At 38.6% G+C, this 144,179-nt stretch overlaps 1 protein-coding gene across 2 annotated transcripts; it reads right to left on the bottom strand.

Annotated features, from left to right (window-relative positions):
- Positions 1-48,148: 48,148 nt before the first annotated feature.
- Positions 48,149-73,541, bottom strand: sdr16c5b (short chain dehydrogenase/reductase family 16C, member 5b). Of its 2 annotated transcripts, none has more exons than XM_039754532.1 (7): positions 73,188-73,535; positions 65,155-65,493; positions 62,351-62,482; positions 61,972-62,071; positions 56,946-57,090; positions 56,569-56,694; positions 48,149-48,653 (listed from the first exon to the last, which is right to left on the bottom strand). In XM_039754532.1, exons 2-7 carry the CDS (start codon positions 65,473-65,475, stop codon positions 48,560-48,562), a joined length of 918 nt encoding a protein of 305 aa, XP_039610466.1. In that variant the 5' UTR covers positions 65,476-65,493; positions 73,188-73,535; the 3' UTR covers positions 48,149-48,559. The 2 variants fall into 2 exon arrangements, with proteins under 2 accessions (XP_039610466.1, XP_039610467.1); XM_039754533.1 differs by lacking the exon at positions 48,149-48,653 and adding an exon at positions 50,593-50,954 and having other exon boundaries at positions 73,188-73,541.
- Positions 73,542-144,179: the final 70,638 nt, after the last annotated feature.

The following is a 144,179-nucleotide window of genomic DNA, read 5'->3' on the forward strand; positions in this document are numbered from 1 at the left end:
GATTAGGTAATACTATTAAAGAATAAATAACAAAGAAAAACAAATCCATATAATCTTAAACAAATGATAAATATCAAGTAGAAGAGTGGTGTTCTTATATACAATAACATGATGTAAGTCTCTAAAGATGACCCAAAGAGATTATTTCAGCATTTTATTAGTAAAAGAACAGTCAAAGAGAAGGTGAAGTGCATCAAAAATAGTAAAGGGAATTTTAAAAATACAGTCAATGATCCATCCATGTCCATCCATTTTTCTAAGCAATTTTCTTTTTATATTACAGGGTTGTAATGGCACAAGGTTGAATGGGGTGGCAGTCTGTCACAGATCCACCATGACTCTTATCTCTCCAGTCATTAGTTAATTTAACATACACGTCTTTTGTAGGGCACCTCAGATGTGGCGAAAATCGACGAACTCCACAAAGCCAGCATCCTATAGCTGTGTGAGAGAAGCTCAACTAGTGCACATACATACCCCATGTGTCTCAAATTCAACTTTTAAATTATTGTTGCACTTCACACCTTAACCTCTGTTTCTCATCAGTAGATATCTGAATAATATGTTTTTACATAAATATGATTAGCCAGCACTGCCATTTTAGCAGGCCAGCTGCAACTTCTTTTGCCTCAGTTGATAAGAACAAAGTTTGAAGAAATGAAACAAAACAATGCAAACCAGCGACAGCAGTGTAAGTTCATCATACCAGTCTCTGATAATCAGTTTAAATCATTCTCTTTGAAAAGGTGGCTGTTGTTTTCAATTATAAATTGGAACAGAAAATCACCAGTTACCAAACATTTAAATAACTAACAAAAATGGCACTAGCATGTTTCTTTCAGCTTCAGAAGCAGTTTCTAAAACCAAACTGGACTGCAACTTAGAGGCCAATCATGGATCTGGCATTTCTTATTAAAAAAAAAATAAAACCATGAACACAGTAAGGTACTACTTAAAGTGTGGTGTTTTATATCTGGGAGAGGCAGAGAGAATTAAGGCTGATGACTTACTGGCCAAGGGTTGAAAAGAAAGGGTCTTGAGTGAAATAAACATACCTACATTTTTCTATTTGGACAAATGAGCAAGTAGATTAGCAACCACACTAGACAGACAGGTCATTGAACTGTGAAGCTAGGGGTGGAAGATCAGAAAGGGCTTTATCTGTGATGTGTTCCTTTTTTCCTTTACTTATGTTTCATTTTGATTTGACTTTGTAGAATAATTACAGAATTGTACGGTAAATGCTGTATGTTGAAGTATTGGCCGCCTACTGTAACTGCTAGTTATCTCTTAATATTAGAATTTATCTCCAAACATAATAATAACCAAATGTCAGCAGGGCAAATGAGGATACTTCAACTACTGCATCGCTGCACAATACAAATATATGGTTTGTGTTTATATATGCTCAATACCCACTTTTTATCTATGACTCCTTTTTTGCCTCCAGAATAGTCTACATTCTTTGAGACATTGTGGTGGTGTGCGGTCGGCTCCATGCTACCAGTTGCATCACGGGAGCTTCTTGATCCTGGTACAGCTAATAACGTACCCGAGGGATGAGCTGTAAAATGAGGACATTCACTCAAAGCAAGGGGTGGGTGCAAAAATGAACATAGTGCTTTTATTAAAACCAGCAAAAAAATCCAACCCTTGTCTAAAAAGTGCAGTGTTCTCTTCAATAAATAAGTAATCCTTAAAAACCAGGTGACGATCCATGAGATTATAAATCAGCATTAAAGATGAGAGTAAACCAACAGCCATCAGCTCTTTCATGCTCTGTCAGGCAAAGCCAGCACAACACCCTCTTTGTTTACTTAGTTTACCCATTGGCCTGTCAGCTGGCAGAAACACTAAGGTCTCCCCCTCATGTGCCTCTGTGGGAGCAGCACTTCAATCGCACACCACAGAAGGCTGATGAAGGAATTTAGAAAGACTGCACCCTCACGTGCAGGTGTGTCTCGCTCCAATTACCCCACTAACTTCCTGCAGCTGCACGAGCACACACACCCATGGAGATTGATCCGGCCATTTAATTACAGGTAAAATTCCATTACAATGAACTGCCAGGGACCTAAAAAATATTTCATTGTAATGAAAAGTAAGTAGTAATGAGATTCTGTATTTGTTTCTATAGTGCTTTCGTTAACTTGTATCCAGGCATTTGCAATCATTTCAATAGTTTCTTTCACGTTAATTTTAATATTCTCCTGTTTATAAGTTATGCTGATGAAAATTTTTCTCAACATTTCCTTGCAATAGTACACTTTCAGGGTGCGAATGATGCCCAAATCCAATGGCTTGAATGCTGTGCAATTGGTTGGGGGAAAATAAACACAAACATTATCTAAATGTGGAAGCATGTTGTGGGCAGCACAGTTATCAATCAGAAGCCAAATCCTCCTTTTCTTCTTTTTCATATTGTGAGGATTCCGAACTCTTTTGGGATCCCCCCATCCCCCACCCAATGGAAATAACACACCGAAGTGCGTCCTGAAGTGTGATTGCTGCGTCTGTGGAAGATTGCTTGTCTGTTGCCAGGGCCGGGCAACAGCAAGCTCACAGCTCTGCAGTGAAGCACCATAGTAGCAAATCCTAAAAGGTCAGGTCACGCTATAAGTCCCTGTCTTACACCCCAAAACACGAGGCTGAGACTCAATACTTTAGCAAAACCAGCTTTATTCACCTTGAAACAGGAACGGCACGCTTATTTATTGTAGCGGGATCTGCCACTCAGCTATACACAGACACAGCAGTCAGGCAGGGTTCTGACCAGGTTAGTGGCCAAGTAATCCTGTTCCTTGCATTTACAATGTTCTTTTCATCACCCATCAAGATCTTTTCTGTTTGCTTCGGTGAAGAGCCACAGCAGAACTGTGAGCCTGCTGTTGCCCCAGCAATGGATAAACAGTCTTCCACAGACGCGGTGATCGCACTTCGGGACGCTCTTCGGTTTGCTGTCTAGTTGGGGGAGATCCCAAGAGAGTTTAGAAACCTCACATTTTCTTGAATGAGTGCCGCATTAATAGGAATGTTTCTTGAATGAGCATCACTGAACGACATAAAAACTCCTTTTTCTGCATCTTCAAATGTTGCAGTTCACATACGTTTGCAACCTGAGATTTTTCTTCTTTTTTTGCTCTGTCTTTCAAGAAAGTTGACAGCGTCGATGACAAAATTCTGAATTCACTGGCAACATCTTTTTTCTTTTTGCTGCACTTGAGAGCTGCAAAAATGTAGTTTTTTTTTTCTAATATGAACTGTTATTTTCTCATGTCTTCCATTTCTATAGGAGGGTGACAATGAGTTAAATTCTAATGGATGTTTTTGAAATGTTGACAAGCAATAAGCAAAAGGTATCGCTGAAAACCACAGAAAACAAAAAAAGCAAGAAAACAGTATAAGGAAAGTTCAAAGAAAGAAAAAATATGTACAATGTTTCTATTTGGGGATTGTTGTACACAACTGAGCCGCGACCACAGAACTAATTGCTCTGTGGATGATTCATTCAGGCATTTCAAGGTCTTTTGGGCACTTCGTTGTAATGAAAGCATCTGCTGGATGTATTTCGTAGTAACGAGATTTCTATAGACTTGTGTCATATGGGGAAGCTGTCAGGACCATAAAAATACTTTGTTGTAATGAAAATTTCGTTATAAAGATATTTGTTGTAACAGAATTTTACCTGTATTTATTTATTTAAAAACGGGCCACTAAAATGTTAAGCCCTGGATCCACTATACCACAAACATGAACGGAAAAAAGATGCTGGAAACTTTTCTTATGGATTTTTCTTCCTGCTGACATAATGGCATCACACAGTTTCTTCAGTTTTTTTGACCACACATTCTTTCTGCAAACCTCCTGCCTCATCTACAACCTTCTTTAATAGATTGAAATACTGTGCAGGCCTTTGGACAAGCTACCCTGAAATGATGCGTGCATATTATCCTATTGGAAGCACCCATTTGAAAAACTGTTAACAATGGCCATAGTGATGCGCAGGATGATCATCAATGTTTAGAGATTCTATGGCATTCAATTGATTAACAACAGATACTGAGTGGTTAAATTTATGCTAAGAAAACATTCCTAACAGCATTATGGTCAGGGCCAGCACCACCTTTATGGTGAATTAGGCATTCGCCCAGGGCTCATATCATAAGGGGGATTCAGCAGCACAGATTAGCTATTGAACAGTTGGTTGGCACACTAATAAACTTGGCCTAGGGCACAAAATAACCTAACAGCACCACTGATTATGGCACCAAAAATCAACCTGTGCAGTTGACATTATGCAGGATGGGTATATGAATTCAAATTGTTCAAATTAGATTATGACTCTACTACCTGGTGGCAAATTACTCAACTTCTAGTTGGAGGGCATATCAAACATAATGAATGCAGTTGGTAGATCTTGTTACCCTGATTAGGTTTTAACTAGAAAATGAAGAACTGCAGCAGATGCTAAATCAAATAACTTTGTGACTGCTTTTCAGCACAGTTCTACATTTTTCAAAGTACTGCAAGCTCATCATATGCTGACAGCCAATTAACCAGACAATACTGATGTCTGTTTGAAGGCTTTCTAGATATACTGTAGAGTTCAGCCACAATCTCTGCCCCTTAGTTTTTCTTTATCACTACTGCCATGGTAAGACAAATAATATCTTTCAATTAGAAGGAGTTGCAGCACCCCAAACCCCAGACACAATTACACAGACACAAGTCTCAATAAAAGGTTTTATTTGCATTAAAATACCTTACAAAGGCTTATGCAATTCTCCCACCAATTGTTTTCTTTCACCTTCCATTCCTCCAGGCAAGCCACATCCTCTTCCACCTGATTGATTCCTGGCTGTTATTGGGTGGCTTCTTTTCTCTAAGACCCGGGAATACTTCTGGTGCTAGGGCATAGCTTGGTGGAAACATTTCTGGGTCAACCAGAAGTCCCAGAAAGGAGGGTCTGTGAATCCCAGCACCTTCCACTGACAGCCTTCATGGAACCCAATAGGACTGCCACATGGGACTACAAATCCCAGCATGCCCTGTGGGTGTCTTTGTGAGATGATGCCATCTGGAGTATTGGAATATGTTCAACTGTTCCCAGCTCTCCCGGTCTTTCCATTGCATTGGTCTCGTGACTGGGAAGCCAGTCCACGTTTGCCATCCATTACAACATACACACACATAATAATCCACACAAGTAATCTTTTGGCGCTCTCCTTTGGCAAAACACTCCTACATTATTAAACTGCACAAACTAGAGTTAAACATTCAACTACTGTGAATTTTTGAAAGCAAGCATAATGCCTGCCTCATTTTGTTGTGTTTTATAAAAATGTTTTGCCAAATTTACTCTTTATTTATTGGTTTCTGTTACAGGATTGTACACAGCAAACTCTTTTCTGCATCGCTGTGCGATTGAACCCTGTAAAGGACCTGCTACGTGTGCTTCTTGCCTTAGACTCCGTACTGCTGAAATAATAACACAGGTATTTTGACTTCAGTAACATAAGTATTGTGTTTGAGTCACTCATTACTTTAAAAATTGGTCTATGTAACATATATTACTTTTATCGTAATAACCTACTGCCCTCGAGATTGAGCTGCTGAGTTTAGCACTGTATATTCAGTTCATCAATATAAAATTAGCAATTCTGAAATGTTGAGCCAGATTATTTTAGCTGGCAGAAGCAATAATATGATCAGCAGAACTCTACCTCTGGAAATGTATTTTACGGACATTTCTACCCGTGACTGCTGTAAGCTTGTGCAAAACCAATAAGTAGATAGATAGATAGATACTTTATTAATCCATGCCACCAGGTGTATACACGCACAGGCTGACAGAGTGCAGACTACTAAATCCTTAACAATAACCCAGTTACGGGTTTACATGGGTACATAATTGGATAATTCGTGGAGAAATTTGCCTCTGTTAATCAAGTTTCTTTGAGGCCAATAACCCGATTTCTATTATAGGAATAAGGCTTTACATTTAATTTTAGAATTTAGGTTTCTGTGAATAATCTGGTTATTGAAGCACATGTAAACATGCTTTAAAAAAGATGAAACATCTTACAAATGTGCCATTCTCTTGTTTGTGTGGTCCAAAACACCTGCATTTCTTCTTTCTTCAGGACCACATTCTGTGTATTATATTTAAAGATAAGCACTCATTTTCCACTCACACAATCCTGCCCCTATGACCTTGTTGGGTTGAAATCCAGACTAAGTCTCTGGGGATGTCAAAGTCCACAACTGTCAACCACGGAGTCACTTTGTGACTGTCCCCAACTCACAAATATTATGCAAATGAAGTCTGCAACTGAAAATCTCAGGAAAATTGTGGAGTATGATGGAGGATTTAGACAATTACCTGGTTTAATCTATATAGTTATTGATATAACTATAGCTATATCCCATCACCCTAAAACATGAGTTTCAACATGAGATCTTTCTTGACACATCAAAAAAAAAAATGAAAACTTAAAAGTTCTGAATTAGGGTGAGCCATCCTAATAATATTTTATTTCATGAGTTGCAACAGATATTTGAAATATTAAAATGTGTGCTTCAATTCTAATATACAGTAATCCCTCCTCGATGATAGGTGAAAATCCGCGAAGTAGAAACCATATGTTTGTATGGTTATTTTTATATATTTTAAGCCCTTATAAACTCTCCCACACTGTTAACATTATTAGAGCCCTCTAGACATGAAATAATACCCTTTAGTCAAAAGTTTAAACTGTGCTCCATGACAAGACAGAGTTGACAGTTCTTTCTCACAATTAAAAGAATGCAAACATATCTTCTCTTCAAAGGAATGCGTGTCAGTAGCAGAGAATGTAAGAGAGAGAGAGCGAGCGAGAGAAAAGCAAACAATCAAAAAATCAATATGTGCTTTTGGGCTTTTAAGTATGCCGAAGCACCGCGATAAAGCGGCATTTTTTAGAGGAGAGTCCCTATCCTCTAGGCAAACAGCCTCTGTGCAAACAGCCCCTCTGCTCACACCCCCTCCGTCAGGTGCAGAGAATGTCAGAGAGAGTGAGAGAGACAGAGAAAAGCAAACAATCAAGCACCGTGCGGGAAGCATATCGTATATATCATTGAGGAGTTTTAGTTAATACGTAATACATGCTCTGACTGGGTAGCTTCTAAGCCATCCGCCAATAGCTTCCCTTGTATGAATTCAATTGGGCAAACAAACTGAGGAAGCATGTACCTTAAATTAAAAGACCCATTGTCCCCAGAAATCTGCGAACCAGCGAAAAATCTGTGATATATATTTAGATATGCTTACATTTAAAATCCGTGATGGAGTGAAGCCGCGAAAGTCGAAGCGCGATATAGCGAGGGATCACTGTATAAAGTTAAAATATTGTAATAGAAATTTGTCATTTTTCTTTCTCTGAAAGGGGTCATTAGATGGCTGGATCATGAATACAGGATCAAAAATTAAAAAAAAATCATATTCACACTTTTTGACTTTGAAATAGTCTAAAACAGGGGTGCCAAATGCGTTCATCGTGATCGACTGGTAGATCGCAAAGGTAGTGCAGGTAGATCGCGTTGCATTCCAAAAATTTTTTTTAAATGTTAGTCTATCATATATCCTCCCTATGGCATTGGCCACTTGATTGACATACAGGGCAGCCAGTCTGAGATCTCTTTTCTTCAAACATACTGCAAAACTCCTGCTGTGATCTAGTTAGCCTTCCAATTTATATCGACTAAAGAAAGATTTAAAAAAATTGGGGGTATGGGCTGGATGTTGAATTGGAAAAGGATTTTTTTCTCACAATGTCACAATCGAAGTGCGTTTGTCTGATCTGTCAATCTATCATTGCTATTCCAAAGAAGGAAAATGTGGAAAGGCACTTTCAAACTGTTCATAAAAACTACGAAACTTTCTTCCTTCATAAAGCAATCTGAGAAAGAGAAAGGGACTAAATCACAGTTAATCGGACAGCCATAATTTTTCACTCGGCTGAATTCAAAAGCTCCTTGACTGCATTATTCGGCTCTACTTATTTATGCGAGTCAGCCTTTTCCCACATGAAGATTATTAAATCCAAATACTGTAGTGACCATAAATGTATTGAATCGTTATTGTGCCATAAGGGTTATTCAGTTATGTAAGGTACGACAACATATATTTATGTATAAAGTATACTCAGTGTGTATATATATATATATATATATATATATATATATATATATATATATATATATATATATATATACATATAGCATTTTAATGTAGGTAGATCATTTCGACCTGGTCATTTTAAAAATAGCTCACAAGCCGAAAAAGTGTGGGCACCCCTGGTCTAAAACAATACTCCACATGCTTATCTTTGAAATTTGTAATCTTTAACCTTTTGGGAGTGGCTTTGGTACCAAATACCAAAAATATTATCACTTTAATGACCACCAACCTTGAAATAGCATAAAATGGCACTCTACATGCCTTTATTACCAATTCACATTTTTATGAATTTTTGTGTAAAGGAGTAAATTTGATCCTTTGTATCCCATTACAGGTGAACCCCAGGAGTCGGTTAATGTGGCATGCACAACTTCAAGTCCTTCTAATCATTTTTAAGTTTTACTCTTGATCATATTGGTGTAATTTCCTGCACAAAATATGGCCTAAAAATGAGAAGTTTTTTGGTCTAGATCAGGAGTGTCCAACCACGGTCCTGGAGGGCCGCAGTGGCTGTAGGCTTTGATCATAACCCTTTTCCTAATCAACGAGCAGTTTTCAGTGCCAATTAACTCCTTTTCCATTCATTTTAATAGCCCTGTTTTTAAGGATTCAGTCCTCTGAATTGATTAGTTTCTTCATTAAATGGCAGCCACACAGAAATGAGATGTGAAACGAACCAACAGATGACTAGCAAAATTGGAACATCAAACTGCAGGCAATTTCACTCCAACCAGTTTCTTAATGTGAAGCTTGCGATTCTTGCTGTTAATTAAAGCCATTATTGAATATCTTGACTTGTTGCTACTCTCATTCTGCCACAGCAGACTGTTGATTTTCTGTTTTTTCTAAGACCACCGTCGAGATGTTTTGGTGACCGAGATCTTCACCTTTCTTTATTTTCAAGTTAGCTGGTCATGTGGCAGCTTGTTTTACATCTCATTATTGTTTTTGGCTGCTCATTTAGGAAAAAGAAACCTGCAGCCACTTCAGCCCACCAGGACCGGAGCTGGACAAAATAGACATTGAGACTTGTTGAACGATATAGCATATATGGAGATTGTTTCATACTGGTGAGTCAGGAGGCTCCAGACAAAAAATCTGAAATGATTTCAAAGCATTCATAAGTAATTTTTATGAACACTAGGGGGCTTCGCCCCCTGCTCGCGTCGCTCACACGTAAGTGGATTTCACTTTCATCAAACAACAAAACGTTTAATTCTCGCGGATACGCCTCTTCATTGGGAAGAAACACTACTTTTCCCTGATGGCAACACAAATTAGACGATCTACAAGTCTTCGACTTAAAGTTTAAATCTGAACAATATATTTAATCTCTTCTCACTGTTCTGTTATTTCACGGAGTAATAAAATCCATTTGTTTGCGCTAATGCGATCTTTACTATAATTTTTTTGGGACTTTCAAATTTTAGTACTCCCCTAATATCTTTAACCTGCTCTTCATGTGTAGCGCGCCAATGTTTTTGAATTCTTTAAGACGTTCTACTTTGTCATCTACTCTTAGTCTTTTAATTCCGGCCTTGGGTGTGGTTAAATCTCTTGGCACAAAGTCTCATCTCGCGGGACGTGAAAGTGTCTCTTTGAGAAAATCACGTCTCGTCTCTCTATTCTCCTTCCAAGATTTTTTTTTTATAATAGAGAGACAATATCCATCTATTAAAAAACCTGAAATATTTTGTCCGCAACCAGCATCCAACCCTTTGCAGCAGGGGTAGGCAACGTCAGTGCTGGAGGGCCGCAGTAGTTGCAGGTTTTTGTTCCAACTCAGTTTCTTATTGAGAAGTCAATTATTGCAGATGAAGCACTTATTGCTCAAGTGACATTTTATATACTTCATTTAAGTGGTCTCGCTTACTAAGGTTCCCCACCCCGAATTGCTTATTTCAGTCTTAAATAGCTGCATTCCCTGTTTTTATTTATTAGCAGTAATATGTAAATGACTAGGGAGCCAGCAGTTCTCCATATAACTTGTTTCCATTTACACAGGTGTGGATTCATAATGCACTATTTAGTTTAATAAAACACTTAAGAGAGAAATGTGACAGACTGAAGATTACCCATTTTAGGCTTCACATCTTTTAGATGATATCCTTGGGAAGGAAAAAAGCTATGATATAAGAACCCAACATTGCAGACTAATAAGCCATAAAATTAAATAAGTTGTGAGATTAGCAAGGATTGGTTTCTAAGTAAGCAGTTGGGTTGGAATGAAAACCTGCAGTCACTGCGGCCCTCCAGGACCGATATTGCCCACCCCTGCTTTACAGGAAGCCAGTTTGATATAAATAAGAAAAGCTTTCACCAGGTCTATTGATAAAAAATTAAAATTATGCCGTTTTAAAAAATTGTTACGTTGTAAATGCAGGTTTGGTCCAACATGCCTTAATGCTGATTTTTACATTGTCAGCATATCTGCTGCGCCACAGAGAAGATGCTTACACACCTACTCACCTGTCTTGTTCTGGAAACTACTGACGTGTCAGCACTTTTTCATTTAATAATTATAATAATCTTAATTTAGTGTACTTCCCGAGGTGTGAGATTGTAGATGCTATGCCATCAGAAGTGGGTGCTTAGAATATAATGATCATCAATATTCCAGGCTTTTAGCCAACTTTTTATTTAACATATTAATATTTATTTATTAAGCTATTTTTGAAAATGCTCAACATGATCACCTCTGTATTAGAGGCCACTTCACAGTACAAAATATGACAGTCATTGTATTAAAAAGGCAAAAGTCATTATAAAAGAACGTAGTGGAACATCTTGATGAGGACACATCATTCAGATCAGCTAATGCCTCCAAAAAAATGTTAAGTTGTAAGCTTAAGTGAGTTTGACTTGGTTACTTGTTCCCTGTATTTACACTTCACTTTCCAAATGTTTGTACATAAAACGACTTTAACCAGCTTGCATTCATGCCCTAATTGTTGTAGAACAGCTTTTAAAGTAACAGCAGCCTTCTTAATTGCTCTTTTCATAATTTTGACTTGCCCATCTACCAATTCTTTTCATAATTTTAAACACTTCCTTCATGTCACCACCATTCTGGAAAGGTTAAATTCACAGATGATGCTTTAACATCCTTCATCTAATATTGAGATCAGTATCTTAGAGAAACTTTTAGCTTAGTATCTCTTGACTCCTGCTCCATGCAAAACAGAACGTATTTTGTCCTGCATGTGTGTCCGAAAACCACCTTCTGGGCTCTCCTGAGGTATGCAATACCATCCCAGGATGAGAGGGGGATCTTTCGCTAATGATATTTTCTCTTTTTCTCTCCACAGTGCAGAGAAGGCACCTAGTAAGGGCAATTGATCTGGAGAAGCTCCACCCCATCCAGCTGAGATGGTATAAATCAAACACCCCCAAAAAGAGACATTGCATTTTGGACTTGAGCCATCCCATTACGAAACTCTTCCAAAGTCTGACCGAGTTTAACAGCATCACGCCCAGTGACTCCGATTCAACAACATTTGCCTGGTCTTGAATCTTATGTGCCATCATATACTTCTTTATTTTCATGTTTTAGTTTCAGTATTAAAGAAGTGGTCTGGCTTGCAGCCTGTTTTTGGACTCCTTTGGACTCATCACACATATATATATATATATATATCTTGTGACCAGAGCAACCCGACAGATGAAGCTCCTGTGACAGACCCTAAGGTCTGCAGCTAGTGCCAAACATTGTGCCTAAGGGCAACAAGGAACGGGTGTTCTTTTGTTGGACATTTCCATTCATTAAACAGGATGACCCAGCTGGAGTCCCAACTTTTACTTTTGCATGACCTGTCATTGCTGCCCTGCACCTGGCCACAATATGTGTATATATTGTTGGCATATATTAAATAGTTTACTGTCAAATATTGCAAAGAGTACTCGAAATGTGTTTCGCCCTTATTTGGGCTCATCAGGCGTACACACTCCACTGCACCCCTCACGGAGATCGAACCTTGGGCGTCAGCGTCAAAGACAAAGCCCCTTTACGCTGCTATATATATATATATATATATATATATATATATATATATATATATATATATATATATACACACACACTAAGGGGTTTTGCCCCCCCACCTGCATTGTGCTGAACGCACCCCAAGGAGATGCGATCTCTCCTCCAACCCCTCTTTAACGGTGATACAGTGAGAAATGCATACATTTTTCTTTTTTTTTACCTCCTCTTTGCTCGATCAGCTGCTGACATTTTGCGCTGCACACTTCTGTCATATCACCTATGTCCATGTATTCAATCTCTTTGCGCTTTTACCTTTTCATCAATATCTCATTGAATTTTGATTCTGTGTGTGGAATTTCATCGTGACAACTCAATGTATTACTCCCTGTGAGTCAATATCGTTTCTTTCTCTCTACAAGAAATGTGTCTGACATAACTACGCAGGACTTTACCAAATCTCTTTGCATAAGCTCTTGTCATTTTGCAGAACGTGAAAGTGTCTCTGAGACAGTCACGTCTCGGCTTCCTCCAAGAATTTTTTTATAATTGAGAGATATACTGTATATGTATATATGTGTGTGTATATATATATATATATATATATGTATATATGTGTTGTGACAGATAGGGGGCGCTATCGCTCCCTTGAACCCTTGTCCACGACTCCAGACACCAGGTAAATGTTCAATAAGTGACTTTATTAAATTGCCACAGTGCACAAAGCACCCTCTCCTCCACTATACTCATACACAAACCAATAATAAACAATCCTCCGACTCCCAAACACATTGCCACCCTTCCACCCAGCTCAGCTCGCCGTCTGGAAGCTCCCATAGTTCTTTTAAATACCCTGACCCGGAAGCGTTCCAATCCCCAGTCCATGTGACTCTCAATCCCTTCCGGGTCAGGTACAAGTTCTTTCTTTTCACCCCGGAAGCACGTCGCTCTTCCTCTGACTCACTTCCGAGTTATAGGGCACGAAGAAGTCTTCGGTTTTCCCTGCAGCTCCCTCTTGCGGCCCCTGTGGTATCCACCAGGGTCTTGTATAAAAATTACATGTCCCATGACTCCCTGCTGGTCTTCGGGGCACCTCCATACTGCAGGGAGGGCTCCATCTGGCGGCCTGGGGGTATTGGTCGGGATGACAAGCCGGCCACATCTCACAGTGTGTATATATATTTGTATATATGTGTCTATATGTATATATATGTGTGTGTGTTTATATATATATATATATATATATATGTGTGTGTATGTATGTATGTGTGTATATATATATAAATGTGTCACTGTTGTTTTATGTTTTAATTGGTTATGCACCAATTAAATATTTAATTTTAAATTTTATTTAATAATATTTTTTTCTCCAGCCGTCTGGAGTTTTTTTTTTTTGTTTTTTCTGTCCTCCCTGGCCATCGGACCTTAGTCTTTTTCTATGTTAACTAATGTTGTCTTATTTTAATTTCTTATTTTGTCTTTTATTTTTCTTCATTATGTAAAGCACTTTGAGCTACTTTTTTGTATGAAAATGTGCTATATAAATAAATGTTGTTGTTGTTGTTGTTGCACCACATACTGTAAATATAATTGTATGCAGTATTTAAATATTTTATAGATAGATTTAACCTGTATTTATGCCCACATATAAAAGTATTTTACCTGGAAATATAAGACTCTGTATGAGATTTGGAATAAGGCCTGTCTAAAATGTGAGTATGCAGAGAGAAACTAGAAAAATCCTGGGCACTTTGAGAAAGAGGAGGTATATGAAATAGTATTGATTATTGGACAATAATAATAATGATAAGTTTATAGGATCATTATTGTCACGTGTGCAGAGCATTGTGAAATTGTTACTTGCATTTGCTAATCAACATGCAATACCTTGCCACCCTCAGGAACGATTAATATGACTAAATTACCTTGAATATATTTGTCTTTAAGCCGTTCAGTGTTTTTTGGACCTTTTTCTAAACTGAAACAACTGGGCAGATCTGTAGAGACTTCTGATGATATGATAATTAATATCCCCTTCATCTCCCTGTGTTCCAAGTTAAGTCATAATTAAAAAAAAAGGTAAGTGCTTCTTTTCTCTAATGGCAGAGTGTTTTGTCATGCACTCTCTGTTTATAGGTGTGTGGCGTTAGGCCCAAGATAAAACAAACTATTTTTATGAAGCTTGTGCCTTTTGCAAAATACAGTAATATATTTTGAAATATATATGGTTTGTCCAATAGAAAGAGACTCTGTTCTATTAAAGTGAATCAATATTGTACGGCAGTGTGTAAACTGCTGCAGCTCTGGAAGAGTGGGTTTGAATCCTAGTCCCATATACTATCAGCATAGTTTGCATTTTCTCCAAGTGTCAGCATGGGTTTTTCTCTGTGTTTCTCTAGTCTCCTCCTTCTCTTGTGTGTATCTCTATACTTCCTTGGTATGAGTGAGAAGAGGTGAAGGATTTTGCACCCCATATAGGGTCGTTTCCTATTTTGTGTTCGATGCTCTTGGAGTCAACTCTGAACCCCACAATCCTAAATTTGACAAAACACAATTTTTCATCCCTATAGGCTCTGTGAGAAGTGAGTACCATCAATAATGAGTTATGTCTGCAGGTACTAAAATGCTGAAGAAAAACTGGTTAAAACCTTTACAAATGTAAAAGTAGACATTGCATTACATTTCTAAAGTCTGTGGTTTGCTGTCCAAACTAGTAAGATTCACAGAAGCCTTTATTACCATGAATGGAATGAATTCATCCTCCAGTTAAAGCCTGATTGAAAAAATTACCCACATTCTTAAATTTAACATATAGTTTTGTAGTCCATTTGTCATGTCATCAGAAGTTCTATGATTTTTTTTTTGCAGCTCACATTCTTACATTTATTTCTCCATCCTTAATTAATAATGATATGCAAAGTATGGCAAGTTTTCAAGAGCTCTCTTAGCTCTTTTACTTTCACTCCAATTTACTAGAATACAATGTTCTCCTTTCAGAACACTCATTCTTTTCAATAACTTCTTCATTCAGCTCTGAGTTATGGGTCTATCCTAGAAGCATTGAATACACAGGAGGAACTGACCCCACGTCGGATGGCAGGATGTCATGATTGCTATTAAAGCCGATGCATGCATAATGTAGATTCTCAACAGCATTTCTTGTACCTTGGGAGGAAATGCATATTTTCATTGCTTAGACAATTTATATGAATACGTCTAGTTTTATTTATTTTATTTTTTTTCAAAGAGGCAGCATGGCTGACTGAGTAAACATTGCTGCTGCTTTACATGTCCTAGAACCTGGGTCATATTCCTAGCCCGGCCACTCTCAATGTAGCATTTATGTGGTGTCTTCATGTCTGCCTGGGTTTTCTCTCATTACTTTGGCTCCTTCCACATTCCAAGTGCATGCATGCTATATTAAGCATACTCTCCATGTTGACTCTGTGGTTGTGTCTGTGAGTAACAGTGAATGTGTCAATCACATTCCCAATCATGTCAGATTAAGGTCTAATATCCTGATTCATTCATTCATTCATTTTCCACCACTTATCCAGAGCCAGGTCGCGGGAGCAACAGTCTTAAACAGTGAGGCCCATACATCATTTTCCCCAGGCACACTTGCCAACTCATGCTGTGGGTTCCCAAGTCATTCCCAAGCCATTTGGGAGATATAATCCTCCCAGTGAGTCCTGGGTCTTCCCCAGGGTCTCCTCCCTGTTGGTTGTGCCCATAAAACTTCCACAGGGAGTCATCCATATCAGATGCCCAATACCCCTCAATTGGTTCCTCTCGATACTGAGGATCAGCTGCTCTACTCCTAGCCTAACCTGAATGTCTATGTTTCTCACCTTATCTCTGAGGGAGAGCCCAGCAACCCTGCGGAGAATGCTTATTTTGGCCGCTTACACCCAGAATCCCATTCTATCTGCAATTACCCATGGCTCACGACCACAAGTGAGGGTGTGAATGTAGATCAACTAGTAAATCTAGAGCTTTGCCTTCTGACTTGGCTCCTTCTTCACCACTGCAGATCTGTACTGTTGCCGTTTAACTGCACTCGCTACCCCAATCTATCTGTCAATCTCAACATTCCTTTTCTCCTCACTCGTGAACAAGACCACGAGGTACTTAAACTCCCCCAGTCAAGACAGTAACTCACCTCCCATTCAAAGAGGACAGTCCACCTTGTTCCCACCGAAGATTATGGCCTAAGATATGGAAGTGCTGATCCTCATCCCAGCCACTTCACACAACTTCATGCAAACCATCCCAATGAATGCTGTATTTCACAGCCTGATGAAGCCAACAGGACCACATCATCTGCAGAAAGCAGTAACATGATTCTAAGGCCAACAAGCCGAACCCCTCTCCTCCCCGACTGAACCTTAATATCTTGTGCATAAAAGTCACAAACAGGCCAGGAGACAGAGCACAGCCCTAGTGGAGTTCCACTCCCATTGGAAATTGGTGTCAATGTTTTTCCATGTGGGTGGGCACAGCTCTCACTGTGATTATACAGGGACCGATTAGCCCTGATTAGGGGCCCTGGAACCCCATAGCCTCTCAGCACAACATTGATCCCTTGAGGAGCACGGCCATATACCTTCCCTAAGTCCACAAAACACATGTAGACCAATTGTGCGTACTGCCATGCGCCCTCCAGAATCCTCACGAGAGTAGTAAGCTGGTTCACCATTTCACGGCTTGGACAGAATCCACATACCCTTGCTGAGAACAGCCTGGGTGAATCCCTGCCTTCCATTTCTGAGTCACCTGATGATTTGTCAGAACATCTTTGAGCCTGATCGATAGTCAGTTTCCGTGGTCTTTCCAAACTACTCCCACTACTACCCAGGTTTTTACTTCCTGACCGCCAAGGCTACAGCCCTTTTGGCTTTTTGGTCCCTCTTTGCTGCATCGGGAGTCGCCTGTGCTATCCCTACTCGGAAGCCTCCTTTTTCAGCCTGACGGCATTCCTCACCTCTGGTCTCCAACCTTTGGATCCTTGGGTTGCCACATCTAGAGGCACCTATGGCCTACAGGCCAGAGCTCTTTGCGGTCGCATCCATAATGGAGGCTTTGAACAAGGCCCATTCAAACTCTATATCCCTAGCCTCTCCCAGAATTCAAAAAAAGCTCTTTCAGAGGTTGGAGCTGAAAGTCTTCTGGACAGGGACCTCCCCCAGATTTTCCTAGTTCACCCTCACTACTTACTTGGTCTTTCCAGGTCTGTCCAGACACCTCCCCAACCATTTGACCTAATTCACCTCCAGGTAGTGATCAGTTCACAGCTCTGCCCCCCTCCTTACCCAAGGACCTAGAATGTACAGCCATAAATCCAATAATATGATTATGAAATTCATCAAAGATCTTTGGCCTAGGGTGCTCTGGTACCTAGTCTGCTTATGAGCTACCTTATGTTTGAACATGCTGTTCATTAAGGACAATCCATGCCTAGCACAGAGGTCCAATAACCAAACAATGCTCAGGTTTAGGTCAGGGAAGCTGTTCCTCCCAATAACCTCTCTCTGAGTGTCTCCATCATTACCCACATAGGTGTTGAAGTCTCCCAGCAGAATGGTGGAGTCCCCATCTCAGACCCTCTCTAGAATCCCTCCCAGTGACTTCAAGAAGGTCTGGTACTCCAAACTGGCATTTGATACATAACCACATATGGCAGTCAGAGTCCTACCCTTTGTGACCTTCAGCTGCACAGAAGCAGCCATCTTGTTCCCCGGGACAAACTCCAACATGGCATCGACCAGGTAGGGACTCAATAAGAAGCCTGTTTCTGCCTGACACCTTTTCATCAGGTTAACTTCAGAGTAAAGGAAGGGTTTGGTTTCAGAACCAAAAGAGTGGGTAGACATGAGCCCAGCTATATCTAGTTGGTAGCTCTGTGCCTCCCCCGTCAACTCCAGCTCCTTTCCCCCATGATAGGTGATATTCCATGCTCCAAGAGTCAGTTACTGTATCTGGATTCTAGGCAGTAGTGAAAACGGGGATGAGCTGGATGTCTGTCATCAGAGATGATGGATTCAGCACTTCTCAGACTTCTGGTTAAGCAGATGGAACGCAACCGAGGAAGGTCAGCCCCAATGATTTTTAGAAGCTGTATGGACAGCTCAGATCAGTTTCTTTTGATATATACTTAAATAACTTTGTAAGTGGGCAAACTTTAATATATACACTTATTAAGTACATTTTTTGCCTAAGCCATCTTTAATGTATGACATTAACGAGAGGGTCACTTATTTTTCCACCTCCATAGTTTTTGAATACTGTGTGTATTCATGTATATTTTATTTCAAAACAATCAAATTGGTAAATAATCTTACTTCAATCAGAAAAAAATATTTACATAATTCTAGCATATTATTTTTAGGGATTTTTATATTTTGAAAATATAAGTAAAGAAATAATACAGTGATATTTCATGAAAATAATGTTCTTCCTGTTGTCAGCACCAATGAAATATGTGTACCAACTATACTGGAATCTCTCAACAAAGTTTCAGGAATGGAAAAAGAAGAAATGAGTACAAAGGTAAGCTGAATTTTATGGAGAAATATTTTGAATAAAATAAATATGCAAATAAATAATTGTTTGGTGAATTGTGACAATAAATGAATAAAAACACAATGATACGTGAGCATAAAGAATTAAATGAGTCATTAAATGGTTTTTGTTGCTAATTTCTTTATGTATTTATTTTAAAATCTCTTCGACAGTTTATTTCAGTGACACCACACACACACACACACACACACACACCCCATAAAATACACAGTGAAATGAAAACTGTCACTTTCACCTGTCAAACTTGTCAGGGTCTACTCTAGCAAATACTGGACATGTATAGTGATTGGTGAATCGTTGGTGCAATGCATAAAAATCATAGGCCATTAAGGACCACATTTATACCAGACTCTTCAGATGCAGACTTTTGTGACAAATTCAGTCCTTCTTGAATTAAAATAGCCTCTCTGCAAAATAATTATAGGCAAAGTTTTTTTTTTCTAGCATATCCACCTCAAATGTGCACAATCACAACTTTGAGTATGCACTTCACTGACTCACTGAGTCACCAATAGTAAAAACAGGACTCAATTTAGCCTGTCCTTTCAACTTTGACAGGTGAAGATGACAGCTTTCATGTGAAGGTGTATTTCATGTTGCGTGTGGTGTCAATGAAATAAATAGGTGAAGAAATTATTAAGTAAATATACCTGTGGAAAGAAATCAGGATTTTAAAACATGTTTAATTAAACATTTAATTATTTATATTAATACTAGGGGGGCAAGCCCCTCTGGCGCCTTTGGTGCCCATCCCCCAGTTGTGGCCAGTCTGCTGCTCACGTTGTGAAGAATGGGGCTGAATGCACCCCAAAGAGATGTGGTCGCTTCTCGGAAACCCTGTCTTAAATGGTGATAAAATGGGAAACAAATACAGATTTTCTATTACCTCCTCTTTGCTCAATCAGCTGTTGGCTTGCTGCTGCTGCCGTGCCGTGTGAACTGCATCTTGTGCGGCGCTTTGTACATTTAAAAGACTGTACAGCAGCTGTCCTACTGTTTGCCTTTTATTTCCGGCCCCAAGCGTTGTTAAATCTTTTGGCACTCTTGGTTAAGTCTTGTCTCACTGAATAAGAATCTGAAAATCTAACAATATCACATTAAAGTTCGATAAATTCTGAAAAGAATGATACCAAACATATATACAGTATGTAGGTTTTAAAATAGGCCCGATTTAATGTGTGACATAAAAAATCACATAAAATCGTTCCACAAAATCGTTGCACCTTAAGGCGTAGGATTTTATATATATAGAGTAGATAACTGTGGTTTTATTTATTGCTTCATTGTGCAATATATTCCTTTATTTGCATATTTATTTATTTACTTTTAATATTCCTTCCTAGATTTGTGCTGTCTATTAAATAAAATAAAATTCTGTATGAATACCTAATAGCATTTGATTCCCTTCTCAAATACATTAAGTGTGGAGTTTCATTTGTAGACCCAGACATTCCCTTACGCTGATAGAAATATAGAATAGTGTACTGTATATGCAGCATGTGGTATCTGAGCACAGAAACCAAAAAGAATGTAAATGCTCATCTGTGATTGGTCAGTAAAGACGGATGAGATGCTTTCCTATTTTTTTCAATAAAACAGTCCCCTTTACTTACATACAGTATATGTCCTTACATGTGCAAATCTGAGTCCGAATAAATTATGCTGAGTCTCTTGAGAACTGTCAGACACAGTGTCAGAAACAAGAACAGCATACAGGCTCAAAATTAGAAATCTGAGAAATGAAATGAAAATACATATATTTAAAAAAAATCTTCAAAATAAATTCAAATACCTTGGCTCCAGTTAAAGCTGTGGCTTCATTAACACTTTCCAGTGACATTATTGATTGGGTTCCAGTACTGTAGTTGAAATGGGACAAAATCATACATTACCTGAAAATTGAATTAGAATTAAAACAATAAAACAACATGGCAGATTCTGGCCTTGAACCCAATACCACTGGTATATACTCCAGAATAAAAAAGCAGATTTAGGAAGTTTGGCACTGTAGATCGATGGAATGATCATCTATTCTCATCATACCACAAAAGTTCAGTTGTGATGCCCAGATTTTTACTCTGATGCACTTCACTCACCATCTATTACAATAAAGCAATCTACTCATGTTAGAGAGACAGCAATAACTGAGACACACAGCTCCTCCCAGCATGCACGAGAGCACATATTATGGGATGTTAGCGGAGAAGAAAGGTACATGTGTGTTTGTTATTTCCTTGTAGTCATTTCTATAAGTAATTATAATAATTGTAATAGCTAAGAGTGTCTAATATACCGAATCAGTCATGAAGTGTGCGTTGATGACCAGAGTTGGGTCCTTTTGCGTTTGACTTGCATTGCACGTTTATTTTACGGTTAAGACGCAAAATACTGTTTAGTGTTTATGTATTGGGAATGTGCCTTAGTGTTATTTACATGCAGCAAGATTATTTCAATAATAGTTTATGTTGTTACATCAATGTATGCTTACTATGTTTGTTTATACTGTTTATTGATAAGCTTTATTGATTTGGATTTCATACTGCTGATAAGCTGGTACCTAATTTGAGTAAAACTGAAATCTAATGGACTTCTGCGTAATTTACTAATACGTTTTATGTATTGTCACAAAAAGCAGACACAAGAGTCATAAAAAGGTTTGGGACAGCCACCCGTATAATATTCTCTGGCTGCAAATGGGTAAATTGCTAACACTGATGTGCTCAGAATAGAGTCCAAAACAGAACTGATTTGGTTAGTCAAATATGGAGGCTTTAAAGGCCAGAAAAGGAAGTGAAGTCTTCGAGGGGGCAAGTGGAAAGGTCCTCTTCCATAGGTTCGGACCTGGATGTGATGCCATCAAAAGGGACGGAACAGGAAGTCTCTTCAGTCATGGGTTCTTTGCATGAAGTGACATCATCCAAGGGTCCAGAACCAGAAGTGACGTCATTAGGGCCAGGAGGAATTTCCCGTGAACGGTCTGTAGGAAAGTGATAAAAAGAGTCATTGCCCTCCACCACCCCCAGGTCTGGCGTGGAATTACTCTCATTTAGACCCTTTAGCTGCCTCCCATGTGCATATGTGTGACAGTATCCATTGTTTATTGTAGACCACACATACAGCTGTTCAAAGACAGGTATATATCTGCAAATCAATCCGTCATAATTTCATTCTGAGCTGTTGTGTGGAATGACCCATGTCCTGAGCGACACTCTGGAGTGAACACTACATGTCCTGACCTTATCACAGATACAGTGCTTATTTGCTAAAATATTTTTTAATCCGGAGCACTGTGATGTGTTTCTAATAAGCAAATAAAGTCTGAGCAAAAATGAAAAGTAGAAACTTAAGACTAAAAATCAATCAACAATGTATCCTTATTTCATGTAAAGACATTATGGAGAGCAGTTTTACGGTGCTTTTTATGACATAATAAAAATCAATATTGCAACACACAGACATAAAAGATGCATTTACTATTAATGGAACTTCTTTATGCCATATGACTGAGACAAAGAGGATTTTGATTATAATTTTGCCATGTTTTTCCTAGTGAATATGCATAATGCACAACTGACCCTTCTCTTTAAAATGAGGCAGTTTCTTAAGCACAAATTGGATAAATCACATAAACTCAAATGAAGGCAATGTGGAGTCTGTCTTAAGGAAGCAGAAGCTTTATAACATATTATGTGCAATCTAGTGAGGCGACTCTGGTGAGCGCCACAAATCAATGGGAAATGTATGGTCATAAAAGGCTAGAAAGTAAGAAATGTCACTTCTCGTTCCAAATGGGAACATAAAACCTAAACAGCATATTTGTATTGCGAAATGTCATTTTAAAGGAAAGCAGGGTTATGTCAAAGATGGCACAACATACTTCTAATCAATAACTATTGGAGAAGATTGCTTAATGAAAGAATCATGAGGTTTTTCTACAAAGGTCACTCCTTTTGATCACATATGTTTGTCATTTTATGCAGATAGTGTGCTTAACTCTCTTGAATAGAATGACATTATATTGGATTTAAAGATGGCAACTAATAAACTCACATGTGAGTGGTGGTTAACTGTGGTGCGTGAGTAATCGATGAAGCAGTTTGCAAATGGTAGAAATGTTTTTTTTGTAATTTCCCATTCTTGATGAAATACTGTATGTCTGTATAGTTTGACATTTATTCCAGTTCCTCCATTTATTCTCCATTTCCTAAACCTCAGCCGCCATGACTGCAACTCTCCAAGGGACAGATTTGGGTATATGTAATGCTTTGATTCCTCTGTAAGGAGGACATTGGCTCACTAGACCATAGATGGTGTGTCGCTTGGTCACACACAGGAGCGGACTGGGTCTCAAAACCGGCCCAGGCATCCTACAATGAGTGAGGTGACGAGGTCGACCCACTTGGCCCATTAGTCACTGTAATTTTCTTAAAATTTGTGATGAGTATGCGACTCGCTAATTGGTATGAGCCTATGATATGAACTCTATCTAAACTGTTTCCAAACTTAATCTGTACACTATTGTTTAGACACAACTTAAAATTTAATGAAAAAATAAAAAATTAGTAACACACTGTACACATTATTAGAGTACATGTCAAATGTGCCAGCACCCTAGTAGGCTAGTAGCTGCTCATTTACAATGGAATAAATTATAACCGAGTTTATAATTAAAACCTCGCATGATTGAAATGTTCCATTTACTTAACGATAAACTATAAATGTTCTGTCGTAATATGAAAAATTCCTATCCTGTGCTTTATAACTTTATTTCATCACTAGCGACTGGAAGCCCAATCGAATCGGGCTACAAATTCTACGTTTGTGAAATCAATACTTTCTATGCAAATAATTGTTTTTTTAAGTCCTTGAAATGATTTTGTTATCATGGCACTGATTTGTGCTTAAAATAGACCTTTTCGGCCGATGTAATGAAGAGCTTCCTGTTTAGAGCTGCGAGACGTGAACTCAGGTCTTCACCTCATTTGATTTTTTCCAGCAAACAAATTTTCAAAACAAACCATATTTTATGACTCTAATCAGAGTTGGAGTAATAATTATGTTGGTGTGGTGGATCATGTTCTGCCAGTCCCCGACTGGTGCATGGTTGATTAATGTCAACCACAATTCATCCTCAATAATATCTGTGTGGCAATGGCAATGCCGTGCCGCTGAGCATTTTCACGCCGCAAGGCACAGGCTGCTCAGCTTCTTTCAACCCGTGCCGCATTTGCGGCTGCTCTAGTTTCTACAGTCGCTTGTGCACGGCTGGCATGATTTATTTCAGCATTAGTAATATTCTGCAGCGCACATTCTTCATTTGTCCTTTGTCTCCGATTGGCACAATTTGTTTCAGTGTTAGTAGCATTTGTTTGTTGTGCACGTTGTATATGTCTGGTCGCATTAGCAAGTCTACGTTCGTCGTCAGTCATGTGACTTTGTTTCCTACGCATCCTTTCTGTGGCCGCTGGTCTTCTGGCTGCATTGCGATTGTCACTCATTTTAGATCCGAGATTGGCTAAAATTTAAACAATGACCGTTGTTAATACCCAGTCGTCATTACTGCCAGTATCATGAAGGACCGATGCCAAATTGCATGGTTCTAACTTGTATTGAGTTGAGGTATTGACGCAAACACCATACATACGGGGTATTGACGCGAGCACCATACATATGGATAGTATGAAATTATATATAAGGATACTAATAATCACAGCTGAAAACTACTTATCGCTCACACCGATGACCAGAGAACAATAAAATACATAATACATAATCTAAGCTAATTATTAGCACTGAAGAATTTAAATACTAGATATTAGATTAAATAAATTGCAATAATGTATATGCTAACTGAAATGTAGTGGTATTGAAACAGAATTCGGCAAAAGGCAGTTTTGACCAAATTTTTCGCTACAATGTTGTGTACTGACAACTCAACTTGATGACGTAATACAGTATATTATATAGGACTATATAAATCGCAGTAGCGGACACATAATGTTTAGTAGTTTAGAAAATTAATTTTAATGTCAAACAGTAACCAGAACATAAAATTTATTTAATGAAACGACCGGCCCATGACCAGACCAGAGTCCGCAGCCCACTGGGCATTGCTCAAATGCCCTAATGGCCAGTCCGCCCCGGTCACAGATTCCTCTAACAAGCACCTCCTTATCTGCCCTCAGAGCCCTTGCAGCTGTCCTTCTCAGTTCCCAGTATAGACCGGAGTTGCCTTTAAGCTGTGCACTTTGACTCCTCTCGATAATATCTAGGGTGCCCTGCGAGATGAAACACCTCCATCTGGGAACACTGATAACACCAACACAGGGCGGCTGATGGAATGGTCCTTACAGACGACACTGCAGTTTTGATCAGCTGGGCTGGCTACTTTGAGCGGCTGTTTAAAGCTGATCCTCTGGCTAGGACATTGGATATCCCTGGGTCCACGGTTGTGGAGGCTGATCCTCCTATTAGCTGTGAACCACCCAATCTCAGTGAGATTACACAGGTGATGAAGCAGCTGAGGGTAGGGAAGGCTGCAGAGATCTGTAGTATCTGGGGTGAACCTCTCTAGGCTGGTGGTAAGGCTGTCCTCCTGGCATTGCAAGCAATCTTTACTTCCATTTAGGAGACGGGCATCATCCAAACTGACTGGAAAACAGGACTTGTCGTCCCCATCTGGAAAGGGAAGGGTGATCACCTGGATTATGACAACTACAGGAGGATAACACTGCTCTCGGTGACAGGTAAAGTCCTTGCAAGGGTCATCCTCAATAGGATCCATGATCATTTGCTCACCTACCAGTGACTGGAGCAGTCTGGCTTTATGCCTAAGAAGTCTACCATCGACCACATCCAGGCACTAAGGGTTCTCATGGAGCACAAACGCAAATATCGGCAGAGTTTCTTTGCAGCCTTCATTGATTTTTGTAAAATGTTCGACTTAGTTGGTCAAGCTGCCCTGTGGGACATCCTGAGGCTTTTCTGAATATCATGGCTGGCCTGTACACTGGTACAAAGTCAGTGGAGTCTCTGATTGGGGTTTGTGAGAGACTGAGTGAGGAGTTTGATTATCTGGACTTGTGAGTGTCCTGGATAAAAACCAAGATCCAGGCCTTTAATGACTTCTTAGGCACAGCTATCAGCAGTGTGTCTGTCTGAGGAGAGAGTGTCAACCTTATCAAGAGGTTTTCTGACCTCAGCAGTGACATTCATGTCTCTGGTGACTCTTCCTATGAAGTCAGTAGATGGATTTAGAGAGCATGGGGGTCATGAGGTTGCTGGAAGGGTGTTGTTTTATCTTGGTAGAGTAATATATATATTGCTCTACTTTCCCCTATTGTATTATTAATATGTAGCCTTAGAATACCTAATCTCACAGACTTATCACTGTATATAACTTATCCCCACCTTTCCTTCTATATCTATAACCTCAGGCAATTAGATGTAGTAAAAAGACAAGCAGGAGTTAAGTTGCACATAAAATAATGTATTACTGATAATATTCATAAATAATAACAAAATGCAAAGTACATTTGAATATTGGCAACCATACAACCTGATAAAATGGTGATGTGTAATTCAGGTGGCACACAGACTTGCAGTTACTTAAAATGTCTCTAGTTAAGGCATCGTTGGTGCTCAGCTTTCAGCCACATGTCTGTTCAATATGGCTGCTGAGCTGTGCTCTTCAATGTGTTGTCTTCATCCTCACAGGTTAGCAAGAGAGATGCTTCTTCCATCATATGTTGGTGAGAGAGAGAGAGAATGTGGTTGAGCAAGCAAATTTATAGGTTTTCTGTCCAACTCCCTACAGCGAATAGGACATCATGGTATTTGAAGGCCTCTGAGACAAGCCAATTCCAAACAGCCATACCTCAGACCAATGGGTGAAATAGAACATCTTATCTCCTGCCCCCCCAAGACCATATATTACACTAACCTGGCTTTGTGTGGGGGATGGGGGAAAAGAAATACTCATCAAACTGGTTTAAGACACATCCCCCAAATCCTGTCGTAAAATTACAAAGAAAAGTCGTAAACATGGGGGGGATAAACAAGAATGCCTCTCACCAAGGTACCACTAAATTACATTGGTTTGCCTAAATTACAAATAAAGACATACAAAACATTTATCAAATTATGCAAAATCCCACATCACAACACTCCACCCCGATGAATGTTTTGTACAATGTCTTTATAAACAATGTCTTTAAATTGTTTCAAGAGTCTGATGCATAACTTATGCATTGATTGGCAGTATTTGCTCTCCCAGTGTTAAAAGTTGTCCGTGACCATTTGTCCATTACATATCTTCTTTATTTCAAAGACAATCTGAAGAACTTGGAAGCGCTCACGATGACTTGTATCTGCTCCAGCTTGCGTCAACTCTTTCTGCAGTCTTCATATTTCATCAGATCTGGTGGTTCAAAATGAGACAAGTCCACACCTTCCACTAAACTAGCCCACTACAATTTAGTCTATTGTGTGAATTTTTAATCTGTACTTGTTCTCTGTCTAACTGCTAATTAGACCCCTGTCCCAAACTATCTGTTTAAGCATATGCAGCTGTACAATTAACATCAAAATTTGAAAGGTAACATGCCACAGGTGCCAGTACAACCACTTCTGCCCAAGTGAGAGCACATGTGCCACTGCATAAACTGTTCACAAACCAACATTTGTGGCCCCTCTGCACACATTTGGGGTTGATTTAGTTGCCTCTTGTGCTTTCCTACCCATGGTGCAACTCTTGACTGCCATCAGCCTTTACCAGTATAGGCTGGCATCACCACCATGAGACATCAAAGCTATGCAACTCTCATCATTCCCCTTAGGCCACCCCTAGAGTTGTTTGCTCACCATATGCATACTCGTTGTGCTAAACACCTCGGTTCAGAATTGGCCCACTGGTCCTGTGCCTGTACCACAGCCGACAATCTCAGCAGGGCTTCCATATTTTCCCAATTAGACTATACCTAAACATCGGAGCCCATATGTCTTGCAAATGTATCAGCTGCACCTGCTTTCCTGAAAAGTTCACCAATTTTCTTAGTATACATTTTCCTTAATAGTATTAATTATATTAATTATCCCACTTAATTAATTAATGCCCAGAATGTATACTTTATGAGCACAAAAGTAATCCCCTTATTTTTGGCATTCCTAACTGGTTTGTTCAGTTTCCACCCCTTGGAATATAAATTTTCTGCAGAAATGAACAAACCTTTCCTTTTAAACTATAGCTATTCTGACTAGTCCTATTATTGCATGACTTGTGGACTTGTTACTCACTTAAACCCCAGTAAGTGTCTTTTCTTGATGTCTCTTCAGTTCTTCTTCATGTCTTTGTCTTTAGTCTTTACGTGTTGTCTTTTCTTCATTCTGCTATGTAGGCAGGTCTGCAAAATGGAAGGTGACAAAGCAGTTTCTGTCCATCTCATTTTCTTGGCTGTCGACCTGGTGCCAAAACTCAAACTTTGCTTCCAGGCATTCATTGGAACAGCTTGGCACTAGTGCCACGCCACTCCAATGTGCCAATGGTAACCCGATCTCCTGCATGGATTTTACTCTGCTAATTGCCTTCACTATTTATTACCTGCACCAAACCAAAGTCCATAAAAACCTTACTATAGAAGTAGCACTATTGCAAAAGGCCAGAAAATTGAAACAGAAATAACTGTTTTCCCTTTCCTGTCTTCCTGCGCTACCCTTCTATTTTTTTTTCATTGCCTGTGTGTCCTTTTTTTATTGTATGGTAACTGCTACCTGAAAGTGTGGGCTGAAGCCTCTCCAGAACCCAAGTTCTAAATCCAGCATTTCTGCTAAAACTGACCTGTGTTCTTTACTAAAGACCAGCTCACTTTTCTCCATTTTATTGCATGGAGAGTCATAGGCTGTCTTTTTGAACAACTGGTCAGTCAGGTTTTGAATTACTGAACCTAAGTGTGTGTGTTTTTAATTACTGCTGGCTCCAGCACAGCTGTTAGGACCTTCACACCCCTGTGCATTCCTGGCTTCCTGCCTGAGCTTGTAAAACTTCCTGCTGCACCATCCCCCATCCTTTGTTCTTTGGCTTGTCCTGTTTCATTCAAACCAACTCCTAAACTGGTGCACTTTCTTTCCAACTCAGCCATTCTTGCACTAGCACATTCAGACCTTTCACACACAAGCACTTGAATCCTTTCATTTCCATTGTTCTTTGTTTTAATTCCACACTTTCTTTACTCAGTATCAATATGCCAATATCCAGTTCATGCCCTCTAGTCAACAATTGCCATTCACACTCACCAGCTTCTCTGCCTTCTATCTGATCTCTTTGTCCTAAATCAAAATTCAATGCAGCACTGGTTACCTTTCCTAACAGTGGTGAAATACCTATCGGTGTAGCATGCTCTTTAAATACTGGACAGACCTCAGAATTACTTGGAGATTGTGGTGCAGTGGAGAATAAAGGAAGAAAACACCCTTGCTGTTTTCCCTTCCTTTCATCTCTCTCCTTTTCCTCACACTCACATTCCCACTCTTTATCTGAGCACACATCTGTCTCATGTAAGTCACCCACCCATGTTTTAGGGTTCCAGTCCGATCTGGTTACTATTGCCCTAACTTTCACCATGGGCGGTTTACATTTCTTTTTTCCACTTCTTTCACTGCTTTCCACTTTAGCAGCAGGTGTTCTACATGCTAAGACTTCACAATCATCACACCAACTGTTACGTCTTTCAAAACTCTCACTCAACATTCCATAACTTTCACTTTCATTCACTTTGCTATTTTCTTCCTTATCATGATCTTCCTTATTACCAATAATACAAGCTAGTAAACCTCTTATAACAGCAGCTGTCTTCTTTAAACCTGATCTCTGTTTTCTTGCTTTTAATCCTTCCAGCCCCCTTCCATTTTGTGGCACACTCAGCTCAGCTTCTGCTTTCTCTACCTGAACTACAGGTTTCCTAGCTTTAGCCTGCTTCCCTCTGCCACTCCACTGGAAGATGGCTGACTTTAAAATGAACTTAGGCATTTCTAAGTCTACAATTTACTCTAATACAATTTGCCAAATTCGTTATGGGTTGGCCTACTTTTGCCCCTGTAAGCAAACATACACATACATACACAAAGATTCTAAACGAATAAGTACCGTATGAATGACGAATGCATGTCCCATCACTCCCTAGCACTTTAACCACTTAAATGCCATATGAATGACGCATGCATCTTTCACCACTCCCTAGCACTTTAATTAGGGACTCACTACGACCAGCACTAACAAACATGCGGGTGTCCTTGTGACACACATGAAGTCTCTACACTTTGTTGGTTATATTCAATTCAGCAACCAAACAAAGTTTTACTTCCACCGCATTTGTACACTGGGTGCCCTAAAATTCACTTACATAAACAAACACAAACATCAAAACAGTATTTGCAAACAGGGTGCAAAACATGGTTACCCCAAAATCCTGCCGACTACGCCAATTGTTTTATCTTGGTAGAGTAATATATATATTGCTCTACTTTCCCCTATTGTATTATTAATATGTAGCCTTAGAATGCCTAATCTCACAGACTTATCATTGTATATAACTTATCCCCACCTTTCCTTCTATATCTATAACCTCAGGCAATTAGATGTAGTAAAAAGACAAGCAGGAGTTAAGTTGCACATAAAATAATGTATTACTGATAATATTCATAAATAATAACAAAATGCAAAGTACATTTGAATATTGGCAAACATACAACCTGATAAAATGGTGATGTGTAATTCAGGTGGCACACAGACTTGCAGTTACTTAAAATGTCTCTAGTTAAGGCATCATTGGTGCTCAGCTTTCAGCCACATGTCTGTTCAATATGGCTGCTGAGCTGTGCTCTTCAATGTGTTGTCTTCATCCTCACAGGTTAGCAAGAGAGATGCTTCTTCCATCATATGTTGGTGAGAGAGAGAGAGAATGTGGTTGAGCAAGCAAATTTATAGGTTTTCTGTCCAACTCCCTACAGCGAATAAGATATCATGGTACTTGAAGGCGTCTGAGACAAGCCAATTCCAAACAGCCATACCTCAGACCAATGGGTGAAATAGAACATCTTATCTCCTGCAACCAAGACCATATATTACACTAACCTGGCTTTGTGTGGGGGATGGGAGAAAAGAAATACTCATCAAACTGGTTTAAGACACATCCCCCAAATCCTGTCGTAAAATTACAAAGAAAAGTCGTAAACATGGGGGGGATAAACAAGAATGCCTCTCACCAAGGTACCACTAAATTACATTGGTTTGCCTAAATTACAAATAAAGACATACAAAACATTTATCAAATTATGCAAAATCCCACATCACAACAGGTGTGTATGCCGCTCCCGGTATTTTTGCAAAAGGACGAAGGTCTAAGTCTTTAAAATCCTGGTGCTTCTTGTTTTGCTGTATGGTTGCAAGACATGGATGCTATCCAGTGACATGAGACAAAGACTGGACTCCTTTGGTACTGTGTCTCTTCGGAAAATCCTTGGGTAACGTTGATTTGACTTTGTCCTTAATGAGTGGTTGCTCATGGGGTCCTGAATGATGCACATTACCTACATTGTGAAGGAGCGTCAGTTACGGTACTACCGCCATGTGGAGCGATTTCTTGAGGGTGATCCGGCTGACAGGATACTCATTGTTGAGGACTAGAGTGGCTGGACCAGGCCAAGGGGATACCCATGTAACACTGGCTGTAGCAGACAGATGGTCATTTCCAGAAGGTGTGACTGGACCACGTGTCTGCCTGGGAGCTTGCCCACCAGGATCCTGAGCTGTTCCGTCTTGTGGTGGGTGTGGCAACGCACTGTACCAGTGCATGCTCCTTGACCTGACCTGAACTGACCTGAACCTATTTTGTGAGTACTGGAGTGGATTAGAAGCCTATTTGCAGTGCAGAAGACATAAGAAAACATTTTCATAAGGTGAACTTTCCAACAGAGTGTTCATTAAGATTTAGAGGAGACATGACTAGAGTGTTTGAAATTATGAAGGGAATTAGTATAGTGGATTGAGACTTATTTTAAAATGAGTTCATCAAGAACATGAGGACTCAGCTGGAAACTTCTTAAGGGTAAATTTCGCACAAGCGTTAAGACGTTTTTCTTTACACAGAGAACCATAGACACTTAGAATAAGCTACCAAGTAGTGTGGTAGACAGAAGGAGTTTAGGGACTTTCAAAACGAGACTTGATGTTTTTATAGAAGAAGTAAGTGGATAGGACTAGTGAGATTTGTTGGACTGGATGGCCTGTTCTTGTCTTCGTTCTTCTAATGCTCTAATGAAGGAGCATGGGTCTAATTCATGGAGTGCTAACAAAAAAAACAAACAAAGTGCTAACCAGAATCAAAAGTAAAAAAAAAAAACAGAAAACTGAAAGTCAATGTATTTCTTTTTATTGGTTTCTTACATGTTATCACTTCAAGTGATCTTAAAGCTTGGAGGGTCCTGTAAGCACAAAGCCCTATCTTGTAGCAGCAACGTTATTATGACAAGTGTTGAGAATGCGTCAGAAACAAAAGACAGCGTTTATTAGAAACATGCCAACTGTTTACTGCCTCTGAAGTTGCATGTGAAATATTATTTTATATAATACACGCTAAGTTAGCTGTTTAGCCACTGAGGTTTTAGAATAAAGCACACACTAGCTAAATAACTTTCAACTTCTGAGGTTGCATATTTAAGAAGGGACTACTATAGTCAGATGTTTTCAAGGAGTCTGTAAACTGAAGGATTATAAATTATATAAGGCCACGCTAATTAAATGAATACATTCACTTAGAACCAATTCATTCCATAAAGTGAACATTTTAGACTAAAAGCAATAATTTGTAGTCAAATTAATGGCCCAGTATCCTTGTCCACTAGGAACTGTGAGGCAGTACTGAAGCTGGTAATGCACACTCTAATGGAGTAGCTGAATTACAAAAAGGAGACTGGGAGTAGCAGTGATAATTGTTGCTGCTTCACAGTTTCAGAGATTTGGGTCTGGGCACAATTCTCAATATGTCTCTGAGTTTTCCCGGGTACTTCTATCTTTTTCTCAAAGCCCAAACTTGTGTGTGTAAAGAGTTACCAATTAGCTTCACTGGCCTTTTAGTCAAACCCACAAAGCACTGCTTTGCTTCTCTGTCCTTCAAGCAATCACCCAAGTACCAGCTTGTTTATGTGTATTTTTGCTTATTCTCTTTATGGTATTGTTATGAACCTTTATTTATAACCTTTATTATTTTGTATTGTTTATTATATTTATTATTTTCACATAGACACTACCATAGTGTGATTTTGAAAGGGCTCCAAAAATGGTAGCGGATATGTATAACATTTATTGTCAGACATTGACTGAGTGTCATTGTCATGTATGATGTCATCTTTGGAGGCCATTTACTTAAGAAGGCATTGTGTGGTGCTTGTTACCCAGAATTGAATAACTGCAAAAATCTACAAATCTGAGGCAGTTCTTAGTGAGAGTTAGAGGAATAATTCCAAGTTAGTTTAAGAATCTTTTGCTTTGTTCATTTTGATGCCGACTTTTGTTTAGCACATATTCAAGATTAATTTGTTACATAGACGAGTACATAATACAATGGCAATGAAACGTTATTTTGATCATATTTTAATTTGCTGTTCAGTTTTTGATTAGTCCTTAATTTCACAAGCAAATGAGAAAGAAATAGCAGCAAATTGCTAAAAATAACAATGCTAAGATGGCTGAGTGGTTTTTCTAATTGGAACTGAAAAGTGTATGAGTAATAGTGTCACTAAAATGTCACTCGCCAACAGATGCGACCACACAACAAGGTGTGACATCAACATATCATAGCCATATTCAATTCCTAAAGCTACTGGAAAATTGTCAGCAAAACAAAGAAAATTAATGAGAATACTGCCAAAACAAAAGTTGAATGAGCAGATTTTTAGTTTTCTATCTCTAACAGGATTAGGAGAGCTCATCAGCTCTTCCTTCATTTTGTAATGGTGCAACTTAAAGTCATCAAAGCTCCTTAAACAAATACTACAACAGAATGTGCAAATCCATTCAATCGCAGCTAGACTTTCTTAGGTTCACATCTAATACACTAAAATGCTTGAAGGGATTTCACGTCTCTAGTCTTACTTGCCGTTGCCTACTGCCAAGTGTTCTCATGGTGAAGCGGATTTCAGCCACTGGCACTGTAACTCATAGTTAATAAGGCATTCCATGTCCATTTCTTGGTCAATTGGCCTTATATCATTTGTTTTTCATCTTGATGTTTGTTGTGCATATAAAACACATACTTTAACCTTTTGAAATCTTTTTAAGCTGATGCATTATTAACAGTTTTGAACTATACTGTAAAAGGAATATATACAGAATTTAAGTTCAATTTATGTATCAGCAGTTTTTTTGATTTCTCCAGCGCCTTCAGTGTTATCCAGCCATCCCTGTTAGGGGGTAAACTAAGAGATATGCAGTCGGATGAGCCTATGGTGTCCTGGATGATGGACTCTCTGTTGGGCAGACCGTAATTTGAGAGACTCAGGGACTCTCTGTTTCTGATATCAATATATGCAACACTGGAACACCATGAGCTACAGTCCTGTCTCCTTTCCTCCTCACTCTGTACACCTCAGACTATAAATATAACACCATGTCATGTCACTTGCAGAAATGTTTGGATGATTCTGTGCTTATGGGGTATATTGATAAAGGGGATAGGGGTCAGGTGGAGAACTTGTAAAGAGAATTGTCTGCATCTTAAACATCAGCAAAACAAAGGAACTGGTTATTGATTTTTGCCGCACGAAAAAGCCGCTCTGTCTGGTCACTGTTTATGGAGTGGATGTAGTGGTTGTCCACATTAATAACAGGTTGGAATAGTCTTGGAATACAGAAAAACTATATACATATTCCTAAGGGAAGAGATGGCTCTTTTTCCTTAGGAGACTGTGTTACATTAATGTGGGAAGAGACATCCTATCTATAACTTTGTGATAGCTAGTGCAATTTTCTACGCAGTGGTGTGCTGAGCTGGTAACATCATTTTATGAGGCAAACAAATTAGCAGGGCAATTAAAAGGTCAGGCTCAGTTACAGAAGACACTCTGGACCCCCTCGAGGTAGTAGCAAAGGAGAATATTAGAGTGGCGTTATGAGCAATGCTGCACATTCTCTCTCTGACACACTAATGTTGAGGACTTTCATCCAACAAATTATTCAGCGGATGGGGGCTCCTTAATAACAACAGCAATATGTCTGCAATAAAGCCCCAGTGTAACTATGACTATCAAGTCAGAAGTTTTTGTTTTTATTTATGAATTTGTTTATTTAAACAGCTTTTGTAAAAAGCCAAATTTTCCCTTGGGGACACATTATCTATCTATCTATCTATCTATCTATCTATCTATCTATCTATCTATCTATCTATCTATCTATCTATCTATCTATCTATCTATCTATCTATCTATCTATCTATCGTAAAGAGACACAAGGCACACGATAAAGGGTCTGTGGCTCTGAAGGCAAACTCCATATATTGCAGCACACTAAAGACGTAAAATAAAATGCCTGATAAAGTGGACAAGACTTCATTAAATCTCATTTGGTCTGTCCAAGATGGCATCATTTCCTCTTATGTGGAATTCTGGGAGGAAGAGGCAGTTCCAGGTGGTCTGACCCTGTAAGTGACATCAGAGTCTTCCTTTCTGCTTAGACAGTACCCCCTTATACCTCAGTGGTAAATTACACTCACCTAAGCCTTTAGGTTGCTCCCCAAGCACATGTGTGTGACAGTACCCCTAGCCCAGATCCATTGGACTGAGTGACCCGAGCCGTGAGGATGTGGACATGACACAGTGCATCAGCGTTAGCATGGAGAGAACTCTGCTGATGCTGGACTTTAAACAGAAAGGCTGCAGGTCCAGGAACCAAATGGTGACGCGAGAGTTTGACTCCTTGTGCAGGGCCATCCACTGTAAAGGGGTGCGAACCATTACAAGAGTGAACTTGCACCCCAGAAAGTAATACCTGAGTTGGATAATATCCCATTTGATTGCCAGAGTTTCCCACTCCACTGCCACATATTTCATCTCCCAATCCAACAATTTCTGTCTGAGGTACATAATGGGGTGTTCAACACCTTCAATGCTTTGGCCCAACATGGCATCCAAACCTGTGTCCAAAGCATCGGCCTTCAAAATAAAAGGCAACGAAAAAACCAGAGGTTATTAATACAGGTGTTGAAGTAAAGGTCTTTTTTAAGTCACAAAATGCGGCTTCTGACTTTTCATCCCATAACACCAAGTAAGGGGCCCCTTTTGTTTGTCAAATTCGTTAAAGGACGGCCCTCTCGGAGACCCGGCGTACAAACCTAAGAATGCTTGGATTTGCCTCTTGGTTTTCAGACAGGGTCAGTTAAGTATAGCATTAATCTTGGAACATTAGGGCCATACAGTGCCTCTACCCAACAAGTAGCCCAAATATCTTGTCTCGGTTACACCAAAAAAACATTTGTTCACATTAGTTCTTAGGCCAGCTTCGCTAAGTGTTAGCAACATTACACATACCTTCTGCATATCATCCTCATATGTGTCAATATACATATATACTGTACAATATACATATATAGCGCTATATGTCTGGTGGGGTGAAAGCAGTCTTTCCATCAGACACTAGAACGTGGAGGGTGCTCCGTGAAAACCAAATGGGAGGACCGTATACTACCAATGACCACGTGATACTAAACGCATTTTTTCCTTTGCGGACACCGTTAAAGGAATTTGATAATACCCCTTTGTCATGTCAAGAGTGGTCAGGTATTGTGCCCTTCCTAGTCACTCGAGGAATTCATCCACTTGTGGCATGGAATAGGCATCAAATCAGGAGACTTGATTTTGTCGATGGACTCATCATTGCAAAAGCGTCAGCTCCAATTTTGGCTTTGAGACCAAAACGATGTGACTACACCAAGGGCTGAAACTCTCCTCAATAACACCAATATCAAGCATTCGTCTGACCTGAAGTTCACCCTCCACTTGTTTAGCTTCTGGGAGGTGATATGGGCGTTCTCTGACAACAATTCCCGGTTTTGTCACAATGTCGTGCTCAATGAGGGAGGTTCTTCCAGGTTGCTCATTCACCACATTGGGGACTGAAAAGATAACTGCTTTGAGCTGTCATCATTGCCAGGAGGTCAGATTATTTACAAGATTAAGTTGATGGAGTGTGAAGAAGGAGCGAGGCTGGGAGGAGTAAGGGTCAGACTCCTTCTTCCTCCATATTGGCCTCCTATTGGATTGTTTCACCAAACAGTTGACCAAACCCTTCCTCTCTTTAATCTTGTATGGACCTTGCCAATGGGACAACAATTTGGAATGGGTAGTGGGAATAAGCACCACAGGATGGTGCCCGAGACAAAATTCTCGATGTGTCGCACCCTGGTCGTAGTAACAAGCCTGAGCTGTCTTGGTCTGGAACCCCTACAGATTTTATTTTTTTCTCCAGCCTTTGGAGTTTTTTTTTTTGTTTTTTCTGTCCACCCTGGCCATCGGACCTTACTCTTATTCTATGTTAATTAATGTTGACTTATGTTTATCTTTTATTGTGTCTTCTATTTCTCTATTCATTTTGTAAAGCACTTTGAGCTACATTTTTTTGTATGAATATGTGCTATATAAATAAATGTTGATTGATTGATTGATTGATTGTTAGAATGGGTCTAATCTTGTCAAATCTATTGTTTAATTGCATGATATATTCCAAAACATTTGTGGAAGGATCTGTCTATCTATCTATCTAAAATCATCTGCAGATATAGTAGTTTTATAATGTTATTGCATATCACTATTGCCCTGCGGTGGGCTGGCACCCAGCCCAGGGTTTGTTTCCTGCCTTGTGCCCTGTGTTGGCTGGGTTTGGCTCCAGCAGACCCCCGTGACCCTGTAGTTAGGATATAGTGGGCTGGATGATGGATGGATATCACTATTGGTAATCTTTAATTAATCGTATTACCATTAATATATGTTTTAATGAAATTGTAGTGTATACTATATAAGGAATTTTCTAAGAGCAATTTCAAACTTAACAGTAGATCTGCAATTATTGACAATAAATATACACTGAAAAACACCTGATCATTTATTACAGGCAGTGTTAAAAGTGAACAATGATCAAGTTTATTTTTGTTTTCAGCTGATTGATCAGGGTGCCTATAGAAATAAAGTACTATAACTCTTCATTAAAGTTAGATGATGAAACAAATATGCTGCACAAATAATGTGTTAGGGTTCAAAGGAAGGTGAATAACAGAATGCCCAGGAAATGCTCTTTTAACTAGGCCCACCAGCTAAATATAATATCTTGTGCAAGATACATCTGAAATTTCCCAAGTAAATTTAAAGTAAATGGTGAGCTCTTGTTATGATGGCTGGGGGGCTTGTGAGAGTGATGGAAACATAATAGCCTATCAATACTGTCAGGGAGCAAAGAAATAACCATCAGTTCTGTAAAACAACAGATCTTTACCACAGCATTGTCTTCAAGATTCTCTGAGTCATTTTTTAGAATGGGATAAAACAATTTACCTTTCTGTGCACTTAATATGAATGATTTAACCGCAGTGCAAGTACCTTAATTGTGCTGATATAAAGAAATCCTACAATTACGTCCTTTTGATCCTGCTTGTAGTGGCATGGCGGTGTAGCTGGTCAGAACGCTGCCTGGCAGCTGTAAAACTTGTGTTTGATTCCCAGCCTGCCTAACCCTAACCCATGTGCGTCCTCTGCAGACATGCATGTCCATCCATCAAGCCATTTACCAAACACAATCAATTCATTTTTAAAGTCATGGTGAGCCAAAGTTGATTCAGACAGCATCATGAACAAACCAGAAAGCAACTCTGGATGGGACAGTCGTGTGCAACTGCAAGTTCTGTATCGACTGTCACCGAGCTGAGACTTGAGCTTTGTTTCCTGGGGCCTCATTTATTATGCAACTTCCCACACAAACATCAGGATTTACAAAAGAAAAGTTGATGGGGAACAAGAATATATTTACTGCAACTCTGACCCATCCATACGCAACATTTTAGAGAAACAGGGAAAGAACGACACCCTTGAGCAAGTAGGGAAATGTAGCCAAATTACAAAAAGGATGACTCACATGCATAATAATTCATATCACTGCACTGTATTGTTATGTGTGTTGATGTGACGAAACATATAAAGCTCAATTGTGATGAATATGATGCACAGAGCAGTGTTGTGCATGTTCACACCTCACAAGAACTAACTCAAAGTTTAATTCACACCGATTAAAATGAATAAATTCACGTTCATAGTTCACCATTTCAATTTTGAACTAGTTCACGTTCAGTTTGTATTTTTTAAGGAGTGAGAATAATTTAGTATTGCATGTCTTAAATTAGGCTATTACAGTGTTCTTGAATAAAATACAATAATTATGAAGACTTTTTTTTATTTAAATGCACTTTATTAAGTTATACCCAGCAACAAACACGTATAACCATATATGCTAATATCCTCCCGATCAAAAAAGAAATGAAATAGATGTATACATTGTGGACTATGGCTGGCCAGTCATCCCGGCCAATGCCACCAGGCCACCAGGTGGAGCTCTCCCTGCAGCATGGAAGTGCCCTGAATGCCAGCAGAGAATTCTGGACATTGGAGTTTTCATCCACAGACCTGCCAGATACCACAGGGGCCCCTAGAGGACGCTGCAGGGAAGCCCAAGGATTGTTATGTGCCCTATAACCCGGAAGTACGTCTTAGGCAAAGCAACAGGGGAAATGACGTACTTCCAGGATGAAGAAGAGGACTTTTTATCTGACCCGGAAGTGATAGGAAGTCACATGGACTGAAGGATTGGGAACACTTCTGGGTCAGGCAATATAAAAGGACTATGGGAAATCCCAGACGTCGAGCTGAGCTGGGTGGAAGGATGGCAACACGTCTGGGAGTGGAGGATTGATTATTGTATTGAGTATTGATTGTTTATGAGTATTGTGGAGAGGGGGGTGCTTTGTGCACTGAATAATTATAATAAAGTCAACTATTGGACTTTTACCTGGTGTCTGGCATCTAGTCTGAGGGTTCAAGGGGACGACAGCGCCCCCTGTCACAACATATAAATTACCTCTCTATTTCCAACCATGTGACACAAATGGAGACTGTGGAACCAGTGTGTAGGTGAACTAACCTATTACGCTGCCAGTCAAAATTCACGTCACATATTACGTGTCCAATGGGGAAAAATATAAAGTGGATTCGCGAAGTACGTTTTCCTAAAAGCAAAAGTGGAGCTTCATGACATGTGCTCATGTCAGTGGGGGTGCAGCTTAAGCACAAGCAGGCAGACACAGACAGTACCTATTTGATTTGACGTTATTTTTTCCAAATACAAATAAATGGCAAAAATACACTATTTGTGCTTATCTGAATACTGTATTTGGATTCAGCTCCACCCCTACATTACAGGGTAAGGCAAAACATTTAATATGGACCTAAAGCAGATCCTGAATGTCACATAAAACTGAACTAGCTCACGTTCAAGTTCTTCACTTGCAAATACGTTACGTTAAGTTCACTGTTCTTAGAAAAATGAGCTTGATCAATGAACGCACTCTTTTGAGCTAGTCCATGCACAACACTGGCACAGACTGTATTTTAATTTACTATAAAGTGGACCAATGTTGTCCATTTGCATTAAAGAACTTTTTATTTTTCCTGTCAGATTATACGGGCTACCTGTTGTCACTTCTCAGGGAACTGGCTGACAAGTCAACCAAGTTTCACTCTGCCAGGCCCGCTTTGCTGGAAGCCTTTACCTGACTGACTGAGTGTTACATTCAGTTTTCATATGGTGTGGGTTCACATGCATAAAACTTAACATGTTGTTACCAACCTAAAAAGGCAATTTGCACCAGTATCTGTTCTCTTAACTTAATCGGAGCACTTTAATACACTTGCATTGCAATAAGGGCACCTAGCGAGAATGAAGCTTTTGTTACCTGTAAGCAGTTACATTCTATTAACATGCAAGTCATTTGTGATGCCAAGATAAGACTGACAATCGTCAGGACTACTCTGGCAAAATACTGCATAAAATGGCATCTCCAATTACAGATGCCCTCCACATATCACAATCAGAGAGTGTACAGTAGATATGTTTTTTCTTCCTCATATTACATGCACATTATTCCAGTGAGTAGTGATTCACTTCATCACCAGAGATTGGACTTTGTTTTTCAGGCAGTGTGTGGCTGGAGCTCCCGGCATTAACAGTAGCAGCAAACATATTTACAGTTGTTGCTGGCACCCGTGCTTAGGCCACCAAATTCAGTTTTTTTGCATGTCTCTAATTTAGAGACGAGAACTTCTATCTTGCACTACTGGTGCATCATGTGGCTGCTCTACCAGCCAATGAGAGTCTTCAGCATTGTGATTGCATATGTATGAGCTTGATTAGCATAGTCCATCTTTGGTTGTTGTTTCAGAGTGGAACTGGGCGGGGTCAGAGGCGCATTCACAGAAGCACTTTTACCAGATGATTGTAATTTATAAAGGATCAATTGGGTAGAAATGTGCATATGCTGAGTTTTATTAATCTGTTTTTTTTTTGTGGCATACGCATTTTTCTGTTTTTTAATGTACGCATATTTTCATGTTCAAAATCACACAAATTTTATAAAACAGGCTGCTGGAGTTGCGAGATATTGCCATTGTTTATCAGTCTTTCTTCACTATTACTTTAATATTTTTTTAATGGCAGACACCATTTTAAAATTGTTAATGTTTATAGTTATTTTTGTGTTTAGTTAGTAGATTATGAAGAACAAGTGCATGTAAATGGGATAAATTTGGGTGTTTCAATAACTAGCAAGTTACCCAGTGTGATATTTGTTATCCGCAACATTTGACTGTTTCAATGTTATTACAATATCTACCCATTCCTGAATTATGTTTGCCTATTATGTAGGAAGATAAAAATTGTGTGCCCTAATCTCAGCCTTGTGAAAAAGATTTATTCTGAATTTAATAAAGACGTCTTCCTTTATCCCACGGTTCCTGCCAAATTTGTCTAATTCTGGATTTCACCAACCCTCTTGCTTCTTCTCTCATGAGTGAAAGTTCTATTTCAAATATCTGTTTTTTAAGAGTCTTCTTAGATAGAAAATCTACCACCTCATCTCCTTCCATAACTGTATGTGCTGAAAACATATGAAACTTGCATATATTCTTAAATATTTGATTCTAAATAGTGCCTGATTAATCTCAGTTTTTAAATCATTTTTGCTTTTACAGTGTTCAGACTTAATACTCGTTGTGAGAGCCATTTGCTATTTAGTTAGGTTATGATAAATTGATGGAAGTATTTTCTTAGTTATGTTAAAATGTTTGCCTGTGTATTAATGCATAGTCAGTGGGAGGTTCTATTATAACCCCCATAAGCTAAAATGAAATGGAATATTCTAATTATTTCTTGTCCCTCTGACTACAGATTAGTCCCAGTTTATTATCTGCCTTGTAGCTGGTAAGGCATAGAGGACGTGAAGTTTCAAAGCAAATCATATCAAATTGAATGTATTGACCATATTGGATGTGCTGCATGTAAAGAACGCACTGAATGTACTAAGTGAATCCTCTGTAAATGTGCCATAGAGAAATAACACAACCTTTAAGTATAGAAAGTAACTGAAGTTTAACAAGAAAACTTTTATAGAAGAAACATTTATCCTCTTTTGCCTTTTATGCTGCATGTAAATGTTTGTGATTTGTTCCTTTTTAAATTTTCACTAAACCATTTAAGATGAAGTTTATCAGACTGAGAAATTTCTTGTTACGTCTTTTTGACTCATGCTGGATCCTAACCTTGCCAACTCAGTAGCTGCTCAATTTTGGAAAACTAAAAAGGACATAGCGACACTCATCTTAAGGAAGCCCATTTCCGCAAAAAAAAGAAAATAAAAAAATGTATTTATCTTATTGTTATGATTTAGTATCTCATAAATATGAATGCTATCTCATTATTATGAATTAGTATCTTTAAATTACGACTTTGTATTTCATAATTATGACTTGTTATCTCATTATTATGACTTAGTATCTCGAAATTATGACTTACTAGAACCATTTTTCATTGGCTACTGTGTGTCACGTGGAATGTAATGGGGTCTGGCTGGAGGACACGAGTTTCATTAGTGCAGAATCAGTCCTGGTTATGTGAGCTGAGTTTTAACTTGTTTTAATGGATGTATTATTGACTGAAACGTTTTACATCAGTACAGAGCGTCGGAAATTATGCAAGCCCCTTTGCAATTCAGTTTTCTCCGCAGTATCTATTTGTATAGGCTGCAGTTACTGGGCGTTAGGGACTCGTACACGTGTGCTATGCACAGCGCTGCTGGCCCCCAGCTAAGCCAGTTTAGCCAACGCAGATCTTCGCTGATGCCTGTGACTAACAAGAGTCTTGACAGCAGGGGCGATCTGTGGTACGCTGACCACTAGCCGAATATCGACCTCATGCTGCCGCTCTGGCCAGATTACTCTCAACTTCGTTGGTCAATTTCTGGAAATGCAAGGTGCACTTGAACTGTTTCTTAACTCTTTAAACATACTTGATGAATTCCCTTAACAATAACTAATATATTTGCAATGAATGAGTGGTTTAAAAAAAAGAACAATTACTGCTCATGGCTTAAATGGCAATGACCACTCACACCACAGCCTTCAAAGTTTCATACTTTGACATCCCATTTTCAGCATTCTGTAGATTTTCTATACATTCTACATAATGCCTCATTTCTTACATTATAGCGGGTTGGATAATGGATGGATGGATATACACTATATTGCCAAAAGTATTGGGACATCCCTCCAAATCATTGAATTCAGGTGTGAATTCCCCTTGGGATTAATAAAGTGTCTATCTATCTATCTATCTATCTATCTATCTATCTATCTATCTATCTATCTATCTATCTATCTATCTATCTATCTATCTATCTATCTATCTATCTATCTATCACTTCCATGGCCACAGGTGTATAAAATCAAGCACCAAGGCATGTACCCTACTTCTACAAACATTTGTGAAAGAATGGGTCGCTCTCAGGAGCTCAGTGAATTCAAGCGTGGCACCCTGGTAGGATGCCACCTGTGCAATAAGTCCATTTGTGAAATTTCCTCGTTACTAAATATTCCACTGTCAGATCTTAGTGGTATTATAACAAAGTGAAAGAAATTGGGAACAACAGCAACTCGGCCCCAAAGAGGTAGGCCACGTAAAATCACAGAGTGGGGACAGCGCATGCTGAGGCGCACAGTTTGCCGAAGTCGCCAACTTTCTGTAGAGTCAATAGCTACAGACCTCCAAAAGCTCAAGATCAGTGTGTGGAGAGCTTCATGGAATGGGTTTCCATGGCTGAGCAGCTGCATCCAAGTCTTACTGTACATCACCAAGTGCAATGCAAAGCGTTGGATGCAGTGGTGTAAAGCCCACCACCTCTGGACTCTAGAGCAGTGGAGACGTGTCCTCTGGAGTGACGAATCACACGATCCGATTGTCGAGTCTGGGTTTGGCAGTTGCCAGGAGAACAGGACTTGCCTGACTGCATTGTGCCAAATGTAAAGTTTGGTGGAGGGGGGATTATGGTGCAAGGTTGTTTTTTTGGGGTTGGGCTTGGCCCCTTAGTTCCAGTGAAAGGAACTCTTAATGCTTCAGAATACAAAGCCATTTTGGACAATTTAATGCTCCCAATGTGGTCAGAACAGTTTGGGGATGGCCCCTTCCTGTAACAACATGACTGCACACCAGTACACAAAGCAAGGGCTATAAAAAATGGATGAGTGAGTTTGTTGTGGTGGAACTTGACTGGCCTGCACAGAGCCCTGACCTCAACCCGCTAGAACACCTTTGGGAAGAATTAAGAGTGGAGACTACGAGCGAGTCAGGCCTTCTCGGCCAACATCAGTGCCTGACCTCACAAATGCTGTCCTGGTCAAAAATTCCCATAAACACACTCATGAACCTTGTGGAAAGCCTTCCCAGAAGAGTTGAAGCTGTTATAGCGGCAAAGGGTGTGCCAACTCCATACTAAAGCCTATGTATTAAGAATGGGATGTCATTAAAGTTCATGTGTATGTAAAGGCAGATGCTCCAAACCCTGAGGATGTGGGTTCAAATCCCACTCCTGACACCATGATCAAGCCATGTGGCCTGCCTGTGCTGCAACTGGAAAACCAAATGAAATGTAACCAATTGTATCATACATGTTGTAAGTCGCCTTGGATAAAGATGTTCACCAACTATGTTAGTTTGTGTGGAATATTGTTTGTTAGGCGTCTATACTTATAGATGTAAATGAATTCCATTCAGTTTTTGAAATTTTAAGGGGTGAAGGGTACAGGGGGAGCCTATTTAAATCCTGTGTCTCCTCCATTTGAGGAGGGCAATCGAGGTGAGAATCGAGGTGGATCTTTCTTTCTTAGAGGAAGCCACTGATGTGAAAATAATACCAGTTAAATGTTTGTATTTTTAAGTTTTCTTAGCTTAAGGTTCAGACAATAAATAAATATTAAGACATAGACTTGAAAAAATATGTGCTACTGGTATTAACCCTCCATTATGGCTGGCCCAGCATCACACATCACTACCCAAGCCTAGGGCAGTTCCTTCAGTTTTCTGTTCCGTCCCTTGTCTGGCGTGAGTGTGCGAGTCTGAGTGACAAAGCGGTTTGAAGTCCTAAGCAAAGAAATCTCGGACTCAATTCAGTCTGTATTTAGTGGTGTCTTTCATGAGAGGATCTTTGAAGGAACCCAAAACAGTTAACTTGGGAAACCTTCATGCTAAATACCTGGAATGGCAGAAGCTACTTGGATGTTTCCACATGAAGACATAAAATGTGGGCAGCATGGTGGCGCAGTGGGTAGCGCTGCTGCCTCCCAGTAAGGAGACCTGGGTTCACTTCCCAGGTCCTCCCTGCGTGGAGTTTGAATGTTCATTCCGTGTCTGTGTGGGTTTTCTCTGGGTACTCTGGTTTCTTCCCACAGGTTAGGAGCATTGGTGATTCAAAATTGTGCTTGGTGTGTTTGGGCCCTGCGGTGGGCTGGTGCCCTGCCTGGGGTTTGTTTCCTGTGTTGGCTGAGATTGGCTCCAGCAGACCCCCGTGACCCTGTGTTAGGATATAGTGGGTTGGATAATGGATGGATATAAAATGTAGAAACAAGATTTGGTTCATTTCGGGTAGGAGCCCAGTTACAAGAAGGTTTTTGGCCCATTAATCAAACTGATTGAAATTAGATCGGGCAGTCAGAGGCTTTTCCTTAAATCCCTGCTGACTTGAATTTCAAGTACACAGAGCATTAGATGTACAAGTACATCAGTCTGACGGTGACAATTTAGCAACGGAAGAAAAGTACAGAAATGCATTTGCTGACAGTAATACCTTTTATAGAAGTGTTAAGTGCTAAAAAGATAGGTCAGGTCAAAAAAAAAAAAATCCAACAAATGAGTTTAAAAGACACACATGGAAATGGCATGAAAATCCAACAGCTTTCACACTTTTACAGCTCGGTCAAGGCCTCAGACTCAGTTCTCAGTTCATTTGGATTTACGTGACTTCTGTGTCCTAAAGCTGTTTCTGATAATTGTAATTTGTAAACATGCTGAATGTTTTACAATCGTGTTGGAATTTGTCAACTAGATTGTAGATAGGGAAACAATTATAACTTAATATCCCCTTTTTCTCATTAACAGTGTAAGAAAGTTTATAAGCAAGAGGAGATCGTTCAGTCAGTCAAGCTCATTTGGTTAGTCTTCTCTTATATTTATTGTAGTGACAAGTCAAGCAAAATGACTCCTTTTATTGGCTAACTAAAGAGATTACAACATGCAAGCTTTTGAGGCAACTCAGACCCCATTCTACATCTGGCCTGAGTTGCCTCAAAAGCTTGCATATTGTAATCTCTTTAGTTAGCCAATAAAAGGAGTCATTTTGCTTGACTTGTCACTACATCCATAATGGCTAAGTATTACTTATATTTAATGAATCAGTAGATTATTCTATTTTCTAATTTCCACCAAGTGTCCTTGATTATTTGTTCCACTGTTTAAATGACATAATCCTTTATCTTTTACCAGTCTTTGCTATTCTAAACAGCAACATCAACGACTTGTACCCTCACTGTGATACTTTCACAGTTGTCTGAATGGAGCATTCATGGAGAGTAAAATCAATCACACTTCCATTTACATCAAAGGGGAGGCAGCTTCACATTTTTTGGAGAGACCATCACTGATGAGTTGAAGTGGACACAGCACATTTCATCTCATCAAGAAAGCTGTCCAGCACCTCAGATGTCTGAAGAAAACCTGGGAGTTCTCCATCTGTTCTCAGTGTGGAGTCCACACTCACTGGGTAGAACACATCCTGGTGCAGCACTGTAGGGAGTGTGAAAGTGGCGCAGAATATCACCAACACCCATCTGCTTTCTATTTAAGACATATACAACATTTAATGCCTTAGAAAAGCAAAAAGGGTAATTAAAGGCCATGGTCACTCTGAACAGACACTTTTCTTGCACTTCCCATCTGACAAACGGTTCAGGACCATTGATACCTGCAGTGATAGATTAGGAAAGGTGTAAGTCGTAAGGCTGCTCAACAGTCAATCATAAGAACAGATATTGGATCATTAACTGTGCAAATACAATAAGTATTGGGAGATCTTGTGGAAAAAGTGGTGTCATTTCTACACAGTGTGACCAAAATGTATGCAAATTCCTTCAATTAAAAGTCCGCAATGTGCACTTTAACCATATCTGAATGGTTTGATTTGCAATTATAATCTGTTGAGCAGAAGGCTTATTTAAGATAAAATGTGCCATTGTCCTAAATGTTATGGAGGGCACTGTATAAATATAACGGTATATATTTTACACAACTATATGCTTTATCAGGGCACACTGATAAAGGCTATGCAGCTGAAACGTTGTCTTTAATCTTCTTTCCTTTTCAGTGCAGAAAAAACTTTTACCCTTTATTACCCCATAGAACATGTTGCACGCCAAAGACTGTATATGTTTAATTTTTTTTTTTGTATTTTTATGAACTGTTTGGTGGAGACATGCAGGTATGAACTTTACTGTGCTATGTCCCCATGGCAGTAAACCTGAACCTGCAACGATACATTTGTACTGTATGAGTGAGTGGGCTTCTGCATTGAGTCTTATGCTGCCAGGGCAGAGCCCACCCGCCACAAACCATGGATCAGTGAGAGGAGGGGTGGAAGAATATGTATTTCTGAGTTGTTTATCACATAAAATGTAATAAATTCAAGAAATTACAGTTAAAAAGACAGTTTATTATTTAGACCTATAAAAGCATTATATTGGAAGTTATGGGACTTACATAATTAAGAAATACGTACTTTATTACATATTATTTTGTATTTGGTTAGATTCCTCTTGTATTTAACACCCTATTATACTAGTGATTGCAGGTCAAATTTAATACATTTAATTTCTTCTGTAAAATGTCCAAAAGAATATGCAATCTTTATACAATCAACATTAAAAAATAAGAACTGTTAGAAAGATGTCAAGACTTAATATAACTTCATTTGTAAAATGCATCTACCATGAAAGTGATGATGTTAGTACACCTTCATTTAACATTCCTGTACAGTAGAGATGGGTTTTAATTTCTTGTCCTTAAATTACATTGTCCCATTGTGCACAACATCTCATAAAAATTAATCGTTCTTCCTTCGGCCTTTAAAATGGTCCATAAAGTTAAAGGCACCAAAGTAAACTCCAAGAAGCAGTCCCAGCTTCACAGGCACTATACTGGAAAAACAAAACAGACAATGAAATAAATTTAAATTCAAACTGTGATAAATCACTTAAGTATAAAAGAACACACTGAAGTGACATTACAATAGGATGTCCGTTTCAACACTGTGTGCCCCTCTGGTAGGCAGATACACCACCTCACCAATACATCTTTGCACTGGGTTACTTTAAACCAGTGGTTCTCAAGTCCAGTCTGGGGAAGACCCCGCTATGGCTGCAGGTTTTCATCCCACTCTGACCTCAACTATGTCAGCTGGTAGTTTCCAGTTTATGTCTCGTACCAATTCACTATTTACAAACTAAATATGCTAAAGAATCTAAGTGCACCAGAGTGATGTTCTGCCTATTTAACCTATTATTTACTAATAAGAAACACAAGTGTCTAAGAGTGAAAATATCAGCCTATTAGCATTCCATGTTGCTTGCACTGGTGTGTCCAACATCACTAGTTGTCGGTAGTCAAATACAATTTCTTTGGAGTTTGCTCTCTTAAAAGTGAATTAAAAAGAAAATGTGAAAATAGAGTTGTAGATTGAAAGCTATGGCAAAAAATACAAATATTTCTCATAAATGAAAATCTCACATTGCTGTACTTTTCTGAATGCAGAATGAGAAGAAAAAAGGGTAACTCCTGTAAATGAATCATGAGATCAGTTAAAAGTAAAAATAACTCACTGATTGTTAAACTGGTTTATCACAACAACCTGCAGCTATTTGGGAGCCCCCATGACTGAACTTCAGAACTTTGTGATTTATTTAACAAGGCTTTAGCGTGGAAGAGAGTTTTTTTGCAAGAAAAAACTTGAAGGACAAGAAATACTAGAACACATATAAGGATAATTACTGTACTTATGTAATAGAATCAAGAGTCTTTAAGAGTGAGTGGTCCTACCTTAGTTGCCTGGCAGCCTTTTGACTGTTAGTCAACAGGCACTAAAAAGTTCAGCAATGCAAAACTATACAGGTCTGTGGATTTTGGATTATTTTATGGTGTATTTAATACAAATGGTGGGTTTCAGATCATCTAAAATGTGTAATTTTTTCATAACCTCTCAGATTTTTGCAACTAATGGCTGCTCCACCAAGATATGTTGTTGAGGGTTACCACTACACCAGAATATTACCTTTCTTTGCATTAATTGGCTGTTTATGGATACAACAGTGTGTGTACACTGGTCATTATACTTCTGGTAACTTGGAAATAACCGGTTTAATTTTTACATAGACTGAATCTCACCTATGAAATCTTCTTTTCCATCCTGTCTTGTGTATTCTCCTGTATACAGTTAGGACAACTGTTTTTCTTTGTCACTTCTACATTTTTTATCAGCGTTGATGGTGGACAATAGCCCATCCATCCATCCAGTATGTTCTTTCCATCTTGCCTTAGTACCAGTCACTCCTACTTAGAATCCACACACAGACAGCCATACATCACTGGCCAGACTGCACTTATATATTAAAAAACAAACACCCTTTAACCTTGATATGCATACCATATTAATTCTTCTATAATTAACAGCTAGCCCTATTTATATTATATTTATTTATAGCCCTATATACTATGGGCAGTAAAATATTTGACTAGTGCAAAACAATTATTGGCAATAGTAGGGGGGTCAAAACATTAAATTTCAGGTAAGGTGCCCAGCCTGGGTGGCCTGTGTGGAGTCTGCACTTTCTCCAGGTGCTTATGGGAGCTTGTACTGCTTCCTGCTCCCATTTTATGTTTGATCAGCTGACGACTGTAAGCCAACATGTTAGAGGGTGGTGGGAGTAGGCAGGTCCTGCCCAGCCTGAGCTGGCCACTGCTTTGCTCCCACTCTTTCTAGAATAGGCTCAAGCCTCCCTCCACTCCATCAATGAAAAAAGTCAATGCAGAAAATAAATCAAGATTTTGTTGCATTTATGCACAGCAAAAGAGACTCCAATATCCCCGAAAATTGTATTTATTAAATATACACTGACAGTGAATAATAAATCATTTTATTGATGTCAACATTATGCTATTTAAGGTAAGATGTATTCTAGTATTAATCAAGTGAGATTTAATATTAAAAAAAAAAACAAAGTTGCAAACAGGTTTTCAGAAATAGTCTAGGTCAAATGTGAAAGCAGGAAGAAAGCAATTAAAGTGCACTTTGCTATGCCAATAAGAAAAATATCTGTGACAGCCCTTTTCCAAAGTTACATCTACAGTTTATAAAGATTTATTTTTAAAAATGTTTAGAATGATCCCAGTTTTCAGTAACACCCAGGTATCTTCCCAAAAGATATCCAAACTTCGATGAAATGCTGTGGAGTGAAACAGCAAAACATATACATAAAAAAAAAAAATAAACAAATTACAGGTTAGGTGCATGCAGTCAATATTAATTCTGAAGACTAATATAAGAAAAAGATATGCAAATATACGCTTGTAATATTTAACAACAAAAAGACATGCATTAATTTGTCATGCTCGATTAGTGTTTTTAAAAAAAAACAAAAAAAAAACCACTATTTAAGAACACGCTTCTGAAGGTTTCAAAGTTCATTTCACATACTGAATTTAACAATAACTACAAGATAATAAAACACTACCTTTATTAATAACCTTTGTAACATTGTAACAGTGTCTAATATAAACTGAACAGGTTTACCATCTCAGATCTGTGGGTAAAATAATTGAGTTACATGAAAAATGTCCTGCATGTGAATTAAGAAACAGAGAACCAGGCATCCTGTTGGGTTTACAGCAACCGTTATCGGGTTCAGTCCTGGAAGCCCCAACTGGCTGAGGGTTTTCTTTAAAATCATGTTTTTTTTTTTTTTTTTTTTTTTTTTTAAGTTAACTAAATCAAGCTGTTACTGATCAGTTTTTTTTTTGTAGTAATTCAGAAATTACAAACTGGTTAAATTTTTTACTGAATGAAGTAGGAATTGAAATGCACAAGAATGTTTTTGTTATTTAAATTTTCAGGATTTATGCCCTTATTTACTAGTTGGCACATGTGGGTAACACTAAAATAGCTCACCTTTAGTAGTCAAAGTAACTTTTTTTGGTGTCGGCTATGCTTGTCATTAATTGTCAGTTTTCAGATACAATTAGGATAGCAAACGCCACACAATTAGTTTATTAAAAAGAAAGCATCTAAAAAAGTATGTAAAAAATACCAATCTCTCTATATATAATCTTCATTTGGATCTTGATCTTGGTTAGTCCGCGAATGAATTAGAAGAAGCAGCACTAGATGGCAGTAGAGAGATAGCTAAAACATAGGCATTGCATTAAGAATCTCCTCCAGGATTATACTACTGAAGACTGTAGTACTTCAGTCACACCTCAAAACACAGACATTCAAACTAAATAAATTGTTGTGGTTTAAATTAACTAAAGAGATCTTCATTTAGATCTTGATCTGTTCGTCCGCGAATTCCATGCATGCGTAGACCACCTTCCAGTTTAGTACGTTGTTGTTACTCACAGATGTCAACAATGTGCTGGAATAACGAAAGGGGTGGTTGACAGTATTACGCTGGTTAGCTCCCGAGGCCTGGTTAGAGAATGAGATTTCCGAAGATAAAAGGTACGTGCCTACGTAACATATGCAAGAAAGAAAGACAGTGGGTAAAATGAATGACAACGTAACAGCATGTTCCGGAAATTATTATTGTTACATTGTAGCCGGCGAGTGCTGCGCGTCTCACAGTTGTACCGTGGCTTGCTCACATGTCAGTAAAGTGATCCCTATTTATGCTTTAAAGAGCCTGGATAACTATGTGTCCCCCTTTTATAACCATTGCTCCTGTATATTGCCTTACTCTTTGGATTGCCACAAAGCAACCTGCGAGATTGGAGAAAGGATGAGAAGAGATCGTGAGAGGAAACAACAGCGTCGTGAAAACGAGACGGACTGTGAACGGACAGAAGCAGAAATGCTCCACCACATAATTACGATTCAGACAGCGATTCCAAGTAAGCCGTTCCTATCAAATCAATATCCAAGGGTTTTCTTTTGTAATTTTGTTTCCCTTATAAAAAATCATAATGCTGTGCGACGAAGGGCCCAGTTCACGACTGGCAGCCGCGTTTAAACAGGAAGCCCTTCACAGACAACTTTAACACGCACAACGTAGTTGAGCGCACATGGCTAGTTTCATATAAATGTAATTTTAATACTAATGCATTTTTCCGAAGACAAAATAAGGAAGAATTAATCTCACTTTTTAATTGGTGATCTATAAACAGGAAAGACTCACTGATTGTGAAAGATGTTGGAACAAAAACCAGCAGTCACTCAAGGTGGGGTGGTCCCAGGACTGAATCCAAGAACTACTCTCATCTAAGGTGTACAGAAAATAGCCCATAGAATAAATCCTATACTAAATTTCAGTTTAGAAAATTACAAATTAAAGACTTTGATGATGCTTAAAATCTGCAGATAAACTGGTCATAGCAATTAATAACTTGATACATGCTTTTGAGGCAAGCACTGTGATGCAGTTAGTTTTAAGTATTGCTGCCTCAAGGCCCTGGAGTTCCATCTCAAATCCCTGTCTTTGTGCGTATGTCTCCAGGTACTTTGGTTTCCTTCCAAATATCCAATGAGCAGTTTAGTTAAACGGGTGACTCAAATTTGACCCGGTGCAATGGCCAGGTGTCATGCTCAGGAGTGGTTTCTGCCTTGCACCCACAGCCAGACACTCTGAGCAGGTCATAAAATAAACTGCGGAATATAAGCTTATTACAGGACAAAACTTGCTTAGATATTTCACTTAGAATATACTGTAGCTTATGTTCCAAGTACTGCACATCCCAAACATGTCACGGTCATACAGTGCACCAAATTTCCTATTCTTTGAATATTCATGGATGGCTCATCTCATTTAGCACACTTTTTTCACCCCGTTTTTTTTTTTTTTAACAAAGGGTGTATCGTGATTGTGTATATTAATGTTCTGTTTGGGGAAAGAAAAACAGCAATTAATAGAATGTATGAATTTGCTATGTTGTTTCTCATGTAAGCATGTGGAGCTGGAAACATTACAAAGGTTGAAGCGTTTCAAAATGGTTAGCTTAAAAATAAAGGTATAAAATGAGTAGCTGCTCAAAATAACCTATAATCTCAGTTTTGTAATGATCATGTCATTTTCTAACCTGCTTAATCTAGACCAGGGTCACAGGGTAGATGTGGTGGGCTAGAGCCTATACCAGCAGCCAGGATAAGGCTTAAGGCTGGAACAACCCCCTGACAGGGTACCAGCCTGCCACACACACACACACACACACACACAATAGGGTCAATTTAGAGTCGCCAATTCACCTAACATGCATGTCTTTGGAAAGTTGGACTAAACTGGAGCACCTGGGGGAAAGCCACGCAGAAAAGGGGAAACATTCAAACTTCATGCAGGCAGAACCCAGTATGTGAACCCTGGTCTCCTTACTGCAAGGCAGCAGTGTTCCCACTGCACCACTCTAAGAATATAGGTTGTAAAACGTATTGAGAAATTTAGGAACATTGGTTAATATCTTCCCCATTAACTTCCATGATATTGCAGTACACAGAGTTAAACAGAATATATGGAAAATTGTGGTTAGGAGACCCGGGTTCGCTTCCTGAGTCCTCCCTGTGTGGAGTTTGCATGTTCTCCCAGTGTCTGTGTGGGTTTCCTCCAGGTGCTTTGGTTTCCTCCCACAGGCCAAAGACATGCAGGTTAGGTCCATTGGCGATTCTAAATTGTCCTTGGTGTGTGTGCGCACTGCGGTGGGCTGGCACCCTGCCCGGGGTTTGTTTCCTGCCTTGCGCCTGGTGTTGTCTGGGATTGGCTCTGGCAGACCCACCAGTGACCCTGTAGTTAGGAAATAGCTGGTTGAATAATGCATGGATGGTCGAACTTTTGCAGTTCTCAAAATAAGGCTCCAGAATGGTGTGAAAGTTTCCTTGCTTCCATAAGGTATCAAAGGAATTTTTTATATAGTTTGTAAAATCATGATCTGCCTGAATGTACGATTCAAGTATCCTTTTTAAAAGTTCTTTGTCCTCTGCTTACTTTACACCCATGCAGACTAGTTCTTATAAACCATTCAGAGTATTTCATTGGCTTTTCCTTTTAAAAGGAAAGTTTACCACCTTTTCCTAAGGTAGCTGTCAAAATGATATATCCATTAATTAAATGGTCTAGCCACTGGACTCCCTCGATGTTTGTTTGATCCAATGGCTAACTGGCTTTCATTATTAATGCCCATCTTTTGGAAATTTGCAATGTCTGTGACCCTGTATTCGGATTCAGCGGGTTAGAAAATGGATGGATGGATGTAAAACTTCTTCAGCTCCATGTTCGTAAGCTTACTAAAACAACAAAACATCTGCACAATATTTTTTTCGTATTAAGAAGAAAACACAAATTTGCAATCAACAAGATGCACATTTAACCCCCAAGTCAAAAATGAATGACCAAACCTTAACTCAATCACTTTCTAAAACCATCATTTGCATACAATGATTACCTACCGTAGATCATTTCAGATAATCTGGCTAGGTTGATATCTGCATTCATACTTAAGACACTAGAGTATATGCATCCCTTCATAAGCCATGAATTTAGTTGAAGAAAATGCAGTCTCAGGAGCTAGACCAGAAGACAAAGTCTTCTCTAGGTCATTTATTTTTGTTATTATTAAATTCCTTTTAAATTTTGACATAATAGTTGTGCACTGCTTCAATTCTCTCTCTCTCTTTTTTTTTTTTTTTTTTAAATGAGAGAGAATGAATAATTAAAACGCATAAATCCATAGAGATAATGTACAAGCTCTATACAGATGTATCATAAGGACTCTGGGGCCAAAGAGGCAACAGTGCTAACCAGTAATTTGAGTAAAATCTAATTTATATACAGTATATAAATATTTCAAAAACCCTTTATGGTATTTTTCAATGCAGATAGGAATTTTATATAAAGATCAGTGCAACTGATTGTACTTAAGACTTAAAACATTTATTACTAGAAAGCATATATTTGCACAGGTGGATTTGGTTTAGATAGAATTGTTAATTCTGCACTGTACTAAACAACACTGTAAAAATATGAACACATATATTTATTCACGGATATTTAGTCTATTTAGCATGCAATATTTGCTAATATTTTGACCATTAAATTTCTTCTCTTCTGTTACATAATCATTCCACTTTTTCCCTTAACGAATGCGTTTAACATTACAGATGTTTGTGATAGACTGGTAACTGGCCCAGCTTAGTTCTTTCTTTGTACTCACTACTCTAATCCTTAATCATACTTGGAATTGGAGACATGGCTGGATAATCTGAATTAGCACCAAGAAAAGTAAAGCTTCTGTTTTTTAGTTTGCTTATTAACAGGGGACAGTATTATTCAATGGCTGCTACTTTTGCAGAATTTGGAGCAAACACAAGTCTAAACTGATGGAGTATAGTAACAGTTCTTATACTGGAGGTCATAATTTACGTGAAACATTGATTGTCCATGGTGAAACAACTACTAAACAGCATAAAATTCTTTTCAATGAATTATCTGTAGAAGTGGAAAAAAAAAAACAAAAAAAAACATTTGAATATAAATGTAAAGCTAACTTAAAGTCATACGCCATACCGATTCATCCATAATTTAAAAAAAGAGGAGTTTTTATAAATTTAGGTAGAATCATCTACTGCATTTTGAGCAACAGACATGTAGAGTTACAGATGTCTACACAATATCTTCCAAGTTTTTTTTACTATTTTAAACAGACTGTTGACTCTGGAAGGCGTGAAAACAACTTACTAAGTAATTATTACAAAGGACACTGCACCGTCAGTTTCATAGATCAATATGCAGCGTTGTATAGTGGGTAAAACAGTATATTAAGAAGGCCACATCTGCAAGTACCTACATAAGGATTACTTACTTTTTCAAACCAAATACAAAATACAGACTCCGTGGCATCACAAGATAAACTTGTTCTTTCAGAATAGCATCTACTATCTTTTTAGCAGCGTAGCTGGAATCTAAAATTGGAAGTAACCGTGGCCATCTATAAAAGTGGAAGAGGAAAAACAAAAGATATTACTGAGCAGACTCATCTGAAATCTTTAAATTATATAGTCTATTATTAATGATCTGTAGAATAATGAGAACTGGGATGACATTAAACATGAAGCATCTGTAGCAGATCTGAAGGACATTGTCTTTTCACATTCACAACTAGCAAATACTATCAAACAAAATTTGTACACATTTTATAGTATATAATATGGGCAAAAAAAGGTCAATACATGCACTTACTTTGTTTGGCAGCCATCAAACATTCCAGTAGTTATGAAATAAGGACAAACAATTGTAGTTTTAATGCCATCCTTCCCAGAAGCAAGCATTTCCAAGCCTATGGACTCGGCAAAGCCAACAGCTGCAAACTTGCTTGCACAATAATCTTACGAAAAGAGAAAACAAACACCATACCAGAAATAAAAAGTTAGCGTGAGCTTCTGCCAACATGCTTTTAAATTCAGTTAATACTAAAGCCCTTCTGTTATGGACAATGAACTATATTTTTGCACCTTTTAAAAATGGTACAACAGCCTTAAGGTAAAAAGAAAACCTTCATGAAAAAAGGGCATGGTCCACTTAATATATCATATAGAATACAAATAGCATATTTTATCATTTTTCCTTATTACACTGACAGATCCACTAAAAGGGACACACACAGGTATGCATTTAATTTTTTTTTTTATTAATATTCATTAAGGCATGGGATAGGGATGGAAAGCCTACTGCCCTAAGATTAATAAAAAAAGCAGTTCAGGCTCCTCAGGAATCACACATGATTAGAATGAAGTAGGATGGTATTAAAGTGCTGCAGTGGCAAATTTCAGATTCTCTGTGCATGCAAAGGTATGCGATCAATGAGAAATTTGTCAAACACACACTTGGTACCATCAAACAGGAAAAAAAAACCCCTTATCACAATCAGTTGTAGTGTTCACATTTGCCTTGTAGGTGTGCCAGTATGAGAAGCAAAAATTTGTCCTTGACTGAAATAAACCCAAACAAGCACAAATAAAACAAAGACACCAATATTTAATTTGGCACTTTCATTAACATTTAAAAACAGTATTCAACAGGTTTCATTTCTTTAACATGACAAAAATGCATATACTCCATTATAAAATCTGCTCATTCTGCAATTCTCAGAGCCAAATGTATCAATATTTGTATTATGTACCACAATTGAAAATTACTAGCCTTTACTGCGGAGACTGTCAAGGTACTCAAAGTCAGTTTCCCAGGTACATAAATATTTAAAAATAATGGATTGACTTATAGGCAACAAAATGACAATAACTTCATTTGCATCCCAAGTGTAGTGGAAATGTCATATAGTAGGGTTTATGGAAATTTCAACCCTTTTAGTGTCATATAATGTGGAGTCTGTCAGAATTAATTTACTGGTGTGGGAAATCTGCACTACATTTTTTTTAAAACCTGTTGAAAACTTCACAGTATCTTCTAGACCAACAGTTGCCAGATTGCAGACCACAAACGGAATATAAAAACAGAGGATGTTTTATTCACAAGAACCACCATCATCCAAGGCAGTTCTATATTAAATGCTGCAATTGTGACAGACATTTTTATTTTCATTATGGGGATGAAGCCCAAACTCCAGCAAATGAACTTCATGGAATAGCCACCATCACTTTTACGATCGATAGATATAAATATAGATAGTGACCCGACATTTGTGCGATAGACATATGCGCGTCGACAAAATCGCGCCAACAAAATCGTGAAAGTTTCATTAAATTTGAATTACTAGTTTAAAGCATATATAATAATGTTTATTTTAGAAGTCAATATTATGAGACGCGGCATGCCATCAGCACGGCACGCAGATAGTCCTTAAGATCACGCCCTGCATATGTAGGAAGAATTGCAGCAAGGGTGTCCCACTGTCTTGGCCTCTCTCGCGATTTTGTCGGCGCGCATTTGTCGAAAACCAGTTAGCGGGTTTGTCAGCGCGGAGATGTCTATCGCGCTTTTGTCGGTGAACCGATATAGATAGATAGATAGATAGATAGATAGATAGATAGATAGATAGACACACCTTCCACCTTGTGACATATTCCTATGGTTGTTCTTGTATCCAGTTTTAGGGCATTGATTTAGATACCAAATGTAGCAATGCTAATAAGTTTAACCCGATTTTAAATAGTTTGTGGACAGCAATTGCCAACTTATATCATAAGGAACCCAGATCCCACGTTTCTGTACAAAAACAGAAATAAGCTTTACCTTTGCTGAAATTCAAGATGCAGAAAGTTAGAAAAAGAGGATATTTAAACACTGCATATGTGTATGTTATTTGTTTAATGGTAGCATGGTTGAACAGTGGGGAGCACTGCTGCCTCCTGGATGTGGAGTTTGAAACTTTTCCTCCCACATCCCCATTGGCATACAGGTTAAGTGAACTGGTGGGTCCAAATTGGCCCAGTGTAAGTTACTGAAATTGTGTGTTACAGACACTAAAGAAAGGGGAAGTGGTCCGCTTTTTTTTTAAATAAATAAATCAGAAAGAGAACCATTTTTGTTCCAGTTACTGAGGAAATAACACTCCTTAGCCTTGCCGGGAAAAACTTATGGTGGAGGAAGTCCTGGAATAGCGATACCATCAGACAGCTGAATCTCATATCTGAGAGGAACAATGGTAAATCCAGTCTGGTTGTGAAATAATTCATCAGCTTTTTGCTCTTGCATAAATATTCACGCTTCCCCCTCCCCTCGGCCCATAGCCTCTGTCTCAGATTATTGTGAATCGCTCCTACAAGTGAACTATAATTCTTAGCGCACTGTGAGCAGTCACAAAAATCAACTGAAATATTCAAGCAGATTATAGAAAAAAAAAAGTCCATTAAGTAGTTCTCTCATGAAAAGCGGACAGACATACAGATGTTGGATTTTATATAAATAGAGATGCGAGCTTGAAAGAAAAACTTGACTCTGATATTTTAGGAAATGTCCTAGAAGACTAGATTTCCAGGGCTACTGCTACATGCAATTTTGTATTTGTTTTTACAGATGTTAAATAGTTTACTTCAAAGTATGATGAAGATGGTCCATGAACTTCTAATTGTTATCCCATCTCCTGGTAATAAGTGGCCCTCTTTCTGCTGGATTCAGGGTTGGACTTTTCACCAGTAGAAAAGTTACAGTAATTTGTGTTCTCCTTCATGAGTGAAGGCAAAAATACTCGCTAATTATCAGAGTAGCAGCAGTTTGACAAACGCAGACTACAATTATAAAAAGACAAAAAAAAAACCTCTTGAAAAAAGAAAACTTTATATTTATTGGCTCACATGTTTCATCCTTTACTATTGTGAACTCTGTCTAGTGATCAAAAGAATGAAAGTATAAGCGTAAGTGTAAGCAGGAATTCCAACCTCACCACCATGTCTGATCGTACAAGAATGTTCTAAATGGAAAAACTGCATCTTCAGATTGAGAGCAGTCAATTGAGAAGTTTAAAGAATGTAGTTAATATGATCCTGAATGTGTCTCCCTCTATCCCACTAGCACTGGGCCCAAGACACACTTTGGTAGGCTTGAATATTTCTGTCTCTCTCTAATGGTCCAGGAATACTGTATAACCAAGGCGATGTCTGGCCAACTTGGTAAGTTGCCATTACAACCACCGAATGGTTGGGGAGGAAAAAAAAAAGGGTTATTTTACTGTTTAGTACTCGCAATAAAAACTGGAGATAGGCAAAAGAAATTAATGTAATCTGTTTTTGGTAATTATTCCTAAAATTTCTATTTACAAAAAAAAAATTTGCATGTTGAACTTACTTTTCTGGGAGAGAAGAAACACATTAAATCTAAGTGTTTAAAGAGCAAATATACTCATACTGTACATACATACCAAAACCGGTTTATTGTAATTATGTATGCATTTGTTGTTTACGCAGTACAGTTCACGGATGCACCAGAATGCATTCTTAGTAATTGAATTAGGAGTCGTCAGGTGTTCTGGGTTCTTCTGGACACCCTCATCCAGACGACCAGCCAGGATGATCAATTCCCAGCTTGCATCCTAGTAACAGTCAAACATGGGATCTCCCTCTGCAATTCCTCATCAATAATAAAATGATACCATGCTGTCAGAATGTCCTTAAGAAAAAATGCTTCTTTGGGTTTAAATAGTAAGGCACTTTTCAGTTTTATAATTACATGCATCTACAAATGAAAGTTGAACCATGATGCTAGGGAAAATAAAGTAGTTCACTAGCTACAAGTGTGAACAGGAGAAATCAAGTACTGAACAAAAATAAGGCCCAACAAATAGAAAGGGAATTATTTATGGGCATTTTCATTCAATTTACTGAATATTTTCTTTTGAAGTACCTGTTTAAGTGAATCAATTCATTTTGAGGAATAGCTTATACTGTAGTTCTGGGGTATCGCCTTTGTTAACATCACAAAGATATGAATTTAATATGAACATTAGTTTCACATATGTGCTTGTCTGTATATAAATATATAATTCAGTATATAATTAACATGATAGTTCATATGCCATTGCCTAGTATGCAAAGCACTGTTGTGTATACAAAGCATAATATACATAAGATGCATAATTGAAATAAGACGTTACATTACAGAATGAAAAATGAATGAGAATTGTGTATCACTTAACGATTTGTTCACAAATCAAATGAACAACAATCACACAGATTCTAGCGACTTAATGAATCGGAGGAGTTAAGACTCATGAGTCAGGTGGTTCTTGTGTATATGCATTACACATCCACCAGCGGGCAGCAGCTGCGAAATGGAAAACAATGACTACATTACACTGAACATGCAAGCGCTTTAGTACCAGTCCTGATAAGCTCCATTGAATAGATTTGCTTGTGCTCATCAATCAATTCAAATGATTTCATCATATCAAAATTTCATCTCACCAATTCAGGTTTTACAAACATCTGATGGACTTTTGGCTTAACTGTCAATGTGATAATGTGTTCGTTAGTCTGCAGCTTCTAGACATATTAATTGCGGTAAATCTGAATATAAACATCTAAAATACTTAAGACTCTGGAAAAAAAACAACTCCACCACACTACACAAAATGTATCATATTGGGAGACACAAAAAAAAAAAAATGTAAGAAAACGTATTTATATTTAGAGAAATTTCCCACCTCTGTTCCATGGGTTTGTTTAATTTAGGAGTGTCACTATACAAATACAAGAAAAACAAACCTTCAAAATAAAATACAGAAATAAATGAAAATATGTAAGGTGCCAAATACCTGCTAGGCCATTTACACCAATCAATCCCGCTGAACTAGCAATGCTCACCAGGTGCCCATGGTTACTTGCCATCATTGCTGGAAGAAATGCCTTGTATGTCTTTAGAAGGGAGAGAAAAGAGAAAAAACCATAAACACACACAAACACGTTTAACATCAGCAAGATAGGAAAAATTAGCTGAACATTCAGAAATTATGAAGTCTGTTATTTAAAAAGAGTGGTTTAAGTATTGTTTAAGAAAAGAGAAACAACTAACATAAAACCAGAATAAAATTATATGAATAAATAAAATAACTTGAAGTTTAAAAACCAAGACTGAATTAAAAATAAGATAATTAAAACACACACAAATTACATGTTGTAGTACAGACACCTTACCCAAAAGTGAGCCAAGGTATTTACTTCAAGAGTTTTTTGGACAAGGTCATCTGGAGAATCCATAAATTTTTTGCCAGTTACAATGCCTGCATTATTTATAAGAATTGTAACATCTCCAACTTCTCGTTTGACCTAAAAAACAAAGCAGGACAGTATTAGGTTTGTTTTTCCAACATATTTAGAAGAAGTATAGAATCTAGTTAACTACTTACATCTGTATTAAGAATGAGCTTGTGTTAGGTTCCAATTATTTTTTCTTTGTTAAATATAAGTATTAAACTAATTTTATATAAAATTTTTTGCTTTGCGCCCTCCCCCACCGTAACCTACCGTCCATGGGGGAGGAGTGAAAGCTTTAGATTTGTTAAAAATTTCGATCTCCAGTTTGATGTTTTAGAGTCCCCTGATACCGAAAACATCAATATCTCGATGATGGATGTGTGTGTCTGTGTGTCACAGTTTCTTGAGGACAGTCTGGAGCTAAAACGCCTGGACGGAAAAATACCAAACTCAAAACTTAAGCCTGTTAGGAGAGGACGATGTGCCAATTCGTTTTTGAGCCAAGTCGTGCAAGAGAAAGAGGCACTCCAGAGGAACCCTCAATTACTGCAATTAATAATTATTTTTTCTCATCATTTGCTATCGTAATGACCTACTTTATGATCAGAAAGATCAGCATCAGGATTATCCAGTTTGCTATAAAGCTATTCCAGCATTTTGCAGAAGCTTACTCTTAATGGCAGCATGTGATGCAGCTCTCCAAGTCAATGCTTCTAGTGGCTCATTTTGATTTGATCAACTGTAGGAATATATATCTAATATAATTTAGTCCATAAACATACTTACAAGATTTTTGACAGGGTGGGTACACTAAAGAAAAAAAGCAACTTAAATTAAATTTTAGAAATGTATGCAATGACAAGTGTAGGACATTTACATTCTCATAATAAAAGTAAAGGACAAGGAAGCCAGAGTCTGTGAGGCAATTTAACTATGGATATAAGTGGCAGGTGTTCACTCTAGGAAGACAAGTACAAAATGTGCCATTTTCAGACTTTTGGGGGGGTTTGGAACCCTGGTTGCTATGTTAAAAACCTTGATTTGTTTATTCCTTCAGACATCACAATATTGTCAAGACACCAAATATTTTTCTTTGCTTGTTTGTCCATGCATTTGTGCATACTTGTAACTTGGCAATCTGCCAATCACAATGGAAACCACAATTACCATCAAAGCCAGGATGTCTCCAGCTACACTTCCCAACTTTGAGATACAGTGGGAGCCATCCTCACTGGGTTTAAGACTGCGGAGAAGCCACAGTGCAGTCACTGTTAACCCTCCTCCACTCTGACAGACAGTACAGGTTCAGTACAGGCTAGAGAGCTCATCAATAGCCATTTGTACTGAAAACTGCATGAGTGTATCCTGAATTTGTCATTAGATCAGGTTTTTAATATACTACATGGGGTTTTATTTATGATCGGCTGTTGGTGCTGCACTACTATTGGCAGTCTGTGGAGACATGCAAGGAATCATTGTAAAGCGGACAATAAATTAGATGACATTTTCAAAAAAAAAAAAAAATGATTTACACCAATATTCTCAAATTACATATTACAGCTCTTAATGTTTTGGGGTGGGGCGACCACACACCCAAACACTGCATACTGTATCTACTACATGTGTGTAATTTCTGTTAGCAGATGTATTTTATTCTTTAAATTTATCAGGTATATATGTCCAGAATCCCCATTGTGTCAGTCAGTACCATGTTTTGCTGTACAAGTTCAGTTGTTTTTTTTTTAGTGTACAGTGTGTACATTTGCTGCTGGATTGTAATCGCGTTTGGTCACTAAAGAAATCAGTGATAGAATATACGGTTAATGATATTCTATAAACTAAGAATTGTTTAATATTTTTAAATAAGCCATCATTTTTATATTTGTCCACATTTCTCACATAAAATTTAAGAATGTTGTTGTGAAAGATCAAATATTATAGTGAAACACACAGTGTCGGAGATGGCTGGGGTGGCGACCCAGCCGGAATGCATAGGAAGACCGGAGGAGGGCTTACGCCTTCCTCAGACCACGTGGGGGCAACCACCCTGGTTCCTTTGGGGGCCATAGGTACAGAGGTTTGAAGCTCCAACCTGTAAGGGCCCGTGGTCACTGCCAGAGGCGGCCCCCATGCCTTTGGAGCCCTGTACCTCAGCACTTCCGCCACACCCGGAAGTGCTGTGGGGAAGAAGAGAGGGGACACCCGGAATACTTCCGGGGATGCAGCCGGCACTTCCGCTACACGGGGGCGTGTCCATCGAAGATTGCCGGACCCCACCTGGAGCACATCCGGGTGCTATAAAAGGGGCAGCCTCCCTTAATACGATGGCAAGAGTTGGGAGTGGAGTGGACTAAGCAGGAGAAGGGAGATTAGGTGGTCCGAAGAGAAAGTGAGACATTGTTGTGGCCAGGACAACAGTTGAATTATGTTTCACTGGATTTAATTAAAAAAAAAAAATGAGAAGGCATCATTTTAGTCAGTAGTGCAATCAAATGTAATTCACAATTGCATCAAGCAAGCTGTTAGCATATATGGATGCGGACACTGTATTGTGTGTTCCTGCTTATAGCTTATTCAAACATTAACCAACACTAAACTGTATTATACAGTTTTTAGTTAAAGAGTAAAAATGTTAAGAGCTTTTCTACATGCAGCCAGAAGTTATTTTGCAGTTCAAGACAACTTTAAGAACAGCTTGTCAGTAATCAGACAAATGAACCAGAGGAGAAAAGGAAGTAACTTGCCTGATCAGCAACCCTGTAAATTTCTGTTTTGTTGCTACAATCACACTGATATGTATAGACTCTCGAACCTCCATTTTCTTTTACTAATCGAGCAGTCTCCTTATTGCCTTCTTGATTAATGTCCCAGAGTACAAGTGTGGCACCCAGCTTTGCAAACTCCAAGGACATGAGTCTGCCAATGCCACTTCCAGCACCAGAAATGAGGACAATTTCTCCAGCCACATTCTTTCTTCTTGTAGGAATAAACAGTTTCACAAAAGCCTCCAGTAGGTAATATATGGACAGGACCATCACCTGTAATGTTTCTAGGAAGAAGTTCATTTTTGAAAGGCAGGCCTCCTGTTGGAAAATACAATTTACATTTCAGCATGAAAGGTTTCAACACAGTGCAACTTTTCATACATAATACATCAATACTTGGATAGTCTCATAAAAAATTAAGATTTATCTTGCTTCTCATATCTCTGCTTCTCATTTTATACTTGCAACATTCTGTCAGTAGTCACCAAATCCACTATTCTTCCTCACTTCTCATTTGTTTCCTCAGACTTCCCAGAACCTCCTTTTCTCATATACACTTGGGGCACTTGAGTGCTCCACAGATCAAGAGCTTATACATCCAGCATTTTCATTGCTTTTGTGAGTGAGGTTGGGGTTAAACCACAACACACACATCTTCCCCTACCCACCTTTTCCTTGTCATACACTGGCATACTACTGTGTTTACTCCACCATGCAGCATTCAAAAAAAAAGAAAGCCAGCTAATTATATGTATGCAACAGAGGTAACCGACATGTCTTTTGAAATATCTCTACTGCCAAACTACTTATTTTGAAACCTGAGACAACCTGATTACACATAATGAAGAAGTGAAAAATTTCATTGTAATGGCTTTGTTTCCTCTTAACTGTAGTGTAGAAAAACCATGCTAACTTCACAGTAAAACATCATGATATCCCATCCACTGTAAGGAGACAAACAATACACAAGTGCTTGCACCCTTCCTCTAAACACTTTACACATATGGTTAATATAAATACGGCCATATTAACTCTATACATTTGTATATAGCTAAAGTGCATTTACATTAACAAGACACTTTTCATGTGGTATATTTCTGACTCGGAGTGCTTGGCTGTTTAAATGAAGCAATTCACTACAGCTTTCATGCTACTTCACCACGGCTTCCTCTAAATTAAGCCTAATGAAGTCTTATTTGTCAACAAAATGTATTTCTATCATGCCACAAAACTGTAGTTAAAGCTTACATCTGAGCAGTAAACTTTACAATTTGTTACTGTCCAACGGCCAAAGTGCATTATTTTCAGACCTATCGGACTGAGAACCTTGAATTAAAGTTTTTAAATTAGCTAAGAAAAAAAAAGGAAGGTATCAAAACATGCAGTACCAGCCATCAGCCTAAATAACACTGAATTCTCTACATTTTTCTTGCTGCCTTTAGTGGTGGAGGTAATTCTCTCTCCACTTACACATAGAGAACTTTATATTTACCTGCCTGCCCGACCCACTGCTCTCCTCTAAGTAGGCCCATTAGCAGCAAGTCCAATGTAGGAGCCTAACCATTGCATTTGTGAATATGATTAGCAATTTAGCAGAAATGTGGAGTCTTTTTGTCTAATCCGCAATATACAAAGCCATTTTCCCTGTACTGGCAGCAGTGGGCGCAAAAATGGAACGAGAGACAATTTAATAAAGGACACACATTTAGTTGAATATAGTTTGGCTGCTTTATCGTCATATGCTACACTGACAAAATATTTTTTTTAATCTTCCCTTCAGTGAAGCATGTAAACATGTAATGCATACAATATCTTTTATAGTTATTAATCACTTCACAATATTTCACAACAAAAACGTTTCACTATAGTAATAAAATGTACTTTGGGATGCACTCAAGTCATTTAGCTAAGCGGTGTGTCTTTGTACCTTGTGGTGTTCTCTTTCCAATTAAACATGAACAGTACAAGCAAACCCAACAAGGTAGAAGTGGAAACACTACCTATTGTCACATATCTGCTATGTTTAAAAATCTTTTTCGAAACATTTTGCACATGATAATTAATAAAATACAGCATAACCTCAGTGCAGATTACTAATGTATATGCATTAGAGCAGAACACACAGATAAAAGAGAATACATCTTGTTGAATCCACTTACTAGCTTAGCCAAAATTTGCTAAGAGATAAATAAGCAGGTTTATTACACAGGAAATAGGAAAACGGAAAGTGTTGAAATGCAGCATGTCCTGGATATCTGTGATTGCACATTGGAAATTAGTACAGTGCCAGTTCATTGCAGGACACACTCTAATCTACAGTACAATAACACACGGGAACAAATTTACACACGCATATATCTTTGAGATGTGGTAGGAAAACTGGATTACCCAGAGAAAAACCTGTAAGACAGGGGTACTCTATGCAAATGCCACTAGACAGAAGATTCAAATCCAGAATTCTGAATATGAAAGGCAACAAACTGCTATGTGCAGAAAAACAAAATTACTTTAGGATTAGAAACTCTTTATGCATGTGTCAGTAATATAGAGATAGTCAGAACTTTATTTGCTTCAAAAAGTAAAACACAAGGTCAAGAAAATGTTAAACAACAACAACCTCCTCCCTCAAATACACACACAGAAAAGGATAAAATGTCTGATTTGGTGAAGATAAGAGAGCAGTTCCATTGAGGCATTATAAAAACATATTGCCAAAGGTATAAATGAGCTCTAGTTGCATTTCTAGACACTTCTGATAATTTGTTTGCTAAAAGTACTCAGTTAGAGAGATGTACAGCATTGATAATAATAGTTATCAGTATTAATTTTCTCTTCCACATCTATATCCAGTAGGTTGAGAGTGTACCCCATAAATGAATATGCTTTCTTAAATCAGGTTGATTCAGTGGGCTTGGGGAGATGTTACTGGCCCACAACACAACAGGAAGAAAAAAAAAAAACACACTTGCCATCACAGAGTTGTAAAACATGTAAAGGATGTCACTAACCAAGTTAAAGGAATACATGTTCCTAAAGCAATTGGGGGGAAGTCTGCTCTGCCAGTTCTTTTTTAGTTCGGCCATGATACTAGACCCATCCAGCCTGTCATTGATGCGTTTTATACAGATTAGTTTTCGTATTTGCTACTGTACAGTACCTTGTTTGCTTCTGATGCTGCAAATATTGATTTAATAAGGAAAATTTATAAACAATGACAATTCAAGATACACATAGTATTTCTTGCATTCACTTTGGTTGAACACGGACTCTAAAAACATAAAGGATTAAAAAAAGTTAAAAACTTCCATATTACAAAGCTTACCCCTTACACATATAGTGCATGCACCTTTTTATACCAATGCCCATTTTCCAATTTTTCTAAAAAAAATAATAATAAATAAAAATGCATTGCTGGACTTAACATTTTATAATTTGCCAGCACGGTTTTCTATCCATCTAGAATAATGAATTTACATAAAGTATAACTTGAATGGCACAGTAGTGACTGGGATGCAGTCAGCTAAGACCAGGGGCCTCATGTATAAATGGAGCGGCCGTACACTCAAAAATGTTGCGTACACCCATTTCTATACACATTTTGAGATGTACAAAAACTAAAACTTGGTGTAAAGCCACATACATTTTCATGGCAGCCTCCCACCATGCTTTTCTGCTGGGTTTTGCAAACTGGCGGCACCCAACGTCAAAGCACTGCCATTGTTTTGGCGTTTCCCCTTCTCTTTTACATTCGCATCCATGACATGGGATTTATCCAATACACCGAAATTAATTACATATTGTTTACAAATTTAATTAACTTGACTGTAATCATTCTGTAGCAATGTGTGGCCAAACTATTCCTGCTACCACAGCTACTTTAGCGTTGTTAGAAGACATGGCACATGAAAGAATTAGAAGAGAGTGCTTATTTATAGATGCTGACAACTGGCTTCTAAGACGATTGAGATTTCCAAAAGCTATGCTCTTAGAGTGGTGTTCTGAACTAGCTCTAGCTTTACAAAGGCAGACTTTGAGGAATTGTGCTCTACCTGATCCTTTGTAAGTTCTGTTCACACGTGTGTTTTTAGCCACAGGAGCTTTTCAGCTTGAACTTGCTGATCGATCAGGTATTTCACAATCATCTCCGAGTCACACCATGCCAGTTGTATGGGATGGTATGATCCGTTTGTCATCCAGATAAATAAGATTTTCGTACACTGTGGTGTTGCACTGGGAAACATCAAAGTGCAATTCATTTTACAAATGTAATCAGTGTAGTCAGCTGCACACACATTGCCATTGCAATGGCACTGGGCAAGTGACATCAGCCAGGGGTTAATCAACAAAAGAATGAACTAGTATTACCTCATCTATGGCAGAAGTGCCTTTAAAAATGGCAACTCTGCACTGTCATATGTGCTGTCCCCCAAACTAGTGCAGAAAAAGGTAAGCAGTCCATTTAAAGACAGCAAGTCACCTCAAGCAGTCACATAAAGAACAGAGAATCGATCCATTGGGGCACTTGGTGCAGACACCACACTATAAAAGGTGCCTTCAGAGAATGAATTTTCTTATATTAATAGAATGGAAATGCTTTCGATTTATGTGCTTCTCTATAGTCCACAGAAAGTGTGTTGCTTTGTGCAAACATGTAGCATGCTGCATGATGTGGCATACAATTGTAGCTTGCCTGTACCTGAAGAGATCACCCTGACCCACCAAAAGATTGGACAAATTGGACAGTGTTACAACTTTGTTTGAATGTAATTTGCAGAATGCAAAAACAGGTAATCAGATGCAGCATTTATTTTTTAATCAATTAATTTAATTTGTGGTTGATATCACATAGTACAGCCCTTATATTCCTTAGTTCATTAGCCACATCTCTTACAGCATCCACTAGTGCATTTTGTGCCTCTAGAACAGCTGCCATTAGCACACAGCCAGTTGGTCACCCAGCAGTTTCCAAGACAGAGGTGTGTGAGCACCCCTGCCTGAAGATGTGTTGGGCACAGCAGCACTATCATTGTGTGGATTAGCATTCTCAGCAAGGAGGTCAGTGTTTCTAATATTGTTTGAAACAGACAATGGGTTGACTCCCCTTTTAATGTGGCCTTTGATATCTGACCACTTTTTTTTTTTTTTTACATTATTTCCGGCACTGTGACCTCCTGAACTTGAACTTTTGACAGTCTGTCTTTTTTTACCACTCGATCAACTTCCTTTTGTTGCTTATACCCCTGGCTTAAGTCAACAAATAGCATGCTTTTCCTTGCCTCAGCTTCTCATTTGCTGAAATTCTTTATACATGCTTTTACCTTAGTTTTTTTAACAAAACACTTAACAAAGGGGGCTATTTATATTGATTTGCATATTCAAATGTACAAAATTCTGGGAGGAGTCAGGGTGGGGCTGTAGGTGTGTGCACATGTATTAAATTTCAAGTTCAATGGGGTTTATAAAGGGGAAGTGTGTGGAACTTTTCTTAAGCACAGTTTTATGCTTCTGAATTTTTTGCACGTACACACATTTCCAGTTTTGTCTGCACACCATGTTTCAGTGCAAATTCTATGCACAGGTCTGTTCAGTGGCAAATTCTACAATAAGCAATGGCAACTGACTTATTGCTTTTATGAGGAATCTTAAAATGAATACAGCATACTCTTATACGGATTCTAAAATAATGGATCCGCTTTAGTTAGGATTGGATTTCACAAAGAAAGCCTTGTTGCGTTTTTAGAAAAAAGGAGATTTAAAAAAATTCAGTGTTTGTTATAAACAAATGATGGTTCTTCCAAATTCTGATGCAATTATAAAAATGTCAAAAGCCACACAAAAAGTGATTTATTGACAATCCTGATTTGAAAAATGTTAGTTGGGCATACAGCTTTAAAGAATTTCTGTAAATAAGATTTTCTGAATAGTGTATGCTGAATTATCTGAGCATTTACCATTAAGAAGATGAGTTATATTTTCTAATAATTAAAATTAAGCTATGCATTTTAACACATTCTGTTTTTAATGTGACTCTGTTCAATGGCAGCGTGCTGCCTGTTAGACTGACGTACAAGTAACAATTTCACTCTACTCTGTACACTTGACTATACTAAATGGGTAACCAGAAACGACGGCAATCTGGTTGTTTAATCTCAGGCTGCTGAAGACATCCGAGATGTGGAAAAGTTACCATATTATCGAATAGGCTACACAGGGCATTACTTTCATCGTACCATGTACACATGAAAATATTACTACTTTTACTACTATAACATCAAAGATGTTAGAAGTTTTATGGCACATTCATATGTGAGTGAACGCCGCAATTCCTGACACCCCACCCAGAGCAGGCTCCTACATTCCACCAGAAGATGAGATGATGGGCTCTAACTCCAGCAATCCTGAATTAAATGGCCTGTGTTATGTGGTGCCTTTTGGTTTTGAGGATAGTGTGAATGCCCTCAATATACTTGACAGTTTTCAGAGTTTGTTACACTCAAATTAAAGAGAAACCTTAGACATACTATATTTTATTAAAATTATGAAAGAAAATGGAATGGAGTATTTTTAAACTTAGAATTTGTTCATATAAATTAATTATTTTTGAAAATATCTTTAGATGCCATGTAAACAGCAGGGAATTCCTAATGATTTGAATTGCGGACATCTGGGAACCTCCAAGAAATGTTACATTGTACTTCTAGGAATAAGGAAATCTAGATTATCACACTTCGCTTCTTGCCATCCGATTCTTCAAAAGGACAGCAAGACTACAAAAGGGTTGGGTGGGGTCTTTACTTTTCTACTTATTCCCTCTATCCCAACCCCCCCCACTTGCATGACCAGTTTCGGGTTATGGGAGCAAAGTAGACGGTACGGTTCTTTGTAGTTTTATTTAGCACAATGCTCTATAGAATATGGATTTTAACACATGAAATTTCAGAACGGCTAAACTTTCAAAGACTTCACTAGGTGGACAGCTGCAAACTAAAATCACTGGGGGAAAAATGTGCTGGCACATGCTTGCCTGACATCTTGCACACATATTATGACCCATTCTACCTTTGACTATCTTAGACAAACAAGCAAATAACGAGGACACCAATAAAACTTCAGCAAAGGTACATTCACGGATTAATCACCACATAATTGCCAGGTGGGATACGGGGCCGGCGCCACCATTAAGGCGATTTAGGCATTCGCCTAGGGTACAGACCGGGATTTGGGGGGAGTCGCTCGGGATAGTTACTGATTTGGACTTTTCGTTTGTGTTCAGTGTCAGACGGGATGGTTTCACACCCAGTAAATATGCTGGGGTTGTTTTAAATAATCTCGGGCAGGTTGATCAATCCTGGGGTTTGCATAATCAATGCTGTGCTTATTAATATATTTAAAGAAATGCTGTCCTCTACTTTCAGGCACGACATACTTTACTCCACGCCCAAATCTCTACCACAACTGGTCTGGTGAATAACGTAACTTTTATGAGTAATCGGGTTCCCCCAGGACAACCCCCTGCCTCTTCATCGGCTATTCATCTTTTCGGTACTGATTTTCAAATACTATCGAAAATTTGTACGGCGACCAATCCTGACCAGAGCTGCTCAACACACGTTAGACTACTAGTAATTAAAACGCCCTGGGGCAGTTAACTCTTCACCTGGCTTAGAAGGGCTGCGCATTGAGGAGCCGAACATACACTATGAAGGCATCCACCGCTGTCACCCAGCCTATTACAGAGCGGAGTAAACTTGCAAAACCTTGGTTTTAAATCGACCAAGTTTCCTCAGCGTCAATTTAACCGATACGATGAAAAATAAAGAGTACTGAAAAGGCGCACCTTACATCCTTAGACGTATGACCTGAAACAAAGCAGCCAGTTCTTCCCGTGCCAAGCGAACTTTTATGATCAGGTTTATTATTCTTAACACATCTATATTTTTGTGAATTTAGTCGTGCGTATCCAAATATACCAGCAAGTTTTTTTTTTTCCCAGTATTGTAGAGAGCACTTACCGAAAATGCTGTTGCACAAGTTGAGAGGGAAGGGTAAAAAATATATCCGCGGATACAGAGAATCCGGTGCCTGGTGTCACGCCTACTATTTATATACTTTCCAAACGGACATTGGGCTTTTTATCTAGAGTTTGACATAGAAGGGGCGGGCACATCGTATAACGCGGACTACACGATGCAACCTTTGAACGACATGACACGCAGAGAGGCAACTTGCGCAAAAAGTCCTGGCAGATGTGGCCTGTAGGATGGGGAGGTCCGCGCATGTGCCTTTTTTAACACACACTTTTTGGTGTTGCAACACTGAATTGGTAATGAGCGACACAAATTTGAAGGCACACATACGACTCACCCTTTGTTTCACGCATTTTAATTATAAAGACGCGAGGAAGAGAAAGCGGACAGTGACGTCACATGTACGACGCGCTAAGAATTGTGGTCGACTGCTGAAGTCAGCTACGCGACAGAAAAAAAGAAGGAGAAGCTTCGTTGTTTTTCAGTCATATAGGAAAGGCTTTTCACACATTTAAGTACGTGTAAATTTGAAAGTTCAAGAAATGAAATATGCAGAGATGTCAGGAAAATTAAATAAAGTAATAAGTCGAATTTGAATTAACATTAAAACGTTGAATTAAGGTGCAATTTTGGGTAGTGGTTCTCAAGTTCAGTCCTGGCTGATGGGGGGCTCCTGTGGCTCAGGTTTTTATCCCAAAATTAATTCCTACTTTAATTAAGCAAGCCAATATTTCCCAGTTTCTATGTTTTTTGCATCCATCCAGAAATGACCATGCTATATTTTTACTGACTGATTGCAGGGCCATCTTAACAGCATCATAGGCCTCTGAACCTCTGAGTGCGCCGGGGCCCCGGTTTTGATAGCAAGAATAAACATACATTGGCATCAGAAACATTGTGGGCTGCCCGGCCAGTGGCCATTGTGCACATACGTTAAGACAGCCCTGACTGAATGAAGCATATTGTATATGGACATGAATTCATTCTTTTTCCTTTTAAATATGCATTTTCAATGCACAGTTTTTTAGATAATGTATTTACTAATAAGCACACAAGTGGGTAACACAGAACTAGTTACTCATTTCAGATGCATTAGCTGGTGTCTGCTCTCCTTATCATTAATTGTCTATATTCAGGTGCTATTTTCACTCTTGACACTGAGTGCCAGAATACATCCCCTGATCTTTACTTGGTTTTTTAGGTGGCTAACTAAACTTAAAAGGACCGCTTGCCTTTGCTGCATTAGACGGAATTCTGTTTGCAACATTTCCGGTTTGTCATTTTTTTTAGTCTGTGAAGCTTATTTACGTGGTGGAATTCCTAGTCTTACTATGAGTGACACTTCCTTCGCTGATGGAACTTATCAGGGCCGTTACATAATCTTTCATTCAAAGTTGCCAGTAACCACTTCCAGCTTCCTGAAATGTCACACAACTCCTAAAAACAGTGGGTGGTCTATCTTTCTGCTGTGGTCATGCAGCCGGTGACAAAAGCACATCAGCAGTGGTCTTGAGCTTTTTGCTATTACACAGTGCAGCAGGGATGTTGGATTCTGCATTGTCAGGTGGTGCAGCATGGAGGAGGAGTGCTTTGCTGTCATGCTTTGCAGCAGAGGTTTTACACAGAACTGCAGTGATCTGACAATTACGAGGGAGCAGGTGAACCTAATTGTCTGGAGCTGCGGTTGTACTAATCTCTTGGCTGTTTCTTTCACAGAACTGGTACTACAAACACTGTTCCAGGACCACATCAGATCTTTGAGACTCCCCTCTGTAGGCCATCTGCAGTGTACCTTTTGCCTGTGCTTGACACGGCTCATCTGGGGTCAGTGAAAACTCCATCTGCCACACTTTTTCCCAGCTTCATGAACCAGAAGCTCTCCTGGAAGTGTTGGTGGACCTGTAGAGGTAGCTGTCTCTCTGTTATCTCACTTCCTGTACTGATGGTGCAAATAGTTCTCGAGATCCCATATATTAGTCATGAAACTCTCTAGCAACACCCTAGAAGATCATAGAAAGTCAATTGCAGGTCTTTGTGGCACTTTGCTAAATTGGATGGTCTTATCCTTATCCCACTACTGTTACCACTATGATGTCAGCACCGAGTGTCAGAATGGATCCTTTGCTCTTTATATGGCTTTTTTAGGTGACTTACTATCCTTTAAAGGACCCCTTGCCTTTGCTGTACAAGATGGAACTATGTTTATGACATTTTAGGCTTGCCATTTTTTGTAGGTGCACCTTCTGCTGCCTTTAAAGCTGCTCATTTGCATGATAGAATGTCGCACATACAAGGTTCTGACTGACTCTTCCCTGGCTGGCACAACTTGTCAGCACCTTTACACTATTAAGAAAGCAAACCACACAAAAAGTGAGTTAAAAAGGGGAAGCTTTTAATGATATAGAAAAGAATACAAATATATGTGTTAATTTCCTATAAATGTAAATCTGATACTACTACACTTTTCTCAATGCAAAATAAACGGAAAAAACAGGTCAGCTAAATAAATAATGAGATCAACTAAAGGTAACAATGACTGACGGATTGAGGAACTGGTTGGATCAAAAGCCTGCTGCCATAGGGGAAACCTAGGAATGAACTGGAGAATCACTGATTTGGGGCCCGGCAGCAACAGGAGGAAAGCAGGAACCAACCCTGAACAGGATCACAAGGAATAAAGTTGGATGTGAAAGGTACAGCAGGACACTGCCCATGGCAATATGGTATCAATAGGTAAAAAAATAAAAAAGTATTCACCTTAACAAAAGTAAAACTGTCTGTGTGTGTCTCTGTGTGATCATCTGGTTGTTAGGGTTAGGAAGAATAATTTAAAAATAGGCCGAAATTATTGGCACCCCTGGAATTTTCCCAGAAAATTGTTGCAATTACAAATGTTTTGGTATATACTTGTTTATTTCCTTTATGTGCATTGGAACAACACAAAAAACGAGAAAAAAAACCAAATCTGACATAATTTCACACGAAACTCAAAAACCGGCAGGACAAAATTATTGGCACCCTCAACTTAATATTTGGTTGCACGCCCTTTGGAAAAAATAACTGAAATCAAGTGCTTCCTATAACCATCAACAAGCTTGTTACACCTCTCAACCGGAATTTCCGACCACTCTTCTTTTGCAAACTGCTCAAGGTTTCTCAGATTTGAAGGGCGCCTTCTCCCAACAGCTATTTTGAGATCTCAAAATCCGAGTGTTCAATTGGATTTAGATCTGGACTCATTGCTGGCCACTTCAGTACTCTCCAGCACTTTGTCTTCAACCATTTCTGGGTGCTAGAGGTATGTTTGGGGTCATTGTCCTGCTGGAACACCCATGACCTCTGACACAGACCCAGCTTTCTGACAGTTCATGATGCCTTGCACACAGTCAAGGCATCCAGTGCCAGAGGCAGCAAAACATCCCCAAAACATCTCAGAACCTCCACCATGTTTGACTGTAGGTACTGTGTTCTTTTCTTCGTAGGCCTCATTCCGTTTTCTGTAAACAGTAGAATGATGAGCTTTACCAAAAAGCTCTACCTTGGTCTCCTCTGTCCACAAGACATTCGCCCAGAAGGATTTTGGCTTCCTCAAGTACATTTTGGCAAACTCCAGTATGGCTTTTTTTATCTTTCTGTGTCAGCAGTTGGGTCCTCCTGGCTCTCCTGCCATTGTGTTTCATTTCATTCAGATGTTGACGGATAGTTCGAGTTGACACTGTTGCACCCTGAGTCTGCAGAACAGCTTGAATATGTTTTGAAGTTGATTGGGGTTGTTTATCCATCTTTCGGACTATCCTTAGTTGCAGTCTTTTATCAGTTTTTCTCTTCTGTCCACATCCAGGGAGATTAGCTACAGTGCCATGTGTTGTGAACCTTGATTATGTTGCGCACAGTGGACAAAGGAACATGAAGATCTCTGGCGATGGACTTGTAGCCTTGAGATTGTTGATATTTTTCCACAATTTTTGTTCTCAAGTCCTCAGACAATTCTCTGCTCTTCTTTCTGTTCTCCATACTTAGTTTGGCACACTCAGACACACAACAGAAAGGCTGAGTCAACTTTTCTCCATTTTAACTGGCTTCAGGTGTGATTGCTATATTGCCAGCACCTGTTTCTTGCCATAGGTGAGTTCAAATGAGCATCTTATGCTTGAAATAAAACGATTTACCTACAATTTTGAAAAGGTGCCAATAATTTTGTCCGGCCCATTTTTGGAGTTCTTTGTGACATGATGTGAGAGTTGGCTTTTTTTCTATGTTTTTTGTGTTGTTCCAATACACATAAAGGAAATAAACATGTGTATACCAAAACATTTGTAATTGCAACAATTTTCTGGGAGAAATGGTGCATTTTCTGGGAAAATTCAAGGGGTGCCGATAATTTTGGCCATGATTGTATGTTGAAGAACAGTCAAAAATGATAATAAAAATACAAAATAAGGGCCTATTCTATTGTCCAACGTTACACACTGGCAACTGCTGTGTGGTAGTAACTTTCTTGCTCACACTTGGACCACATGACCAAGGTTTATAGTTTTAATGCTAATGACTGTTAACTTCATGTGGTGGGGAATGGATGAGTGAAAATAAAGGCAAATTATATATAATTAGGCTAGAGTGGCTTAACCAGGCCAGTGGAAACATGGTAGAGAATGCAACAACAGTGTTAGAAGGGATTTGTCTTTTAGAAGTACCAATCACTAGTGGCTTGACACATTAAATTGGAAAAAAATAGCTATCTAGTTTACAGTATTTAAACCTGAGTAGAAGGTGATTTCACTCCATCCACTCATTTTATGAGTCTGCTTTTTCCTAGTTTTTTGCATTGAGCTGGGTCCTGGAGAATCTTTGTGGGTCATATATATTGTATAAATCCATGCCCCTTCATACTGGCATAATTGGAATAAACAGTTAATCCAGCATTCTGAGTTTTGGGAGGTGAGAGGAAACCCGATTATCTAACAAAATAACACTTTAAAACAAGGAGTTTGTGTAAGTGCCACATACAATAGGTAATAACCAGGTTAAGAATGTAATCTATGGGACCCAAGTACTTCTTTGGTGATGCATTCAGTAAACATTCATCTGCCATTTCAAACTTGCTTGCATTTATCTGTGCCAACTCTAGTGGGTGGCATGAGCATCAGTTCACTGATCTGTTTTGAGGACAGTGTCGGATAATTTTTAACCTTTCAGTTCACTGGTTCTTCTGTTCATTTCATGCACAACCTCCTTAGTTATACATGTGACACATGGCTGATGCCTTTAGCCAAGGTAGATACATCAAGTGACTTGCTCATAGTTACACATAGTCAGTAGTGGGATCTAAACCCACAATGCCATTGTTTGAAGTCTAATCCTTAACCAAAATGCCTGCCACATTCTGATACGAAGGTCAAATTCCTTCATATTTCATAACATCTTCTGATGTACAGTAATGATCGTAGTATATTTTATGTTTCTGAAGGTTATTATTTTTATATATTTTATTAGAAACTGGTAATTGCCAAGGCTACTAAACTAATTGCATGCAACTGAAATTCTGTTAGACTGAATTAATTGAACATAGATTAGTTGCAGTATATATTGTAGCAGATTGAGGCGTGGTCCACCTCTAACACCCTCAGGTACCACTCTGAACACCAGGTGAAAGTATAATACTTATTATTTTTATTACTATATAGTGCACTAAGCACCCTCCACTCCACACTCATAAACCACAAATAACACTACAATTTTCTCTCCTCCTCGCCCAGACACTTCGCCCTCCTACTTCCCAGCTCAGCTCAGTGTCTGGACTGCTGCATCGTCCTTTTATAGCCCCTGACCCGGAGGTGTTCCTGTCCCAACAGTCCACAGTTCCTTTTTCCTTCCGGGTCAGGGCAATCAGTCATTTTTTTCAACCCGGGAGCACGTTGTTCCTTCCTGTCACATGACCATGACATACTCCCGGGTCATACGGCACAAAAGAGCCCATAAGCCCCCCCACAGCGACTCCTGGTGGCCCCCAAGGTATCCAGCAGGGCTGTGTATAAATACTACAAAGTCCATGAGGCCCTGCTGGACCTCGGGGCACTATCCTGCTGTCGGGAGAGCTCCTCCTGGCGGCCTGGGGGTGAGGACCGGCATGAAAAGCTGGCAGTCCTCCACAATATATAACTTGGGCACATTGATAATAATTTAGTCTTTATTGTTGCAGTTTATCAAAGTATAGAATTGGTAATGCTTAGAATGTTCTGCACATTTTCATAACTGAGACACATGTAATTGATCATTTTTCTAGACTTATGTCAAAATGCTAGGGGAAATTATTAATTAGTGTAATTTTTTATCAATGCAAATATATTATTATATCAACTAACCATTGCCAGCCTTAGTTGTTGTAGATCCAGTTGCTGCTTTTCTGTAGATTTGCCTAACATCTTGGTCTCAGTTGATCTGCCTATCCCACTTTCACTTTATAGATTCTTGTTATACAAAACTGAAATATATTGATTTGTAAGTGATGAATTCAACTGTATGTCTGATACACTGAATCAGTGAATTGAAGGAACAGTAGATACAGGTCATTATATTGTGATTGTCATTTAACCTTAACAAAGCAAATATGCAAAGGTTAAAACCAAGATGAAAAATGTGAATGAAACAAACCCAGCATTTCAGTTATTGTGTTCTTTGTAGTATACTGGTTCCTCAGTATGTACTTTTACTCCTTAACAGTTTGTATTGCCAGAGGGCAGCATGGTGTCATATTAGTTAGCACTGCTACCTCATTTGTGCAGGATTCTGGATTTGAGCATCAGTTCACTGATCTGTTTTGAGGACAGTGTCGGATAATTTTTAACCTTTCAGTTCACTGGTTCTTCTTTTTATTTCGTGCACAACCTCCTTAGTTATACATGTGACACATGGCTGATGCCTTTAACCAAGAATTATCTGTATAGATTTTTCCCTGTGTCTATGTAGGTTTTCCTCTGAGCAATGTGATTTTCCTGGTGCATCTTTAAAGATGTACCTTTTAGGTTAAGTGGTGATTTTAGGGATAGGGGTTGATTTGTACAGTATGCCAGAATACCTGTAGACACTGAACCCTGTCATTGGCCTCTTCTTTTTTGTGCTGTTTGCCCAACTGTGTTTGCTGCATGATAAGACTGATAATGCTGCAGTTATATAATGTGGTCAGCAAAGGAGATAAAGAGAGAAACCCTGCTTTTCTCAAGTTTTAAACATTTTGTGATCTTTCACTTGTGAAAGTCTTTTTCTTTAGTGTTTACCTTATGTTTAAAGTTTAGTGTTTGACTTTTAATGTTTGTACTTGACTACCACCTGTTTTTGGATGGTCTGTTTTGGTGTGTGGACTTTCAGAAAGAAAGAAAGAAAAAAGAAAATATACATACATAAGAAAACAACAATTCTAAGCAGTACATGTTTTTATAGCTGGTTAACAAAAACAGCTTTTCCTTATTATTAGAGAAAGACTCTTTGGTGTTCTTTTTAAAGTTCTTTAACTTCTCTGTCTAGGACATTTACCTGTCTAACCTTATTTTGAAGAGTTTCTAGTTTACACAAGGTGATGCATGAATCTGCCATCCTTGTTCAGTTCCCTCCTCTAACGCACGTGTCTACAAACCCAGTCTCACATTCTTAAAAAAGGAGACCAGAATGGTTCTTTAGAGTGATTTTTTTGATTGCCAAAAGACCCATCCACATAAATGTTCCAGAAAGAACCTTTATTTAATTTAGATCTGTAACAGGATCTGTACAGTAAATAACCATAAACAGATCGTAACAAATTTGTGAAAACCAGTAAGTCAGGATTTTAAAATGACTCTTGCTTAAAATAACACAGACTAATCTGGGTTTTCTTAATTTGTTAGTATTCATCTAGATAGTCTACCTTGCCTTTTTCTACAGTACATACTGTATCAAGAAGTATTTAAAATAACAACCAAGGGCCCGAGTTCTGTTACATTGTCTTCAATTTAAGTACGGTCGTTCAGCGCAGTTGACAAAGTGGACTGTGGAATGCCAAATGCAATGGCAACATCTTTTTTGTTCTTGCCCGCATCCATGGGATGAATTTTCACCTTTTCTTGTAATGTAAATTGCTGCCATTTGTTTTCTTGTGAGTGACCAATTTTTTTTTTTTGCCTGTACATTTTTTACATTTAAAAGATCAAAATAAAAAGTTTGATGAAAAGGTCTCACTCTATAACAAGAATCACTGGATGCATACATTTATGAGCACAAGATTCAAAAACACATTTAAATGTAACATTTTTTTAAAGATTTTCTTTACAGGATAAAATGTTTGTGAATTCATGACACACATTGGAAACTGGTCAAATACTTAAATATGAGGAAAGCTCAGCAGTCAGTACCTTTGCTGAAAGGCAAGCGAAAAATAAATCCCCCATCTGGTCAAAGTATTCAGTGAGGTTAAACCCTTGCTTTGAGAAACTCGGAAATAAAATGCAGTGTAAATGACCTTGGATTTCTCCTCATAAGAGCCTAGCAGCCGACCTACACAGTTACTGCTTTGCATTATATGTAACTAATGTTGTGCAATATGCCTGGTTGCACTCTTATTAAAATTAGGGTTGAGAGAGGGTTATTTGACTGAAATATTGGTGACCGTCGAATAAATTCTTGATATAAATGTGCAATCCATTTAGCTGTTCAGTGAAGTTTCTGAGTCATGAGGCTGCAGAATTCTGCAGCTTGACCATTTTCCATTTTTGTGATAAGGCCAGAAAAAGTACAGTTTTTGCTGTTTTTCATGTAAACTTAACTTATTGTTATAAATTTTGTAGATAAACTACTCTACACTTCATGGTAATGAAGTTCTAAAAAATATGTTCTGTAGGAAACTCGCCAGGACTGGAAAAAATCCTTTCTGCGCTCAGAATTTGGCTCTGCAGACCACTCTCCATTCTGGTGACTCAGTTCCCCCATCTCAAAGGGTGATGTTAACAGATTATACTGAGTGAGCCACGGTGAGGCACGGTCAGCAAATGCATGCTTGACTATGCAGAAGATTATAATAAGCCTGAAGAAACTGTATATGTACAGCAGATACATTTAAAGCAATGCAAGCTCACTGAAAGTTCAAAAGACAGAGAAGAAAATGCCAGTGTAGAAAAGAGAATGCTACAGATATGGAGAGGACACAGACAAACCAAGTGGAGGCTGATTAATTAAAGAAACGTGTGGGAAAAAGCATTACATCAAAAGGCAGTACAAGATGGATTCTGCTTACAGGTTTAGAATGGAACATGACAAATATGCAGTGTCTTTTACACAGACATACTGTAAATAAAATGGAGGGTTATACAGCAACACAAGGAAAGCACAAAGTACAAAATAAAGCGAAACCAATAAAGTTAACTGCCCCTCTTCGGCCTACTTACACAAGATAGCTCCTTATCTCTTGAGTAAAGTGGCTGATCCACCTCAGTACTATTACCTCTCTTATTAAATCCCTGGTGTCTCTTTCTTCTGCTGGTTACACTTTTGGCAGCACCATTCATTACATCTCCAACATCACCTGGTTCTGAGCCCGAGGTGGCTTTATTTATTTTGGAGTCACTTCTAGTTCTGTTCGGAATTAAATCCTGTTGTCTCTGCGGTGCTACATCTACTTATGGATTTAATACAGACACACAAGGATACACTGACTTACTCACTGAAAATATTAAATATGTTGCACTGGCAAGGCACTCAGTCCTTCCAAACAGCATGTTTCCTTGATACTGTTAGGCCCCTGAAAAGCTCTGTCTCTAATGGGCAGCACTCCCTGATTTTAGAATCTCATGATTTTAGAAACACATAAATCATTTTTGTTTTATTCTTTGTTTATAATTTTACCATTTTGATGATAATCAGAGCTGGCTCAAGGGAACATGGCACGTCTAGAGCATGGTGAGTTGGTGCTCCCCCTTAACAACTGAAGCACATACAATACATCCATTACTTTAATAAAAGGACAAGGGTCTGTGAGCGTCTGCGCGAAGCTGTGTGTCGGTCCATTTCCATGTTTTCACACCTCTGTTTTATGCCATTTGGTTTGGGATTCATAAAAGCAGTTCTAATAATTGTGGTGCGCCATCTGTTGGAATGAAAAATACAATACATTTTGTTGCTGCATGTATTATAAAATAAATTTCAACACATGATGCACTACAAATGTTATTGCTGAAAATGTGGAAGTCTACTTTGATTACTTAGATTTCAAAGAAAGTTCTCAAATCTAAATTACAGCCGATGGACAAAAACATGCTAGACAAAGGTGATCAATACTATTTCAATATTCCAGTAAACTCATTTCAAACAATGTATCCATATCCTATGCAATTCACATGCTTATAATTTCAAAATTAAAATAAATATGCTATCCTTGCAACTTTTGCCCAGCATTGATCCAGGATTGGTGGAGGGATATGGCAGCATTTGCCCCTTCAATGTTGTTGTGATCGCACTAATATTCGAGGGCCTGAACATGATGTATACTCTGCATACCCGTTATATGTACCCTTGTGTGCAATATGAAATGTCATGTTGAGGTTGATCATTTGGAATAACTCTAAAGCATCGTTTACAAATCAGTATTCATCGTGGCAGGCGGAGATGAAGACAAACGTATCCTGATTTAGACACAGTAAGAACGCACAAAACTTAAAGTTAATAACCTTTTTATGACTTTTATGTCAGTCTGCATTAAATTGAATATACTTTTCCCTACAGTGACTATTCCAGATGAAAAAAGCAAAACTCAAATTGCAACACTTGGAAGATGGTTTTGCAGGTCTTCAGGCAAATATGAATTTTAATACCTGACAGGCCTGCAAAATTAAGCTCTTAAAAATTGTTTTAATTGTTAATAGTTATTTTTATCTGAATTCATTGACACAATAAAAAGATATAATTAGAATATCTCCATTACATCACATTTAAGTACAGAATTGAAATGAGGCTTAATTAAAATTTGAAAAATTACAACATGCATTCATATTATAATACACTTTTAAATCCATTTACCATTAAAATATTTAGTCAATCTAATATTTTTAAACATAGGAAACAATGAAACATATTCATTGGCTAACATATAACTTCTCTAAATTTTGTCTTGATCCAGAACTTTGTTTGCGTTTTGTGAAAAAAGGTACACGATAGAGAAAAGTGGTTTTGAGCCCAAAAATATATAAAAAAAATCACATGGAAATAATCAAAGTGGTTTTATCAATGTACACCTGTAAATTTCAAAGTGATGTCATTAATATGAAGGCATGTGTTGGCATTGTTTCTATCCAGTGCTCTTAAAGGTGCCCTATAGAACATTTGAGAGAATTGCTGCCAAGGTAAAAAATACAGTATGCCACACTTTCCTCTTTTAAAAGAAAAACAAAAACTAATTTAATATGGGTCATTTTTGTTTTTTTATTTTTATTATGTAAAATACATTCATTAAAAACTTGTAAGCCTATGTTCAAGGTAGTTTTTTTTTTTTAAGAATTGTTTTCGGTATGGGGAAGTGGGCAAACGTTTTTTGGATATGGCTGTAAAACCCATTCCACAGACCAAGATGCTGTCGCATGCAGACCAACCTTTTAGCTTGAGTTGCTTTGTGCAATTTGACGACTTGCTTTAATTTCTTTTCCTTCAATCCTTATCCTTTTTGTACTTTATGTTTCCTTTAGGACACTCATTGTCACATATTCCGTGAAATGACTGAAACTGGGTCTCTTGCCCTGGAATCGAGAGCTCTTGAATCTGCAGGAACTTTTCCTAGCAGTTGATGCACTGAAGACATAAAAAAGAGAAGAGCTAAATGGCACCTACTGCCAGGGAGGAAACATTGCATAGACTCCTTACTCATCTCATGGCACCTGTACACATATGGGCCAACCATCCAAAAATTGGGCTCCATCCACGAATTGCTATGGTCGCAACCGATGATCAATCGATATTATTAGTTTAAAGAAAATGGAAGGACAGAAGAAGAAAAAAATAAAGCATATCGTCAAATAGTACAAAGCAACTAAATCTGAAAACTCAGTCAGCATTTGGGGGAGTACTATGTAGGTCTGAGGAATTGATTTTAGGATTGCATCCAAAAAATGATTCCCCCTCCCCAGAAACAATTTTATATTTTAATTTTATATAGGTTTACAGGTGACCTTGTTTTATATAATAAGAATTAAGTAACAAAAATAACCTGAATTAAAATTACACGTTTTTGAACAGATTGAAATTTGGCTTTATGCTTACCCTGACAGCAATTCTTGAGGTTCTAGAGGACACCATTGGATAATAACGTGCAAACAAATGCTTTCACTTTAAGAGCATTGCTTTGAATTTTCACAGGAATACATTGATAAAAACATTTTTATCTATCATTTAATATTTTTCACAGAACAACACATTGTTCAGCTGTCAAGGTTTTTTTTTTTTATTGTTTTCAGACTCAAATTAATGAAATAACAATACTTTATTTGAATAATTTATTTGAATATAATATTAGAGAATATTAAAATTTAAGTTTACAGCAAAACTTTTTTTTTTAAACCGTTATTGACTACAGTGAGTTAATATACAGTATGTGTATCTTACTGTCTTAATAGGAAAGTAGAGCCAAAACTTTACAGCGGGATCAGAAGGAATGGCCAGCTAAAAAAATGGTACAGATTGGTGCCTCAAACATCATAAAACCTAGCTTGTTGGATCCAATTAAAGTGAGGGTACCATCCCTTCACATTAAGGTTGGTTTAATGATGTGGTTTGTCAGATTTGTATGAAAAGATGAGGCCTGTTTGATGTGTTTGTGCAAAAGGTTTCAAGAGTTGTCTGAGGCTAAATTGAAAGAGCACATTCTTGTCATATCAGTGATTAAAAAACAGGAATTCTAATTGAGAATCTGGTGGTACGATGAACGATCTGGAATGAGGGGCTCTGGTATCATTCAAAGAACTCATTTCAAAGTAACAATGCTGATTCAGATGAATATGAAATTGGGAAATAGCATTGGTTAAGTGTGAAGAATTGGTTTGCAACACGAGTCTCAAAGTTAACTTTCTGGATTTGCATTTGTTATTCTTCTTTGAAAATCTTGGAACAGTTCGAGAAGAGCTGGGTGAAAGTTTCCAGCTGGATATCAAGGAAAAAGGAAAGAAGGACGTCGGGATGCCAGTGTGATGGCAAACTGCTGTTGTGTGAAGCATAGGGGCATGCCAGAAAAGGTGCCCACACAACTGTCCACCATACAAAGTTTTGGATCAAAAAACAAAACAAAAAAAACAAAAAAACAAGAACTGACAAAAATTAGAGAAGTTACATGACAGCCAATAAATAGGTATTGTTTTCTTTGCATTCGTGTTTTCTATACATATACACAAACACAAATATGTTTGCCTGCATGTAAAAACATTATTAACTTTAACCTTTGTGTGTTGTGGTTAACTTTTAAGTTTTGTGTGTTGTGGTGACATGCCTGCTGCTTCTAAATCTGGGTATGCTCCTTCATCACCACCTGCCACAGTTAATACTGATTTGCAAAGGACCGACCTTAACATCCATCCATCCATCCATTATCCAACCCGCTATATCCTAACTACAGGGTCACAGGGGTCTGCTGGAGCCCATCCCAGTCAACACAGGGCACAAGGCAGGAAACAAACCCCGGACAGGGTGCCAGCCCACTGCAGACCTTAACATGGTGTTTGACATTTTGCACAGGGTCACAAACAAAGATTACATAGAGTATACATTGTGTAGTGGCCCTCGACCATTGGGGGGATGGGGGCCCTAAGAACATCTGTTTACATGGGTGCTGCTTATGGGGGATTGAAGGGGCAAGTGCCACCCACCCACACCCCAGTCTTGGAGAAGTGCTAGGCAAAGGTTGAAAGGATAAAAATGAGTTGAACAGTTTATTCCTGCTGTGCTTGTGTCAGTATGTTGCTATGGCGTACTAAGGCTACATTAAGACTGTAGTGTAAAGTTACTCAATTATGAGATTTGGTTGATATCTGATTTTTTTTCTTTTGTTTTGCTGTTCAAATAAATTTTGCAGACGATTCACATCTGAAATCAATGTGCTTTAATATGTATCTTGAATCCACCCAATTAATAAAAATGAATTCATCAGGTAGAATCCATCTAATATGGCCGGGAATGCTAAGTACAGTATATGTATATAGCTACATATTGTAACCTCCACCCTGGAGCTTCAATTTGGTGGAGTTGACTTCAATGGACGCCAATGTGCTCTAGCAGCATTCTTCTAGAGCTCCACCCTGTTTGTGAATGTTTTAAATGGTTATCTGACTGAAATAATGACATCTGTCCATTAAGTCAACTCAAGGTAGAGATTGCTGACATACTGACTTCAGATTGTTTACATCATTATTTCATCTCGAATTTGTCAGCTCGTAAGTGCTTAAAGGTGCTTTGAGTGGGATCATTGCTGTCAAATCTTTAGATAGAAACCTGGAGACATGAGAGATGAGCCAGAACTGGTACATACAAAATGTGGAGAGGGTTAATGCAAAGTAGTGTTGATTATGGCAAGGTCTGACTGAAAGGCTCACGGGTAATAATGCACTCTTGAGATGCAACATTGCAGAAACACGTAGCAGTTGGGTTATATTGTCAGATTTTTTCTTTTTCACACTTCTCTAAAATGATCAAATCTGTTTCACTTTTTGGCTCTAATTTTAAATTATTTCACAATTTATTTAAAACATATGAATCTAAAAATCTAAAGTCTACTTTGATTTGTTCTTTCATTTTTTTTTTCTATTTTTAATGTACGTTTACATGAGGGAGAGATGGATTATCAGAGTTATTTAGTTTGAAAAACAAATCATCGAAAAATTTCCTTAGAAAAGAGTATGTTAATACTCTTCATTCCGTGGTACCTGCATTGCGTTTTTGGATTATTTAATCAACGTCTCGGCAATCTGTAAAAAATGTAGAAGTGGCATTACTTTTTCAGGAATTGTTAAGTTCTGATTTGTTTCTTTTTTTGTTAGCAGGCTTTGGAGTTTACTGCACAGAAAGTTTTATTTATTTGTATCCTGTTTACCAAGGTTTTTGGGCCTTATTCCAAATGTTTGGTTGTAGTTAGATCCAACCATCACATGTTTGGTGTCTTTAGCACCTTTGCAGATGCATATTGGGCATTTATCACTCCAAATACTTTCTTTTTATCTCTGTGTTTCTTGGTTTCTAGTTGGGTGTTGTTTCCCACCAAAGTTCAGTTAATTTCTTGGGTAGTGCTTTGCTGTTATTTGTTGGCCAAATGTTTTTGGATTCACTTGGGATATTTCTTTAATCCATGTTGTTTCTTGTTTTCCGTTCTATGATTTTCTAGTTGTTCCAGGCATTTTGTTCTTTGTGTTAGCCATTATGGATGGCTAACTAAAAAGATTACAATATTGCATATTGCCAATAAAAGGTGTCATTTTGCTTGACGTCTCACTACATCTATAATGGCTAACACAAAGAGCAAATGCCTGGAACAACTAGAAAATCATAGAACGGAAAACAAGAAACAATATGGATTAAAGAAATATCCCAAGTATCCTTTAGACTGCAAAGTTCCATACATCTTTCAGTTCTCTTTGGCTGTAGGTTTATTATTGGGGGAATATAGGAGACCATGTTTAATCAGTAAAGCTACAGCTTTGTATGTTTCTATGTCTGCTGCTTACCTTTTGGCCTTTTGTGCCACCCATATTCTGGCTGCTTTATATTATTTCTGTATACTACTATATTTTTTCCAATAAACTGGTGGGTTATTTCTTTATTGGTGTATTAGAGTAGTGTTTTGGCAATGTAAGTTAAACACAATAATCAAAAATATATACAATACAATAAGGTCACTGAAAAAAACTTCCTTACATAATCATAAAATTCAATGAAACTGAATTATACTTAAACATTTACCCACAGGTCCTGTTAATTGATCCTCATTGTTACGGAGGTGTTGAATAATTACACTCAACTTTTGACCTCACTGATTTTTAGTCGAAGTTCTTTGTAGAATGTGCAAGTGCCACGTGTTGTCCAATAAGAACACTCAGAAAGTGATGATGTCCAAAATAAATTCATGTTACTCATACATACAGGAAGCTGTTTGCATACATGATATGTCTGTGTCATTCCCTTTAACAAAACAGAGAGGAAGATAAAAGGGAATATCATTTAAAACTACTATAACAAATGCAAATAATAACTAAGAACATGACTGAACTAAATACTGTATGGCATAGAACGAAAACTGCAATAAACACTATTATACTGTAAGTGATAACAATGAATAAAATACTGTTTTGTACTTAAAACATTATGCACATGGCAGTATCAAACAATGTTACATGAAGTACTATTCATGAACTGTAAATGTTAAGCATTAATGTTACTGGCTGCAAATAACAATACATTTTAAACTACATCTATCTGAACAATGAATAATACACAATTTGTTAAAATTATTGATCTTCATTTAGCAGAATTTAAAGAGCCTAAACAAGGTCCTGACATGAATGAAGTTGAATTTTACTTTTAGTGTAATAATATTTGGCCCTTTCAATCATGCCCTGCAATGGACTGGCACCTCATTCAGGGTTTGTTCCTGCCTTGTTCCCTAAGCTGGCTGGGATGGGCTCCAACACTCGCGACCCTTCTCTGGATTGGTTGGGTTAGAAAATGACATGACGTGACTTTTAATCATGTTTTAATGAGGTTTTCACATTTTCTACCAGTATCTCAAATATTCCAGAGTTTTACTGTTTTTTATTCATTTGAAACAATACCTCTTAGGACTGGCAGGCACCTTTTTAATTAGTTGTTGTCCCCTTACTACTGTATTACTTGTTAAAAAGTTCTGTTTTGGCAGTATTTAATCATGCAAGACAGAGCTTGCCAATTTTTTTACTGTCATTACCTTTTCAAATACAACTTAAAAAAAAATAAAGAGTCTCTTGAAAATGATTCTGCCTCTTGATGTTCTCCTGTTAGGATGCTACTCTGTGTGCTAATTTCATGTTTACTACTTTGTTGCTAGCTACTCACAATTAAGCACATCTTTTTCAGATTCAGACACTGACATGTGAAAGTTTGGTTGTGATTGTTAATGAGCTGAAATATTTAGAGTTACCAGGTGCAACGGCACTTTGAGTGTAATATTCATGCCTTATTTCAGGACATACTCGCGTGATGATAATACCAACTACACTGTTATAGAACTCTACACATGTCTTTTCATGTGCCTTTAAATGGGTTATTTTAGTTCATTTTTAAAATGTGTTTTTATTTATAAACTATTGTCACCAGTCAATTAATATTTAGTTTAGTTTTAAAATGTTTTGACCCTTCCTATATTAGTTTTTACTAAAAAATAGTTTGCTGTTGACTTGCCTCAATTATTTATTATTTTGACAGAATCATTAGTTTACTTTTTTTAAATAAGAGCCATTGAAATGAAAATTAAGAAATGTGGGCTAAGCCTGCCATAGTGCTAGCAATGTAGAAATCTACAAATGTGCCCATAAAGGACACAGTTAGTTCCAATATAATTATCTATTATTATATAATAATCTTCTTCTTCTTCTTTCGGGTGCTCCAGTTAGGGGTTGCCACAGCGGATCATCTTCTTCCATATCTTTCTGTCCTCTGCATCTTGCTGTGTCACACCCATCACCTGCATGTCCTCTCTCACCACATCCATAAACCTTCTCTTAGGCCTTCCTCTTTTCCTCTTCCCTGGCAGCTCTATCCTTAACACCCTTCTCCCAATATACCGAGCATCTCTCCTCTACCACATGTCCAAACCAATCCAATCTCGCGTCTATGACTTTGTCTCCTAACCATCCAACTTGAGCTGACCATCTAATTCCTCATTTCTAATCCTATCTATCCTCGTCACGCCCAGTGCAAATCTTAGCATCTTTAACTCTGCTACCTCCAGCTCTGTCATCTAAAATGTTTATATATTACAAAATGCAATTTTGCAAAATACTTTTATTCAAGTGGCAAGTTTATTTATACCACCCATGCACAAAAAATCATTAATTCATTCATGAAGCTGAACAGATATACTGTATAGTGCTCATGACTAGAAGTTAAATAAAACTGTGCAAGCAACTTAAACATGTGCCTTTGTTAATTGCACATTACATACATCTACAGTACATTACATATATCAAGATCATACATCTGTATAGGCATCAGAGTCTAAAATGAGTTTCCTGCCTCATTACATTTTGGACTTGCAGAAATGGCTACAGGCCAGGAACATATTTTATTTTTTAACAAATAATGTTTTTAATCTATCCACTCATTCACTGTTAAATTTGCCTAACAAACAGAATCCAGTGCAAGGCAGAAAGGAAAATCAGACACACAAAAACAGACAAAAAACATGAAAAGCGACACAGAAGAAGGATAAGAAAATGTTCAGTCAGATGACAGGGGCCAAACTGATATTCATATCATAAGTTAACGAGACCCACAGCTCATATTAATTAACACGCTTTGCACAAGATGTGTATTTATGTTTACACAATTTATATGAGAATCATCTGAAAATAGGCTGGGGAACAATTCTATAAAATTCATACCCATGCCATAGTGGTGGGTAATAACTAAGTGTTTTGTATTGAAGAGATATTTACAATGCATTAGTTCTTATTTAATTTAAATACTAAGAATCTGCTTGAATTATAACTGGAAATATAGTACTCTGCCTTCATGCATTATGTTTCAAATTTCACCCTTTGCAGCAGTGTTAAATTTGTGCAGTTTCTGCTTCATATTTTGGGCCAACCACATGGAGGCAAGCATGTTCCAAAGTTGTGAGCTGAGAGGGTTAGTGGAGTAGACATTTGCAGAAGACTGAGTGTTTATTATAGAATATGCTGTGTCAATCGAAGATACATCTTGTTGTTGTGTAAAAGATGGTTAACGTAGAAATAAGTTTTCGTTTGTTTACTACAATGATGTTATAGAGCAAGGAGGAAGTATAAGCAGTGGAACAATAACAGCAAAAATTTTTTTTTTACTATAGTTGCAATGAAAAGATTGTGTAAAAAACATTTTTCCCCTATGTACCTGTCGTGAAAAGTAGCCTGCCTTCCTTCCTTCCTTCCTTCCTTCTATCATTCATTTATTTTTCAGACTGACTCCTACATATACTGTATATTATTGCAGGAATCTTGACAGCTTTGGTTACAATACAGGAACTTACACTGGAAGGGGTGCCAGTCAACTGCAGAACACTCTCACTCACACACCCACATTCACTCAACACATCCATGCTTACTCCTACTCAGGAACAAATAACACCAGTTAAGTCCACACAGACAGTACATAAGCTAGGAATTGAAATAACAGACTTTGGAGCCGTGAGGCAGCTAATTGTACTTTTAAAAGTCCCATAGTTATCAGATTTACTGAATAACATATGGCACTAGTGAGCAGTTCTATGAATGTAACAATAGGTCACGACACTTTATAGGAATAAGGAGGAGATCTTTGTTACTTGGTGCAGAAGTCTGTAACTTAACATCAGCAAAACCAAGGAACTGGTTATTGACTTTCACTGCAACAAAAAAACATTTTGTCTGATTATATAGGGAGAAGATGTAGAGGTGAGGCACTCTAACAAGTAGTTGGGGTTTCACATCATTGACAGGTTGGACTGGTCTAGTAACACAGAGAAACTATATAAGAATGTCCAGAGCAGGTTTTTGTTCTTTGGGGACTGAATTTCTTTAATGTGAGTGTGACATCCTTCACATCTTCTACAACTCAGTGATGCCAAGTGTGATTTTCTATTCTGGAGTGGGCTGGGTTGGTAATATGATTTCAAAGGAAGCCCAGTTAATAAACAAACTAATTAAAAGGGCAGGTTCAGTTGTGGGATGCACTCTGGACCCTCTGGTAGTAGTGAAGGAGGGAATTAAAATAAAACTCCTGAGTGCCATTATGAACAATGCTGCACATCCTCCCTCTGACACATTAACACTGAGGACGTTCAACCAACTAATCATTCAGCAGAAGTGTGTGAAGCAACACTATTGGGGCTCCTTTATAACTAACAGCAGTATGCCTGATAATGCCTTACTGGGACTGCGACTGTCAAGTTTTTGTTTTAAATTTTCTTCCTTTTTAGTCATTCTGGTGTATCTATCTATCTATCTATCTATCTATCTATCTATCTATCTATCTATCTATCTATCTATCTATCTATCTATCTATCTATCTATCTATCTATCTATCCAAATAGTCTTTTAAAAGTGGGATTTTCTAACATCAAGCATTTGTCTAATACCATGAATTACCTTCTTCTCTGTAGTGTATATTTAGAACTTAGTCACAAATAAAAAAATATTTCAGGAAAATATCAACATACATTTTGGTGAATATCATCTACTCATAAGTGAAATTGAATATTAAGATCACTTTGTTACTCATTTTATTAATGAGTAGAGTTCTCATTTTCCTTCTTATCATCTTAATGTCTTTGAGGGATGGATTCAACAAGGTAACATTTTTGAAGGATTTTAATCATATTCAACTTCAGTGTTACTGAGTTTTTGCCTATGTCACGCACTAAAACTTCTCCAGTCTCTGCAGACCAGCCACGGGAAAACCCGTCTAACTCAACATTGAAGACGTCATTTCTGGCACCCAGGATAGCGTCACTTCAGTTTTCAGTGCCTAAGATGACGTCATTTCCGGCTCTGGTTTCTAGAATAATGTCAGAAGAAGGTCACGTCTGGTTCTCCTATGTCACTTCCCGTTTAATCACTTAAAACCACCATCTTTACAAACCGGCAGTTCATGTCTGGACTCCAACCAAGACCCTTGTCTCAAAAATCAACCCATTGCAGAATGGGATAATATACGTGTGGCTGCCCCAAACCTTTTTAAGTGTGTCGAGTCTGATCTCTTCACACCTATTTTAATGTTTAGTTGGAATATTTCATCTATAAGTATTGTATTATATTATGACCTTTTTGCCTGGTGTCAGCCAAGGATTGATTCCTATTTTGTTGTCATTGATACTGAGTTGAGCTCCCCTAAAATTTGATCAAGTAGGGTCAGTAAATGGGTAGCTGGATGGATATAAACTATTGTTAAAGGAAAAAAAAATAAAACATTGGTCAGACTTAAAACAATGTCAACAATGAAAGGGATTTTGCAATAAATAAAGAAATATTGTAGCAGATTTCTTGATCCAGAGTAGGTTCAGTGATGTCTCCACTCTACACTGTAAAAGAATGCTGACAGCTTCTTAGAGAACATTACTGTAGCCAAACCATCAAAACTTTATTTTGCCTCTATTTTATGAGAAGGAAAACTGTAGATCCTAATTATGAGTCCTAAATGAAGGCAACTTGGAGCGTGTGGGAATTGAATCTGTTTAAGAATGTACTGTATTAATTATTAACATATTGTAGCGTAATTGGTGTCGAGAGCTTGTTCAGATTGCTGCTGTATCAATGAGACTTTGGGTGATGTGTTTGGATACAGCAGGCTGTCAATGAGTGTCAGGGATCGATATAATGTAGGTCTTCATATTTAAGCTTTTCGAAATACTTGTTGGAGATTATTGCAGAGGCCTTACACACCCAAGCCGTTAGATTGTTTACGGCCATGTCACATTAGTAGACTTTTCCAATGATTTTTAGTCATAGCTTTCATTTTCATAATCTTTGCAAGTTAGAGGCAGTCAATGGTGCGTCCCATGAAAGTGAACTGCCCAATGACCGACTCCATTTTTTCCCCTTGCATAGAAAAAAGGGGCAACAGAAAATCTTTATAAATGACAAATTTCTTTATTTAAATGAAAATTAACACAAAAAAGATAAGAAGTTGCCTAAAAGACAATCACAGGGCATACAAATCCAGTCCTTAATCCAGTAATCAAAATCCCAAAACAAAAGTGAAAAATCTCTTTGACAACCTGAGGGAAGCCATCTTATCCACCAGAATGTAAAGGTGGACGGTGCCTATCAGGTGTAACATTATGGTCACCCTGTCTTTTCTTCCATTCACAGAATATAAGGCCTATATATTAACGTAAAGACACAGTACAAAAATGCTAAATAATGATCAAACTAAACAGAAATTACATAAAAAACATGTCACATCATTTTCTAATATTCTTAATCTAGACCAGGGGTCACCAGCTCAGGTCCTGGAGGACCACTGTGGCTGCAGGTTTTCATTCGAACCCTTTTCTTAATTAGTAACCTGTTTTTGCTGCTAATTAACTTCTTTTGAATTCATTTTATTTGACTTGCTTTTAAAGACTCAGACCCCTTAATTGTTTCTTTTTCCTTAATTAGCAACCAAACAATAATGAGATACAAAATGAGCAAAAACAACTGGTGCCCATCATACAATATCTGAAAATAAAGAAAGATGAATGACTCAGGAATGCTGATCTGTTCAGGTCCACAAAACATTTGAACAGAAAAGAGAAAATCAACAATTACAGAAATGTCTGTTATTGCACCACAAGAGCAGCAACAAGCCGTGGAATTAAAGAACAGGTTTAATTAACGACAAGAATCAGCGCCTCATTAAGCAACTGGTTGGAGTGAAATTTATTGGAGTTTGAGGCCCTGACTTAGTTGGTCTTCTGTTGGCTCACTGACTTCACATTTATGGAAAGAAATGAAGCAATTCAGAGGAACAATGAAGAAATTCAAGGAAACAAATCTTAAAAAAAATTAGAAGCACAAACAGGGCACTCATTAAATAAGGGTTAGAATGAAAGCCTGCAGCCACGGTGGTCCTCCAGGAACGGAGTTGGCGACTGCTGATCTAGACAAGAGTCATGGTGGCTGGAGCATATCCTAGATACCACAGGTTGCAAGGAAAGAACAAACCCAGGACAGGCTACAAGTCTACACACATGCACCCCCAGTAGGGCCAATTTATCATTGCCATTTTGCCTAACCTGAATGTCTTTGGACAGTTAGGGAAATTGAAGGATCCAGAGCTAAACCACACAGCAATGGGGAGAACATGCAAATTCAATGCAGGGAGGACCCCAGACATGAACCCTGATCTGCTTACTGTGAGGCAGCAGCATTATCACTGCACGATCATGCCCTTCATATAAAAACATGAAAAATAATTAAAAAAATAACAAGCCCATAGTAAAACTTAATGTGTACATATGCTAGGAAATAAACCCTGACAGGAACATAACACTCTTGTTAAACCATATACTGTTTACCCTGCTACAACTGCATTATTTTTTTAAGCATCTCTTAATTTGATCCTATAATATTTTATGCTAGAGAGGTCAATAATCTAACACCACATTCCTTCCTTGGTTTCCCTTGTGCCTTCCTGTTCTTTTATGTGTTTATCGCTTCATTTTTTCATTGGTCTTTTCTTTTGACATCTCCTTTTATTTCCTTAACTTCTTTGGATCAATTCACTGCTTCTTTGAATTCTGTTAGCACTCTGATCTTTCAGTGTAAGGATTCATCACTACATTTCTCACTACTTCTTGTAAGCTTTGTCTCTATCCTTCGGCCGGGCAAATTTGTATTTCATTCAATTTTGACCACTTTTTTCATCTGCAGCATTTTTATTGCAATGTGTATTTGACTTTAACATCAGTTTATATTATAATCTATAATGTTTACAATTTAGTTTTTTTAGCACACATAAGCACTATGGTATGATCCAGCCTCATTTCTCATCATAAGTAAATGTGCAGTGTAAGGGTATTTCAAAATGTAAATCACAAAATGTTTCTAGGTGGTTAACCTCAAAACTTCTTTTCAGCTATTGCAATTTGAGACAATCTATTAGAAATTACCCTGGATTGCCCCGGATTCCCACAGGGCACCATTGAACTTGGAGTTCTGTATCTCAGCCCTGTTGGGTACTGTGGGTGCCACCAGGGGGTGTTGGGGAAGAGCCATGTGCCGTGAGGTTTCTACCTAACCTGTAAGTGCTTACAGACCATGTGGCTGGAAGAGCAGAAGCACTTCTGGGTTGGCCAATATAAAATGACTTGACTGACCTCACAGGAACGAGCCAGATGGAAGGTGGACTAAGCTTGCTGGGAGGAGAAAGAGAAGAGAACAAAGAATGATTCTGTGCTGTGCCTGTTGCTTACTTGTGGCTATGGTGGCGGGAAATGCTTTGGGGAAGAGTTTCCTAAGATGAATAATGTATTTGTACTTTTTACTTGTGCCCTATGTCTGTTGTGTTGGGTTTGAGGAGCAACAGTGCTTTCTAGTGGCCACAGCCCATTATAGATCATTTGAGAGATCTAACCCCAAGGAATGTTTCTAGGCATGTATTTTATATTAATAATTTAGGTTGGTATAAAGTACTTGGTTGCTAGCACACAACAGCACTGCTGACAGAAGCTCCCACCTAAGAGGTAATATTCACTTTACTCTATACCTGGGAAAGTGTTCAGTACAGTTTCAGAGATTGCAGAATAAAACCTTGAACAATCTAAGTCTTGAGCTTATAGTGTTTATAGCTTTCTAGTTAACAATGCATAACACTTCATTTTTGGCTCTGTTTACGGTGTAAGTGTCATGGTCCTGGTGCCCACTTGTTCTATGATTAACAGGTTTTGACAATTTTTTATTTTGGCTTCACACAAGGTTTTAGTCTCTGGTTTTTTTAGATATTGGTTCTTGTCACATTTCCTCAATTTCACACGCATCTCATGGCTGTTTTAACACCATCATCACAGTAGCTGACTGTGTTGCCAGCAGGCAATTTAGAATGATTGGTTGAAACTAAAAAGCAAGAGGATCAGGTCTATGCTTCAGTCTAGCTGAGCCACTTTGGATATTTACGACTGCCATCGCAATAACATATATAACACAATGTTTTATAGAGGTGTTGCAAAAATCTTTGTTACAATTCAAACTGAAAAGTTGGCAAAGATATTACTTTAACAGAACTTTTTATTTTATGAAGAATTATAGATTTAATTTGGCCCAATTCCCCGTATAGGTTAAATAAACTCTAACTTACATAATGGACAGTTCACCTTGAGCTTCTAAACATTAGTAACACAGAATCCTCAGTTTAGTAGCTATATCACAGTATTTGGTCTTCTGAATTAATTTAGGATAGACAACTGGAAAGAAATGAATGAACACTCAGAAATCTCCTATAAAATACATTATTTTACCAATTTATTAGCAAAAATAATTATAAAAATAAAAATAATTATAATTTTACACACTTTTTATCTGAATGTAAAATAAAAGCAATGAAGAGAGCATTTAGCATACATTGCACCTGCCCTATAACACAAAAACGGTTCTCCTCCAAACAACATATCATGTATAGCATGCAGATATGGTCAAATGGTTCTTTGACAAAACACTGTATTGGATAAGAAACATGATCTACAGTAAATGACTTTAACTGTGATCTAATTGTTGGGGACAGGAATGAAGGTTCCAGCATCTCAGGAACAAATAACCTTATATATGTTGTGACAGTAGATGGCACTATACCAGTGCTTAACCCGGCACAGACAGACACAAGAGGCACACTTACACAAATTCACGCTTTTTATTTTCAGTTCTCTTCTTTACAATTCTTTGCACTTCACACACCATGCACAAATCACCACAAATAATTCACAGTCCTTTCTCTTCTTCTTTCTATTGCCGCCTCTACTCCACTCCTCACAAGCTCTGTCCTCTTCCACCCGACTCAGGCTCTTTGACTGGAGTGAGGCAACTCCTTTTATAATGCACCCGGATGTGCTCCAGGTGCTCCCTGATGACCTTCCTGCAGCACTTCCTGATGTGGTGGAAGTGCTGCATGGGCACCCGGAAGCACTCCGGGTGTACCTGCCTTCTGGTCCAGCAGCACTTCCTGGTGTGGTGGAAATGCTGCATACCATGGCTTCTGAGCCATCCAGGCACCCCCTGGCGATGGCCACAGGTCCCCACAAGGTTGAGCTTCCAAGCTCTGTTCCCGTGGCCTCAACACCCACCAGGGTTGCTGCTTTCTTGTGTTCCAGAGGAGGTATTACTCCCCTCTCGGTCCTTCCATGTTCCAGGCGTCCCAACTGGGTATGAGCCCCAGCCGTCCACCACAATGTCCACATACTAGATTCTCTAGAATTTGCGGAGCATGTTGTGATACAATACAATACAATGCAATTTATTTTTGTATAGCCCAAAATCACACAAGAAGTGCCACAATGGGCTTTAACAGGCCTTGCCTCTTGACAACCCCCCAGCCTTGACTCTCTAAGAAGAAAAGGAAAAACTCCCAAAAAAAACCCTTGTAGGGAAAAAATGGAAGAAACCTTGGGAATGGTGGTTCAAAAAGAGCCCCCTTTCCAGGTAGGTTGATAAACCTAACCATCCAGTGACCTTTGCTTCTGTGGGAGACAACTCCATGTTAATGAGAGAAATCTGTAGAGAATGACCTGACTTGTTCAAGCTAATAGAACAAACACAAAGATACGATAACAGCTCTTTACAACAGTGGTGCGCAAAAGAACATTTTTGAATGTACAAAGCATTGGACTCAGAGGCTACTACAGTAGAAGATCATTCCAGGTTCTACTCCTGACAGCTAAGGACAGGAAAATGAGGGTGCTGTGGATTTGTGGTTACCAAAACTGGACATTTAAAGACTAGAGGACTGTTGCCTGGTCCATCAAGGCTTGATTTTGGCTGTGATGTACAGACCAGAATCCATATCTTCTTCCTGGCTTGTATCAACAGTACAGGTTTGTGGTGGTAATTTAATGGTGTGTTGAATGTATTCTTATCACAGATTACGCAAAGTGAGTTTCATAAAGTCTGAATGAAATAATGTGCCTAAGCATTGTTGCTAATCATGTCCATCTGTAAATATCCACAATCTTTAAGCAGGATAATGCTACAGGTCACACATAGTATGTATCATCTCAAACTGATTCCAGGAACATGACAGTCTCTTCATTTTACTTCAGTGGCCTACACTGAGTGTACATTATGCAAACCCATATCATCTCACTTGCTAACACCTCACACCTCACAAATAGTTAAATTTGTACAAATACAAGTGGTCCATAAACATAGAACTAATCTGAGCTGCTGGTTATTAAATTTGGAAATGTTGCAGTAGCCATCATTTTTTGTTGTATACACGAGATAAAGTTTTAGCTCATATCTATAACATTTGGTTTCTCAGAGACTGAACTTGAGTTGAATATTCCATAGCCTGATGTTCTGCATAATTTCAAAGGTTTATTTCAACTTTTTGGTATATTTAATGTCTCTATGTTCAAGGCCTAAAATTGGCTTATAAGGTAGCTGGATAGGCTACAAGACACTAATGGAGGCTATTTAACTCCAGCAATAATGCAGTTATGCCTTTGTATACATTTCCACTGTATCTATGTACAAAGTTCAGACTGTAAATTAATGGGTAAGTAGGATACATTAATAACAGTTCACTGTAATATGTAGTAGCTACTGTTATTTTTTATTATTAATTTTTTAATATGTTTTCTACTATATTATTATCTTAGCTCTTTTTAAATTTGGTATCAGTAAAAGTGGTCCAGAATACATATAATTCTTGGTTTTCCTTTTTCTTCATGGTCACTCAAAAAATATTTTTTTGAGAATTTAAGTAGCCATTTTAGCCACTAAACACGATGATCATTTTTTTAACTATCACAGAATAGTTAAAATAAATGTCATTTAGTTAATGCACAAATGGCTGATCGTAACATTGATCATTTCTCTGTATGTAGAAGTGGGCAATTACACAAAGATCTACAGTCCTTATAATTTGTCACTACTGACAAGTGCAAATTATCTGATAAGCTCTGCTTGATTGGATCTCGAAGAAGCTTAATTGTAACTACAAAACTCGCAGCACGCTTTCTGCATCTATGCCTCCTTTGTCTGCCTATTCTTCTTCTGAGGCTGCACACTTTTCATTTTGTCTCAGTGCTGTGTCTTCTTTCTCATTATTTTAACCTCCTTTGACCAAACAGCCTAAATAAATCTGTAACTACTACTCAGTTTCAGTATGTAGAAAAAACATAATATTTGCTTCTGGGTAATTTCAAGATGGATGTACTTTGCTTTCCTTGAAATTAAGCTTTTATTTGCTCTTGAATAATTTGGCAATAAAATGCACATAAAGAAACACTGGCTATACTGAAAAAGTTCAAGAGACCATTTTTATTCCTTAAAATGAAATTTGTCAGAACAAAATTTCCATTTAGCTATAAATGAAAAATCCGTATTTACTGTCTCTTGGGTGTGCAATGTATCTGCTTCCATAGGTGTATGAAGCTACCTATGTGCTCTAAGTTATTTAAATATATATATATATATATATATATATATATATATATATATATATATATATATATATATATATATATATATATATATATATATATAAAACTGCTCAAAAATTAAAGGAACACTTTGAAAACACATCAGATCTCAATGGGAAAAAGAAATCCTCCTGGATATCTATACTGATATAGACTGGGTAATGTGTTAGGAACGAAAGGATGCTATATCGTTTGATGGAAATGAAAATGATCAACCTACACAGCCCTGAATTCAAAGACGCCCCAAAAATCAGAGTGAAAAATTATGTGGCAGGCTAGTCCATTTTGCCAAAATTTAATTGCAGCAACTCAAAATTGTACGCAGCACTTTGTATGGCCCCTGTGTTCTTGTATACATGCCTGACAACATCGGTGCATGCTTCTAATGAGATGACAGATGGTGTTGTGGGGATCTCCTCCCAGATCTGGACCAGGGCATCACTGAGCTCCTGGACAGTCTGAGGTGCAACCTGGTGGCATTGGATGGACCAAAACATAATGTCCCAGAGGTGTTCTATTGGATTTAGGTCAGGAAAGTGTGGTGGCCAGTCAATGGTATCAATTCCTTCATCCTCCAGGAACTGCCTGCATACTCTCACCACATGAGGCCAGGAATTGTCGTGCACCAGGAGCCACTGTACCAGCATAGGGTCTGACAATGGGTCCAAGGATTTCATCCTGATACCTAATGGCAGCCAAGGTGCCTTTGTCAAGCCTGTAGCGGTCTGTGTGACCCTCCATGGATATGCCTCCCCAGACAATCATTAACCCACCACCAAACTGCTCATGCTGAATGATGTTACAGGCAGCATAATGTTCTCCATGGCTTCTCCAGACCCTTTCACTTCTGTCACGTGCTCAGGGTGAACCTGCTCTCATCTGTAAAAAGCACAGGGCACCAGTGGTGCATCTGCCAATTCTGGTATTCTATGGCGAATGCCAATCGAGCTGCATGCTGCTGGGCAGTGAGCTCAGGGCCCATTAGAGGACATGGGGCCCTTGGGTCACCCTCATGAAGTCTTTCTGGTTGTTTGCTCAGAGACATTCACACCAGTGGCCTGCTGGAGGTCATTTTGTAGGGCTCTGGCAGTGCTCATCCTGTTCCTCCTTGCCCAAAGGAGCAGATACTGGTCCTGCTGATGGGTTATGGACCTTCTATGGCCCTCTCCAGCTCTCCTAGAGTAACTGCTTGTCTCCTAGAATCTCCTCCATGCCCTTGAGACTGCAGGGAGACACAGCAAACCTTCTGGCAATGACACGTATTGATGTGCCATCCTGGAGAAGTTGGACTACCTGTGCAACCTCTGTAGGGTCCAGGTATCGCCTCATGCTACCAGTAGTGACGCTGACTGTAGCTAAATGCAAAACTAGTGAAGAAACAGTCAGAAAAGATGAGGAGGGAAAAATGTCAGTGGCCTCCGCCTGTTAAACCATTCCTGTTTTGGGGGTCATCTCATTGTTGCCCCTCTAGTGCATCTGTTGTTAATTTCATTAACACTACAGCAGCTGAAACTGATTAACAACCCCCTCTGCTACGTAACTGACCAGATTAATATCCCATAAGTTTCATTGACTTTATGCTATACTCTGATTAAAAAGTGTTCCTTTAATTCTTTTGAGCAGTATATATATATAGCATTGATCAATAATTTTATGCTTTTCCAACCTGGCACCTCTTTTAACATAACCATGCTTCTTCTGGGGGTTAGTGCATTTAAAATGTTCAGATCTGCCAAATAATCTTTACAAACACACTAAAAATTATTACATATTTTTGGGGATCAGATGTGATGCAGTATTCTGAATATTATACACAAGCAACTTTGCCAGGACAAAAAATACTATAGAAATCTTTTGGTTATATTCTTTGTGTGTGTGTGTGTGGTATGTACTCCTGCCACCTGTATTTTTCCCATAATAAATTATTGATATTTTGTCAAGGAATATGGCCCTCAGCTATTAATGCTTGAACATTACACATTTTCTATTTTTTATACTAATGCTGTGCAGAGACATGTCACTCAGACTTGACAGTTATGCTCTAGGTTGTGAAAGAATAAATATAATGAATGAGTTTTGTCAACCTCTCAGGTGGCGCCATTGGGATGTATCTACAGTACTGTATTTATTACCTTGTGCATTGTCTGCCATTACAACACCTCTGCTTAAGGGATACCTACAATATTCAATTTGTGTTGTCATCCTTTCAGGAAACATGCACCCAGATGTCTTATTTGTAAACATTAAACACTTCAATAAGACAAAGTGGTCAGTTATACAGTCTTTCACTTACAGAGTCCTGGGTTCAAACCAGAGTCCAGACATCGCCTACATGGACTTTGCATGTTTGACCTAAGAAAGCATTTTTTTTTCCCAAGCCTCTCCATAGCTGTTACTTAATATTTAGTTTTCTTCACATACAGTATATGTATGTTAGTGTGCTCTGCTATGAATTAGTGTCCCCTCCAGTGTTGGTAGCTGCATTATGTCTTCTACTGTTCGGACAGCCACACTTGATTTAAACTAGTTAAGTGGCTAAGAAAATAGATTGATGGGTTCATTATATTACTTAAACATACATATTACCTCAAATACTATAAATATTATTATTCAATTTCTTCCATTTAATTTTAGTTTATAAATAAGAAAGCCTGAGTTTGACATAGAGAACATGAGAACACAGAGAACCAACATGAAAACAAATCTGATGCACATCTGTGACCCCATATAATGTAAAACAAAATAATTAATTGATCTTTATACCAAGTTGACACAAATGTCTTTTCAGCCGGGAATCCAACAGTGAGATTAAAAAATATGGTAGAACATCTGGTCATCTGGGTTCCAGGCAGGAAGGGTCAGGTCAAGGAGGGTAGACTACGGAAGTGACATCAGAGGTGGAATGGCCATCTGTCTTCTGTTCTGCAGAGGGAGGGAGAGAGATGGCATTAGAACACAGAATTAACCCCTGGTTTGGGGAGTAACTACCATCACCAGAGCCCTTTAAGCTGTCAGCCAAGTGCATACATGTGACAATATATAGTGTGGGTTCTCTGTAGGAATGACAGGATTCCTGGCCAGGATAATGGAAGGTTTCATACCCAGCCAGGAGGCCATAATGGAAGGACGGAATAAAAACTGACCAGGATGAGGTCATTCCCCTGCGCAGCAGGTGGCAGTGTGCCTCAGGGCTAAACATAATTAGGACACCCTCAGGGTTGCATGGAAAATGGAGTCCGGAAATGCAATCATGTCTGGGTCCACCAAAGGACACTGTCAGGAGAGGACTGCCCTGGTTTCTGCACAACCCGGAAGTGCTTCAGATGACTGGTACAACAGACCAGAAGCAGTTCCCAGGTCTGGATTTAAAACTGCCACACATGAATGAGAGTCATAGTTGGGAGGCAACGGGCAACACTCAGTGGAGAGAAGGAGGAAGAATTGATGATTTATTGTTGGTTGATTGTATAGTTGTGGGTAATTATTGGAGAAGTGTGTAATGGAAAGTGCTTTGTGGAATAAAAGCTCTTTGTTTTATTCATATATTATTAGCTGTATAGATGTGTCTGTGGTTTAGGGCTATCTGGTGCCCCTTGTGGCTACTATATATACAGCATGTCACTGTGAAATAAATACAGTAAATAGTAGATAGAAGCCTCATCATAGGTGTTACTTAACATTTAGTCTTTTATTCTCCCAGCACTTTCTGCTTATTTGATGCCAGAATGTTATTCACTGACAAAGATACTGTATTAGCAGCTGGTCCAAGGCAATTGATACGTCTTAACTAGAGCTAAGAAGTGGTTAACTCAGGTGCCTAATAAACCAGACACCTCACTCTTTTCTTGTTTGGATAATAGTTGAGTTGAAATTAACATTAAGTTGGGAATCATTTTTAACAATGGCTTTTCTTGCATCTCTCTCCCCCTCTTTGTGCTTTCCATTTTTGTGCTCTGTTATCCTACCTCGTGAACTCTGATATTTTTGTAAATGCTATACCTCTGTTCCTTAAAAGGTAAAGGCAGATGCATCTAAAACTCTGCACAAACCATACTACAGTGGCTCTTTGAACAGCAACAAGAGCTGGGACACTTGTGAAACAAAAATCTGCCAGTCTACAAAAGGAGCAAACTCATCTTAATGGCACAAACATAAGCACAATCACAGAACTAAGAGGTGTAAAATGTGCCTGAGTTCCTTTCATTTTCTATACAGAATGATATTATAGTCCCTGGTAGTGAGATGAGAAGAAAAATGTACATGGTCTACTTTACTTTTTTTCCAACATTAATAAAATACATAGAGTAGAATACACCTTTCTGAGCAGCTCTACTTATAATTAACTAAAACAATCAATTTCAGAGACTAAAATCACTAATTGATCCCTATTGGTAGTAAAGGCTCATTTTCTCTGAGCAGCAAAACAGATCAGTTACAAAGATATTCTGTTACAATGTGCAATCAGTCAAAGGCAGCCATGCAGTGCATACAGTCATTTCTAGCTCATTGGTTGCCTGAGAAAACATCTCATTGTCTCAAGTATCACTGTGACTCAGAGAAATTTAGATAACTTGACAATTTTAAGATTCAGGAAGTGTAACCTTCATATCTTTCAGTTGTTCCCTCAATATTAAAATATCTCTTTTTGTTTATTTGTTGTCAGTTCTTGTTATGTTAGTCATAAACATCAGGCAAAACTCATAGTCTCTTTACTATGTGCAACATTAATTTAAATTAATGGAGTGAATACAGTGAAGTGCTATCTCTTTGTTGTACCATTTCAGTGGATTTAGGGTGTAAACTGTTTAATGAAAATTAACTTCAATGAATAATGATTAAATACTTTGTGGCTGATTGAAAATACAAGACATGTTGCATAAAATCACATCAGTAGTGCTTTGTGTGGTGAGCTTTACCAGAATTTTCCATTATATCTAGAATAGCTTACCAATAGAAATTTGCCAGGCTAATATGGTGGAGCACTTTAAAAGACTGCTAAAAACTCATTATTTTAACATGGCTTTCTTATAGCTTCATTTTAGTGTAACCCTGATATTCTGTATATTCATTTAATTATCATTTTTATCATATTTTGCAATCCGTACTAACCCCTACTTTTTTTATGGTGGTGATATGCACCACCACCCCCTGATCAGGGCACCATGCAGCCTGTACATTGATGGATTGACGGCCAGAAGTTAACATGACCATCATCATCTAACTCATCCACGTGAAGCCTGAAGACCACGAGGACTGATTTAGATCATTGATGTTAGGTAGAATGCCCAGTGGGGTCTTGGTGGTCTCATGGCCTTGGAGCCCCTGCAGATTTAATTTTTTTCTCCAGCCCCTGGAGTTTATTTTGTTTGTTTTTTCTGTCCTCCTGACCATCGGACCATACTGTATTCTTTGTTACTTAGTATTGCCTAAACTTATCTTTATATTTTTCTTTTTTCTTTCTTCTTCTTGTAAAGTACTTTGAGCTACATCATTTGCATGACAATGTGCTATATAAATAAATGTTGTTGTTGTTATGTGTGCAGACTTCTCTACCATTAACATTATTATCTAGCTAATAATATCTGTCCCGCTTTGCTAATAGCTATCAAGGTAGACATGCTTGTTATATCACAAAAATCAGACAATACTGTGCTGGTGCCTGGTCTCCAATCAGATTCTTGTGATACTCTCTGATATCTTCATTATTTAACAAAACACAACAATACAGATTAAAACATTGAGTAAACTGGCGCATAGCCACCAGCTACTCAAAAAAAATATTGGCAATGATTACTTAAATTATGACAGCAACACCTCAAGTTTAGAATTTAATAGTTTTGCGGTTCACTCAGTGGTTAATGGGTGCCCACAAGGTGACATTTGTCTGGTAATGGGTGACCACTGGCACTGACAGGACTGACTATGAGGATTTAATCGGTCCCCATGGGTCTGTCGACCGTGGTGAAAGTGGCTCCATATTCCTTGACTTTGCAAAAGGTCAGGGGCTGCAGATTGCTGGATCCTAATTCCAGCACCCTGAGCCATATCATTGGACTTTAAGCTCCAATACTGGTGGTGCAGTGAAGGAGATCAATCACATCCTTATGGGCAGACACTGGAGGCTGTTACAAAACTGTAGGGTCTACAGAAGTACCCAGTTTGTGACACTTGTTGTTGCTACTCTGAAGATCCTGCTTAGGTCCAGTAGGCTACCACCTACTAAGAGAATGAGGCTGGACTTCGCTGTTGAGGCTGTTTCTAATGAGTATCCACACAGTTTATGTGAGGAACTTGGGTGTGACTTCCAAATCTAATGTGATGTGGGAGACCTTCTGTGACAAGACCCTGAAGGTTGCTGAAGGTTGTGTTGGTGTTATTAGTATTCCCAGAAGGAGATTTTTCATCTTGCAGGGCACCCTGGATATTATTGAGAGGAGTCAGTGCATTGCTTGATGGCAACTCCAGTCTGTAATGGGAACTGAGAAGGATGGCTGCAAGGGCTCTGAGAGCAAAAAAAGAAGCCTTTGTTGGCAGAATCTGTGAGCAAGTGACACACCATCTGTGTTCCAGTGACCCACGTCCTGCTTACAGAGGAATAGAAGCATTACGCACGTCTGAATCTCCTCAGAGAGTTGCAGTCAGGTAGGGTGATGGAACAATCCTTATTGATGACACTGCAGTTGTGACCCTCTGGGCTGTCTACTTTAAGCAACTGTTTAAAGCTGATCCTCTGGCTAGGAAGCTGGACGTATCTGGGTCCACGGTTCTTGAGGCTAATCCTCTGATCTTCTGCTCCGCCCACAGATTGTGAGATCGCACAGGTGGTGAACCAGCTGAGGGTAGGGAAGGCAGCCTTTGTTGATTTTTGTAAAGCATTTAACTCAGTTGATCACGTGGCCCTGTGGGACATCCTGAAACTTCGCAGGATCCCCATGAAGTTGCAGGATGTCATGGCCAGCCTATAAACTGGTACTGTAAGTGCTTTGCAGAACAGAGGCAGAACCTCTTAGATTTTCCCAGTTGATTGTGGGGTTCGTCAGGTGTGTGTTCTTGCTCCTACCCTGTTTAGTGCTTGCTTGGACTGGGTTTTCAGTAGGGTCATGAGATCAAACGCCAGTGGGCATCTGTTGGTGAGGAAAGATAATGATGCTATGATATTTGTGGAGTCAATGGACTCTCTGAATGGGCCTCTTGAGAGACTGAGTGAGGAGTCTGAGTGTCTGGGCTTGCTAGTGTCCTGGATAAAAGCCAAGATGCAGGCCTTTAATGGCCTCTTGGACACAATCATCAGCAGTATGTCTGTCTGCAGAGAGAGTGTCAACCACGTTGAGAGGTTTACTTACATCAGCGGCGACATTCATGTCTCTGGTGACTCTTCCTCTGAAGTCAGTAGATGAATTGGGAGAGCATGGGGTGTCATGAGGATACTTCAAAAAGGGTGTGTGGCGCTCCCCATATCTTTGCAAAAGGAGCAGGACCCTGCTCTTCTTTGAAAATTTGCATCTTATTGCTGTATTCTTTGGGAATCTTCCTCAGCAGTGGGGGAAAATGAAAATGGAGCATGATGTCTTGAACTTAATGCATTCCTAATATTAATCTCCTTTGTTTTTTTTTCTTCAACCTATTGTGGCTACCTTTATGAAAACAAGTGATTGTGATCTTTTCATATCTGTTCATTGGAGTTTGTTTCCAGGCTTATGTTTATTCTCCTTTTTGTATCTTCTTTGTTTATTTAAATGTATTATTGTTCATATGTCTATTGTAATTACAGTATGTATTTTTTATTAATATTATTGTTTATTCATTATATGGTATCTATGTATTGTGATCCTTGTGTTTAATTGGTGTAATCCCCAAGAGACGGTGGCCATCCTGATGCCACCAGTGAAGGACCACCCTTAGCCAACATATTATGGGGCTGGGGAAATAGATCCTTAAATGCTTCATTGACGACTTATTTTTTCTTGTTATATTTTGTCTTCTTGGACTACTAATGCTGTTTTTGAATTTTGCTCTTGTTTTATGGATTTTGAATTGTTTGCCTTGAATTTCCTTTTTAGGCAATTTCTTTTGCCTTATTTTACTTTTTCCCCATTTTTTGTTCTTCTTTTGTTTATGCAGATAAATTCTTCTTATGTTAAAATTATTTGTGGAATTGTTCTCAAGCAAAGGTTTTCCATTCTGCTGATAGGCATTTTGATATGTTTTGGGACATTTAAAGTAATTCAATCTTTAAAAGTCTGTTCCTCATTTCTGAGCTGTGGACAGGCCCAAGGCCTGCCTGTGGAGTTGGAGGGTAAAGCTGCCTAGGGTTAGGCCTTTGCTGGGCACACTATAGTAGGCTCGGGCCTAATTTATGGATTTCTTTTCAAGGCCTTACACCCTTTTGCCATTTTGAGTATGCTTGACTGGAATGTGCCACTTGGGACTGTCTAGGTAAACCTTAAACTGGCAAGTGCACAATGAAAGAGAAAATGAGGGTAATTATCATATTAATGCCAATCTATAGCCTTCAAACCCAATTACTAAGCTGGAAAATGTAGACTGAACATTCACACATTAACACATCCAAACACATCCAAACTGAGACTACTGCAGGGCCAAGCAGTTCAGCCCCATCATCCAGAAACAGGCTTGAAGCACCCAGCATGAAGACAATTAAAATCAATTATATTTTATTGTCTCCAGAGGGTCCTTTGGTTTATCAGCAGGTTTTATAGAGAGACCATGACATAACATTAAAACCACATCACAGAGAACACTGCCATCAGGCATAAACTTTTTACAAATAAATAAAATGTAGCAGTTACTAATACTTGTAGTGTAACATATTACACATAAAAATTAAACCAACATGAAGACTTGGCCATCGATTGGTACAAATGACAATGATTCATCCCATGATTTAAGCCTGTGGTTGTTTATTACATTTCACCTTATTTAGTAGATTATCTACAAGATTAAGACTAATGCTCCTGGGATAAGTAATTGAGAATGTTGTGAGTGAGTCCTGTCAGAGGAAATACACTCTGCATTTTGTAATACTTGCTTAATAAACAGGTCTGTTAGATTTGATTGTTGAGAGCTTGTTATCTTGTTATTTTTGTTGCTGACATTAAAATTTCAAAACCCAGCAGAACATAAGAAAAGATTTATAAAAAGACTGACATAATTGTAGGACTGCAGATGGCTTCTCTATTGTCAGGTTGGGGTCTATATTTGTCCCCTGGTATTTATAACTTTCAATCACTCTTCCAATATGTATTATTACCAGTCTCTGTTCACCTGGCATTTTTTAAACAATAGTCAAGCTGCATCACCCAACCAACTGACCCAGCAGTTATGATGTTTTCTAACATTTGTGTTAAACTTGCCTTTAAGTTACTTTTAGTCGTGAATGAGTTCTTGATAAATAAATTACTTTGCAGTAAGACAAACAGTGTGACATGATGGATAAGGTTTATGAGTGTAAACCACAGGGGTGTTGGTTTAGTCCCTATCAGTGAAACACTTTGTGACTCAGAGTAACCTAATTTATCTAGCCGTGTTCCAGCCATATTATTGTATATTTGTATAGACCTTACCAGATTTAATGCAATACAATTGTTTACATATGATATTATTTAAAAAGTAGTGCACAGGCAATTTAAGTTATGTGAACTGTGTCACATCAGGTGTCACAGGAGGGGCTTAAACCAACAACCTTGCGCTTCTAAATCCATATCCTTCATTACTACAGCACTCTTCTTGCCTATAGAAGCATGGAAGCTATTTTGTTATTCCATGTTGAATTGAAGAATCTTCTAAGTAAATAAAAGAACAAACGTGAATTGTATCTGTTTTCCCATTTCCTGATCTGCTTGAATCCAGTTAGAGGCACAGGAAATTAAACTTACACCTTATAGATAAACCTAACTCTAAATGAGGTGCAAGTTCTTGCCAACATATACTCACTTGCACAACCTCATTTTCCTTAATTGAAAAAGAAATATTTGTAGAATTAAAGTAATAGTTAGCACTCCCCTCACAAATAATTGTGATGATGTTGACTTTCTAGCTAAAATCCCATCCACCAATTTTTTTTTGAATTTTTAAAATCCTTTTCAAGGTTAGAGGACTGGATGTTCATGGCAGCATCAAGTACAAGGAAGAGACCAGTCCTTAACACTTTATGTACAGTTACCGACAACAGTAAATTTATTTATAAAACACTGGAATGGGACAGTGGTCAGTGCTCCTACAGAGAATAGGTTCAAATTCTAACATGATCACTGCATGAGGTCTGCACATTCTTTCACATACAATTGATTTCCTCCCATATTCCACAGATGTATGTATACTGAAATGGTGACTGCGTAGGTGTGTGGATGAATGTGTAATTGACTGTATAGTTTGTACAGTCCCCTTATATACATTGGGTTAAGAAAGCATTCAGACCCCTTCACTTTGTTCACACTTTATTGCATTGTAGATTTAATTTTAAATAGATGCATTTGCTATTTTATCACATCAATTTACACTCAATAACCAATAATGACAAAGTAAAAATATGCTTTCAGTAAGGTTTGCAAATGTATTCAAAATTAAAAACTGAAATCTTTTCAGTATACAAGTATTTAGATCCTTTGCCATGTCACGCTAATTTGCGGTCAGGTCCATCCTGTTCACTTTAATTATCCTTGAGATGTGTCTAGAGCTTGGTTGGAGTCCACTTGTGGCAAACTGAATCGATTGGACGTTGTTCAGAAAGGCATGCATCTGTGGATATAAGGTCCCACAATTCACACTGCTTGTCAGGACAAAAACCAAACTTTACAGTCCTAAGAACTCCCTGTAGACCCCTGGGATCAAATCGATCAGGGCAAAGGCATGTATAATTGTTTCCAGGATCATAGTGGTCTCCATAATTGTGAGAAAGATGTTTGGAACCATTAGGACTCTTCTTAGAGTTTTCCTTGCGGCCAAACTGAGTAACCCAGAAATAAGGGTCTTGGTCAGAGAGGTGACCAAAAACCAAATGGTCAATCTAACCGAGCTTTAGAAGTCATCTGCTGAAAACCTGTTGGAAGAGATGATCATCTCAGTGGTACACCATTAATCAGTAAGGTAGAGTGGCTAACTCCTAATTGAAGTTTGTCCAACTGAATTTAAAGGACTCTAAGAGCATGAGGAGAAAGATTCTCTGGCCTAATGAGACAAAAATTGAACTCTTTGGGCAGATTTCCAAGCACCATGTCTGGCAAAGACCAGGCACTACTTGTCACCTACCTAATATCATCCCTACAGTGACACATGGTGGTGGCAGCTTCCTGCTATGGGAGTGCTGATCATTGGCTGGGACAGAGAGACTGGTTAGAAATGAGGGATGGGTGACTGCAGTAAAATACTAAAAGGGTCTTCAGGAACAGCTGCTTCAGAGTGTATGTGACCTCAGACTAGGAAGACAATGATCCAAAGCATACAACCAAGACAATACTGGTGTGGCTTCAGGACAAGTCTCTTACTGTCCTTGAGTTGCCCATCCAGAACCCAGACTTAAACCCCATAGAACATCTGTGGAGAGACCTGAAGATGGAAGTTTACAGAAGTTTTGCCTTCAGTCTAGTGGAGTGAGAATGGGATCAACTGTCTAAATACAGATGTGCAAAGACTGTAGACACTTACCCAAGAAGAATCAAAGCTGGAGCTGCTCCCAAAGGGGCTTCTACAAAGTACTGAATTAAGGGTCTGAATACTTAACTAAATGAGATATTTTAGTTTTAGATTTTTAATAAATTTGCAAACCTTTTTCAAAACAAGCTGTCATTTTGCCATTATGGTTTATTGAATGCAGATTCATGAGCAAAAATGGAAAACCTATCCATTTAAAATTAAATCTACAACAAAATGAAGTTTGTAGAAAGTAAAGGGATCTGAATATTTTCTGAAACCACTGTATATATGGATTTTCTTTTTTTTAATTTAGAAGATGGATTTACAATTAATTCTTTCATTTTACTAAAAACAATCACTTATACAGTATATTTAATGGTTGCGCATTATAGAAACTTGCAGTGTTCTGTGAAAGAAGCAGAGGGGGTTTCCAAAATAATTTAAAATAACTGACAGCTACACGCTGATCTCCCTGCTGCCCTGTAGTGAAATGAAGCCTTTGACAGCTGCTGTGTGCCACTGCCAACTCCTGTTAGGATATTTCTCTAGTTCAGCCTCTCAGGATTCCTAGATGAACTACAGTACATCTTATAGAAATATAAATCAGAATTACAAGACCGCTGGAGTAGGATGGCCTCAATGGTATACCAGCGCTAAAGTGGCCTTTGCGCTGAGTGGGTTGCTTCCCTTTCTAAAGATTTCAGTAATGGTGTTGGTGTGGTTTAAATGCTTACAAAGTAACAAGAGGAAAAAAGTAAATCAACACAGAACCTTCATGACAGATAGCAAATAAACAGTATGGGAAGAGTAAAATAAAAATGCTAAAAGAAAGCATAAAAGCTAAGTGAAGCTCTTATCTGTGTTCGTGATCACATACTTTAAAAAAATTGAAAAAAAGATTGATTTGGCAAGTAAAAACAAACATATGCCTCCCGCACGCCTGCTGTTTAACAGTAACTCTGGATATTCCTTCAAATGCTTTGCATATAAATTGTCTGTTTATAGTTGATGTCATACTCATTTTAATAATTGTTTAATTACCTACTGATTGTGATAAAGATTATGACAATATTGTACGCTAACTGTAGGATAATATGAGTGTTGCTCCCTTGACAATCCGAGAGCATAGTGATAAAGAGGCAGGGAAATGCTTTATATTCACAGCGAGTTAAAGTCTGAATGAGAAACAGAGGGAATTACTGAATTACAAATGGAAGTGCATAACTAAAGCTTCAGGTGCCGTATAAGGTAACTCACAGATCTGTTTACATGGACATTTTAGGGTCACCAAGTAACATAATGGACACATCTTACAGAGATGGCAAGAAAATCAGATTTTATTCAGAAAAATGCTCATGCAGACACATGTAAATTGTTCAGACAGTGCTCAAGTTCAAACCCAGAACCGTACAGTTGTGGTGTGGCTGTCCTATCCTCTGCACTTCTCTATGTAAATTATACTATGTATACATGTAGGTGTTGTAGTAAAAGTGCAAAATCTGGCTCGTTGCAATTCTGCTGGCATAGCAATTAACTAACTGAAATAAGAGTTGATAGCCTTCAAATATTTTTGGCTTAAAAACAGAAGGAAGGATGGATCCATCTATTTGTGACATTTACACCAAATTCCGACCCTGCCATCTGCATGGTGCATCAAACATTGAATTTCATCCAACAAGGAATCACGTTTCCAATCTTTAGTCATCCTGTTTGGGTGATCATGTGTCCTTTGTAGCTTCAGTTGCCTCATCATCTTTTTTTTAGAAAACAGAAATGGAAGTCAACGTGAAATTCTACTACTGTAACATGTCTACCTTAAGGTCCAACAAGTTGTGTATTCAAAAACGTTTTCTGTACATCACTGGTACAGAAAGCTGTTATTTAAGCAGCTTTTCTGTTAGCTAACAGTAAAAATGTCTGTCCGTTCTCCTCAGACCTCTCTCAAAGGTAAAATGTTTCTGCCCAGGTAATTGCCACTCACTTGATGTTTTTACTCAAGGCACCATTCTCTGTAGGCTCAGAATAATGTAAATCTTGAAAACGTTATGAAGGAGGAATGTTTCTGAGATGGAGGAACCACCACATCCACCATCAATGATTGTATCACAGACATGATGGCTTAGATCATGTGACTTCAAATGTTTAATGGAACAGCACCTAAACCCCATGGCCTTTAGAAAACATGCAATCAAATGAACTGACCACAGGTGGACTCCAAACAACGTGTAGAAACATCTCAATGATGATCAGTGGAATGGGATGCACATGAGACAGATGGTCATAGCAAAGAATCTGGTTATTTGTCTCAAAGTGATGCTCGCTTCGCTTGCCAACCCCCGGGGCGGGCACTGAGCCGCTCAATTGGCATCAGGGCACTCCTCCATTAGAGAAAGCGATTAGAGAAAGCGGGAGGAAGGTGGTTTGGTCCTTAGTTATTATAGACAAAATCAGTTACTTGAGTGTCTCACTACAACTGCTTATTTTAAATATCAATGAATAATAAAGCGTAGTAAAAAGTAAAAGTAAACAGTAAAATGTAATAAAGCGCATTAAAAATTAAATAAAAAATTAAATTACATTAACGCCTTGTCAAACACAATATTATGAATTACTTTATCCTCTAACTTACATTTTATAAAAAATGCTTTATGCATTAATGTTCGCATAGTGTTCGGGATATTTTTTTTTTTTCGTTTATTGGACGATTGTCTTTGTTCTTGATTTTCATTATATGCAGCTCTTTTTTCTTCATTTTCTTTTTTTCGACATTCATTTACAGCTCTTGCCACCCTTTTTCTAATGCAACATATATTCAACATTCTTGAATAGATAATTTGCTTTTCTGCCTTGCCATTATAATCAACTGTGTTTAAGGGCGAGTTAGCACTGAGAGTGTCATGGGGTGGTACAAAGAGGGGATGTGCGCAGTAAGAGTAATGATTGGGCGAGTGGTGTGGAGGAGAGTGGTCAAAGCTAAATAACAAGGACACGACAGAAAGCTTTTTTAATATAATAGAGAGATAAATGTACATACATTTGTAAAATTCAGTTTTCACTTTGTCATTCTGGAGTTACTAAGTGTTGCTTGATGTGGGGGAAAAACGAATTTAAATGATTTTAACACAAGGCTGCAGCATAAGAAAATGTGAAACAAGGCACAGTGTATATATACTCAGCAAAAAAAGAAACGTCCTCTGACTTTCAACTGTTTTTACTTTCAGTAAACTTAATGTGTAAATATTTGTATGAACACTAAAAGAGTCAACACCATAAGACATAAACTAAAAATGTTTCACAATGTGTCCCTGAATGAAGGGAGGCTCAAAATCAAAAGTACCAGTCAGTATCTGGTGTGGCCACCAGCTGCTTGAAGTACTCCAGTGCATCTCCTCCTCATGGACTGGACCAGATTTGTCAGTTCTTGCTGTGAGATGTTACCCCACTTTTCCACCAAGGCACCTGCAAGTTCCTGGACATTTCTGGGGGGAATGGCCCTAGCCCTCACCCTGCGATCCAACAGGTTCCAGACGTGCTCAATGGGAATGAGATCTGGGCTCTTTCACTGCGAGGATGATCAGCTGTCCTTCCTGTCTCCCTGTAGCGCTGTCTTAGGCGTCTCACAGTGCGGACATGGCAATTTATTGCCCTAGCCACATCAGCAGTCCTCATGCCTCCCTGCAGCATGCCTAATGCACGTTCACGCAGATGAGCAGGGACCCTGGGCATCTTTCTTTGGGTGTTTTTCACAAGTCTCTTTAGTGTCCTGCGTTTTTAGAACTGTGACCTTAAATGCCTACTTTCTGTAAGCTGTTAAGGTCTTAACGACCATTCCACAGCTGCATGTTAATTAATTGATTATGGTTAATTGAACATGCATGGAAAACATTATTTAAACCCTTTACAATGAAGATCTGTAAAGTTATTTGGATTTTTAAAACATTATTGTTGAAATACACAGTCCTGAAAAAGGGACGTTTCTTTTTTTGCTGAGTATATATGTGTGTGTGTATTATATTGTTTTATATCAGTGTTATTTAATATTTTTATCAGTGGACTAATGATTTGTAATCTGCTATAAATAAATCATTGTTAATATAAATATTTTTATTTGAACTTCAAATTTACAAGTGTATAGAAGTGTATTGCTCAATAGCACCATAATGGGAAAATATGGATGGCTACATCAGCTAATCCCTGACTGTGGATTTTCATCAGTGTAACATACCAGACCAATTTAGCCTGTTCAGAGTCTGTTTACGTGTAGTATTCGAAAGAGCAAAGAAAGATAATGCATTTTAAAGATTTTAATGTAATGCTACCTTAATGGACTTTTCACAGTCTACAAACAAATTATAGACACTCATTCGGTTCAGTAAACACAACAGATGTAGAACATTTCAACAAAGTGATAAAAGGCATGTTTTTAACATTTGGGATTTGTTTTTATTACATAAAAGCAATTTCTTCATGAATGACCAATTACCTTATGTTTATTTCTAGTTAAAAAAAAGGCTGAACAAAATAGGACATATTAAAAATTTGATTTTACGGGTTTACTGTTAAATGTGAAAAATGTACTTTTAACCAACACTCTCTGTCTGTCTATCTATGTGTATTTAAACGCTAGTTTTGCACTCTGAGGAATAGTCAGAACCTACCGCTAAATGACAAAGGTTACAAGGCGCATTCATTTACACATCCAAAGTCAATTGAAGACTCTTCTTTAGAATGTGGGAGGAAACCTGAAGAAAACAGACATAGGGAGATGGTGCAGATTCCAAACAGGCAGTGACAAGGGCAAGAATCAAACTACCTTTGGACCAATTTATCAGAAGTACACAAGGTCTCCATCACATAGTGTCACGCCAAATATATGAAGTAAAAAAAATCAAAGGCCAGAAAATCAAAGTCAAGAACACAATGCCAGTGTTGTTGATTCTTCTTCAGCTTTGACTTAAATACCACTAGAGCTAGTATTCCTAATTAGGTGGCCCCTTCTCCTTAGACTCCATTAACAAAGGGCAGAGCAGATAACAAAAATCACTAAATGTATACTGAAGATAAAACAAAAAAAAAATCAACTGTAGGAAATTGGAGCATGTAACTTAAAAAATTGTATTTACATTAGTAATAAACAGCCTTTTTTCTCCAGGAAAGAAAGAGTTCCTTTTATTTCACAAGACCTCTTTCATTCCAGAAAAAATATTTTTTTCCTAAGAAATCAACTGTTGAAAGTCTTCTACCACTGCACCATATAGACAGACAAACAGATTTATGTCTTCTTATATTTTTCAAATTCATTTAAGAATTTATATGGCATGTGTAATATCTTCATAGTCATGGTTGGTCTTAATTTAATGCTATTACTATGGAGAATCCTTTGGGTTATTTTCAGAAAGGTATGTTTTGGTCATAGTTTATGGGCATCAGTTTATAAATATGCATATTAATGAAATAAACTCCAGGTATGCTTTCTCACGGGTAAAACTGTGGGCTTCATGACTTGCAAAATGTCAGCCTGTCTTTTTCAACAGCACTGATGTCAACTGTTATGAAATTTTTATAGCTACACATTTTCTCATTTGGATGAACTTTGACCTCTGTCTAACTTTAGGTTCTCAATGTATAAAAAGGATAAGATTGGATGTACAAAAGAAAGATAAGTATTTCCCTATTCCAGAATGCACATAGTATTCTTCATTTACAGTTTTTGTAACTTTATTGAATTTTGTTACTGTATATAATTTTAAATTTGCTATTAATAAATTGCCATTTATTGTACTGATTATCTGCCTGCTATTATTGTAATTAATGCTGAAAAGAATACAGACCCTTTTTCTGTGGACACATGCTGGAACTTCGCCTCTGAGGTTCACACCCTGAATATTCAAATTTGAAGAGTATTCTTTAACCTTTTGAACCTAGAAAGCCAACCGCCTATCATTATATTTCCGAAAGGACAGTATAACGGCCCATCCACCTTCTGTCATAACTATGTTGGCCTGAATAACGGCCTATGCATAGGGGTTACACAAAACTATTGTTACACTACACTACTCCCTTAATCTTGCAGTCCACTGCTGTAGAGGCATATTCCCAAAAGGTCTACCATCATGACTCAGCATACTGGCCTTCTCTTTATTAGACTATGCACGTAACAGTCCACTGTTTAATTACACTTTTACTCTACTTACACAATTTATGCTGCTGTTTTTTTGCTGAAGGTCAGTTTTGTTTTTGCTCTTAGGTTTCCAGAATTATACATAAAGTATTTCAGCTGTGCTTTATCGTTGGAGCACTTCAAACCATCAAATATGTTGTGTTGGCCAAGAAATACAAGCAGACAAAGTGCACCTTTGCCCTTCTGCTTCTCCCTGAGCTTGTCTTATAACACCTCTGGTATATGGGTGCAATACTCCAATAAAACTCCCCATCTGCCATTGTCCCCTGAGCGGGTCACACTGCACCTGAGGGAGTTTGCATGCTTCATGCCAGAATTGAGAACCCCACCTGGGGTGGGGTAGTGAGGCAATTGATCAGAAGGTGGTATAAATCCTGTGAAGTCTTCTTGTTCATTGCTTCTGGCACTAAAATCAGTTTAGAAACATATCACTCAAAAGTACAGTTTTGGCATTAGATCTGTGAAAGGAAATATATAAAAGGATGAAAATGGCAAGACTGCAAGTGATACAGTTTGTTCTTTAGTATTAATCAGTTGCTGTAACATTGTGGTTTATCATCATATATTGAAATTTTACTTTTAAACATAAAAATTTTTAGTTTTCAGAATTGTTGAAAACTGTTGGGGAGGCCAATAGGGCTATAATGTCAAAACACTGGGGAGGACAGGGTTCAAAGAAACAACAGGCTTTGAATTAAATATATTATTTTCATGTGTTTTTAACGTAAGGTAATGCTAAATTAAAAACAAGCAGAATTAAAATTTTGGTCTATGCCTCATTCCAAATTTCAGTCTTGAAAAATCAATTTCATGGGAATTGGATAACCATAATGTACATTGAAAAACCTTTGAAGAGATGAGTGATAAGCAAAATATGAATAACATTGTCTTGCCATTTTAGGCAGTGCATATCACTCAGCTGCCTTATCTCTACGTCTCTTCATTCTAAAATTCAACCGTTAGTTTACTGAAGACTCAATGAACTATGATGAGTTAACTATTAGCCAAAGTAATTAAAGATATAGATCTTAGCTGTGCTCGCACAAGACACATACAAAAGGACGTGAAGTTAAAAATTGATGAATTTGATTTATGTTTCTGGACTGATATCAAAGTATTCATTTTGATTTCAGTTGATTTTGAAATGAGTTGAGTGATGTAATTTGTTATTGAGAGCAATGGCGGTCTAATCCTCTACTGCATCAATTGGATCAAAACAAAAATGTTAGTCAAAAATTGTAGTTGTTCTTCTCTGGACTTTCTCTAGTACTGCTATGACTTTTTTGCAGCCCAGATGCCATTACTGCAAGCAGGGGAGGCCTCACTAGTGCATTATATTACTTAAACGTTGCCTCCTCGACTTAGACTCTACACATCGTGCTATATAACCTAACATTCTATTAGCCTACGGCCTATGGCTTCTGTCCACTCTCTAGATACGGGCGAGTGGACTATGTCTCCTAGGTCCTTCTCATAACATGTACTTTCAAATATTAACCTCCTCTGTTGTGTATTTAAATCTAATATTTTACTTTCTATGTGTAATACCCTACATTTACTTTCATTAAATTTAATCTGCCACATATCTGTCCGAGTCTGTATGCTGTTCAATTCCCTCTGTAACCATTCGACTGATTCTAGATTATCTTCCATTCTACCTATTTGGTATCATCTGCTAATATAACCAGCTTGTTGTTTTATATATATATATATATTGTATATATATATATTGTGAACCTTGACCCGGACACAGACAGACGGACATCGTTTGTCGCACCCAACACACTTATTTATTTACAATTTATATTTACAACTACGTCAGTGCACGTCCCTGTGCCTCCAGCACCGATCCCCCAAAGTCCAGGCCTCACAGTCTAAATGCCTTTCTGGCTGCCTCCAGTCCTCTCTCCAGCTCCGTCCTTCTTCCACCCGACTTCCGCTACTGAATAAAGGGAGGCGGCCCCTTATATAGGAACCCGGATGGGCTCCAGCTGCATTCCTCCGCAGACACGCCCCAGTGTGGCGGAAGTGCCGGCTGCGCACCCGGAAGCCTTTTGGGTATCCCCTGTCTTCTTCCCCCCAGCACTTCCTGCTGTGGCGGAAGTGCTGGGCTCCAGGCTACCTGTGGCCCCCAATACAACCAGGGCAGTCGCCCCCTCGCGATCTGGAGGAGGTGCAAGCCCTCCTCCGGTCCTCCTGGGCGTCCCGGCTGGGCTCAAGCCCCAGCCGCCTGCGACAATATATATATATATAGTCACGCATGCGCGAGCAGGAGGCCGCGGACAGACCTTGCACCGCTTCGAAAGACGTTTGCCAGTAGGGAGTGGTGGGGTACTAACCTTTCTCCTTTGTCTTCCAGGAAAAAAGACGCTCCGCCATTGTAACCTTCCCGCAGTACGTCCACTTCCGCCCTTCCTCCGCCATCTTCCTTGACGTCAGCAGTCCCATCCTCCCTCACGGTTCCTTCCCAGCATTCCTCCACTTCCAGCTCCTCCCCTATAAAATGGCCGCCGACGCCTCTGAACGACGTCGCTCATATGAACTATTTTGTTTATATCTTTGACCTGTTTTTGATTATTGTGGAGTGTCCGCAATATACGGGGCCAGAAAACCCCAAAACTTTATACTGTCTGTGCTTTCTTTTACAATATATATATACACATTAAAATCATCAGTATCCATGGACTTGACCCCAGAGAGACATCACTTTTAACAACGTCTAATGATAAGGTTTCTCACACCATGACAATTTGCTTCCTGTGTTCTTGCCAATTTTGGATCCATTAACACACCATGTCCTCAATTCCCAGTTATAGTATTATTGCTAACCTTTCATGTGGTAAAACACAATTTCCCTCATCTGAGCCCATGTTGACTGTTCACTAATACTCCCGTTCTTGTCATGCATTGCTCAACCTCTTTATAACGCCACATAACATAAATACAGCAAACTGTAATTGCCTTTACTAAACTATTGGTACGTAGACTTATCTTGCTCAACTGGAAGAATTGTAGTAGACCTTTTTTAAGTCAGTGGGTAACTGATGTTCTATACTATTTGAAATTGAAAAAAAAAATCAAATTCTCATTTAGAGAATTTGATTAAAACATTTTTAAAACCTGGCAGGATCTAATCAATAATATTTTAGAATAAGCATTTATGTTGGGACTCCTTTCATTCTTTAGTACTATCTATACTTTTTCTCTTATTGTTGGCCTTCCTCTCTTTCTCATGGGTGGGAGCTGAATTGAATTTAGTTTTGTTAAGTTTGACATGATTGTATGGAATGTTACATGAGTTTAATATATTCAATAAAAGATAAAAAAGTAACCTGTATTTTTTGAGGTGTACTGTGAAAGTGAATGCATGTGCAGTGTGTCAGCAGTGCTAACCACTATGCCACAAAACTCAATTCAGTTCTGTGCTGTAAGCCCCAAAGCCTAGTCCATCAGAATTAGAGGGGAACTCCAAAGTGCTCTCCACACTTCTGGCTGACTTTGAACTGCCAATTAATCTAGCATATATCTTTTGGAATTAGGAAAAAGGAAAAAGCTGAGCACCTTGAGAAAACAACCACTTAAACACAGGACATAATGTTATGTTTAGTGCTTTTCCTTGAATTTTGATTTCCTCCCAAATCCCTTACACTTTTTACGTATGTAAACTAATCACCCTGATTTGAATATTCTAAGTGTATGATTTATGGTTTAAATCTACCATGCAAAGGACTTCCACCCCATCTAGGTTTAATTTCTACAGTAATTTGAACCTAATGCTGCTAAGATATGCTGCACCTTTCTTAAATTGAAACAAGTAGGCTAAGTAGATGGATGGATGGATGGACGGATATTGGTTGTCATTTTATTAAAATAAGATTTAGCCATTGTTAAGCAAAAAATCTATTTGTCAAAAAGCATTGAAATTCAAACTCCTATTGACATTATTTCAATCATTTGAACACTTTTCATAGATTTAACTGTCTCTGTGGTTTGAGAGGTACTCAGAATTCAGTAATAGCCTCTTCTGTTTCTAAGGCCAATAAAACTCCATGTGAGCTGGCACTCGCAAAACACAAACTCAGGACCATGCAGGTGGGAATTCCAAGTGTGTCTGCATTGTTTTCATTTATTTATTAAATTGTTTATTTATTTGCAGCTGTGAGGCTAATAGTATCTCATTGTGTCAGTGCAGTGAGCAGAACATGTACGAGCTACCCAGAGGGATGATTTTATTTGGAAACTACAGTGTGCCATCTGTGGGTAAAGAAAATAAAACAGAATTAGAAGTCAGTGTGGGCACACTATTGTGTTTTATTGAGAGATCGATTTAGAAGGTAAATATGCTTCTTTGTTAATGTCAGTTTCATTTAATCACTTTATTATGTATTTGTGGAAGCGCCATTGAAGAGTTCAGATTTTCTTCATATTTTTTGGTTTTCTAAAATCGTGGGTACACATATATAAAATATCTTCCGAATAGGGGAATAATTTGGGAGTAAATTAAAAAGATGAAAATGTAAAGGTGCTCAAAGCAACTTCTGTATCACGTTAAATTCAACTGAAGTGATTAATTATAGTAAATATACCATTAAACATATGAAAGAACACTCCATGTGATGACTCACCTAAGAAAATGAGTTTTAGTTCCTAGTAAGAAAAAAAAAGTACATCACAAAAACACGGTTCTAGTGAAAAGACTGGCTTTTAAAGATTAACTATGCAATTATGCAGCAGCGGTAGTTCAGTGGTTAAGCCTACAGATTCAGCATTCCGGTTTGAATCCGGTCCCCAGTTTTTGTCTGCATGTAGTTTGCACATTAGGGATGTTTGTGTGGATTTTCTTCTCACATTCACAAGACAGTCTATGTATTAGATTGACTGACAAATCAAAATCACTTTTCCGTGAATGCAGGGTTTGTACGAGTGGGCCTTACGAAGGACTAGTTCATGGTTCCTGCCTTGTTTGTTCTGAAACTCTGAATTAGGTGGATCTGGTAATATTAGGTTGTCTAAATGTGCCATTAACCTCTTTGTTATCTTAAGTAAACTTCCACATTCTGAAAGCTGCCACTTTTGAGTTGAGTTTTTACAATTTGGGTATTCTATTTCTATTCTGTCTCTCAATTGTGTGCCATTCACTATATTTAAGCCCTTTTACTTCACTTGTCAGTTGTAAAATACTGTAACATGACATTCTCAGACTCACTAAATCCAGTGGAGAGTCACAGGAATTAGAAATAGATAGGGGGCTAGTCTATTTCCCTCACTCATGTTCAAAATGCTGAGGCCATCATTTTGCCTTTTAGAAGGCTTAGTGAGGGCATACACCCCCACATGGTTTTATCAGACGGATTTCCTGGGAGTTACTTGTAACTGTCATCTTCTGCATGATTCTATTTTCACTCTTTAATTTAAAATTGTTCTTTATCAGTATGCTGCTGCTGGAGTATGTGAATTTTCCCTTGGGATTAATAAAGTATCTATCTATCTATCTATCTATCTATCTATCTATCTATCTATCTATCTATCTATCTATCTATCTATCTATCTATCTATCTATCTATCTATCTATCTATCTATCTATCTATCTACCGGGATAGTGTCTGCACTGGGACAATTAGTTAGTTAATGGGTAAGGAAAATGGAAGAATGTATGAGCGTCTTTCAATGACTACCTCCTGTTGTTCTAGTATCATCTTATTTCAACTCTTAGTGAATGCTTATGGCTTATACTCTCTATAACTCTTTGTTATTGACGTTAAAAGCCCCTGTTTTGGTCATACATTTTAGAATAGCTGTTAAATTTTGAGTCTGTACCTGACTGCTATCTATCTATCTATCTATCTATCTATCTATCTATCTATCTATCTATCTATCTATCTATCTATCTATCTATCTATCTATCTATCTATCACCTCTGGTCATGTCAAGTTTGCATTTTCTTCCCTTATCTCTGGAGGTTTTCTCTAGGTACTCTGCTTTTCTCCCATATCATAGAGACATACAGGCTCTGGCTGATTGCCTCCAGTCAGTGAGTGGTTATACAATGGATTCAAAAACTATTCAGTTGCCCTCACTTTCTTAACACTTTATTATGTTGTAGATTTAATTTTAAATTGGTGAATTTGCCATTTTTCTTATCAATTTACACTCAATAAAACCTAATAGCAAAATGAAATCAAGTATTCAGAAAAGTTTATAAATTTATTTAAAACTAAAAACTGAAATCTCTCATTTATGTAAGTATTCAGACCATTGATTTGGTACTTTGTAGAAACCCATTAGGCAGCATTTACATGTTCAAATCTTTGTTGTGCTGAAAGGTGAATGTCTGACTGCCCCAATCTGAGGTCATATGCACAGATGGATCAGGGTTTCTTCAAAGACGTCTCTGTATTTAGCTGCATTCATTATGCCCACAACTCTAACCATTCTCCCTGTCCCTGATGCCCTGATACTGAGAAGTACCGCAATAAAATGATCCTACTACAATACTTCACCATTATTAGACAGGTGATGACTAGTGCCTTATCTTCAACTGACATAGTGCTTGGAGTTCATTCCAATGAGTTCAGCTTTGTCTCATCAGACCAGAAAATCTTTTTTCCTCATGCTTTCAGACTCCAAGTGGACTGTCATATGTATTTGACTCAAGAGTGGCTTCCATCTAGCCAGTTTACCATAAACACCTGCTCTCAGCAGAGGACTACAGAATCTCTGTTCAGAGACCATTGGGTTCTCGGTCACCTCCCTGGCCAAGGCCCTTCTTGCCTAGTTTACTCAATTTGTCTAGAAGGCCAATTCAATGAAGAGTGCTGGAGTTTCCAAACGTCTTCAGTTTCACAACTACTGAGGCCACTGAGCTCCTTTGAACAATAAAAGCTTTAGAAACATTTTTATACCTTTGCTCTGATCTTTTATTGTGTCTTCTATTTCTCTATTCATTTTGTAAAGCACTTTGAGCTACATTTTTTTTGTATGAATATGTGCTATATAAATAAATGTTGATTGATTGATTGATTGATTGATCTATATCACACCACAATTTGATCATAGATGTCTGCAGAGAGCTCCATGGACTTTGTGACTTGGTTTTTGTCTTAACATGCAATGTGAATTGTGGGACCTGATATACACAAAAGTGTGTGCCTTTCTAAATTATGTTTATACGATTCAGCTTGCCACATATGATCTCCAGTCCAGGTCTAGATACATCTTGAGGATAATCTCAAGGATAAATGTACCTTATTACAATTAGGAGTTCCACAGCAAAGGGTATGAATACTTGTATAATGGAGATATTTCAGTTTTCGATTTTTAATACATTTTATAAATTTAATAAATTTGTTTTTACTTTATCATTATCTGTTATTGGGGGCAGATTGATGGACAAAAGTGGCAAATTTATAAATTTAAAATTAAATCCACAACACAATACCGCAGACTGGTCTGGTCATGGGCCGGCCGTTTCATGAAATAAATTTTATGTACTGGTCACTTTTTGACATTAAAACTAATTTTCTAAACTACTAAACATTATCTGTCCAGTACTGCAATTTATATAGTCCCATATAATATACCATATTACGTCATCAAGTTGTTTTAGTTGTCAGTATACAACACTGCAGTGAAAAATTTGGTCAAAACTGCCTTTTGCCGATTTCTGTTTCAATACCACTACATTTCGGTAAGCTTATACATTATTGCAATTTATTTTATCTCATATTTAGTATTTAAATTCTTCGGTACTAATAATTAGTTTAGATTATGTATTATGCATTTTATTGTTCTCTGGTCATCGGGGTGAGCGATAATTAGTGTTTTCAGCTGCGATTATTAGTATGATGAAATAAAATTATAAAGAACAGGACAGAAGTTTTTCGTATTAGGACAGAAAATTTATAGTTTATCGTTAAGTTAATGGAACATTTCAATCATGTGAGGTTATCATTATAACTTTGGTTATAATTTATTCAATTGTAAATGAGCAGCTACTAGCCTACTAGGGTACTGGCACTTGAACATGACATTGACATTTGACATGTACTCTAATAATGTGTACACTGTGTTATTATATTTTTATTTTTCATTAAATTGCCATAAAATTTTAAGTTGTGTCTAAACAACAGTGTACAGATTAACATTGGCAACAGTTTAGATAGAGTTCATATCATAGGCTCATAGCAAGTAGCGAGCTGCGTACTCATCACAAAATTTTAAGAAAATTACAATGAATAATGGGCCGAGTGGGTCGACCTTGTCTCCTCACTCGTTGAAGGATGCCCAGGCCGGTTTTGAGATCCAGTCCGCTCCTGCCTCTACCCCAAGACTTTTGCTTCTCAGTGACACTTACACTGGATATAAAAAGTTAGTAGAATTTTATCAGTCTAAAAAATCAATACTCCTCGTTGCTTTCAAGGACCCTCACACCCTAAAGGACCACTTAATAATTGTATAGACATTGCAGACTGGGCTAAAGTCAGATATTATAACAAAGATTAGATATGTTCTCAATGTCTAGCAGAGCTTGCTCCCACCTAGGGCTGAATCCTGGCCCTTAAGTTCACATATCATTATGTGGGATTATACTTTATCAGAGTGGGAATATGAGATCATATGAAAATGCACAGCAGCTTACGTGATACATCTAGTGTTCCGTGTTCCATGCCTTCCTATTGTCAATTTGAAATAATGGAGTTCCGCTGGGTTTGTTTGATAAGTCATTTAATTAGTAGATATTCTTATAAGAGGTTTGACATTGTTAGAAAGAAATTCAGCTATTGCCATTAATAAGGAAAGAAAATTAAATCTTACCTCTTCTTTTGAAAGATAAATAAATCATGTTTGTGACCAAATTGCAGCTGCTGCACCTACTATTAATGTTTCTCCTGTCAAGGAGGGCTCTTGCCTTCCATTTAATCCTGATGGAAGAAGTTTGAAATATCTATGACTATGCAACAAAAAGCCTTATTTTGATAAATGGATTGATGATGAAACACAGCCAGAAACATCTGACCAAGGATATGGTATTCATGAAGTAGAATGACATTAGATTTGGGATGCAGGTCTAAAGGAGAGCCCGTTGTTAGTCACATTTTAGTCCAGTTTTCTCTTTGTTGTGTTACTTAATCACACTGGAATAGAAAATATTGCTCAACTGAGTCGTGTTGCCTTGAGTGGCTGACTGCCTGATTTTTAAAGTTTAAGTACCTCTCAAAATGTACAGTACAGTACAGTTTTTTTCACAATATTTCATTTTCAATTGAATGTTGTGGGCTTTGACCCTAATAGGCAGAAGTTACTGCTGACAGTTGTGTGAAGCAGAGAACTGAATAATATCCACGTCCTGATTTTAGAGGATTGATTTTTTTTTTACAATATATTAATACATTAATCAATGTTATGTTTACAATTCTGTATTTAACTGCTCTTCTGATGCTGATTTGGACACATTATTTTCCATATACTGCAGATGTGTGTTTCTTATGTATACTGTCTATGTTGTATTTAATGTTCAGTACTTTATTCGTGCTGTTTTGTTTGTATTAAATGTCTGTCCCTAGTCTGTGGGAGACATGCGGATAAGAATTTGAATATTCTATTTACACAAAACAATAAACTTTTATTTGAAATGCATAGGGTACTCAGCTGTATTGACTAACATGCCATAGAGATTAATCCTCAAGAAAGTGAAGAAATCCATCCATCCATCCATTATCCAACCCGCTATATCCTAACTACAGATTCACAGGGGTCTGCTGAAGCCAATCCCAGCTAACACAGGGCGCAAGGCAGGAAACAAACCCTGGGCAGGGCGCCAGCCCACTGCAGAACATGCACACACACACACACGCACACACACGCACACACACACACCCACACACCAAGCACACACTAGGGACAATTTAAAATCACTAATGCACCTAACCTGAACTTTACTTTTTCCTACTTTTAATTACTTTGGCACAACACAAATACCTTTCAGGTGGGCACGTGGTTACAATGGAGCCTTATTGTTATCAACAAAAGAGACAAAGTGCGGGCAAAATAGGTACAAAAATAAGAATGAAAGCTTTGAAAACATTAAAATCATAACATCTTTAGAATTTAATGTTTTTAATAATTCCTGAAATTTTTGGTTTCTGTGTTTCAGATCCTGTCACTAACTTTACGCCAGTCCATCTCCATTTCTGTGCCAGAAAGTCCACTTATCTCTTTCTGCTATGTAGCAACTTTTATAATGTGACATATGATGGAAGAGCCGGGAAAATCAAAAGTGAGTTTTTGCAATAAAAACAATCTAGAGCTTCACTCGATTTAAGGATTTCTTTGTAGTGTTTTCGTATTTTTGACTGTTCCTCTGTTTTTGGTTTGTTATGTTTTTGCCTAGCAATTTGCATTCCTTTGTCCAGACTTTTTAGGAGTTGTTTGGTTTATCATGTCTGACCTCCTTTATGTTATGTTATTTGGATCAACCCCATGGATTACAGATTTGCTTTTAAAACCAATGTGTCTATTTCATCAAATGTATGCCTCTGATCTGCAATTTAATATTTTGGTGCCTGTGGTCAGCTGCACTTTAAAGAACAATGGAGAGCTAAGAGTTTGTTTGGCTCAGTCTTGCCTGCAGAAGAGCTGTTACTTCGGAGCCATACTGCACAGACTTTCACCTGTGTAGGTACAGGGAGCAGTTGTGAGCCCGATAGGTCCAATAACTTGTGGATATTGATTTATTGTTTCTAATACGTTTAAAACGGACTTGAATTCCTGAAGGATCAAGTCTAAATTTCTAACAGTTTAGATATCTATTGCTGAACATGCCAGTTTCCATTACTAATGAAATAAAAATGCAATAGTTAAGGTAAATACAGATTACAACTAGAAATTCAATCTACAGTACATTGATCTAAAAATCTTTTCCAGCATCAAGGGTCTCAGTATAATGTACTGGATAAGGGATTCATCATTCTGAATAAGGAACCACATATGCAACTGTAGTCTCTTTATTAATTTGCAGTTTCAATCAGTATTCAATCAGTATTCAGCGACTGGTGTATTCAAGAGTATTCATTGTCATTTCATCCATATACAGTGGTACAGCATACAGTGAAACGAAGCAACGTTCCTCCAGGACCATGGTGCTACATAAAACACAGGACAATGAAGAATCCATGAAACATAACATAAAAACACATAATATATAACAAGGTGCATGTGAGTCAAACGTGCAAACATGTGCAACCATGTAAAACCGAACACATATATCAGATATCAGATCCATCAGGAGTCTGACTACTTGGGGGAAAAAACTGTTACACAATCTGGTGGTGAGGGCCCAAATGCTTTGGTACCTTTTTCCCAATGGCAGAAGTGTAAATAGTGAATGTGAAGGGTGTGTTGGGTCATTCACAATTCTGGTAGCTTTACGGATGCAGCGTGTGGTGTAAATGTCCATGATGGAGGGAAGAGAGACACCGATGATCATCTCAGTTGTCTTCACTATCTGTTGTAGGGCTTTGCAATCCCTGGCCGTGCAATTTCCAAACCAGACAGTGATGTAGTTGCTCAGAATGCTCTCTATGGTTCCTCTGTAGAATATTGTTAGAGAAGCTGGTGGAAGATGGGCTTTCCTCAGCCTATTCAGGGCTTTCTTGGCTAAAGAGTTGATGTTGTGGGACCAGGTGAGGTTCTCTGCCAGGTGGACACCCAGGAATTTGGTGCTATTGTTGACCTCCACAGTTGAGCCGTCAATGTTCAGTGGCAGATGGTCACTCTTTGTCTTCCTAAAGTCAACAATCATCTCCTTTGTTTTGTCTACATTCAGAGACAGGTTATTGGCTTTACACCAGTCCGTTAACTGCTGCACCTCCTCTATGTATGCTGACTCATTATTGTTGCTGATGAGACCCACCACAGTTGTGTCATCGGCAAATTTTATGATGTGATTAGAGCTGTGCATTGCTGCACAGTCATGAGTCAGCAGTGTGAACAATAATGGACTGAGCACATATCTTTGAGGGGCTCCAGTGCTCAGTGTGGTGGTTCTGGCAATGTTGTTTCCAATCCTGACTGACTGAGGTCTCTCAGTCAGGAAGTCCAGAATCCAGTTACAGAGGATGGTGTTCAGTCCCAGCAGGCTCAGCTTTTCTGTCAGCTGCTGAGTAATGATCGTGTTGAATGCTGAGCTGAAGTCGATAAACAGCATTCGAACGTATGTGTCCTTATTGTCCAGATGAGCGAGAGCCGGATGAAGAGTCGTGGCTATTGCATCATCTGTTGAACGGTTCCAGCGATAAGCAAACTGCAGGGGGTTCAGTGAGGAGGGCAGCAAGGTTTTGATGTGCCTCATGGCAAGCTTCTCAAAGCACTTCAAGATAATGAGAGTGAGCGCAACAGGATAGTAGTCATTGAGGTTGGACACTTGTGACTTTTTTGGCACGGGAACCATGGTGGTGGTTTTGAGGCAAGTTCGGACAATGGCGGTGCTCAGGGAGATGTTGAAGATGTCAGTAAAAATATCTGCCAGCAGGTCTGCACATTCCCTTAGTACTCTGCCAGGAATATTGCCTGGTCCTGCAGCTTTCTGTGGGTTGACTCTTCGTAGAGTATTTCTCATATTGGCCACAGTCAGATTTAATGTCTGGTCGCTAGGAGGAGAGGTGGTCTTCCTCATCACCACGTTGTTCTGTGCTTCAAACCGTGCATAGAAGTTATTCAGAACATCTGGAAGGGAGGCGTCACTGTCACAGGTGGGTGGTGTTGTCCTGTAATTAGTGATAGCTTGGATACCTTTCCACATGCTCCGTGCTTCTTTGTCATGCAGGAAAAGTCCATTGATTCTCTGGGTGTGTGTGCACTTTGCTGCTCTGATGGTGCAGGATAGTTTGGCCCTCACTGTTCTCAGGGTGATTTCGTCACGTTAAAAGCGATGAGACACATACCACTCCCGGGATTAATTTGGGCCTCGTTATGGATGGAGATGAACCATCTCAAGCTGCCTCCACGCTGTGTAATCAGCCGGCAGAGAGAGACAAAGCGGCCGTCCTGGGTGACGTGGCAACTCCCGGGCCGTCGCGTGCTGACACGTCATACACCAACGCTGCGGCGGAGCGGGAGAAAACCACGCCCATTGAGGTCGACGCTAACCCTCTCTCCTTGTTGCAGTTCCAATTTAAAGAGACGCCGGCTTCTTTAGAAGGGAGCAATGGAATGACGGCTCCCTGAAGTTTGCAAAAAATGCAGTGGTCCTTGTCAATGGCCAGCGCACTAATCAGTCGATGCCACAGGGCCCTCACTTTGTATTAGACAACGACCTTCTTTACTGTGTAGCAATGCATGACGGGCAGAAGAGAAAGCTGCTGCTAATTCCGCGTACCTTCCGGCGGCAGGTCTGTGAGCTAGCACACGCCCACCTCCTAGGTGGCCACTTGAGCACCGAGAAAACTCTGGAGCGGATCAAGGTCCGTTTCTACTGGCTGGGAATCAATGAGGAGGTTCGTCGCTTTTGCGCTTCCTGCCCGGAGTGTCAACTGCGACAAATTCCTAGGAAGGACCGTGCTCCTCTCGTTCCTATTCCCCTGATTGATGTTCCCTTCCACAGAATCAGGGTCGACTTGGTTGGACCACTAGAGCCCTCAGCCCGAGGACACAAGTACATTTTAGTCCTCGTGGATTATGCTACACGATAGCCCGAAGCTGTTCCGTTGCGCTCAGCTACCTCCAAAGCCATCGCACGGGAATTACTAGGGGTCTTTGCGCGCGTGGGGATCCCCAAGGAAGTCTTGACAGATCAGGGGACCCCTTTCACCTCGTAGATGTTCAAGGAGACTGCCAAGTTACTGAAAATAAAGCATTTAAAGACCTCGGTGTATCATCCTCAAACCGACGGATTAGTGGAGAGGTTTAATCAAACTCTCAAACAAATGCTGCGTAAGGTGGTCAGCGAGGATGGAAGGAACTGGGATCAGCTCCTTCCCCTTGTCCTTTTTGCCTATCGGGAAGTCCCACAAGCCTCCACGGGGTTCTCCCCTTTTGAATTACTGTATGGATGACAACCTCGGGGCATATTAGATATTTTAAAAGAAGGATGGGAAGAAGAGGATCTTCCCTCTACAAACATATTAGAGTATATCACGCAGTTACGCGATAGATTTGGAAAGCATGCTGGAACTAGGTGTGATTGAGGAAAGTTATAGTCCCTGGTCCAGCCCCATTGTGCTCATCGGTAAGCCTGACGGGAGTTGTAGGTTCTGCAATGACTTCCGTCGGCTTAATCAAGTCTCCCAATTTGATGCCTATCCAATGCCACGTGTGGACGACCTCCTCGAGAGGCTTGGACAGGCTCGATATCTGACCACGCTTGACATGACAAAAGGGTACAGGCAGGTTCCTTTAACGGACTCCGCGAAGGAAAAAAACGTGTTTAGTACCCCTAGCGGACACTGGCAGTATCGTGTCCTTCCATTTGGGTTACACGGGGCTCCAGCAACCTTCCAGCATCTGGTGGACAAAGTGCTCCGGCCTCATAACTCATACAGTGCTGCCTACCTGGATGACGTTGTCATCTATTCCAGCACATGGAGGGAACACCTACAGTATGTCCAAGCGGTATTGCGGACGCTTGCTGAGGCCGGGCTCCGGATTAATCCCAAGAAATGCTTCTTTGGATTAAGCGAGGCCAAATATTTAGGCTACCTGGTGGGTTGGGGTATCGTAAGGCCACAGTGCTCCAAAGTTGATGCCATTTTGAAATGGCCCCGTCCGCGAACCAAGCGGCAGGTCCAAGCCTTTCTCGGATTAGCCAGGTACTACCGCCGGTTTGTACCCCGGTTCTCGGAGAGAGCGGCGCCCTTGACTGATTTAACAAAGAAGAGGGCCCCGAACATTGTGGTATGGACTGTGAAGACAGGCGCTGCATTTGGTGACTTAAAACAGGCCCTTACATCCGCACCTATTTTGATGGCACCTAACGTTTCTTTGCCTTTCGTCATCTAGACAGACACTTCGGACACAGGCCTCGGTGCCATGCTGAGCCAAAGTGTCGATGGTGTGGAACACCCCATCATGTTCCTGAGCCAGAAACTGTTGGACCGGGAGACCAGGTATGCAGCGGTGGAAAGGGAGGCTTTGGCGATTAAATGGGCGATTACTCAGCTTAGGTACTACCTGTTGGGCCAGGAATTCACCCTTATCATGGACCATGCGCCTCTACAGTGGATGGCCCTGCATAAGGAGTCAAATCCGCGGGTCACCCGGTGGTTTGTTGACCTACAGCCCTATAAGTTTTCGCTCGTTCATTGTCGAGGCACTCTCCATGCCAACGCTAATGCTCTTTCTCGGGTTCACGACCTCTCGGTTAGGGTTGCCCGACCCGACGGGTCTGGGCTAAGGGGGGGGGCCTTGTCACACACATGCGCATGGGAGGCAGCTAAAGGGCTTGAGTGAAGGCAGTTCGGAGGCATGCCGGGATGTGGCAGAGTACACTGACTCTTTTTCTCCCTTCCCTGTAGACCATTCCCAGGGGAGTCCACCTGGCTCTACTGACATCACTTCCGGGACCGAGCCAATGGAAGTCGACCTCACCAGCTCCGGCCCCTCTGATGTCACGTCCGGCTGTGATCCAATGGTTGAAGACCACGTGCTCGATCCTTATGACCTCACTTCCTGTCTTCCCCTTTAAAAACCTGCCCCTTTTCCCTTTTCCCTCAGTCTTGTTTTGGACTCGTTTGTATGCACTTCAGTGCTGTATATTCACATAAAAAGAACGACTTTGCAGCCAGGATACCAGATTATATGGATGGCTGCCCCAAATCTTTATCTTGAGTATGTCTCGTTATTGTGACACTCGGTATTGTGTCTATATATATATATATATATATATATTGTCACACACGTGTGAATAGGAGGACGTTGTGTGGACCAAGTAATGGTAATTCCACGCCAGGCCAGGGGAGGGCGGGGTGCAATAAACCTTCTCTTGCTATCTCTGCAGACCAGCCGCAGGAAAGCCTATCTGAATCAGGAACATCACTTCCAGTTCCGGCGCCCAGAAGAACGTCACTTCCAGTTCCGGCGCCCAGGAAAACGTCACTTCCAGTTGCGGCGTCCAGGAAAACATCAATTCCGGTCCCGGCTCCCAGACTGATGTCAGAGAGACATCACTTCCGGTCAACCTACATCACTTCCTGTTAACATGTCACTTCCTGTTTGACCTTTTAAAACCGCCATCTTTTCAAACCTTGATCAGTTCTGTTTTGGACTCCGTACTGACAACATCAGTGCTTAAACTTAAAAGGCTCCATTGCAGCTAGGAATATTATATGGGTGGCTGCCCCAAACCTTTTATACGTGTGTCGAGTGGCTTCATTTCACAATATATACAGGGTATATATATATATTTATTTATAATGTACAGGTTTGGCGTTCACTCTCAGCAAAGCCAGATGCTCGTTGGCATTAGTGGTGTTAGAGCAGCATTGCTTATTCTCAATTGATTTCTTATTACTGTAAAAGCATTTTATTACACCATAGTTTTTCATGCATATTTTGAAAACTGAAATTCTGATAATATGCATTACTTCCAGCATGAAATGACCCTCCCTTCATAACCCTCTGTGTCCTATTAGCATGCCAATAGGATAAGGTTTTTAGCTTGTTGTTACATAAACCTGGCAAAGAAACATTTAATTTATAAAATGAAAGTAATCAAAGGCCATAAATGACTGGAAAGTATTGATGTTTCCCAGCTATACTGAACTGGCTAACACACTGTATTGATACGTGTTTTAATATGGATAACTGCTCATGCAAGGCACATTGAAATGCTAAGCTGACAGCATTTACAGATTAAATAAAAAGAAGACTTGAACTGGAAGTAGCGACTTATGTGGCCAGCTATATCTTCCAAGTAGCATGGAACTAACTGATAGATTTTTTTGACTGTCTTTTACATGTCATTCTATGAGCGCAGGACTCTCCTTTGTCCTAGGGTATTCATTTTTTTCATATTCATATCCCTGTTTTACAGACTGTGTCTTTGCCATTCATGGATGCTAACTTGGAAGTCTAATGAAAACACATTTACATTTAGAATATAATAAAATATGTAGCCTTCAGTTTTTGATAATATATGAATGTGCTAGTTATCTATCAATTGTTAATATCAGAATTTCAAAGTGAACATTTCTTTTTCTCTCTGCTGGTATGAGTATAAATATTGATAAGAATACTTGGTGCCTCTAGTTCTGTCTGATAAGTTGGTTCCTGATGACACAGGCTGTAAAAAAAAGTAAGGAACTTTATACCTCAAAGCTCAAAACAAGTTTCAAAATGAATTGCATTAATGCAACCTGATGGTCACTGTTCTGAGTGCTTTTATAGAACAACCAGCGGTAAGAACGAAAATACGAAACAAAGCTTACAAGTTCCTAAAAGCACACATTAAGCCTTCTCCTTTTCATTGAGTTCCTGCTTTAAATACATTAGAGAAATGAATGTTTTAATGCATCAGCTATATTGTGCAATTAACTACTGAAGTGAGTAGGTCCAGAAGGAATTTATCACAACAGAGGAAATGTTGGTAAAAAATAAAGACCTTCTGGTTGTTAACTTAAGTCTTTGTAAAGAACTTTAATTTTAATTTTTATGGACAAATTTGCTATTTTTCATTATCAATCTATATTCAATAACCCATAATGAAAACATATTAATACATGTTTTCAGAATGATTTACAAATTTATTTAAAATCAAAAACTCAGATCTCTCAGTCATATAAATATTCAGACCCTTAATTCAGAACTTTGTAGAAGCTGCTTTGGCTGCAATTCCAGCTTTGAGTCTCTTCTCACTGTGACTCTGCAAAATAAAGCTGCTTTATAATTCCACCTGCTGTCTGGTCTGAAGTCTTCGTCCACAGAGTCTACCTGGATAAATCCCTACATGCTTTGCACATCTAAATTTGGGCAGTTTTTCCAGTTCATCCTGGCAGATCTTCTCAAGCTTCATTAGATGGGAAGTGTAAACCACCATCTTCAGGGCTTTCCACAAATGTTTTATGGTGCTTAAATCTGCTCTCTGGCTGGGCTACTTCTGTCCTTTTGTCCAGGCTGTATACGTCAGGTCATTGTCATGCTGAAAGGTGAATTGTAGCCCCAGTCTGAGACTGCATAAAATCTGCAGCATGTTTTCCTCAAGCACCTCTCTGTATCTGTCCTTTCCTCAATTCTTACCAGTCTCTTTGTTGAGAAGCACCCTCAAAGCAGGATGCTACAATTAACATGCTTCACTGTTATTAGGCAGGTGATGAGCAGTGCCTGGTCCTAACCAGACATAGTGCTTGGAGTTTTACCCAAAGAAGTAAGTTTTTGTCTCATTAGACCAGAGAAGCTTTGTTTCTCATGCTCTCTGAGTCATTTAAATGCCATTTGACAAACCTCAAATAGGATTTAGCTATTCTACCATAGACACACATGTAGGAACATTGTTTAAGTTGTTAAGTATGTGACAGGATCATAACAGACAATGAACTGGCATACATGTACTGAGAATCATGGAGGTTGTATTGAGAAGTAATGAGTCTGAAAGGTCTTTGTTATGATGAACCCCAAACCCCAACGTGGAAGGCCAAAACCATCCAAAACACCTTGCCTCGATGAAACTTTTAATATTAAACTAATTTACAAATTAAATTCCCAAAATTCAGAATGCAAAATTTTAAGATTGAAAAATCAAAAATTAAAAAATGGCAGCTTCCAATGTAATACAAAATGTAGAAAAGTAAAAGAGCCTAAGGGAAAATCTCAAATCAAAACGTAAAACCAGGCCTTAACAAACTAGAATTAAGATTTCCAATAGTAAAAGAAATTCTCCTCAAAAAAGGTCAAGAATAACAAAAAAGGAACAGTAATAGCTTTTATTAAAGAACGTAAAAAAAGAAGCAGGAGCACAAACAAAATATGCCAAAGCCGCCACAGTCTACAGAGGCTGAGAGAGGAATTTAAGTTCTCCTCTTAGGTTACTGACTGCACTCACTACACTTTAAGGATTTGAGAAAATGTTCAAATTCAAAATAAAGTGTCAGCAAAGAATAACTAGGGGAGTAGAAGCATAACAAGAACTTTTTAAAAATGAAAGCTTGGACAAACAAAAATTGTAGTCCTAATAGTCTTCAACACAGAAGTCCAGAAATTTTGAAATATACTGTGTGGAAGCACTCATTCAAACCATTTATAATATATTAGAAACACAACTGTTAGTTTGACACTTCCTCTCCTTTTTACTGTCTGTTTACACACCTTTGCTGGACAGATGACTTTCTCTCTTGTCTTTCCTGTGATGCGTATTAAACCTGCTGTCCTATGGGCACAACAGTTCTTCTGTTATTGATTGCAAGCTTACTTGTTTCAAATAATTTTTACAGGAAGGAATTTCAACAAATTTTCAATAATTTCAAAGCCAACATTTTAACACAAGTTATCCCTTCCTAGTGAGTATATCCATTGTTATTTACATCTTCACATGTTTTTATGTCCTGCTTTTACCCAAAATATTCCTATGGCCTGCCCCAATCCTCAGACACGGTCAAATAGATATTAGATGCATAGCAAGCACGAATGTAACTCTTTCTAGTAGTCTGAGTACCAATTTATTTTTGACAAAGTCAAATGATGGACTTATTTTCTTCATTTAGTTCCTCTTGCATAAGAAATGAATGATTACAATGCCAGGTCTTCCATTTTAAAAATTTCTTTGTGATCCCTCTATATCAGGAACTCCATCACTAGTTAAAATTAGAAATAAAAATATCCTCATTTACACTGTTACAAGTAAAATTACATTTTGAATATCCTTGATTCAAACATATTAAAGATATCTCTGGTTTGAATTTTTAGTCAAAATGTAATTACAGATATCGCTAACTGAGGGCTATAAAATAAAAAGTCTTTGAAAAAAGTTCCTCAGTTTGGATTACTAAAATGGAATTACGAATACCTGGTATTTGAATTTTGAATAGCAAAAATGTAATTACAGATAGCTCTAATTTGAATTTTGACTAGTGAATGTTTAATTTTAGATATCTAAAGCAAGAACTGCATAAGTTTTAAAATATTAAAATGATTTACCAAACAATGCAAGTACCTACTTCTGTTCTCTTTCATATATTTGATTTTGCTCTTGTGCAGATGTTAAAAAAGCAAATACTCTTTTAAAAGGATAAATGGCACAAAAAACAATGCATACCTGCTTAGTAGTAATCAGAAAATAAACTTTATGTACAAATGCTTACATAAAACAATAAACATGCCCTGAAGTTCACAGAGCACCCAGCAGCAAACACTGAATGACTGATGCCAGCACTCAACCCATGCTCAGAAATCCTGTTTTGTAAACCAAAGAGAAAGAGGGTGACCATTGAAATTAAACTATTAGAATAAGCCTTTCTGAAAACATACTCTCACTCATTATGGGTTCTTGAGTATGGATTGAAGGTCAAAAATGGCAAATTTATCCATTTAAACTTAAATCAGCAACAGAATAAAGTCTGTTGAAAGAGAAAGAGTCTGAAAACTTTCTGAATGCACTGTGTGTGTGAATGCATAGCCCCAAACCTCAGACACAACACAGTCCTGGGTTCAAATAAAGTATTTTATTACAAATAAATCACCTAATGTGCAAAAACAACCAACCACAATTACAATCAAAGTGTCTACTTCCTTCTGCTCCTCTTGCTAAGTGTCGCCTTCTGCCTCCTAACTCTGACTTATCCATTTGAGGTGGTGAGCTTCTTTTTAAGCTGAACCCAGGAATGCTTACAGTGCCACAGTATGTCCTCCTGGAAGTACTTCTAGGTTATACACAAACCAGGGAAGTTCAGCCTTGATAAATTTTTCTAATGCCACCCTGGGACCAGGATAGGGCTGTACTTCTGGACTCCAGTTCCCATGTACCACTGCAGGTGTCCAAACTGGAGGACCACTGTCACCTGTAATAGGGGAGATGGAACTGTTCCTGGCCCTTGGTTTCTGCTGGTCCATCCATTATATGCTTCCAGTTGGGCAAGAAGCTGTTCCTTTGATCAGCTTGCCTATCTTCCATGGTACTTGCAATATATGAGGGTGGGTCAAAAATTATCCACTCTCCAGCTGTAGAATTTATTTTAATCAACTTTCAGAAAAGACAAATACATAATTTTTGGCATAATCTTCCTGCTTTTCAATACACTTTGTCCATCTGGCAACAAACTTTCATATTCCATCATTAAAAAATGTTTTAGGCTGAGCTGCGAGCCACAAATGCACCTCTTCATCAGACGTGTATCTTCATCCCATCTTCTTTCGAAGCCCAAGTCTGTTGTGGATTATTGCATGCGCAGAGCCATGGTTGATTTGCAAATGATTTTCTGCATCATCTACTGTCACTCATCTATTTAACAGAATCATTTCACATGCACACTCAATGTTGTTATCAGTCATGGACATGGACAGGCGTCCAGCTCTTTCTTCATGGCTTACACTTGTCTGACCTTCCTTGAACTTCTCTATCCATTCATACACACTTCTTTGTGACAAAACACTTTCTCCATACTGTGCACAAAGTCTTCGATAAATATCAACACCAGGCACATCCTCAGACCCCAAAAAACAAATCACTGCACGTTGCTCACAAGTGGGGCAGCCATTTTTTCTTGCTCAGCAGTTACAAATGATCTGACGTAACACGTTTACACCTACACAGCAGTGACTGGGGAGATGGGGATCTTGTACGGAAAGAGCTGATTAGGCAGTGCTGCCAACAAAAGTTTTAATGTAACTGGAGTGCAGATAATTTTTGACTCCCCCTCGTGTATATATATATATATATATTCTTATATACTGGGGGTTCGCCGACTGCTCGCCTCACTCGCCAACCCTCCCGGCCTGTGCTATGCGGCAGCCACTTTGCATCACTGCCACTTGTGTTGTGAAGAGGGGGGTTGAACACACCCCAAGAAGACACGGTTGCTCCTTCCGATGATACAATGGGAAACAAATTGTTTTTTTTTTTTTACCTCCTCTTTGCTCGATCAGCTGCTGTGCTATGTCATCTGCATCTCGCACAGCGTTTTGAACATTTACAAGCCTGTTCAGCAGCTGTCTTTGTCTTTTATTTCTGGCTCCGGGCATGATTAAATCTCTTGCCACAAAGTCTCGTCTCGCGGAATGTGAGTTCTTGATATTTTCTAGTTTATAATTTAAAAACGGAATAAGAATCTGAATATCTAACAATGCCACATTAAAGTTTGATAAATTCTGAATATATATATATATATATATTGTAGACGCAGCCCGGACACAGGCAGGCGGACATGTTGTTCATCATCACCACACGTTTATTTACACAAATAATTTACAATAAAGTCAAGTGCACACAAACCCCAAACACAGTCCTAGCCACACAATGCCTTCCTCTTTGGGCCGCCTCCACACTCTCTCTCCTGCTTTGTTCTGCTTCCACCCGACTCCAGCCTCGAATGAAGGGAGACGGCCCCTTTTATCTCATCCCGGATGAGCTCCAGGTGTTTCCCAGCATTCCTTCCTGGACACGCCCAAGTGTGGCGGAAGTGCTGGCTGTTCTCCCGGAAGCTCTCCGGGTGTCAGTTCTCCTCTTCCCCCCAGCACTTCCTGGTGTGGTGGAAGTGCCGAGGTCCATGGTCCCCAAGGCATTGGGACGCCCCCTGACGGTGACCACGGGTCACTACAGGGTTGGGCTTCCAAGCCCTCTACCCGTGGCCCCCAAAGCAACCAGGATGCCAGCCCCCACGTGATCCAGGGTGGCGTAGACCCTCTTCCGGTCCCTCAAGGTGTCCCGGCCGGGTCATTGCCCCTGGCATCCCTGACAGTATATATATATATTTATATATATATATATATATATATATATATATATATATATATATATATATATGTAGGCTTTAAAATAAACAGATTTAAAGCTTAAAAAAAAAATGACATAAAAATGTCACATAAAATCATTGCACAAAATCGTTGCACTTTTAGGCTTAGGCTTTTATATATAGAGCAGATGATATATTTAATGGGCAGAGAGAGGCTTACCATGGGTAGAGAGGGCTTGAAGCTGTCATGAGACAGGAGTGGCACCATCTAGTGAGATCAGAACCCACAGTAGTGAATGGACAATTTTATTATATACTAGTAGAGCTAGATACTTTTTCCCTTTCATTTCTGTTAACTTTCAATTGGAACAATCTTTTCCATCCATCCATTTACTAACCCGCTGAATCCAAATACAGGGTCACGGGGGTCTGCTGGAGCCAATCCCAGCCAACACAGGGCACAAGGCAGGAACCAATCCTGGGCAGGGTGCCAACCCACCGCAGGACACACACAAACACACCCAGCACACACTAGGGCCAATTTAGAATCGCCAATCCACCTAACCTGCATGACTTTGGATTGTGGGAGGAAACCGGAGCGCCCGGAGGAAACCCACGCAGACACGGGGAGAACATGCAAACTCCACGCAGGGAGGACCCGGGAAGCGAACCCGGGTCTCCTAACTGTGAGGCAGCAGCGCTACCACTGCACCACCGTGCCGCCCGGAACAATCTTTTTTGTTCCTCAATTCACATTTGGTAGCAAATTCACTTTTCAGTCTTTTACCATAGGATCACATAATAAGCCATTTTCATTGTCAGTCCTGGTTTATCAGCTGAGATTATCTACTACATCTACATAGAATTCCATAAAATTTCAAAAGGTTAACTCATTATCATTATCTTATAATTACTAATGAAAGAAAATATTTCTTTTATGTTTCATTCAAATGCCTTGTGCAAAATGATTGCCAATGAAAGGAATTTTCTTATTGTAATTGAAAAAGGTGAATGAAACAGAAATTTTTTGCATACTTCTTTCCTTTCTGTAAGATATGTTGCATAATGGAAAGTAAAAATCAAGGCCACAGTGATGTTAAAATCAAACATTGCTAATTTGTATCAGTTGTACTTTTCATAATAAAAATAATGAAGTACAATAAAAGCAGCAGTTATTATTTAGAATCAAAATACACAGTAACGGAAAATGGAGAGTAATAAAGTATGCACATTTAAATCAGAACATAGGCGGCCTTAGGGGTGTGAGGGTCCTAGGGCTGACAAACCCCAAGTGGGGCCGGTTATGTCAAACGCTGTTACCAGTATGTGTGGACTGTATAAACTTGTGTGAGAATTTAATAAAAATAATGTAAACATACACCAGATTTTCTCACTACAGCATTCAGCTAAATTTTTGCAACATAACATGCAGACTTTATCAAAATATAACTGGACAATATAACTTGACAAATCTGCTCGAATGGGACACGCATACCTCAAAAGCAGAGCCCCCTTAGGCGTGGGGCCTGGAATGGTTGGCCTACTTGCCAGCCCTAAACGCCACTCTTCAATCACAATAACATTGAATTTTCAGGTAAACAAGCTATACCAGAGATAATAAGAAAGCATTTAACAACTCTCTTTCTTATTCCGATTATACTTGTCACTTAGTTTGTTCCCCCACGATCCCAAGTCTTTGCAGTAAGGAGGATACCTGTTCTTTGTTTTACTTTTTCATTTCCTTGTGTATTATTGTGGCATGTTCACTAGATTTATTATGGACTCAACACATACACACATAGACAAACAAACTAAATGCACTTACGCACTGATTAATTATGAGTGATGACTGCACAGCCTTTCACTTCTCAGTATTGCAGGCACGAGGACTAACTAGGTTT

The sequence above is a fragment of the Polypterus senegalus genome, chromosome 5 (genome assembly GCF_016835505.1).
Source record: "Polypterus senegalus isolate Bchr_013 chromosome 5, ASM1683550v1, whole genome shotgun sequence".
In the NCBI taxonomy this organism is placed as follows: Eukaryota; Metazoa; Chordata; class Cladistia; order Polypteriformes; family Polypteridae; genus Polypterus; species Polypterus senegalus.

What these genes read in the sequence shown, in the direction of transcription:
- sdr16c5b (XM_039754532.1), bottom strand. Translation starts at nt 65,475, where the DNA reads ATGAACTTCTTCCTAGAAACATTACAGGTGATGGTCCTGTCCATATAT. An exon ending in ATACCTTGGCTCACTTTTGG is followed by an intron (nt 62,072 to 62,350) that starts GTAAGGTGTCTG and finishes TCCCTTCTAAAG; the next exon opens with ACATACAAGGCATTTCTTCC. An exon ending in TGGTGTAAATGGCCTAGCAG is followed by an intron (nt 57,091 to 61,971) that starts GTATTTGGCACC and finishes TCTTTTCGTAAG; the next exon opens with ATTATTGTGCAAGCAAGTTT.